The sequence below is a fragment of the Mastigoproctus giganteus genome, chromosome 8, assembly GCF_048544385.1.
Source record: "Mastigoproctus giganteus isolate SK-2022 chromosome 8, ASM4854438v1, whole genome shotgun sequence".
Classification (NCBI taxonomy): Eukaryota; Metazoa; Arthropoda; class Arachnida; order Uropygi; family Thelyphonidae; genus Mastigoproctus; species Mastigoproctus giganteus.
Genome location: NC_143582.1, coordinates 42,890,989 through 43,024,012, shown reverse-complemented (window position 1 = coordinate 43,024,012; position 133,024 = coordinate 42,890,989). Strand labels below are relative to the sequence as shown.

At 37.6% G+C, this 133,024-nt stretch overlaps 2 protein-coding genes across 2 annotated transcripts; both read right to left on the bottom strand.

Moving 5' to 3' along the window:
- Positions 1–15,100: 15,100 nt before the first annotated feature.
- LOC150081489 (uncharacterized) lies at positions 15,101–76,423 on the bottom strand. Its single transcript, XM_090379324.1, has 3 exons — positions 76,273–76,423; positions 42,822–42,983; positions 15,101–15,936 (listed from the first exon to the last, which is right to left on the bottom strand). The coding sequence occupies exons 1-3, from the start codon at positions 76,358–76,360 to the stop codon at positions 15,737–15,739; spliced, it is 450 nt and encodes a 149-aa protein (XP_090235450.1). The 5' UTR covers positions 76,361–76,423; the 3' UTR covers positions 15,101–15,736.
- Positions 76,424–84,641: 8,218 nt separating this feature from the next.
- On the bottom strand, positions 84,642–114,033 carry LOC150081488 (opsin, ultraviolet-sensitive-like). The gene is made up of 3 exons (XM_090380223.1): positions 113,774–114,033; positions 103,040–103,170; positions 84,642–85,639 (listed from the first exon to the last, which is right to left on the bottom strand). The coding sequence occupies exons 1-3, from the start codon at positions 114,031–114,033 to the stop codon at positions 84,642–84,644; spliced, it is 1,389 nt and encodes a 462-aa protein (XP_090236349.1).
- Between the last annotated feature and the right edge of the window lie 18,991 nt (positions 114,034–133,024).

The following is a 133,024-nucleotide window of genomic DNA, read 5'->3' as shown; positions in this document are numbered from 1 at the left end:
GAGGAGTTATTCAGCGAGGGGAATGCCAGAGGTGTATTCAACTCTAGCAGTAAGCTAGAGAATCTTGTAATAACTGAGAGCAAAGTGGAGGAGAAATTGTTGAAGATAAACACAAGAAAGGCACCTGGGGTGGATGGGATCTATCCAGTTATATTAAAGGAGGCAGCAAAGGAGGTAAGCAAACCCTTAGCCATAATTATGAGAGCTTCCTTGGACTCAGGGGAGGTACCCATTGACTGGAGATGTGCAAATGTGACCCCAATTCACAAAGGGGGATCAAAGGCTGACACAAGTAATTATAGACCTGTGAGTTTAACTTCTGTTCCCGGAAAATTAATGGAGGCACTGGTGAAAGAAGCACTGCAGGATCATCTAGACAAGACTTCAGTTATAGCTAGGACACAGCATGGTTTTGTTAAGGGGAAGTCTTGCCTGACCAATTTGATTGGATACTATGATGCAGTCACAAAAGAACTGGATGCAGGGAATAACTTTGATATTATATACTTGGATCTTAGAAAGGCTTTTGATACTGTTGCACATGGAAGACTGCTGCACAAATTGGAGCAGTGTGGCATTGGAGGCAAGTTGCTGCTATGGATAAAGGGGTGGTTGAGGGGGAGAAGACAGAGAGTGGTAATCAATGGACACTGCTCATCGTGGACTAATGTTATTAGTGGAGTCCCTCAGGGTTCAGTATTGGGGCCTTTATTGTTTTCTGTATTTATAAATGATATTGATGATGGTATATCAGGCTTAATGTCCAAGTTTGCAGACGATACGAAGGTTGGCAGGGTTGTCAAGGACACTACTGACACTATGCTGCTGCAACAGGATTTGGAAAGGTTGAGCAGATGGGCTTCGAGGTGGCAAATGAAGTTTAACATTGACAAATGTAAAGTACTACATATGGGAAACAGCAACCCCAGAGCAACGTATCAACTCTGTGGTACTACACTGACAGTGGTAGAGAATGAAAGGGACCTGGGGGTGGTGGTGCAGGCAGATATGAAGTTCTCTGAGCAGTGCAGACGAGCTGCAAGAGTAGCTCATGGTGTATTGTCAATGATATATAGGAATTTTTCTAGCAGGGATAAGGAGGTGATTATTCCCTTGTATAAGGCAATGGTCAGGCCACACCTAGAGTACTGTATACAGGCCTGGAGGCCTCATTTCAGGAAGGATGTAGAGCTGCTGGAACGAGTACAGAGAAGGGCAACTAGATTGGTGAATGGGACAAAGGGGTTCTCTTACGAAGAAAGGCTTAAGTTTTGCAAATTACAGTGTCTGGAAACTAGGCACCAGCGGGGTGATCTGATAGAGGTGTACAAAGCCTTGAATGGTTTGAGCATGCTCAATGCTGATGGGATTCTTCCTCTAGCTCAGAAAAATCACCTGAGAGGGCATAAATTCAAATTGAGGAAAGACAGATGTAGGATAGATGTGCGGAAATTTGCCTTTAGCCAGCGGGTGGTTGGTGGGTGGAACAGACTTCCATCCCTTGTCGTGGAAGTTGATAGCCTAAATAAGTTTAAGGCTCAGCTGGACAGGTATTTCGAACGAACAGAGGGGTGAAGTGGAAGTGGTTATTTCTATTTATTTATGTTACTTTTTTTTTTTTTTTTTTTTTTTGGCTGATGCTGCATAAGCTTGCTTTCTTGCATCAAATGCCTCTACTAATGCTAATGCTAATGCTAATATATAAAAAATGTCCTCTAAGTTATTTTTCAAGTAACCAAAGCGTATTTATTAAAATTGAATTTGTACTTTGATTTTACTTAAGCAATTTCAAAAGTCTAGTTTTGATAGAAAAAAAGATGGCTTGGAAATCTTAAATGAGCTTCACTTAATTAGGTTCAATTTTTGAAACAAGGTTCATTAAATCCGACACTGATACTTCAGTTTCATGCTGGCTGGTTACGTAGTTGTATTAGTAATAGCAAATTATGCAAGAAAGCAAGCTTATATAGCATCAGCCAAAAAAAAAAAAGTTCACCCATCCGTACCCTTCAAGAATTTGTCTAGTTCTCCCTTGAATTTATTCAACCTATCCACTGTTCCAACAATCAACCATCCGCTGGCTGAAGTCAAGCTTCTGCACACATATCCTGCAACCATCCTTCCTCAACTTGAATTTATGCCCCTTCGTATGTAGTCTCAGCAAGTGGAAGAATGCCATTAACGTTCAGCATATTCAAGGCTTTAAACACCTTAATTAAAAATTTGTTTTACCCTGTCTATGCGAAACATTTTTAAACTGAGGATTTATAATTGCTTAACATTCTGTTCATTAAACTCATCACCAAGTTGGAAGAATGAGCTCCTTTGGAGTTTCAACACACCTTAAAAGGTTACAATTACAATAAGATACGGCAACAATCCATTAAGTAATTCTGAACTGTTCACAACCATCAGAACTTAACGCTTAATGTGATCTACGTATCTAATTATGGATATCGACGAATACAATTGCAATATACCACTTCCATTATATCAAAATGATTCTACTAAAAAGGTTTTAGCGCTGAAAGCCTCTGACTATGGAAAATTCACTAATCGAATAAGTTAGGGCAAAGAATTTTAGGGCAAAAAGGTTTTAGCGCTGAAAGCCTCTGACTATGGAAAATTCACTAATCGAATAAGTTAGGGCAAAGAATCATCACAGTTCGCAGCAAACCACCGAAGTAGGTGAAATGGCATCATTTTTGTTATGTCTCATATTGTGGGTGCCTTCACGAGTTGCCCCAACATTGAACCACCTCGAACAAGCAAAGCTCCGACAATGGATTCTCGAATAGGCAACGCTTCGCCAATAGATTCTCGGAGAATACCATCACCCCACAACCCCTGGGTGGTGGTATCCACCGAGAATAAGCAACATTTGTCTTCTCCATTGGCGAACCGTTGCTCATTGGAGGCAGGGCAACTCGTGAAGACATTCACAATGTGAGATACATGTATATCAAAAATGATGCCATTTCACCCCCCTACGAACCAAAATGATGATAGGCACTAACTTGTTCGATTACCAAATGTTTATATTATTAAATATATGAATTAACTTTCTGGGTGACCCTAATGTAGTAGTTTGGATTATATGAAGTTTGTAACTAAGCTTTAATGTTGTTCTTCTTTTCTTCTATGTATGAGGTTTATTAACTTTAGCTATAGTGGGTTTTTTTTTTAATTTAAAATAAATGTAAATCAGTGGTATAATCCATATCAGTACAGAATTCACTTTGAAAATGGCCAACGTAAACAAATACAGTAATCACATGACTTGCCGTTTTCTTTTTATGGCACTGCAAGACATCTGCGCTGTATGTGTACATTAGATTTCAATGTACCGCTATTTCGACAGTCTACAATAGTAACAATAGACTCCTGATTCACTGAACAACAAATTTTGGGCCGTATCTTGTTACGGGCATGAAAGTAAGTTTGCTTACTTTGGTTTTTGGTGCACTAAACACTGAAATAATGCTTAAAATGGCAGATTGGCTCTTGTTTTCAAAAAAAGCAGTTTTTTATATTTATATAAGGTATTTTTTTATTTATATGGCAGTAAGGTGTAGCTATGAATATACCTGTATCAAACGCGAGACCTTTTCGCATTCACTTGTATTCAGCTACAGGAACACCCCTTTTCACCATCCAATAATCGGTTAACGTGGCGGCACTCAATTTGCTTTTGTACCTTTGTTCCATCGCTGCGATGTCTTGATGGAAGCGCTCACTATGTTTGTCACTGATGGCACCACAGTTTGGCGGGAAGAAATCCGGGTGTGAGTGCAAGAAATGCATCTTCAATGACATGTTGCATCCCACTTTCTCGTAAGAAGTAATGAGAACTCCCACAAGCTGTAGCTGTTGGCTTTAACATTTACTAGAAAAACAGTTCGAAAGGCTTCCCACGCAGATTTCTCGCTATCACTAAGGGTACATTCGAACTGTTCGTCTTTGAAAAGTTGACTTATTTGTGGACCAATGAAAATGCCTGCCTTAATCTTCTCTGTACTGTCTTGGGAATTTCTCTTGCAAGTATATGAATGCAGGACAGGTGACTTCCAATGCCTTCACGAAATTTTTCACAAGTTCCAGTTTGATATGGAGTGGTGGAAGCAAAACTTTATTTGGATCTACCAGATGTTCAAATGCTACATGCTTCATTCCAGGTGTTAATGATTTTCATTGAGGCCAACTCTACTTCTCGTAGTGCCTATCCTTGGTACAACTGTCCCACTTGCAGAGAAAGCAACAAAATTTAGTGTAATCCTAATAAAATAAAATATCAATTACCTTTAAATCACTACATATCTGCCACTCATAATTCTGATAGTGTACACCTAAGAGGATGTTCTCCATGTTTGTGTATACTGCATTTCTCTTTCGTGGACAGCATACGCAAGAAGTATTGAAGGTAGCATATTTTCATTGTGTAAATGAAAATATGCCTTAAGGCTAACCTTAGAAGTGTCTATAAATAGTCGCCATTCTTCAGGAACATGCCTCATTGCTGCCATCAGAGCTTCAACATCCTTACAAACAGTGAGTTCATCTTCTATTTCTTAGAATTTATTAGTCTTTATATCATGTATGAAATGTCACTTTCACAGAATGATCTAGAAGATTCGTTGTTGTCGCCTCAAGGCCAAAAGCTGTCTTATTCTTCGGCAGTTCAAGATCCCTGACAAGGTCATTAAGATCACTTTTTGTGATCTTATGTGGTTCAGAAGGATAAAGGTTTGGATAAAATGGTGGATCCCTCGACGTAGACAGCTGCTGTACTTCTTTGTGTATATCAAGTTGATGTTTGTCAGTGTCTTTAATCAGAGTGTACAGAAAAATGGTCAGGCGGTTCGGGAATAGATAGTACTTCACTGTGGGGCATGGGATGAATTGAAAATGGTATATTTGGGTATATCACTATCCTATCCACTTTTTCTTCGTTGCAAGGCACCAAACAGAAGTAACAGTCTGTGACATTATTAATTCACTTCCTTCATATCATGGGCACTGCGAAAGGCATGACGTCCCTTTTGATTCACCCACACATTGACTTTTGATGAATAGGTAGTGCAGGATGTGTGTGGAGCCCAGTTCTTGTCCTGGTTGCCTACTTTACACCTAAAGTGTAAAGTAGACTTTTTTATGGCTCGAGTTAAGGGAGGCTTTCTTGATGCTAACCTGACTTCTCCACGTGCGTAACAGAAGTCATCCAGACTATTCACATAATTATATATTAATCTTACACAACACAAATACTGAGCAAAAAATAGGAATCTCACAGAGAACAACTGTTAACTGAGAACAAATCACTCAGTAAATAGCCATATTCAAGGATTACTGCAAGAGTTGAAGACACATTTGAGGCAACAACTTATCACGTGATGCTGTGAATCAACAGCTGCTGATCACGTGATTAGAACATGGTGGTACTTAACACTCTGGTGTTGTCATGCATTTTTCCGAAAGCCATAGTTAATAGAGTAATTCACTAATATGAGACCCCCACCCAACTGTAATTCAAAAACAAGAGCCAATCGGCAAATTTTAATGCACTTTTTGTGTTTGGCAACATAAAATTAGTCAAGATTTGGTTATTTTCATTTTTGTAACATTTTATGTGTCAAACAGTGTTATCAAGGACAAAAATGCATGTGGACACACGTCAGTTGCACCACGATGTCCCTGCCACTCACTTCAATAACATGGTTCCTTTACGGTTGTTATGACAGTCCACCTTCCTGAATAGACTTTCCATCGATGAACAATAAACTACAGAGGGTCAAATGGTTGCAGAACAGCAACCATTTAAGCTAGTTGAATTGTTAGTTTGGCCCTCACCAGACATCCCAGTTCATCCCATGGGGATCAAAATTGTGTCTCTGCAGGTCCACAAATATAAAAGTTGAAGAGCAGTGGCAGTATGGGCATGGAGTTCATTATTGAAACAACAAACATGATTCTGTACCAAACAACTGCCCCATTGTAGGGTGCATGGAATTGGCCAAAATGCTAAGTAGACCTCAGGGTTTGTGATTCCCTGCACAACCACCTAAGCCATACTACAGGAAAAGGACTCAACACCATAATCCCACCTCCTCCAAACTTCTTGTTGGCCAAGAATTCTTTATTCTCCAAGCATTCTTTATGCCCACACCCATCCACTTGATTGAAATAAGGTGTAGCAAGATTTGTCACCCCCACAGAACTAATTTATACCGATCTGTGGATCAATTGCAGCATTCATTTCACCATGAAAGGCAAGATCACTGATAGTGATTGGTAAATTGGCTAACTTGCTGCCTTCCTCTCCCATGAAGAATGCGGCTGTAGATCCCACTATCTAGTGCATTTGTACAGACCTCAAATATTTGATTGTTATTGCAAAAAATGATTCTAGAACCATCAGCGACTAAGGCCATATTGCTCCGTATATACTGTCTGTAAATTGCGTGTTCTTTGGTCAATTTTCTGTTTGCTGGAAGAAAAACCTGAGTTTCCGAGAGAAAAAACCATGCTACCCATGCCTTAGACCGACTTACTCAACCACATTGGAAAAAGTACCCATAAAAATTCTTCATATCATCAATGGGACTCAAACTCCAGTTTTTTTCACCTGGTGTGGGGAGGACAGTAATTCTACCACCTGTGCTACCCATGAAGGCATCCTGTTGATGCCTTATACTCCTGGTTGACGTTTGCAGGGATGCCAGATTTTTTCAGATATGGAGTGAGTTTCCATGGTTTTTCTGTATTGCTATATGACAGTGGTATGTCAAGTTTCCTGTTCATGTTAACATCATGGACATTAAATTTTGGATTATCAGCAATCATGTTTCTGGCTTGTCAATTCAAGCAGTTTCTGGTTGAATTGACAAGCCAGAAACGTGACATTTGACAATAGCACCCTTCTCAAAATCAGTCAACTGGGCTCCATGTACCATGATGAAAACAACTAATTTGTGTGGCTCAGATGCCTTAGTTACACACTGGTCTTAGTCGCTTGTTTATCTAGGAAAGTCCAAGGGACAATGTAAACAGGAGTGTTCAAATACTTTTCTGGAAAGTAGTGTATATGCAACAATCTTTGCAAATATAAGTAAATGTAAATTGAAGAAGTCACAACATCCTGTTGTATCAAATGATTTATATGTGCAGGAAGGCACTAAATCTATATGACCCAACAAATGATCAAATCAGTTGATCGGCAACGGGCAGTATCTCATGGACTCCAAATGTGTGAGCATCAGTGTGCATATTGCAGACAATACAGAAGAAAGAGGTGGCTGTCACTTGTCAAGGTTCAGAGATTAGTGACATTCATGTCTTCAGCAAATATAAAAATGTCTCTCAAATATCCACAGGCATATACAGCTAGGGCCAAAAATTAAAGGCAACAGAGCATCTGGAGGCAGATTATGAAATGCAATCATCACCACTTCTCAAAATCAGTCAGCTCAGCTTCTTTTTGAAAAAACCCAAACACAAAAGGTATTACAACCTATAGTACTTAGTACCATGCATGAGTTAAAGGTTTAGAAGAAGAAAGAAGATATTGTTGACATTAGACTTGACATTAGCATTAGCATTAGTAGAGGCATTTGATGCAAGAAAGCAAGCTTATGCAGCATCAGCCAAAAAAAAAAAAAAAAAAAAAAAAACCACTTCCACTTCACCCCACTTTCGTTTAAAATACCTGGCCAGCTGAGCCTTAAATTTATTTAGGCTATCAACCTCCACTACAAGGGATGGAAGTCTGTTCCACCAACCAACCACCCGCTGGCTAAAGGCAAATTTCCGCACGTCTATCCTTGTAGAACTTGAACTTGACATTTAGTTTGTGACTACTAAATACGATAAATATTTGTATTGATGATTAATTGCAAACTCCTGACTTGGTTGTCATGTCAGAGTATAAACAGAAAATTTAATTGTAAGTTTCAGAAAATATGTGTGAAGGGTGGTCATTCCAAAAACAAAGGTTGAAGGAATAAATGAGGAAGAAGAAAAGTTTGTTCTGTGAATTTGAAGTAGAGCAGTAAATGGATGTTGATTGGTTGTGGCACGTGTTTGGACTACTTTGGAAAAAAGAGAGAGGGGGAATTATAGAAATTAATTCAGAAAAACAGTTCCCATGGAAGTATCTATAGAAAAGGCATACAGCAGAAACAGAACGTCTGTGAGACAAAGGGGGGGAAAGAGTCTTTTGTAAGAGATGGATCAGTAATTAACCAAATTGCTTTCTTTTGAATGTAGTTTAGAAGTTTGAGAGAGGTTTTGGGTGTGCCACCCCAAATGTAGAAGGTAATATTGCACAGTTTGGCATATTTGAGATTTGTACAAAGTGAGCATTTGCTCAGAAGAAAAATAATGCTGAGAGCAAAGGAGAAAACCCAATTTTCTGAATGCAGAGGAAGCAATATTTGTAACGTGTTTATGTCAAGAGAGATTATAAGTCAGGGTAATGGCTAACAGAGATAAGTGATCTTCTCTAGAAATCAGAGTGTCACTGAAGATCAGTGGAGGAGCAGAAGAATCCTTTTTGTAAGATATTAGCATTAGAAAAGGCATATGATGCAAGAAAGCAAGTTTATGCAGCATCAGCAAAAAGGAAAAAAAAAAACCTTCCAATTTCACCCATCCATTCACTTCAAATGTTTGTCTAATTCTGCCTTGAATTTATTTAAGCTATCAACTTCCACAACAAGAAATGGAAGTCTGTGCCAGCAATCAACTACCCACTGGCTAAAGGAAAATTTCTGCACATGTATTCCACAACTATCTTTCCTCAATTTGAATTTATGCCCCCTCAGGTGATTAATCTGGGCAAGAGGAAGAATCCCATCAGCATTGAGAGCTAGCTCAAACTATTTAAGGCCTTATATACCTCAATCAGATTAAATCGCAGGTGCCTAGTCTCTAGATGCTGGGCAAGAGGAAGAACTTAAGCCTTTCTTCCTAAAAGCAACCCTTTTTCCCCCCCTCATCAATCTTGTTATCCTTTTCTGTACTAGTTCCAGCAGCTCTACATCCTTCCTAAAATGAGGCCTACAGACAGACCTGTATACAGTACTCAAGGTGTGGCCTGACCATTGCCTTACATACTGGTGTGCAAAATTTAAGGACCAGTCAGGTTTTCACCTGTAGCTTCTCATAGGAGTGTCTTGGATATGAGAAAAGCATACCAAAGGAATCTCATAAGGTATAGAAATGATGAATGAAACAACACCGACACAACAACAGAAACAAAATGGTACAGAGGGACTTGATTCAAAAATGGCAACGTAGCACTGGTTGCCATGATACAGATGCATCACTGCCAAAGATGGGACAAAGGGAAGAGGTGGTCCTCAGTAGGAGATATGGCCACTCCGAATGTCGATGCAGACTTTGCACCACCTGTCATACTTAGAACAATGTTGTTGATAAGTTCTTGCAGTAACATCGTCCTTTCCTCTGTCAGTGCCATCTTCAGCCGGTGAACATTTTCTGGTGGGTGTGCCGCTAGGTGTCTTCCCAGAGCATCTCATATGTGTTTGATAGGATTTAGATCGCTGGACCTGGCAGGCCAATCCATACGAACAAAGTCCTCACTTTCCAAATTTACATCAACAGCTGCAGTGTGATGGGGTGTGGAGTTATCATCCATAAACACGAACTCGGGGCCAATGGCACCTCGGAACAGATGCACATGGGGAAGGATTACCTCAGTACAGTAGCATGCACCGGTTACAGTACCGCCTTCCAGTATCTGGAGTTGTGTACCTCTATCCAAGATAACGCCACCCCGGACGAGAACACCTCGACCGCCATATCGATCCCTTTCAGTAAAGTTTGCAGGGTGATACCATGTACCAACCTCTTGCCAGATTCGCTGACGTCCAGAATCACTGCTGAGACTGAATCTACTCTCATCAGTAAAGAGTACCTTAAGTAAAGATTTTGTGGTTGTAACCTTTAGAAATAATGTTGGGCCTTAAGTTTTGCACACCAGTGTACAAGGAGATAATCATCTCCTTATCCCTGCTAGAAAAATTCCTGTACCTCATTGACAAGACCTCATGATTTACTCTTGCAGATTGTCTGCACTGCTCAGAAAACTTCATATCTGACTACACAATTAGTCCAAGGTGTTTTTCGTTTTACACCACACTGAGTGGAGTACCCAACAGTTGATACATTACTCTGGGGTTAGATATTAAGCCTGATGTACCTTCATCAATTTTGTAGTTTCATCATCAGTCATCAGTAGTTTATCAGACATTCAATCATTTTTAACCTACTGGAAAGCACCATAAAGATTGATCATCAAGGTTTTCCAAGCAAATAAACAAACAAAGAGAGAACCCAAAACTATGATAAAGTTTTGAAAATAATCAATACACTATGTTGGTTAGTCCTAGTGAGTATGGGCTTGGCACACCCAGAGCCCTAAACTGGATCTCATCATTCTTCTCTTTCTTGGTGATTCCCTTCTCTCTCTCCCTCTCTCTCTCTCTCTCTGTCTGTAACTCAGGAATTTTTTTTTTTTTTTTTTGGCTGGTGCAGCAAAAGCTTCAGGCTTCCTTGCACCATATAGTAAAAATAATAATAAAAATAACTAGGGGGCTTTACCCCCTGCTTGCTTTGCTCGTTCACCCCCACGCACACTTTTCTACGTAAAATGTAGAGGGGAGTAAGTCAAATCTTTTATACATAAAAGACACACCTGTCGAAATGCACTGGTTGATATCTAATCAGGAAATGACTTGTGTAATTATTTACCTGTGCATTTGTAGTGCACAGTATTTTCAAGGTCGAATAAATATCACGGTAAAATCCAGAAGGGTGTACACCGTCCAATATGGCGGCAAGCAAAACAGTAGGAAAGCAGTGATTGACAAGTTGACTCCCATATTTCGACAAATGGATAGGAACAAAGCAGTGATTGGCAAATTCCACTGCTTTCCCCACCCACTGTCCTCCTAGGGTATTTTCCCCACATTTTCCGCTGTTTTTAAATCGGGAACTTGTTTTCTCATTTTAAAACAGCGGGATGGAGGTGTTTATTCCTCCATCACGCTGTTTTTAAAATGAGAAAAACGAGTAACCTAAGCTAAGCCACCCCCTCCTTGATGACACAAAATAATCAGAAAAGGGAGTTGCCTTCACCTGTCAATTATCGCCATCTTCCTCGCTTTCAACGAAGTACCTGCTGGTGTATATTATACTGTACTTCAGCCAATATCACTATGTAATTATTTACCTACGTTTACATAGGTCACATAGGAAAAGTCCTTTTGTTTCGGGTTTAATAATACATGAGGAATATTGTTGTATCTAAAAGAGCAGGACTAAAATAAAATATTTAACTGAAATATTTACAAAATACTAAACTACAGTATTTATAAATATGGAATATTCATTAATATACAAAAAAACCCATTACAATGGAACATCAAATGTTATACAGCGAATCACGTGCTCAAGGTTGGTGAACGTTACAGATGTAGTTGTTAATAATTAATTGCATTTGCAGTGACGTAACTGCCTCGCCCTCTTCTCCCACTGGCTCAAATAAATATCACTAGGGGGAAAACTTTAATGTATAGATAGAAGATAATAATAATAATAAATTTGAAAGAAGCCATTATTTTGTAACTCAATAATTGTGACATGCTATGTGAAATCGGGTTATTCAATTGATATTCTTCAGTGGAGGTGGCTGCCTACATTGTTCACCACTTCACATGACATTATCTGACTACTGCTTACCTTTCTTGAATCTTTTCAGTCCCAGCAAGAGCAAGGAGAGCAAGAAAACTTATGTAAAGAACTCAGAAAAATGGTTTTTATTCATTTGTTTATGTAACATCTTGTACTTCACAAGGCTTTCTGTTGAAAGAGTGCCAGATTAATTTTATTAAAATATAAAATGGGATGATTTTTATGAAAAATTATTAAAAAATAACTATTGCAGCTGTACATTTGATATTTTAGATTTTCAATCATAACAATATCCTTTTTACTTTTTTTTTTTTTTTATAAAAGAGAATGATAAACCATGATATGCTACTATGTAATAATTGTTTGAGAGTTATATATTTAAAAATTATCAAAAATAACTATTATAGATATGAAAGTGATATTAAATATTCTGAAAGACTATACTATTCTTTATTAACATAAAAAAAATTCAATTAGAAATATTTGTTCATTTTTGCACTATTTAAAGCATAAAAAACGGGGTAGAAAAATTCACCTTGCTTGGAAATTGTATTAAAAAACCTGCTAGTAATGAGAAAATTATATTTTATATTTAGAATACATATAGTTTTGGTAATCAGTGAGAAAAAAAAAAAAAAAAAGAATCAGAAGTATTGAAAAATTGCAATGTATATGAGTTTAAAATTTGGCTCAATCCCCACGCATGTAAATGGAAGTGCAAAAAAAAAAAAAAAAACAGGTTTAACAACTCTCATACCTTATAAATGAGAGAATAACACAAATGTAATGAATTAATCTCTGACTGTCTATACATCAAGTGGATGTGGTGTGTAATAACTAGTGTGAATGTTAGTTTATTAAAGAATATATTTGGCTATTTTGATAAGCTTTAATTTTTTTCTTTCATTGCATATCATTATTTCACAATATAATGCATCTTTTCTTAAAATAAAATATATATTAAAATTTTACAGTAGCTGTCCAGAATTAAGAAAATATATAAGAATTAATTTGGTCTTTCTTAATAATGACATTTTAATTTTTTTAACATGTTTGAAAAAAACATTTTCTTTCTTATACTGAATTTTGGCACTATTAACAGAATTAACACACATGCAATACTTAAAGTGAACTCCCATTTTAAATATTCAACACATAAAACAATTACATATTTGGTTCTACATTTAAAACAAACGAAAAAATCTTGAACTGTATTTTGAACTTACTATTTTAAAATAATTACAATTTTCAGTTTTGAAACTAATTGAAGCTGATTTACAAATTTATCAAACTTCAAGTTTGATTTTATTGAGAAATGTCTTTAACAAGCAGTTGAAGTTAAAGTTAAAATTCTAAAATAATTTTAAATGTTAAACTTAAAATTTTTTTTAAAATTTTTGCTCAGTGCAATGTATAAATTATCCATCCTACTGGCTACTATTTACTTCCGAAAGTAGCTTATATTTAAATTCACTAAGAAAATAATAAAAATTTTAATGATTAAATAACATTTTTATTTTTAAGCTTTGAAAGCTGGAAAATATTTTTTGTTTTCTTAATGCATTAACAATGCTTCCAATCAAAGATGTAATTTAAAAAATTTTTTTTTGTTCTCTGAGTGGCAAAATGTGCAGGTAAATTGGAATTATAATTGATGAAACTCCTCCTGCAAATGTTTAAATCTTCATTTATTTCTCAAAACAAGCACCTGAACAGATTGGTACATTCAGATGTTTTGTGATATGTTCCTGTATTCACTTTGTCAGTGATTGATTTTTGTTAAGAAGTAAAAAGCAGAGACAACAAACTGAAAACAGACAACAACAACAACAGACAACAAATTGAAAACAGACAATAACAACAACAGAGAAAACACATTGAAAAGGTAATTTATCATAAATAGATATGAACATATATCTATTTATGATATATAGAACATATCATAAATCATCTGAATGTATCAATCTGTTCAACTATTCTTTTTTTTTTGGGGGGGGGGTGAGTCAGATTTTAAGCTGTACAGAAAGAAGCACCTCCAATTTCTTAAATTATGAAATTTATTAAAAAAAAAAAAAAATACTGTCTTTTAGGAGAATTTCTGAGCTGCAATTCTCTCACACATTTTTGTCTGTGCTTTATAAAACTGTCTAAACCTAAAAAAGTTTATTTTTATTACATACACAAAAGGAACTTTCCTTATGAATAAGCAAAATTGCTTTTAAACATCAACAAGGCGTATTTCAAAACATCTCAATGAAACAAGTCATATCAAAATATGAAATGAATTTGCATATAATTTTTTTTTATAGAGAACCAAACTATTTTCCAAAGTTAAGTCTTTTTTTTTTTTAATCTTTTTAAAAAGAATGCATCCACATACATGGTTTGTCATTGACATTGCTCATGAAAATAAAACAGCTCTTTAATTGATGTCCATGAATGAGGTAAAAGTTTATCATGATATTATAAACAAATTTTTAAATTCTTTACATTAATGAAAACCTTTAAAAATACCTATTAGTTTGATGGCTGATTTTTAAAAGTTAGGATAAGTAATCAGGATAAGTAATTATTTCTTTTGAAATATAATCTTTTTTATGTTTTCCACACTAAAATTGTCTGTCCATAAATTAAAAACAATTTATTTTTATTTTTTATTTTTTTCAAAATGAGACACTATTTCTTGAAACATCCAAAGAAAACAGTTTTCGTGTGGTTTTGATTGAAATGTCACCTCAATCTCTTATTTTATCTCTTTATATTACAGTATTATAATAATATCGCAATATAAAAAGATAAATGTGGTATAAACAAGAAAGTTTAATAAGCTAAATTAAGCAAAAATAACTTTATAAATAATGTTATTTAAAGTAAAATAGAAATAAAAAAATTGATGAACTATTTATTATTATTTTATTTATTTATTTTTTTGCAAGAGACTAGGATAACTAAAGAGCATCTTGCATAAATAGAAAATATCTGGGCTCATATCATTATAAATACCATTATACTGGCATACTTATATTATACCACAGTGCATGAACAATAAAAACTAAACTGAAAGAATATCCATATAAATGAGAAATGTTACACATCATAACTTACATATATTCCAAATCAAATTTGCTATTATGATGTGACTTACACAGCAACAAAATTTTAAATGAGAGTACACATACTTTCTATATTTGCCTCTCTAATACTAAAAATCTTATATCAAAATATGAATATTACAAAAAGTCAGAGTAGATATATCTGAATACTATTTACATATGAGAATTCTAGTTTTCTAACTTAAAAATGTATTTCAACAACAAGCAGATCATTCTGATAAATGCATTGGACACAAGAATTAAGAAATTGCTTTAATATAAAAGATTTTGTGGCAGTTTATTTTTCAGGGTAATTAATATACTATGTAAATTGGCAGTCACAATTCTTATTAGCTTTCTAAAGAACTTTCCCTATCAAATGGCAAAACAGTGTATATAACTCATAACAAAATCATTTAATCTGATTATTTTCATATAGCAAAAGGAAGCAGAACACTGACAGCCATCATACAAATGCACTATAGTGGAATTCTCTGCTGACATTCATAAATTAACAATGTGTTTCAACCAGCTGAAATATGTGGAAAGTTCCCACTTCTTCCCTACAAAAATCCTTAGTTTTGAATTAATGGAAATGTCCAAAATGTTATCCATTGTGTTGTTCTACAGCGTGGCCCATGGATAAAATATTTTGAGCATTTCTGCTAGTTCAAAGAACTAAAGATTTTTCACAAAGTTGTACATCTTCTCATTTGTTAACTGGCATCTATCATGTATTTCATTTCACAGTGAACACAAAGTAAATATAGCAAATTTTGACCACATTTTAAATGCTTCTCTAAGAAAGGCAGGGAAAAAAGAGTGAAACCACTAAATATCTGGTGTAAAACCTATTCTATACCACTGAATATGTTCTTGATTTTCATGTAAAATCACTGATATAAAAAATACCTAAAAGTAATTTGTTTTTGTCACCAAAACAACCTCAAGATACAAAGGCTACTAACGAAAACAGTAAAAATTGAGATAAATGGCCGTGCAACTGAATTGCATTTGTTTTCAAAACAGTCACACGAACTCACTCGTCCTCCAAAACCAGCTTTGTAGAAGCAGAGTCTGTCTTTATCTGTAGTTACGGCACACTGCCTAATAACTCTCTTGTGAGATGGTTCTGCAAAAAATTAATGATATATTAATTATTCTGGTGAGAGAGAGAGTTCTAATCATATACATAAGAGAGCCATGCTATCTTAAAGCAAACATCAAATATGAAATTCCAATATACCCATACAAGCTACGGCATTTAAGGTATTATAACTCTCAGATACAGTTGTTAATAGTATTTCTTTTGTATATCAAAAAATCCATGCAGACTTCAAAATATGCTGTTAGATTGTTCCGTGTTGTTAGAGATATAATGCTCTTATTTTTCTAACAATATAGATATTATTTACTATGAAGTTGGCCCATTATCTTCCTAGAATACAAAATACTGTAGAATACAAAACTAGTGAAACTAGTTTAGTATTCTAAACTGTTCACAGTAATAACAATATACCTTGTAAAGATCAGCCAATGATTCTTCTTTGCCTTTCAGCAGCTATACTATCATGAAAATCTTGGAGTCACTGTCCAAAGTTTAAACTGATGGCACCGGCCAACAAAATGAAACTGTTTTGTTTTTTGTTTTTATTTCCATCAAAGAGGTAAACACACTTTTTTAAACCAGTTTTGAGTTTTAATTTCAAACACATTTCTTGGTTTTTTTCTAGCACATTTTAATAATACAACACTTTTCTGAACCAGATTTGCATTTTAATTTCAAATACATTCTAGCATGTGTAATTTTCATAACACAACTGTGACAATATCTGTACAAGTGAATAAAATGATTTCATTACAAAATACACAAAACCAATTACAATTATGTTGAGTACAATGTGAACAGAAAGGACAGGAGGGAAAACAAGTTAAGGATCACATCGAATCTAAGATAGTGCACCCAGTCAACATGGATGGGTGAAATGTTGCATCAGTTTGATGCAATAAACAATGGGAAAACAAAAATGAGAATAGCAGTGTGTTATAAGGCAAATGATTGTGATCAGTATAATTAACAACTATATAGCCAAACAGAATAGACCAATACGTGAAAATGTCTTATAATGCAGTTTTTAACTTTCCAGATATTGATGAACTTGTGGATTGCATGCACACATTGTAGCAAGGCTTTTCTGGATTTATTTGATGACTGTTTTTTACACAAGCATCTTAGACAGAGAGGCAGAGAGAGAAAGCAATACTCTTTATCTTAAGGGATTTTGCTTTTATAAACATGGCTACAATGGTTTTGGAAAGTTTTAAAATTCTTTTCAGTGGAACCAGTGATGATGTTGTCAACAGAAAATGCTAAACATTCAGGGAACTAATTGCAGAAGTAACATGGCTTTCTATACTAACTAAAAGATATTGTTCAACCTTTACACCTAAATAAATGTCATATGACCTGATGAGAATAGTGGCAGAGAATAAAAATATTAATTAGATGCAGAGGTGGAAGTTATTCATTAACTGCTTCTACTGGGACATACAGCAGCCTGAAAAGGTGCTGCCAAAGATTACAAGGCCTGCTGGGATCATCATGCAACAATTATCAATAAATTATTAGAGGATACAGAAACCTACAGTAGGTATAAACTAGTCTACAACCAAGTCACAAAGGGAGTTAGGCAAGCTAAGGAGATTATGAAAAATCTTAGGTAAACAATACAAAAAAAAAAAGCAACAAAGACTTTTTTTTACTTATTTAAATATCAGAAGAAAGGAAATGAATCATTGGTCCACTAGATGTGAATGCTTAACTGATTCTGGTCTTGCTCAGACTGCTGACAAACTAAATAGTAATTTTGTGTCTACATTCAGACACAAGGAATGTTTTTTGGAATGGGGAAGCAAGAAGTGCATCAAATTCTAACAGCGAACTGAATGATTCTGTGATAACTGAGAAAAAAGTGGAAAAGAAATTGTTGAAGCAAACAGTAAATAAGGCACTGGGGGTAGAAGAGAGGAAGCAAAAGAGGTAAGCAAACCTTTAGCCGTAATTATGCTGGGATCCCATTCACAAAGGGGAAATCAAAGGGTGAAGTGGGTAATTACAGACCTGCAAGCGTGACTTCTGTTCCAGGGAAAATAATGAAGTCACTGGTTAAAAGAAGTAATGCGGGATCAACTAGACAGTTATATGGCAATGCCAGCATGGATTTTTTAAAGGACAATTTTGTGTGGCCAACCTGATTGGATACTATGATGCAGCAGCAAAGGAACTGGACACAAAAAATAATTCTGTTGTTATTAGTATTAGTAATGGCCGCATGGTGCAAGAAAGCCTATGGCTTATGCTGCATCAGCCAAAAAAAAAATCCAAACAAAACAATGATAAAAACAAAATAAATAATAATAATTAATAAAAAAAAGGAAATTAAACCTATTATCCTATGTGCTTCCCTTACCCGAAAGTACTATCCAGATGACCTTTGAATTTCCCCAAACTGTCGGCCTCTACCACCCATGAAGGCAACTTATTCCAGTAATTTATAACTCGCTGGCTAAAATAAAACTTCCTGCAGTCCAATCCAAACATCCCCCCCCCCCGTAACTTATGTAATTAGATTTCAGAAAAGCTTTTGATACTATTCCACATAAAAGACTGCTATATAAATTGAGCACTGGGTCATTAGGAGCAAGTTACTGCTATGGATAAAGGAAAGGTTAATTGGCAGAAGACAGAGTGGTTATCAATGGACACTGCTTTTATTGGGTTAATGTTAGTGGAGCCCCCCCCCCTTAGGGTTCAGTGCTAGGCCATTATGGTTTTCAATATGCAGTTCACTGCTGAATTAATATACCACTCTGCATAGTTTTCAATGTTTATAAACTAATAGCTGTTTTTAACTCAGTTTTTTACGCTAATTTAGAAATGTTACTAATACCGTTTTTGCACAAATCACTTAAATTTCACACAAATCACATGAGTTGTATTATTAAATGTATTAAGTTGGGAGTAAATGCTGGGAATATAACCCCCCCCCCCCCGGGGGGGGTTATATTCCCAGCATTTACATTATATTCCCTCCTTGCATGACCAATAACATACCATTGCAGTCATATGAGGTCACTGCAGATATACCATTGATGAGTTCTGTGTTGAATTGGTTTGAGTAGCATCTTCATGTTATGATGTCTCCTTTAGATGAACACAGTGGGAAATAGGAATGGATAGATGGATGGCTTTAAGGTCCTCTTATGTGTACTTGATGTAATGTGTACTTGTAACATTTCCCCCAAAATTACATTGATATCATGGCAATAGCCATGATATCAATCATGACTATTGTCATGATACTGTACATGGCATCTGTTCAATATCATGATATATCAATATCAATAACAGATGCTCAGAAAGTAAAATTTAAAAGGGATAGGGGATCTCAATAATAGCTGAAAAAACACATAATCCAAACAAGCCATAATTTTCTAAGTGGTAATTTTACAAAAATCTGTCATGGTTGTACAGAATTGTAAATTAGTTAAGGCAAAGGGCAATTACTTGCTTTGTTATTAACCTTGATATTCAATACGATAATCAGTCTTGCTAAAACTAACAGTACGAACAAACTCCCAAAAAAACAAGGAGATTCCAGCCTTGTCATAATCTTCCATATTAAGAGTAATTTCATGTCATTTCAGCAAGCTCAACATAACATCTGTCCCCCTTTGATTTCTGTGAAACTTGATAGGATTGTTAGGTATTTAAAAACTATATATGTGCAAAATAACTCCATGCCCAAAGTTGGTCCAAAAGTTACAGGATTATAAAATGTGAAAAAAAAGTGTGAATTTTTATGTTTCATTAAGTTTAAAATTTGCATATCTCTTTCAATTATTAAGAACTTAAGGTTTGTGTCAATTTTAAGCAGTTGATATGGTCCATGTGATACTCAGTGCCGGACCCAGGTATTTCCATGCCCCGGCAGAAAGATGATGGTATGTTACATTAATGACTAGCATCACAAACAGAAATATAAACAAAAGATATTTATTAATAGTTAAGGCAAAGCTAAGTAATATTTGACAGGTGCTCTAAAAATATTCCAAAATGAGCATTTTCAACCTTTATACAACAGTTTTGGTAACCACTACAATTATGGCTGAAATGTTATCAGAAGCCCTCAATTTGCTTCAGTTTATCATTTTAAATGGAAAACAAAATGAAAAGTTTACCAAGTGAAAACTAATATTTAGTTGTACCGCCTCTGGCCCTGATGACAGCAGCACACCGTCGAGGCATTGACAAGATCAATTTCTGAAGATAATCAACTGATAGTTCATGGTTCCAAACATGAATTATGGCTTCCTGAAGTTCATGAAGGGTCTTTGGTTTCTTTTTTGGCAACTGCAGATTCCACACGATGCCAACAGTTCTCTATAAGATTCATATCCAGGCTGTTTCCTGGCCAGCTAAGAGTTGTAATGGACCGTTCTTCCAACCATTTTTTCACCTGTAACAAATGTAAACACATTACTGTCAAACCTCTAATGCAGAAATGAAGCTAAAGTAACTACAGAAGTGCCTACTTACACTTTTTGCCCGATGACAAGGAGCAGAGTCATCCTGAAAGATGCAGTTACTTGGCAGATTGAAATGGTCTCTAATGGTTGGCAGCAATTTGCCTTCCAATATAGCCAGGTATCCATTGGCATTTACGGAACCTTTTATAAACTGCAGGTGACCTACTCCGCAATATGAAATGCACCCCCACATCATTTGGTTGGTAGGGAATTTCACTGTAGACACCATACAGTCTGGATGGTATTCTTCACCACATCTATTGCGAATCGTTTGTCTTCCATTAGAGCCATGCAGGTTGAATTTCTTCTCATTCGAGAAAATAACTGACTTCCACTGCTCAAGGGTCCATTTGACGTGCTCCTTACACCAAATTAATCGGGCCTTTTTCATTTTTTGTGTGAGGAGGGGCTTCTTCTTAAGATGACAGGCTACAAGTCAATTTTTGAATAGCATCTTCTGATTGTTACTGCACTTGCTACCACTCCTGCATGTTCTTCCCATTCTCTTTTCATATCAGACGAAGAAGCTTTATGGTTTTTAAGGCATAAGCACTTTAAAACGCGGTCCTGTTTTGGCATAGAGACTCATTTGTGGCATCAGATTCCTTTTTTTCCTATCAGCAGAACCAATATTCTTGAGTTTGAAAAGAAATCTACTCACTGTTGACTGATTACAAGAGACTCTATAAGCAATACGATGGGAAGAATGTCCTTCCTCATGTAAAGCAACAATAGCACTCTTTCTTCGTGGCGTCAACTGCATGTAACTCGCCATCCTGACACAAGCAAGGAATGACTGCAACTCTTGCAGAGCATGCTAATATAGATAAAAGTAACAGCTGATGCAATATTATGTCAACACCTACGAGTATCAATCTTATCTGATGCAAGCTGTAAGAAATATTGCCATATACTTTATTCGGACGACAATTACAATTTTAAGGGGTGATGCACTTTCTTTGAACACCAGTGTATATATATATATATATATATAATTTTTTTTTTTCATGAATTGTAAAATTTGGCTACCCTTAAAGAATGATTCCCAGGGCAAGGGGCCCTGCTAGCCTGTGCCTTAATCCGGCACTAGTGATACTATAAACAAGATACAAAAAACACAAAGCTTTACTTTTCAAGGTTGCTAAAGTAACATTTAACTCCAAAAGTTTTGAAGAACTTCACTTTAAAATTTTTTTTTAAAAAATGTGCACCACTCTTGAAGACTTGAGCAAGTATGCCTAGTTTCAATGTTACCAACCCTTAATTTTCATAAAGCAGGAGGCTGCATAATTTTTATCAAAAAAAAAGTAGAATAAAAGTTGGAGATTTTTTTAATTCTAGACTTCGGCCTCAATATCAAATTTCACTGATAACAAATGCATTTTACATTAAGATATAGGCACATGACTGTTTACCAGCATAATATACTTTCAATCAATAGCACACCTAAAATTTTTCTGTCTGTGGATTTATTTTGGATAGTCTGTTAGACACTGCCAACTGTTATAATTCCTTCGAGGAAGACACTGTCACAGACTTTGCACCGTTCAGAAATGCTGAATCACAGCTTTGCTTATAACAGTGGCCCCGCTCCTAGACTTTACTGTCAAGAGCATTTCCAAAATTTCATCAGAAAGAACTGAAATTTTCTTTTTTTACCTGGTGGAATGTTTTGTCACACTCAGCATTGCCATGAGAAATTGTTATAGATTATTCATAACAGATTATTCTAAGCATGACTTGGAATAATCTGTTATATTTCAAGCTTCCTTATGCACTTTTCAGTTACTCAACCAAGTACTATTGTATATCAATTCTTTGTTTCTTTCATATAAGCTTTTGGTAATTTCTCAAACATCTATTGCTTCATCTATTTCTTTATTTTCAATGATACTGAGAAGTACTGGAAACCAGAAAAAAAAAATTTTAAATTTGAATATGAGGTAGTGCCAGTTGAGGAAATTTGTGCTACCTCAGAATTCATAAGAACATTTTTCAGTGGGAACTTATATACTTATCACTGAAGAAAATAACCTTTTCCTCTTTTTTTCAACTCACTATTATCTTGGCAGAAGAAATGCCTATGAATAAGTTAGGAATCATCCTTCCAGTTTAATCCATTATGATTAAATGCTTGCATGACGTTTGAGGAGTGATCGGGTACAGAACATGATATTGCCATGGGGGATGTCTTTGTGTGTGCACGATGTAAGGAAATCAGGCGACAACTCGGCATTGTTATGGGTCTATATGAGAGCTTGAAGGACAGGGTGGATGCCCTCGAAGGATCTAAATTGAGGGGCCTATCAAGCTCTCTGCTGCCCACATCAATGCAAGAGCTTGCACTTGGTCATCATGCAACACCGGCAAACCCCAAGGCAGAATGCGCTGGTCCCACAGGAATTAGTAGTTGTTGGTGACTCTATTGTCAGGGAAACGGGAAACATGCTTTGTAAAAAGGATAGGTGGAACAGGACCAGGGTATGTCTGCCAGGGGCAAAGGTTGATGACGTTGTACATAGGATATCATCTTTTAAGGGCACAAAAGGTGATATAGTTGTACACGTTGGCACTAATGATATTAAGAGTAGGAGACCGGCAGAATTACTTAACAAGTACAGGTCACTGTTGAAAAAAAGCCATGAATTAGGGTTGAATTTGAAAGTGTCTGCAATTCTGCCCAGACACGATAGGAGAGAGTATATTATTAGAGCCTTGTTGATTAATTCGGCCCTGGAAAGATTGCGCAAGGCTCAAGGGGTAGAATTTTTTTCATCCTGGTCTACTTGTTAACAGGAGAGACTGTTTCTACAGGGATGGATACACTTAAACAGAAAGGGTGCAAGAATATTTGCTGATGATATCAAGGCAGTGTTAGGTGGGTCTGAAAACTTCTAGCTTGGGGGATACAAGGACTAATAGATTAACAGTAGCCACTGGCAGAGGTGTAAGTGATTCTTGCACTGCTTCTATTGGAATGAGCAGCAGCCTAATGCAGAAAAACAAGATGTAGGATATTCAGAGCAGCTTCTTTAAAACTGGATGAGGATTCTTTCTTTTAACTTAATAATTACTAGCGGCTCTGCTCACTTTGCTCACCAATCCCAGCACACGCTTTTCTACATAAAATGTAGAGGTATGATGGAGTAAATCAAATCTTTTCTATGTATAAGACACCTGTCGAAATGCACTGATCGATATCTAATCAGGAAATGACCTATGTAATTATTTACCTGTGCATTTGTAGTGACATAATTGCCCCGCCCATTTATACCACGTGACCCACATCCCTCTTCTCCCATTGGCTATCCTACCCCCACCATACAACATTCTTAAGGTCAAATAAATATTACTATGTAATTATTTACACAGGTCAATTAGGAAAAGGCCTTTTGCTTTGTGTTCCATAATGCATGAGGAATATTGTTGCATCCAAAAAAAGCAGGACTAAATTATTTAACTAAAATATTTAAAAAACTATACAAATATTTAAAATATTTACAAAATTCTAAACTATTTACAAATATACAAACTATATCGGGACGATGGGTGCCTTCTTATTAATATACAAAAAAGTTACAATGGAACATCAAATGATGTTGGGGTGGTCATGAATTAGACAGTGACGCATGTGCACAAGGTTGGTGAACATTATGGAGGCAGTTGTCTTGAAGCGAGGAATGATAGCATGCTTCCAACGTACGCACTCTACATTGTCAACAGCAAGTGTCTGATTCTTCCCAGTAACCCATTTGTGTTCCATTTAACATTCACCAACCTCGTGCACATGCTTCACTGACTAATAAATGACCACGCCCACCTTCAACTGATGTTCTGTTGTAACATTTTTTGTATATTAATGTCAGCTGATGAATGGACTTGTCATCCCGATATGGTAGAGGTATGATTGTAAATACAGTAGTTTAGTATTTTGTAAATATTTGTATAGTTCTGTATTGTATAATGTTATTATTATATAATGTTACATTATACTAATATACTAACATTATAATGCACTGATTGAATCTAATCAGGAAATAATGACCTATGCAATTATTTACCTATGCATTTGTAGAGTGATGTAATTGTCACGCCCTCTTTTCCCATTGGCTTGAATAAATATCACTAGGAGATAAATTTTTAATGTATAGAGAGATTTATGATTATTCGTCAGAGGCAGAAAGTCCATTTTCAGATGAAATCAACATCATTTTTGTTTTTAAAGATGAAGCTATTTTTCCAATTTTAGTATTAATTTTATTAAATTTTTCAAATAATATCTTCCTTTTGATGGGCTTTTGCCAACTATAAGGGCAAATTTAAATATTGTAGTAAAACCCTGTTCAACAACCCTGTTCACTGATGTCTACAACTTGAAGAAAGGTGGCCGCTGGGAAAATATCTGCTATGTTTTAATCACCAATTTTGAGAATAGTGAATCTTCTTTAGCTTTCTAAATATATTCAAACTTTTACATCCATAGTTTGGGATGTGAAGTATGTTGCTTATGCATAGTAATAAAATTAAACATCCCTACAGACAAGGCACTCTATTTATGTAAAATGGTTTCTTGTCTTGATGATTATTATTGTTTTTGTTTTTTTGCAAAAATCATATTGCCCTTTTTCTTTAACCTGGTGATGATGACATAAGGCTTAATAGGCCAACTAGAAAAATTTCTGTTGTGTGTTAATCATCAGTTTTGAGATTAGTGGATCTTCCTAAATATATTCGAACTTTTATATCTGCAGTTTTGAAAGTGAGGTGTGTTGCTTATGCACAGTAATTAAGTGAAACATGCTGACAGACAAGGCACTCTATGTAAAATGGTTTCTTGTCTTGATTATTATTGTTTATTTATTTATTTACAGCCATGGTTTAATTCTCATTTCCTGGAATCCAACAGAAATTAATTAATGGTTTTTGTTGCATAAATGATTTAAGCTGGACCTGATTTGGTTTATTACTGGATGCAAGGATGAGAGTTTATTTTCCATTGCTAAGACTGCAATCATGGAATCTATATACAGGGTGTTTCAAAAATGATGGTCAATAATTTAAAGGTGAAAAGTAAAAATAAAATAAGAAAAAAAGTCCCAGTGAACATCAGGCCCCAAATGAAACATTTTCGAGATATTATGTTTAATAAAACCAAGTGTTGTTTTATTAAACATAAGATAATACACTTTTAATTTTTGGTTTCAACATCACAGGATTTTAGAGATGTTACAGGATGTTCTTTCTAACACCCTTTCCTCAACATCAGGTGTTATGCTTCTGGGCCTACCTGCTTGTACTCCATGTGCGAAGTGCCCATGTTCTCTAAGGCACTGATGTACCCTGATGAATGTGTGCCTGTTGGGCTGCCTTCGAAGGGGAAATGCTTCTTGGTAGAAACGTGCAGCCTCAAGTGCACTGCCGTTGGCTTTACCATACATGAAGTGCATGTCCGCATACTCTTCGTTGCTGTAACCTCTTTCCATGTTGACTATCCTTTGACAAGGACTGGTATGCCTGCTGCATCTCAGAGCATTGAGAAAGGGGAAAGAGAGAGAATGAGCATAACCTAACCTAAACAAACAAGTCAATGGTGGATCCCAACTCTGTACAGTTCACCTTGTCAGTGGTGGATCCCAAATAGATATGTGATCCCAAATAGATATGCCCAAATAGATATGTGCAATATCTTGAAAATGATTCGCTTAAGGACCCATGTTTATTAGGCTTTTTTTTGCATATTGTAGTCTCTACAGTTCACCTTTAAATTATTGACCATCACTTTTGAAACATCCTGTATATTATAAAATATAATATTTTAATATTATATTAATATTTTATATAGATCATATAAAAATTTGGAAGGAGACAAATGATGTTTGTGATTGAATATCATACTTAAAAGCACAGGCCCACAGACAAAAATCAGGAACGATTGCTAATTTCTTCAATGCTCAGCTTCGTATGGGGAAAATTCCTTACCATCTTATCAATTAAATCCTTGTTGATTCTGACCAAGGGATGAATCACATCACAAGGTTTCAATCATCAAGTGTACTGCCCCCAAACCTACATGTGCCAGATCAGTCCCATCTGGATATCCTTCACAGTTATAATTTTACTGCACTTCAACTTATAAAAGTTATCAATTCATTGTCTCCCACTGTTGTTGTTGTTGTTGTTGTTGTTATGGGAGTTTAAAGGCGCATAAGCTACTATGGCTGTAATGCACCTATTCATTTTTTATATAGGAAAATGAAAAATTTTCATAAAATCAGAAAAGATTAAAAAGTCCAATCTGCTTCAGAAAGTTGAAAAAATTGAAAATATTTGTCTTGTCACCAATGAGATTCTCTAAAGTTATTGGTTTATCAAGATTTACCAGTGATAGCAGGGTTGATGTTCTGTCTTGTCTATAATAGGGGCAGTCAATGAGTATGTGTTTAACAGTCAGATTTATAGAACAATGTGGACACTGTGGTGGATCGTCTCCTCTAAGTAAATAAAGATGGGTTAGATGGGTATGACCTATTCTTGCCCTTGATAGGACTACTTCTTCTCGTCTTGATGTACGGATACTAGAGCACCAAATTTTCAGATCATGTTTAAATTGAAAGAGTTTATTATTTGTTTGAGAGTGCCAGATTGTTGTCCATTCTGACAAGCATGCAGCTTGAATAGTTAATTCAAAGTCTGATGGCAGAACAAGGATATTAGTTAAGTCTAAGCTAGTTGGATTTTCTGCAGCTTTATCAGCCAATTCATTGCCCAAAATACCAGAATGTGCTGGAATCCAACAGAAGACGACCTGTTGGTGGCGTTCTTCAATTTTTAGTAATATGCTTCGTATTTCGTCTATAACAGAGTGAACTTTATTTGAGAAATTACATAAAGCCATGATTAAACTAAGCGAATCGGTGTAAATAACAGATTTTATAGATCGATCAGAACAGAGATTTTGTAAGGCCAGTTTAATTGCATATAATTCAGCTGAAAAGATACTGAATTCAGATGGAAGGGATACTGAAATAACGGTATTCGGAAACACTGCAGCTGCTCCAACGTTTGAATTAGATTTAGAGCCATCTGTATAAATTGGGGAAAAATCACTATATCTTTGAGTGTGAACTGCATGGAGTTGTATGATATTAGATGCTTGTAAAACTCCCTTTCCCCACTGGCAGAGATAAGTGTCACAAGTCACCAGAAGAAGAGAAGCCCATGGTGGTTGACAGCAGGTTGCTACCTGCTGTACAGAATGAACGGAAAGATTCCAAACTTCCATCAGTTCAAGGAGGCGAAGACCAGCTGTCTTTACTATGCTAGGTTTATTTCTGAAGAGGTTTTCTAATGGTGAATTGAACAAGTATGACTGAATGGGATGTGAGGCACAACTTTGTATCTTAACAGCATACTTTAGTAACAGTGTTTTTCTACGTAACGATAGTGGGGGCTCGTGAGCATCAATATAGAGACTATGTGTGGGCGGCATTCTAAAAGCACCAAGTGCAATCCTCAAAGCACTGTGTTGAATGGGATCAAGCCAGCGTAATGCACTCATTCTGGCAGAATCATAGATGGGAGCTCCATAATCAAGGCGGGATCTGATTAATGACCTGTATAGCAGAAGCAGAGAAGTACGATCTGCACCCCATGTTTGAGCGGATAAAACTTTGAGTATGTTTAACTTTTTTAGAGAGGAAGTACGTACATTTTTCATATGGTCTATAAAATTTTACTTGTTGTCAAGGATTAATCCTAGAAACCTGATGTTATTAGTGACAGGGATGGAGATATTAGAAATTTGAAGTTTGGGATCCGGATGAAGTTTGCGCTGCCTACAAAAATGGATAGCAACTGTTTTCTGCTGCAAGAGCCGATAGCCATCGAGGCTAGCCCACTGTTGTATTTTATTAAGTGATATCTGAAGCTGCTGTTCAATAGACCTCATATTTTGGGAGTGGCAGGAGATGGAAAGGTCATCTGCATAAAGATAAGTCTCGACTGTATTTGGAAGCTTCTTGTAATAGAATCTATTCTAAGAGCAAACAGAGTGGCACTCAGTACTGATCCTTGTGAAACACCTTCTTCTTGCATGAACGTTGCAGAGAGGGCATGTTGGTACTGAACTTGAAACGATCTAGTATGTAGGAAGTTTTGAACAAATATAGGAAGGCTGCCTCGCAGACCAAGGGAGTAAGGATCACTAAGTATGCCATACCGCCAGGTGGTGTCAAAAGCCCTCTCTATGTCTATTGAAACCATTACAAGATGTTCCCGTTTAACAAAGGCATTTTGAATGGCGAATTCAGCCTTGACCATAAGATCTAAGCACAACCTATTTTTACGAAAGCCATATTGACTATGGCTCATTAGATGTTCTCACTCAATAATCCAGACGAGTCTTCTGTGGACAATCTTTTCTAGGATTTTGCTGAGGCAGCTTGAGAGAGATATCGGTCTATAGCTGTGGGGGTTGGTTGGATCTTTCCCAGACTTTAGAAATGCCAAAACAGTAGAGTGATGCCAGGAAGCTGGAAAAACATTTTCTGAAAATATATGATTGTAAAAAACCAGCAGCAAGCGCAAAGCTTTGTCATCAATATATTGTAGCATGACATAATAAATCCCATCTGGCCCTGCAGCACCATTGTGGGCTGTTCTAATAGCATGCAAAAGTTCAGAGTATTGCAGAGGTCTGTTATATGAAAGAAGGCGGGCAGTTTGAAAGTTAATAGCATGCTTTTCTTTGGTGTTTTTAATTTGTTTGAAAGATGTAGAATAGGCTGATGCTGCTGAGATTTCAGCAAAAGCATTAGCAATATCTAAGGGACTGGATAGGTCTTGCCCTTTCCAGGAGACGATTGGAGAAGGTATAGTAGGAAACTTACCAGATAACTGTCTAATTTTTTTCCATATAGTTTTCGGATCAGTGTTTCTGTTAAAGGTCGATGCAAAACAGGTCCAGGATTCTTTCTTGGCTTGCCTTTGTACAAATCATGCTTTTGCTCTTAGCTTCTTATAATTAATGAGATTGGTTGTGGTTGGACATCGCCGAAATAAATTCCAGGCTTTAATTTTTGCTTTCTTTGCTTTTGTGCATTCCTCATTCCACCAGTAATTATAATGCTTGTGACCAGGGGGATTTGATAATGGTATTGTTTCCTCGGCCACTTTTAGAAGATGTGACGTGATGTAATCTGTTACATTATCAATATTCTGGAGCTGGATTTTTTTCCTCATCAAGAGAGATTAATGATCGAAATTTTGCCCAGTCTGCCCGAACAAATTTCCATCTCCTGCGGGGTTTGTTTGAAGGAGCCTTTGATATTAAAAAATTGCATATGATTGGAAAGTGATCACTGCCCATAGGATCATTTGAAACATACCACTCTATGCTTGGGACCAGCACTGGAGAACAAATTGAGAGATCTATTGCTGAGGTGTGTTCAGTTGGGAGTTGCATGTGAGTGTGTGTGTGTGCACCAGTATTGAGTATGGTAAGGTTTTGCGACTCTAGAAAGCTTTCAATTAGTCGACCCTGTCTGTCTAGTTTAGGATCGCCCCATAAGGGGTGGTACCCATTAAAATACCCTAATATACAGAGAGGTGGAGGTATCTGTATGAAGAGATCTTCAAGATCTTTTAAAGAGTAAGTATGGTTTGGTGGTAGGTAAATTGAGACAATTGTCATTGAAATACAGAGAGTTATATGAACAGTGACAGCTTCTATTTCAGTTTTAAGTGGAATATGTTAGTTGGGATATTTGAATTTATTAGGATTGCTACACCACCATGGGCAGTATTTGTTCTATTACGATCTGTTTGATAAAGGCAATAATTCTTTATTGAAGGAGAAATTTGCAAGGTTAGGTAAGTTTCCTGAAGACAAAGAGCAACTGGAGAATACTGGTTAATTAAATCATGGATATCATCTCTGTTGCAACGAAAGCCTCTGCAGTTCCATTGTAAAACACAGGCCATTATTTGTGTTTAATTGATGGAGCTGTATCTGACTGCTTTTTGAAGGTAACTGGCTTATTACGTTCCAATTTTCATTTATCTTTTTTGAAAACTGGTCAACCAGTATCCATTTCTTCTTCAGCATAGATTTCTAAAATTGGTTCATCATGTATAGATGTGCCATCTGTACATCTATACATGATGTACAGATGGCACATCTATACATCATGTTTGCTTGGGTTTGTAATATCGGATGTATTAGCACACATATGAGGAGGAGATGCAGCTGATATTGTCAGAGGAGTGTTATTTGCCTGGTCTGAGAGTTTGGGTTGTTGTTTATCCACACTTGGTTGTTGCTCAGAGAGGACAGTTCTAGCCCAATCAGAAATTGACTCGGTAATGGGAACTGTGACATCTGTTTGAGTGGAGACTGTTTAGTATTTTTTTATTACATTAGCATAAGTACTATTTTTGTTTATAGCAGATGAAACTAGTTTTCTTGCTTCTCGGTAGCTGACTTTATTCTCGACCTTGTATTTCACTATTTTTTTTTTTCAGTTTTCCATTTTGCACAAATTTTGGAATATGCCATGTGGTCACCTTTGCAGTTCGCGCACGTCATTTTTGCAGCAGAACAGTCACTCTGATTGTGATCTGAGGACCAGCAATTTGGGCAGACAGGAACTCCTTTGCATACAGTTTGCGAATGGCCAAATTTTTGGCACTTAAAGCACCGGACTGGGTTTGGGATATAAGGCCTTACCTGACACCTAAGGTAACCAGTTTTTATGGTGGTAGGTAGGTACAGTATTTTAAATGTGAGTATCACTGTCTGAGTAGGGACGGGCTCTCCATTTTTTTTGATGACAATTCTTTTTGCGTGTACCACATTTTGATCTTGTAGTTCCTGGACAAGTTCATCCTCCGATACGTTTAAAAGATCCCACTCTGATATTACCCCTTTAGAGAAGTTTAAGGTGGCATGTGGGGTAACCTTCATGGGAATTCCACCAAAGGTAGATACTTTTAACAGTCTCTCAGCGTGTCTATGTTCGGTCATTTCAATTAATAAGTCTCCGGATCTCAATCGCCTAACCATTTTTGGAGGGCCAGCCACATTTTCAAGCCATTTTTGTATCAAAAACGGGGAAAGCTTACTCAATGGTTGGTCTGTGGAGGAGTGTAGAATTAAGAAGAGAGGTACGGTATTATCCGTTCCTTCTTTTTTTTTGTCGTTTAGCATGGAATGTTGTGTCATCGTGATCTCGATCATGTTTATCTAGGTCTGGATCAAAAGATCAATAAGTGGACTGTTTAGTTTTGTCCATTTTTGCTCCTTTTTGTGCTGGAAGGGTGGCTTTCTTCTCCCAGATTTCCAGCCCTGCCACATGGAGGCAGGAGTGGTGCCACCAGTGACCAAGCGATAAAGGAGGGTTAGTAGTTAGTGCGTTAATAAATAGTCCTATGTACAAGAAGAAAAGTGTATTTCCCTTCTGTTTTGTTTCCCTTCTGGTACGCTAAATTCTTTACTTTAGAACAGCAAAATTAAATAACTCAGAAAAAATGAATACTACTATAATTATCAGCTGCTCTTTGAGAAAATCGCTTTGATATCACTTAGAAATCGCTATAGTCACTCACTTGACACTCAGGGCCTCCCACTGTTGTTGCAGGTGCTGATAATGTTCCCCAATTCATCGTTAAGTGCTTGAGCCCTTTTATTATTATTTAACCACTGCTGTTTATCTACAATGTCATTCTGAAGACTTGTTCATTCCCAATTGAGTGGATCAGCTATAGCATTAGGCTATACCCAAGATCTATAATCCATCGCTAATTAAACATTACCACCCAATCTCTAAAGCCTCAACATTTCTGAAGTTAGATGCAAAAAATGCTGCTACCAGTCCTCACCAAACAGATTTTTGCAGGTAAGCTTCCCAAGATTCATTATGCTCTCTCTCACAGCAATCAATGACAACAAACCTCAACACAACCACAAATACCATATTATCTAGGGTTACCATCTTCTGCACTCATAAAAAGAGGACATTTACATGTTTTGGAGCGAATAAAAGAGGACAAATATATTATGAAAATAATAAAATAAAGACAATGTAAACCACATTCACTGATGTTTAGGATTAGTACATTCACATTTGTCTTGAGAAATTATTTATTTCAATAGCTCTGGATTGCCTCTCAAATATGTGTAAAAATCAATGCATGACATATGTTTGAAATTGTACTGCAAAAACAAAATACCTTTTACAGAATTGACATTTAACCTATTCAGCATGTTTTTAAAGTCTTTATTATTCATTTGACCCTCAAAAAATTTCTTCAAATTGTTAAATTGGTCAAAACACTTAACATCATCAATTGTTACCCCTTTGTCAATCAAGTAGGAAATAAAACATTCTACATTGTTCCAGCTTGGTACTGCATCTATTTTCATCCATATAAAACAGGAAATGGATTCCATATGGTGAAGCCGCTTATCTAAATATTCCATGCAATTTCTATACAGATTTTTTGTATCACTAGAAAATTTTTCACATTCAAGTACAAGTCCTTCATCATGTTTTCATATTTTCAGCACACCTTCACATTTTCATATGATGCACATTTTCATATGCTGCAATCAATTTCTAGAGAAAACAGTCCCTCTAACTGTCAATATTTATTTGACATGCCGGAATTCATGTAATTTATATATCTTTTTCTAGCACACCATCTTCAAGCGTTATCTACTCTCTAAACCAAAATATTGCATTGCTAGACTATATAAAATTTATATGTGCGTAAATTCTGAAGCAGGGTGGGTTGGTAACAATCTCAATGCACTAAACTGAGCGTCGTCGGGGTCTTCCGCCTAATTGTCAACACGGAAATTCGAATTGAAGAATCGTGTCCTATTCCGAAAAAGATTCGGTATAACGTAACTCGGTAGTTTTCGTCGAGCTTGCATAAAAAAAATGGCGTATAATATAAAAATCCGGACATTTAGACAAATTTATAAAAATCCACCCGGACATTTTAGACAAAAAATCCGGTTAAAAGAGGACAGATGGTAACCCTAATATTATCAGCATTTGAGAACAATCAGGAATTAGCCATAATTTACTTAGACATAGAGGCTGCATTTGATGCTGTGAGTGTCCCTTCTCTATTATCGTTTTTAGAATTATACTATCGCAGAAAGGGAGACATTTCTGTGCTTTCTCACTGCTCTTCTTGGCAAGAGGTTGTTGCGTCTTGACACAGGAGGAGGAGGCTATTGGAGGACTGTTACCACTGGAGTTCCCCAGGGTGGCATCTTCTCTGGATTGTTATTTACGGCAATTATAGTGTGACTATAATTGCCGTAAATAACAATCCAATTATAGTCACACTAAAATAACCAATAAATGGTTATTCCATATTACAATTTACGGCAATTATAGTAAGGAATAACCAAAAAATCATCTCCTACACCGACAATCTTAAAATTTTTATCCCAATTGAGCTCAGTTCAAACCTCATCCCAATCACTAATCACATTAATAATAGTCTAATGAAAACTGCAACCTTTCTTCAACACTATGGCCTGACGATCAACCCTGAGAAGACCAAGATGATAGTATTCTCTCTCTCTCTCTCTCTCTCTCTCTCTCTCTCAATCCCACAGTAATCGCTCTGAGTTTGGTAACACCCAAATCCCTGTTGTAACTATGCATTCTGATTAGGTGTAATGTTTGGTCCTAAACTCCATTTGAATACTTAGCTGGATAAATCTGCCTCATGAGCCTCGAGTCTGCATTTGACAACAAAACAAAATCTGCTGCATATTAAAGCTCCTGGAATCATTAGAAATGCATCAGAATATACATCAGAGCAGCAATCCCCAAGGCAGAATGCACTGGTCCCACAGGAGCTAGTTGTAGTTGGTGGCTCTATTGCCATGGAAATGGGAAATATATTGTGCAAAAAGGATAGGTGGAACAGGACCAGAGTATATCTGCCAGTGGGAAAAGTTTATGACGTTGCAGAGCAGATATCTTTTAAGGGCACAAAGGTAATATTGTTGTATACGTTGGCACTAATGACATTAAGAGTATGAGATCTGTGAACGTACTTAACAAGAACTTACTTACCCATGGACTGGAGATGTGCAAATATGACCCCAATCCACAAAGGAGGATCAAAGGGAGACACAGGTAATTACAGACCTGTTAGTTTAACTTCTGTTCCAAGGAAATTAATGGAGGCACTGGCTAAAGAAGCATTGCAGGATCATGTAGACAAGACTTCAGTTATAGCTCTGACACAGCATGGGTTTGATAAGGGGAAGTCTTGTCTGACTAATTTGATTGGATATTATGATGTAGTCACAAAGGAACTGGATGCAAAGAATAACTTTGATATCATATATTTGGATCTTAGAAAAGCCTTTGATACTGTTGCACATGGAAGACTGCTGCACAAATTGGAGCAGTGTGGCATTGGAGGCAAATTGCTGCTATGGATAAAGGGATGGTTCAGTGGGAGAAGACGAAGAGTGGTAATCAATGGACACTGCTCTTTGTGGACTAATGTTATTAGTGGAGTCCCTCAGGGTTCAGTGTTGGGTCCATTATTATTTTCTGTATTTATAAATGATGGTATATCAAGCTTAATGTCCAAGTTTGCAGACAGTACCAAAGGTTGGCAGGGTTGTTAAGGACACTACTGACAGTACACTGCTGCAACAGGATATAGAAAAGTTAAGCAGGCAGGCTGTGAGGTGGCAAATGAGTTTAACATTGATAAATGTAAAGCACTACATATGGGAAGCAGTAATCCCAGAGTAACATATCAACTCTGTGGTAAGTGGTAGAGAATGAAAAGGACCTGGGGGTAATTGTGCAGCCAGATATGAAATTTTCTGAGCAGTGCAGACGGTCCACAAGAGTAGCTCATGGTGTCTTGTCAATGATATATAGGAATTTTTCTAGCAGGGATAAGGAGGTGATTATTCCCTTGTATAAGGCAATGGTCAGGCCACACCTTGAGTACTGTATACAGGTCTGGAGGCCTCATTTTAAGAAGGATGTAGAGCTGTTGGAATGAGTACAGAGAAGAGCAACAAGATTATTGAATGGAACAAAGGGTTGCTCTTACGAAGAAAGGGTTAAGTTTTGCAAATTACAGTGTCTGGAGACTAGGCACCTGCGAGGTGATCTGATTGAGGTGTATAAAGCCTTGAATGGTTTGGGCATGCTCAATGCTGATGGGATTCTTCCTCTTGCTCAGGAATAATCACCTGAGAGGGCATAAATTCAAATTGAGGAAAGACGGTTGTAGGATAGATGTGTGGAAGTTTGCCTTTAGCCAGTGGGTGGTTGATTGCTGGAACAAACTTCCATCTGTCATTGTAGAAGTTGATAGCTTAAATAGATTGAAGGCAGAACTTGACAAACATTTGGAGCGAGTGGATGGGTGAAATAAGGGTGTTTTTTTTTTTTTTTTTTGGCTGATGCTATATAAGCTTGCTTTCTTGCATCATATGCCTTTGCTAAAGCTAAAAAAATGCTAATGCTAAGTACAGGGCAATGTTGAAAAAAAAGTTGCAAGTTTGGGTTAAATTTGAAAGTGTGTGTAATTCTGTCCAAATATGATAGGAAGAGTATATGATGAGAGCCTTGTCAATCAATTTGGCACTGAAAAGATTGTACAAGGCTCGTGGGATAGAATTTTTCGCAGCATGGTCAGTGCTTAACAGGAGAGACTGCATCTACAGGGATGGGATACACTTAAATAGAAAGGGTGAGAGAATATTTGCTAATGCTATCGAGGCAGTGTTAGGCGAGTTTGAAAACTGATAGCTTGGGGGGGGGATATTGTTAATCAATTAGTCTGCGAAACACAGACTAATCAATTAACAGTAGTCACAGGCAGAGGTGAAAGTGATTCTTGCACTGCTTCTATTGGAATGAGCAGCAGCAGCCTGGAAAGCAAGGTGATCGGGATTTCAAGAACTTGTGGGAATCACCATAGAACAAGTAAATGGATGAACTGTGTTAGGGTAACTAAGAGTAAGACTAGCTGCATGTATAATTGCAAATACACCAATGCTAGGAGTACAGTAAATAAATTTGATGAATTTGAAGCATTGGTCAAGATATGAAAGGCGGATATTGTTGGGAAATGAGAGACATAGTGTCACACAGATATAAGGAATGCAGAATTTGAATATGGGGAATACAATGTGCATAAAAAGGACAGACAGGATAGGACGGGCGGAGGGATTATGCTGTAAGGAAATATAAAATCTAAGGCAGTGCATCCAGTTGACATGGGTGGCCAGTGCAATGTTCAGTGAGTTTGGTATGACATAAGCACTTGGAAAGCAAAAATGAGAGTAGGTGTGTCTTATAGATCTAACGACCCTGAGGAGTACAACAAACAACTGTATAGAGAAATAGAGTGGGCTAATATATCAGAATGTCAGTTAAAATCACCCATCTTATAACGAACGGGTGATTTTAACTTTCCAGATATTGACTGGACTGGAACTGGCTTTTGTAGATTTAATGGATGACTGTTTTCTACAGCTGCTTGTTAGAGAGCAGCCAGAGGAAGAAATACTCTTGATCTGATTATCAACAGTGATTATTCATGCATTAAGAATCTGCAAATAAAGGAACCACTAGGTGGTAGTAGTCACAGCATACTGATGTGGGATTTACTTAATTAAAGATGTAACTTCTATCAGGATTTAGAGAAGGGTTTTTGTAAAGGTGGCTATGGTGGCCGCAGATAGTTTTTAAATTCCATACAGTGGGACCAACTGATGATGTTACCAACAGCAAATTCTAACTGGGAAGCATTCAAGAAGTAACCGTGGACGCTACTAGGCTTTTCATTCCAACTACGAAACACTTCAAAGTTTAGGCCTAAATGGATATCAGATGAATGAATGACACTTGTGGCAGAGAAAACAAATGTATAGCGTGCACATAAATTATCAGGTGACACAGAAGCCTATGGTAGATATAAGCTAGTCTGTAATCAAGTCACAAAAAGGTTAGGCAAGCAAAGGTGATTACAAGAAATATTTGGCAAAGGATGCAAAGAACAGCAAAGACTTCTTTACTTATGAAACTCTAGAAGGAAGGAGAAGAATCGATTGGCCCCCTTGGTATCGCTAATTTGACAGGTAGCTGACAAACTAAATGAGTATTTTGCATCTGCAATCACACATGAGGAATTCTATAGGGAAGTGGAGGCCAGAAGTGTATTAAATTCTAACAGAGAGCTAAATGATTTTGCAATAACTGAGAACAAAGTGGAGGAAAAATTGTTGAAGTTAAACATAAGAAAAGCAACTGGGGTGGATGGGATCTATTCAGTTATTTTAAGGGAGGCAGAAATGGAAGTAAGTAAACCCTTAGCCCAAATTATGGGAGCATACTTGGATTCAGGGGAGGTCCCCATGGACTGGAGATGTGCAAATGTATCCCCCATTTAACAAAGGGAGATCAAAGGGTGACACGAGTAATTACAGACTTGTTCTGGGGAAAATAATGTCACTAGTTAAAGGAGCAATGCAGCATCATCTAGACAAGCTGCAGTTATAGTTCAGAAATAGCATGGGTCTGTTAAGAGAGAATCATGCTCTTTATGGACTAATGTTATTAGTGGAGTCCCACAGGATTCAGTTTTGGGACTATTGTTGTTTTCTATATTTATCAATGATATTGATGAATTATATCAAGCTTTAATTTCAAAGTTTGCAGATAATATAAAGGTTGGTTGGGTTGTTAATAACAGTAATTGGGTATGCTTCTTCAACAGTATCTATAAAGGCTGGGGAGATGGGCTGAGAGGTCGCAACTGAAGTTTAATATTGACAAATGCAAAGCACTGCATATGGGTAGCAGTAACTCCAGAGTAATGTACCAACTGTGCGGTACTAAACTCCAGGTAGTGGAGAATGAAAACGACGTAGGGTAATTGTGCAGTGAGATATGAAGTTTTTAGAGATATGAAGTTTCTAGTTTAATGAACATAATTTGTATAAGGGTGAGAAATAGTTTAACAATAGATCACATATCAGATTTAATGATTATAAATTTATTGGGAAAAGATTTCGCAGATTGGGATGCAACTCCATTTGTCAAATCTATGGTTGAATCGCAACCATAGATTGGCTACAGATAGGGTTCGGCAAAATTCAAATAATACATTTTTTGAGAATCAATTGGCTAAATGGAAATTACAATAAAAAAAGAATATTTTATTATTGTATGAAATTTTTGTGTTATAAATCTGTAAAACTTACAATAAATATATACACACATTCTTGGTATTGTTCTTTTTTCAGTGAACTGGTTGTTAAAAATTTACCAGTACACCACTGTGTATAAGGTTTTGAATTGTTTGAGCAAGCTCGATGCTGATGGGATTCTTCCTCTTGCTCAGATTATGTACTTGAGAGGCATAAATTCAAATTGAGGAAAGATAATTGTAGAACAGATCAGACATTTGCCTTTAGCCAGATAGTGGTTAATTGCCAGAACAAACTTCCATCTGTCATTGTGGAAACTGATAGCTTCAATAGGTTCAAAGAAGCACTGGACAAACTTTTGGAGCAAATGGATAGGCAAAATGAGAAGTTTTTCTTGGCTGATGCTGTATAAGCTGGCTTCCTTGAATCATATGCCACTAATAATACTAATGTTAAAAGGTGAAATGAGTAATTATAGACCTGTAAGTTTGCCTTCTGTGCTAAGGAAAATAATGAAGTGATTGGTTAAAGAAATAATGCAGGACCATCTAGACAGGAATGCAGTTATATGGCAATCACACCATGGATTTGTTAAGGAACAATCTTGTTTGACCAATCTCATTGGCTACTATGATGCACTAGCAAGGCAACTGAACACAAAAAAATAATTTTGACATCTTATGCTTAGATTTCAGTAAAGCCTTTTATATTGTACTACCTGTATGATTGTTGTATAAATTGGAATAATATGGTATTATGGGCAGGTTATTACTACTATAGACAAAGAAATGGTTGTTAAGTGGAAGGAGACAGAGAGAAGTTATTAAAGGCATTGTGGTTTGTGTACTAATGTGATGAGTGGGATTCCACAAGATTCTCCCTTACTGTTTTCAGTATTTATTGATGATACTGAAGAAGGTATTCCAAGTCTGATGTCTAAGTCTGTTTGCTGATGATACAAAGGCAGGCACAGCAGTTAATTACAGTAATCAAGCTATGCTTCTTCAAGGGAATCTAGATGAACTAAGCAATTAAGGTTTAACAATAATAAATGCAAGGTAACATGGGTAGCAATAATTCTACAGTAACATACCATTTGGGTGGTACTGGTGCTGATACCACATTCAGCTGGTATCAAATATGTATGTTTAGCATTACCTAGCTCAGGGGTTGGCAACCTTTTTTTGAGTGAAGAGCCATTTTTGATCTTATTAAAAAAGAATCCAAAGAGCTGCATCTCAGCTCAAACCGGGGGGGGGGGGTAAATAAATGGAATAGAGTAGAAAGGTGTTTTATTAAAAAAATATTTTTTTTGAAATATTATTTATTAATACTGAAAAAACGTAATAAACATCCAATTAGGTATGAATTAATGTGACTTTTGTTGGTGAACTTCTTGAGCAAGTCTCTCAACATCAGGATAGTATGCTGTAATTTTCATCTTTAAACATGCTGAGGGACTCACATTGTTCGGACGGTTTCTTGAGTTATTTTTTGTTTCGGTTTCTCGTTCAAGAAGGATGTAGAGCTGCTGGAACGAATACAGAGAAGGGCAACAAGGTTAGTGAACGGAACGAAGGGTTGCTCTTACGAAGAAAGGCTTAAGTTTTGCAAATTACAGTGTCTGGACACTAGGCACCGGCGAGGTGATCTGATAGAGGTGTACAAAGCCTTGAATGGTTTTAGCATGCTCAATGCTGATGGGATACTGCCTCTTGCTCAGAATAATCACATGAGAGGGCATAAATTCAAATTGAGGAAAGACAGATGTAGCATAGATGTGCGGAAATTTGCCTTTAGCCAGCGGGTAGTTGGTTGGTGAAACAGACTTCCATCCCTTGTTGTGGAAGTTGATAACCTAAATAAATTTAAGGCTCAGCTGGACAGGTATTTCGAACAAACGGAGGGGTGAAGTGGAAGGGTTTTCTTTTTTCTTTTTTTTTTTTTGGCTGATGCTGCATAAGCTTGCTTTCTTGCATCATATTGCTCTACTAATGCTAATGCTATTTTTAATATAGTTCATGTTCAAAGAGCTACGTGCGGCTCGCGAGCCGCAGGTTGCCAACTCCTGGCCTAGCTTATTGTAATTGAACAAAACCAGGGTGAAAACACATGGGTGATGATTTTGAGCCAAGACTTGGCAATTTATAAGGATATCTGATAGAATATTTAAGCCTTTAAAAGGACTTAGCACAGTAAATAATGGTGATATCTTTTTCATTCAGTAGTAGTCTGAACAACGGGGACTTAGCCCAGTAGTGGTGGCGGTGCACCTCACAGCTGCTCCTTGAAAATAATATTCTAATCATTGATTAGGAACAATGAAATGATTAGAACAATGAAAATTTTTCTACCTTTCTAAATACAGTCAAACTTTTACTGCAACAGTTTCTGAAGTGATTTTCTTACAGTTTTCATATAGAAATTGGGCGTGAATACCTGTCAGGTGCCCAGCAACCATTTTTCCAAATGTTTGGATTTTTCTTGAAGAATAGCATTGTATTTGACAAGCACTGATGCTGTGTTTGTTCAAAGTTTCAAGTTACTTGTTTTTCCTTTCCCACTAGCTCAATTTACATCTACCATCTTACCCTAGTTGTTTCTGAAAGATTTATTATTGTTTTCACAACATGAAGTTGATAACATTAAACCTGGTATTATCTCATAATGGCTATTACTCTGCAGGATGTTTGTTATTTGCTTTTTAGGAGCATTAGCAACTAAGGCTATATTGCTCCGGGGATTTGTGGTGGTCATTCCCTGACCTTTCTGCATTCTCCGTATTTGGTGGTCACGGGCTCGAACCCCGGTCTAATCAAGAAGCATGTGCTACGCATTGCTGCTCCTGCCCACCTGGCTACAGAGGCACCTTACTCTGCAGGAAGCAACATACATAATTTCAAATTTTGCATGTTGTTAAGGGAACAAAATTTGAAGTAAGCCTGAAAATGGAAGTAACCAATAGCATCAAATATATGTCTTTTTTTTTTTTTATTTTTAATAATATACAAAATAAGCAGAAATATATGCACATGTACAGTTTGAAATTTAACACATTTAATGGTCCTTTAAATTGGAAAGTGTAAGGGAGACTAAGAGACCGATGCTTCTGTTTTATGTCTAATACATTTTTTTATATTATACATAAAACAATTTTTAGCAAAAGTAATATTTTTTTTGTTTTTTTTTAAAGTAAAAGGTGTACACATGGCTTGTTTTAAAAATTTTAATATTTTTTAAGACTTAAGAAGTTATATATAGTAAATATTGCAATCCATTAAAAAAGGATGAAATATTGGCATTATTCAAGAAAAATTTAAATTAAAGCCAAAAAATTTTTAAAAAATGGGCCCCTATCAGGTGCAATGTTTGGTTAACCAGAAGTAACTAACACACACACACACACACCGAAATGCCATGTGATTTCAGCGATATCATGCTCTTCTACTTGGTGCACACAGCTGAAACACCTGATAACTTTCAATAAAAGCTTATTGAAATATATACAAATATTTTGTCTTTTTTTTTTCATTAGAAATTACAGAAATCTCTTTCAGAATTAAGCATATTCTCAATAATTATATGCATGTGCTGACAAACAAATTAAACTTAGCAGCATCTCTTGCATGCAATTACTGAAGCAGGAAGGCTTTAAGGGTGTGATGTATTGTAATCAACAATATAATTTTCTGAAACTGACAAAAATATATATATATTTTTTAAACTTTTCTAAAATAGTTAAAAATTAAAAATTATTTTATAAAATTGACAAAAGTATATTTTTCTTTTTTTTTTTTTTTTTTTTAACTTTTTAACAACCTAAATCTTGAAGAACTGAGGAATTATGTAAACCTGATTAAGACTGGGACAGAAACCTAGACAAAATCAGGGATACAACTTTTTTAAAAATTTTACCTTTATTAATACCAAAACTATTAAAATATCAGGTTAAAGGCATAATACTGCTTATTGCATTGGTTTCGCAAATTGGTTTTTCTTCTGTTGCTGATCGCTTTCTTACCTTTAATATTTTCCAATAATCAAGGCATGTTTATGCACACACTTTTTACAGTCTTTTTTTTTTTTTTTTTATGTGATCCACAGTCTGAGAATCCATAGAGCATTTTTTTTAAAAGTAATTTAATGCTCTAGAAGAAGTGTACACATTAAAAATCAAAAATTTATACTGATTTATTTTACAAACAAATACTTACGGCCCAAAACGCTGAAATCCACCCACTGTTCAATTTTACGGCAAGCAAGGTATTTTGGACCTTCCTTTAATGTATTGCAATCAATTAGATATTTAGAATCAAGATTACTATCACAATTTGGATGATCTTTTGAATTGCATTTGTAGCACTCTATGCATGTTCCTGTTTCAAGTACATAAAATATTTTCAAAATTAAAAATAATTTTCTGAAACTGACAAAAATAAATAAATCATCAGAATAAATTTCTAAAATATAAGCTACTTTGTTAGCTACCTTGCTCAGGACTTCATGAGAAACACTGTTATAAATGAATGCAGAACTAGGAGCCCTAAATTCAAATATGAGAGGAGGCAGAAAAAAAAAGTTTAGGCTGGATTGCTGGAAGTTTTCTTTTAGCTAGCGAGTTGTTAATTATTGGAATAAGTTGCCTACATGAGTGGTTGGGGATGATAGCTTTGGTTAGGACTGATAGCTGAAAGCTCACCTATAAAAATCGTAAGTGAGGAGAGAATCAAATAGGTGATTTATTTATTATTTATTTTTTTTTTTTTCAATCTGATATCAGCAAAAGCCCAATGCTTCTTTGCACCATATAGCTAATACTAGTACTGTAGTAACATGTATTATCTTATCTAATTATAAATTTGCTAATATTATGGATTGTGATATCTGATGCAAAATATATTATGGTCACACAAAACTCAATTCATATCACCAAAGTTTAGTATTAATTTTTAAGTGAAGTCAAATAATTCCACCCTTTATAATGATTCTTTAACCTTATGACAACAGTATAAATCAAATTTATCATGTTTTTTTTTTTCTTTCTTTTTAATACATCACTGCAACATCTATTAAGAAAATGGAGCTGAGAAGTAAAAATGTGATTTTGACTTAATGGCTATATTTAGGCCTTTCACTATTTGTAACAACGGTTGATATGTTATGCATATTTGATGATATCAGCAAAATAAGGATATTCTAACCTGTTAGAACTTGCAGATATCAGAAATTAAGAGAACATTCTCAAGCTGCCATTTTGTGTATCATGACACAAGGTAAGTGAGGATTGAAATACATTCAGAAGGATCCATTTTGAAATTAACCCTTCAGTAAGTGGGGTATTGAAATGGAGGACAGTAATTTTAACCACTACCTTAATTCTTTTGTGGGCATCAAGCCTATTCTTCAAACTGTGATATAAGTCCATCAGAATGCTGAATTCACAATTAATCTCCTCATTCTCTTTACAATGACCACATACAAAGGCTTCCCCTTTGGCTGGCTAGAGGGGAAGCCACATGTCCGGTTAAAGGTAATTTTGCAAAGAGATGGCAAACAGAACACATTACAATAACCTGATGGTAAGTGAACTGCAGTCAGCAGCTCCCCTAGTCAAAGCATTTGAGATGTAAAATTCTGAGAGTACATGCATTCGGGGGGGGGGGGGGGGAATGCAAACTTTGAGGGGTACATGTAGTGTATGAATACATTTTTTATTATTATTTAATATTTACAACATTCATAAATATACAGGTTTTTTTGTATATGTTACAAACAAATCTGTATATTTATGAATGTTATAATAAGAGAATCTGAGAAAACAAAAGGAATTATTTATTTTTTAACATCTAAATACTAATAGTCAGTTCACAAAAACCACATTACTGACAATAATCACAGTTAATAATATTAAAATCACCGATTAAAATTCGCAAAAAAAAAAAAAAAAAAAAAAAATTATACAAATAATCAAACATGCAAGACTGTACTGTAATAATGTTATTCTTCTTTGTTTTTTCTTTGCGGGTGTATCAATCACTTCATTTATTAATTTTCCAATAACTCATTCGCACCCTCTAAGCTTATCTTCATACAATCCTGCAATATTACTACAGATACACATATAATAAAACGATTATAAAATGTATCGTTTGCAGTATACAAAGGAAGAATTAGCCACAAGTAGACCCTTACTGCGAAATAAACAAATAAAGGGAATGCGAAAACTATAAAGTGAAACTGCCAACAACTGAATTAGTGACTGCAGTAGGTTCTCCCCCCCCCCTCTCTGCCCAGACATGCAGCTCTTTCCCTGAAAGCCACAGGACACTTTATAAGTACAACAGCATCTGTCAGGAACCAAATCAGGCAAACCTATTCACGGCTTGCAATATACAAACAAAGAATTAGTCACAAGTAGATCATCTGTGTGAAACACTATCAAGAGATGGTTTGTGTGAAAATTAAAAAACCAGAAAACCATAAAAAAAAAATACGGACACCTGAAATAGTGGCTTTCAGTTACAATTTGTGCAGCCAGAAATATTGCCAATTTAATTATTTTGAAAATTTCATGTCTTTTGAATTTTAGTGATTTCTTTTTGCTGTGTACCACCTAACAACAAGTACCACACTTAGCTAATGTGATTTTTATGTTGTCTTTACATGATATAAATTTATTGAATTCGTGATTTATTTTACAACATTGTGGAAACTGATAATATGGCCCCTAAAGAGCACAGTAAAAAGAAAATTTAAAAATAAACAAAAAATGTGGCGAAAATTTCAACTGAGGCCTTTGAAAGAATATTACAATAAAAATTGCTATTTTTCATTCCCGGCTATGGTTTTACAGAAACTGGCTATGGAAAGCACATTGACTAGTGCAACTTATCAGTAGGTGGCTGCACTGGTTTTACGGGCACCACTAACGTTACGGAACGGTAATCCTTTTAACCCTTAATTCGCGTTTTCTAACTGCATAAATTGCCTAAAGGCCAGAGGTGGGAACAATGCGTACAAAGTCTCTCGTAATCCGTCATTATACGGAAATTTTCTTCGTTCTACAGAAATTATTTTAAATGTTTTAAGTTCCTTAGCAATCATGCAAAACAATGGGAATTAAAGAAAAATCGCTATAAAGAAGTTCGTTAAACAGAAGTCATTAAATCAAATTACTTCTGTTTAACGAACAGTGTAATTAAATCAAAAATGAAATAATTTTAAAACACATAACTGGTCAATTGCGCCATTAAAATGCTGGGGATGGGGCCCACTCGCCCCACCGTAGTTCCGGCTCTGGATACTCAATATTTGAATTCAGGATTTCATTTGTAAAATAAATGATCGTTTCAACAATGGGCTCACAAATTTTCAAAAAAATAAATAAATGAATAAATAGCAATGGGCTCTAGCGACCCCACTATAGCTCACCACTGCTTACTTTATATTTTAAGTTACATTATGTACTATTACAGATGATATAGTTACATTGTATTGCTATATACAGGGTGTCTATAAATTATTCATCTGGTTTTGAAGCTTGATTAAATTTTATTGTAATAGGTATCTTAAAATGTTTGCGGCAGTTATCAAAGCAACCAAGGAGTTTTTTCTCATGCAGTTGGCAGCTTTGATCCCAGTAAAGCGTTGGGACATTACAGCATTAAAATGGCGACAGTGCAGGAGAAAGCAAGGTGCATGTTGTGGCTGTGGGATACCAAATCTCCAGTGACTGTAAAGAGATGTTTTCAATGGGAATTCCAGAAAGATCCACATGCGGTACAATCAATTAGGCAATGCTTTAAAGAGTTTCAGGAAACCGGCAGTGTACTGCAACAAAAAGGAGAAGGTTTTTTTGTTTTGTTATTTGGTTTTTAGGAGGCAACTAAGGCCATATTGCTCCGGGAATATGCAGTGGTCATTCCCTTGACCTTTCCGCATCCTCCGTATTTGGTGATGACGAGCTCGAACCCCGGTCTAATCACGAAGCGTGTGCTACGCACTGCTGCTCCTTCCCACCTGGCTATGAAGGCGCCAGAAGAAGGTAGGCCTAGTGTATCTGCAGATAAAGTTTTGGAAATCCAGGAAGTGTTTACTCAAAGTCCTACAAAATCTATTCACCAAGCAAGCTTGAAGCTACAAATACTGCAAGCAACATTGCACAGAGTGGTTCAAAAGAGATTGAAACTTTATGCTTACAAATTGCAAATTGCCCAGGAAATTAAGCCTCACAACAAACCTCAGTAAGATGAACTCACTGTTCACATTCTCAACCATATAGACAAAGATGAGCACTTTCTGGAAAATGTCATTTTCAGTGATGAAGCAATATTCCACCAGTATGATAAAGTTAATAGACACAATTCTCGCATATGGGGATCTGAAAATCCCTGCTCAGTTCGTGAACGCGAGCATGATAGTCCCAAGGTAAACGTGTGGTGCACACTGTCCTTCAGCCAGGTGATTGGGCCATTTTATTTCCATGAAAACACTCTGAACTCTGCAAATAACCTACATATGCTAAAATTGCATGCATACATATCAACTGAAAGATATGCAGCCAAATGTGTTCTAACAGCAAGATGGGGCACCACTAAACTGGAGCTTGCATGTGTGCATCTTCCTCAATAAAAAAATTTCATAACAAATAGATTGGCCACGATGATCCTATTTCATGCCACCTCATTACTCAGATATCACATCTATGGATTTCTTTGTATGGGGCTATGTAAAGGACAAGGTGTATGCAAAAAAACGTTAACGATGTCACAGAGTTAAAAGACCAGACTGAACAGGTAGTGACTTCCATTTCTCAAGAGATGCTTCAAAACACTTGGAATGAAATTGGCTATGGTCTTGACATTCCATGTGCCTTCAAAGGTGGAGGGTTACTCATGTGGAGGGTTACTAAAGTGTGTTGTGTGATAAGAAATTCTTTGAGTTGCTTTAAGTGCAGCAAACCATTTTACAATACCTATTATAATAACATTTTAATGAGCTTCATAATCAAGTGAATAATTTATAAACACCTTGTATGCGATGCTGCATTATGGTAATATTGCAAGTTGTTGTTGAGTTTGTTGGTGCATCAGCAACTGTGGCTATAATGCACAAATAACAAGTTGTGGGTGCATCTGAAAACCAAAACATCAGCAGCTTCTCAACCAATTCCCTGGTATTGCACTACTTTCAAACAAATGCCTAATCTACAATTTATTTAAAAGATGGTATACAACCTCTTTTAATACGTTCTGATCCCTCCTCAAGAAGTAGATAGTCTCTTTTGAATAAAGGAAAATAAAAAACAAACAAAACAGACTAACAACTTTGGTGATGCAATTTGTTCGAAAGCAGCGCAATAACAGAACAACTCGTTGCAATGGCAAAGTTTCTTCTTCTGATGCGAACGATGTTCTGTATTAACTGGGTTTTTCCGTCCAGCAAACAGGCAAATCGACCAGAGAACACACGCAATTTACAGACAAATAAATATATTGGTAGATGTAAGAAATTACGGGTGGCCCTAATAAAATAATTTGAATTTTTGTATTAACTAGGTGTCTGCGCGGTAGCACAGTAGATCGTCACCGTCTTTCCCCACACCGGGTGGAAAAGGCCCGAGTTCGAATCCCGTCGATGACGCGAGGAACTTTAGTGGGCTTTTAGTCGGTCTCAGGCGTAGATAGCGAGGTTTTACCCGCCCCACAAACTGCAGTTTTTTCGTCCAGAAAACAGGCAAATCGACCAGAGAACACACGCAATTTGCAGACAAAATAAATATGGATAGATGTAATCATTTACGAGTACCCTAATATCATAATTTTTTTTTTTTTTTTTTTTTTTTGTATTAACTAAGTGGTTTAAATCCTGCTAGCATAACGAAAATGAATTAAGCTTACAGGAAGTTGCAAACAAAATAATGACACCTGTTTTCGCAATTTTCTCAATCGGAAATACTAAGAGCACATCGAAGCGCTACCTATTGACATACCCTAAAATATGATGATAAAGAAAAAAAAAAAATATATATATATATGGGGGGGGTAAGTACACAGAATGCTCCTAAGCATTGAATGGACCTACCATCGACAATCTCTCTTTTCAGGTTTTATTTTTAAATAGACGCGGAGTGCTGACACACAACCGACCTGGATGATATTCATTTTGAGACTGACAAAAACCCGTAGTTCACCGCCTGTTAGACGCCGCGTTTCTGACGCGATCGCCTAACTTCACACTGTAAGTATAGAACACCGTGCTTATAAGCGGCGTTTTACACGCTCGTGCAGCATCATCCCTATAGTTTATGGACTCGATAAACATTTTTAATGTGATTATTACCTCCTACGAAATTATACAGAAGACCACTAAATCCGTTTATATCATTCTATAACGATACTAGGTTTTTATTGTTCTTCTATCTATAAAATAACAATAGCAGCTATATCCTTGTTATATCGATACATTAACAATGGCAATAAACTAGCTCTGTTAGCTAGCACTGTGAAGTGCATTCTAATTTTTTTATTTATTATTTTTTCCCCACTCATGGTAGAAGTTCCTGTTATGAGTTCTCTGACGGCTGCTGTAATAAATCGTGCTGTTATCTCCAAGTCTTCCTGCATGTTAAAAAACAAAGGGGAGGTGGGGGGGGATCCGTATTAGGGCACTATTTCGCAACTACTATGCAAAACTACTACCAGTCGTTATAGATGAACCTTCCTAAATTCAAGAATAGTTACTGGCAATTTCTGAAACGCACAACCCGATAATTTATTTTTAAAGAAAATCGATGGTGATTAAGTTAACAGAAAACTTTTCTCAGTTAAACAAATATTAAAAATTCACATCTTTAGGTAGTCTATGGCCCAGGTGCGCGCGCACACGCCTTTAGAGACTAGAAACAAGGTCGCGGGGATTTGGGCGTAATTGCACAATAGTAAATCGGCCTTGCTGTTCGCAGTTGTCAGAGCTATATTAATAGCTCTAACAACTCTCAAGCTTACTTCATACAATTCGGGCTACAAACTTATCCGTATAATTAAGCTCTTATAACATACTAATATAATTCATAACACACCTGCATCACATCATTTTAGTTCATAGTAAATCACCGACCGAAGTAGGTAAAATGGAATCGTTTCTGTTATATCACAACGAGGTAGTCCAATATCTTGTATCGACTTCTGTAATGTGACCTTTTTAGTAATTCTTATACAACCCCTGTACCTGTCCGAAATTTCTATCCTGATTCATTGTTATTCTATGGTACACCACCATACCAAATTTTGTCCCGCTTCATCGCATGCCGCACGAGTTACACCACGTTTTCTAAATGTTCTGTTCATTTTATTAAGCAGTGTATTAGTAGCGACAAATGATGCAAGAAAGCAAGCTTATATAGCATCAGCCAAAAAAAAAAAAAAAAAAAACCTACACACTTCACCCATGCATACCCTCTAAGAATTTGTCTAGGTCTTCCTTGAATTTATTCAAACCATCCACTTCCACAATAATAGATGGAAGCCTGTTACAACAATCAGCCACCTGCTGGCTGAAGGCAAACTTCCACACATCTATCCTGCAACCATCCTTCCTCAACTAGAATTTCTGCCCCCCCCCCCATGTGTGTAGTCTCAGCAAGAGGAAGAATGCCATTAACATTAGCACCTCAATCAGATCACCACTGCAGGTGCCTAGTCTCTAGACGCTGTAATTTGCAGACTGAAACCTTTCGTTTCCTTCACCAATCTGATTGCTATTTTCAGCACCCATTCCAAAATATTTACATCCTTCCTAAACTGAGGCCTCCAGAGCTATTGTAAGCTCTGGCTTACTTAATAATGAAGGAAATAAAATATATATTAAAATTTTGGATACCATACCAAAATATAACTCAGCAACCACTTATTTAAATACGCCAACAAATCGAATAGTATAGAAACAGGTAATTAATTGTTTAGGAAAGGCGAGGCAAAATTCCCAGAAAACAAGTGAACCCCAGACCCACAGAAAGTCAGGTCAGGTCAGTTTTCCCCACAAACGCCGAGCAAGGGGAATTATACGGCGGAACGGGCTGAAGGCGGTTAGATCGTCAAGAGCGAAAGGATTAATCGGGGATTAGACAAAAATAAGGGGAGGAGAATTTAGAACATAATCTAGTACATAAGGAATTGCTTGGTGGGAAAAGAGAGAGCTGGTGGTTTTTCGATAAGGGCTTTGGTCGTGATAAGAGAGGGGTAGTAGTTGGGTACCGAGGAGTATGCCGTAAGGAGTTATAGATCAGTAAAAATTAGCCAGAGTATATGCAGGACAGGCAATTAGGAAGTTTTGAGTGGAGTTCGACTAGATGAGTTAAGGATATGCGAAAAGCTATGAAAAATAGACGGTCCGCCAACACGATTCCGATCTGATAGTCCAAGAGGGAAGAGGAAGCATAAGAAAGGAATCCCTTCGGAATTCAAAACCCGAAATGGAAACTCTTCCTAAGATTACGGAACTGATCCGAAGGGGAAAACTAACTGTAAGTACGCTTTATTCATATGTCGAGATCAAGGATATTCCCCAAAGACGAGGAGTAACCTTAATTTGAAACTAAGAAAAAGGCACTCTGTGTTCCTGTTATCTAATGATTAAAATGTAAAGAAAAAGGAAATTTCTATCTAATGTCTAGATTAACACTGAGGACTGGTAATAATCCATGCTGTGAACTGTAATTTGTAAAAACTTTGGTAATTGTGCATTTCGACATTTTTTAGACATTTTTGTTTGTGTAATTTATCTTTATTATCTATAGAAATAATGTATAATCCCATGCCTGAAACCTTTATATTAAATAGGTTGAATTTACATTGGTGTATGCTTCAGTTTGTCTCACTCTACTCTAGTTAGTCCAAGACACCTGGATACCTACACGCAGTCAGTGGCCCAAAAAGATAACTTAACGTTACCTAAATAAATAATAGTAGGTGAACATATATATGTATATATATAGAGAGAGAGAGAGAAAAGGAGACGCCTCCACTGTATACAGTACTCAAGATGTAGCCTAACCATGGCCTTATACAACGGGATAATCACCTCCTTAACCCTGATAGCAAAGTTTTGTATATCATTGACAAAACCACATGAGCTGTCCTGGCAACATATCTGCACTGCTCAGAGAATTTCATATCTGACTGCACAATTATCCTCAGGTCTTGTCAGGTCTGCTGAGCCTTGTGGCATGGCGCGTTGTCTTGTACCAGAGTTTTCTGAACTGCGACAATAGAAAGGTAGGCGTTCTCATTGAGCCGTTGATATGCTTAACGGTGGTCAGAGGATCCAGGGAATGCTAAATTAGGGAGACACGGTCCTGAGTCCATATATATATATATATATATATATATATATATATATATATATATATGAATTTATGGCTGCGATTGGAAAAGACAGCAAAAAATTTCATGAAATTTTTTTTCAGGCTCACACTCTCCCCTCCCCCCAACAAACAAAAAAAAGTTTGCCGCGTAGACTGTCTGATGCATTCAAGAGCAAGGTGGTTTGTACACTGTATTAAAAATCATGCGTTTAGTCACTTAAAGAAATAAATTAATTAATCAATCAAATAATCTTTATAGTTGCTAAGTAAGAAATATAATAGTGTAATATAATACTAATACTAACACTTGGTAGTTGATAACTCTCATCAACAAGTGCAATACCACCACTTTGCTTATTGGAGGCATCAAGTGGAGAAATCCAAGTTTATTATCTAAAGCGAAGTTTCCAGCATCCCCTCTCCTTCAACTCGGTACTAAGTACTATACGTTTTGATACCTTTCGTGTTTGGGGTTTTCATATATATATATATATATAAGGGGGGGGTAATGGTGTGTGTGTGCCGAACACACGCAATAGACGGTTTTATGTGAAACGTCCTTCGCGTTTCTTTTATTCATAAATGTTTTTCCAACTCTCGATGCGCGTTCTTATGTAAATAGTAGTCGGCGTAAAGAAAAGGAGCTTGATCATTTAAACTCATCTGCTCCGCAATTGGAGAAATCTTCCGTTGTACATAATTAATAGTCATTTTTGTTAGATAGAGTGGCATTGCTGGTTGAAGGCACTGGGAAATCCAACGCTAGATTTTCTGTTTGTCTTTTGCGCAATCTCGATAGTCTTTTTCGTTCTCGCGCACGCATTGCTACCTTCGTCTTTATTTTCTTAGGTCTTGTCGCTTTCATTCTTACTCGGTACTCTCGAGAATGCTCTGCACTTGACTTCGGCATCATTGAACACTCATATTTTATTCTCGAAAATTATTTGTTTTATTGTGTTTTCTAATGCAGTTCGACCACACTACGGTCGCGTCGAGTGCTCGCCACAGACTAATGGTGGGAGCGTGGGAAGCGTCTCTGGTCCTGATGACGTATCACTTCCGTGACGCATGTATTCGTGACCAATCAGATTCTCTTGGTTGAAATTTTGTAGATGCCCGAAAAGATGTTTCACATAAAAAAAAACACAAAAACTCTTCCATTGCCTGCTTCCTTTTAAACCTGCTCATGCTTCGCACACATCTCGTTTGCACCGATGACAGGGGTTTCGATTACAGACGTGATCCACTCGAATTGGTGTTTCTTGCCAGTGAATATTTCTCAGATAACATAACGTACTACTTTTGATCTTATTCGACCTGGATTTAAAAGAACAAGTGCTGACACTGAATGGTCGACCAGATCCGATGTTAACCCTTTATAAATAATAGTTATTTATCATAAATTTATAATATATATTATTTTAAAACCATGCGTATTGACAATATACTATATGTATCTTTGTACTATAATGGATTATTTTTCACTTCAATTGAAAAAAAAAAAAAAAAATCACACAATAGTGTAAAATTTTTCATAAAGATGAATTAAATTCACCCAAAAAAAAGTTTCCTATTGCCCAACGTATTGATTTAGTCACATGGAAATATTAATTTAAGCGTATTTGCGACTTTTTGCAAATTCGGCTTAAATTGATATCCAACTTCCAATCTGGCAATGCTGCTTGCAGGCCAACTTCAACTTCATCCATCGGCATGTGCGCTGGGATCTTCTCCTACTTTCTGAGAAGAGCCCGGCACATACAGAATAGACTGTTAAGACAAGCCACAGCCAATTAATCAAACTCAGTTTACTCTCAAGGCCTCTTTGATAGTACCCCACCTCCAAGGCTGACCAGATCCCTATAACCATGGAAAAGGGAATTATCGATTGCAGAGAAGTCTGTACCTCTTGCCCATATCTGAGGCTGAGAAGAGCCTGATGATAATCCATCTCCTCCTCCTAATTATACTAACTGACATGACAGGTCAGTTCACCCACGTAAAGTAAGCCGTAATTTCCACTGATTTCCGTCCTTGTTCAAAACTGCAATTCGCTGTTGAAGATCATAACACATCGACCGAAAAGCACAGTAATATCTGAAACATTATCAACTTTTTTTATTTTATTTATTTTTGTTTTATATTATCATTATATTATTTCTCCCTGATTGGGGGTTCCACCTCATGATGGGTATTGCTACCAAGTACACAGGGTGGTTGTTGTTATGTCTGGTGTTACTGCTGGTCGAGGAGCTCTCTGACTATCCTACAGGTGTTCAGGAGTGCGACTTTCTGGAGTTCGCTGGGAGACCTATTGCTGCTAGGTCGTTATGTAGGGGTATTTGGCACCATACCTGTGGTTGACACGATGACAGGGATGGTCATTACTTGTTGCATATGCCACATCTCTTTGATCTTCTGGCTTAGGTTCGTGTACTTCCTGATTTTTTCTGCAGGTTGCCAGTGTTGGGTACCGCTATGTCAATCAGATAGGTAGCCTTTTCCTTCTTGTCCAGAAAAGTTATGTCCGGTCTGTTGTGCGGGATTGTCTTATCCATTATTATGGCGCGGTCCCAGTACAGCTTGTGGATTGGGGTTTTCTAGTACTGCCTGGGGATTGTACTTGTACACGGTACACTTTCTTCGATCAATTGGTATTTCCTTGCTAGCTTCTGATGTATTATCTTGGCTATCTGGTCATGTCTATGAGTGTACTCAGTCTGGGTGATCACCATGCATCCCGCCGTGATGTGTTTGATCGTTTCTGAGGCCAGGTGGTGTTTGCGGCTCTTGGTCATCATTGTCCTTGTCTTTCTCATGATATCCTCCAGCTCGATGTTAGTCCAATCTATGACCCCGAAGAAGTATGTTAGCACTGGGACTGCATAAGTGTTAATGGCTTTAACTGTGTTCCCTCCGTTTCGCTTTGATTTCAGCAGGCTTCTGAGTCTCTGATGGTATTTTTCAGTCAGGCAGGCCTTAATTTCCTTGTGCTGTAACTGCTGAGCCTGCATGATCCCCAGTATTTGTAGGCCTCTCCCTCTGCCATGTCTTCGATCTCTTTACCACTCTGCAGCTGGTAGTTTCGGTTGACTAATTTTCCTGGCGCAATCTGTGGGTCTTGCATTTGTCTAGACAAAATTCCATCCTAATCATTGCTGAATTCTTTGGTGATCTGGAGTAGTTGCTGGAGGTGCTTCTCAGTTCCCGCGTAGAGTTTGATGTCATCCATGTACATCAGGTGGGTGAGGGTGTACAGGTTCTTCCGTCCTTCTTTGAGGTTATATCCGTACTTGCTACTGTTGAGCATCGTAAATAGCGGGTTAAGTGCTAGACAGAACCACAATGGGCTCAGGGCATCTCCCTGAAAGATTCCTCTCCTGATGGGGATTGGCCTCGTTGTGATGTTTTCGACCTTATGGTGGTACTCCATTTCGCCATCGTTTCTCCTAGGATGTTTGTCACTATCAGATTGAATTTGTAGATGTCCAGCGTCTCTATTAGGTAGCTATGAGGCACGGAGTCGAAGGCCTTGCGGTAATCAATGTAGGCTGTGTACATGTTACGGCGCTTCTTGTAGGCTTGCTCCATAACCGCAGCATCCATGGTTAATTTCTCCTTGCATCCTTTTCTCAGCCGCTTGCATCCTTTCTGCTGTTCGGCCATTATGTTCTGGCTCTCCAAGTGGTTTGATATCTTCCTGGTTATGCAGCTGGTCAGGATCTTGTACATTGTTGGGAGGCAGGTGATTGGCCTATATTTCGCCGGGTTTCTTGTACCTTCGTCTTTAGGCTTCCGATACGTGATTCCTTTAGTGAGAAACTTCGGGATTGTCTCTGGGTGCCTTATCATTCGGGTGAACTGCTCTACTGTGTGCTTGTGTGTGCCAGTGAGCTTCTTGTACCAGTAGTTGTGGACGTTATCTGTTCCTGGAGTTCGCCAGTTGTGAGAGTTTTTGATCGTCTGTTTTACTTCTTCCCGAATCTCCCACCCTCTCATTTCTTGTACGTCCTTGGTTTTCTTCCGTTCTAGTTCTATCCAGGTGGCTCGGCTGTTATGTCTTACTTCCCTGCTCCACATGTTTCCCCAGAACTCCTCAGTCGTCTTCTTCTCGGGTGGTTGGTTCCCTTCTTTCCCATCTTCTCCGAGATTCCTGTAGAAGTCTCTTTGGTCCTCATCGAAGATTCGGTTGTTTATTTTCCTTTGGGAGCTCTCTTTGTATCGGCGTAGTCTCTTGCTGAGTGCAAGGAGGTTGTGTTTCGATGTGTCCATGTACTCTCCTATTCTCTGATTTTTTGTCTCATGTTTGTTATTATTATTATTTAACTATCAGCCTTTACTATTCAGTCATCTTTATGTTCCAGCTTAACTGAAAACAATAACTGAAGAAACAAGAATGCAGTTGTTTATTGATGCAGAGCGAAATGTGAATATAAAAAAAGGTGGAAGTGGACTAGACCGGTGCTAGGGGTGCGTGAGGCACTTGCCACAGGCGCCGCCTAAAATAGGTGATGCTAGATGCGCTACTGCATATGCATGTATATGCGTGTCAAAATACAGTACGATATGAATTAGGCGCCGTAACAAGGTTTTGCCTCAGGCGCCACAAACGCCATTTCTGAAGTGGACCAAAGAAAAACATTAACATCAAGCAATATAAAATACTTTTGCTGTCCACTATTTCTTCGAGAAAGTTATCAATAAAAATGAATTTCTTATTATGTTTCTGGAAATCCATACAAGCCATTAAAACAAATAAAGAAAATATTAAATTCAAGAATTAGAAAAGGGTGTGCTCTACTGTAGGACAGTTGGATTGATGATGACACAGAAACAGTACCTTCTTTCACGGAGTTACGACAACAATAACAGCTGTACGAAGCAACAGCAGTAACTGGACATTCAACGTGTCAGAATTCAAGAACAAATTGGAATGTTACTTAATCACTTCCCGTGAACACGAGTAAACCGCGATAGGTGATAACAAGAAGAGTTGATTACAATAAACGATGTTTTCCGATTTCTAAGTGTACGTCTGATCAGGATTTCATAAAAGTGATAACATTACGCGAATGATAACATATCTGTGATCACAATAAGCGGCGTACGGTGTAGGTATTCCTATTTCGAGCTGTCGGGAGTGGGATCTAGTGGAGGAAATGCAATCAAAGTTGGCAAGTATGTTTTTTGGAGGATGCGAAGAGATTACATTAAAGTATGTTCTTTGGAGGATGAGGAAGAGATTACATGAAAAACAAAGTTAATTCCAAAATCACCATCCAGAGAAAAGCTGTGCTATAATGGTACCATAAAAATTATTGCACAGTTTGAGGAAACAGGAAGTCCGGAAATGAAGCCAAGAAGAGGAACCAATCTGTCAACCAAGAGCGTTGAGGACATTGATAATGCAGTCGTGAAAAGATCCATGGGCTGTTATGTACTGACATCAACACTAGAAAGCAAAACCAGTGCACGTGCGGCAGCAAAATGGCCGAATATCCCATAAGCGACAGTACGACTCATACACCTCCTTATATACACTGAGTGATCACTGAATTATGACCACCCCTATGAAAACTGAATGCGACCCGTTGACCACGTGAGGTATGGGAGTGAGGAGTTAGTCGACCTACGTAGCATAGGTAAGGTGTCAATGGTTCAGTTCATCAGACGAGCTGGTGCCTCGATTCCCAAACGGCTAAACTGGTGGGGTGTTCGAGAGTCGCCGTTGTTAAAGTATATCAGGAATGGCGTAAAAATGGTCAAAAACGACCTGATGGCAAAACTGCAAAGGTCGGCGAAAGGTTGATGTTAGAGGTGATCGTCGGGTCCGACGACTCGTACGGGCGAACAGGCGCAGCACTGTTGAAAAGTTGACTACCTAATACAACATGGGCCTACCTGGAACAATATCTGGCATGACCATGCGTCGCACGTATGGGCTATACCAGCAGACGACCCCTACAGCATCCTCTCCTAACCAAGGTTCATCGGCGTAAAAGACTCACCTGGTGCAAAGAGCATGCAAGTTTGACATTAGAAGACTGAAAGGTGTGCTGGTCGGATGAATCACGTTATTTAGTCCACACAGTGGACGGTTGTGTACGGATTTGGCGTCATCAACATGAGGCGTTTGATCCATCATGCATGGTATCAAAAGTGCAGGCCGGTGGACTTGATCAAAATTATGTGAACATGTGCTCATTTGCACTGGATTCTTACAGATACAATATACTGACGCCCGACAGCTTTAGTTGTTTTGGCGCTTTGGAACGCTATGCATACAATTTCAGTTCGTCTCATAAATGCTAAGAATGCAAACTCGATTATACCTTAACTTTTATCTAGTGAGGTAAACAAGAGTTTTCAACCAAATCTTTGTGTTGATATCTACCTCGTGTTGTGAGATATTGGTCAGGACCCCCCCCCCTCCCCACTCCACTGCCATACTACAAATAAACAGCACTTCTAAGGAAGATGTATGCTGTTTTCTGTTTGTACCCTTGCACCTGAGCCCTAGGCTAAGGCGGCCCATATATCAATTAAAAATATATATCTAATAATAAAATAGAAATATACTTCTCACTGTGAATTTTTTTTTTCTTTTTCTTTTTTGTGGTGTAATACTTGACAACTTGTGGTGAATGTCTGCAATAGGAGGGAACGCCTTACACAGTGGTAGATTTGACATTCTGGAGCCCCAAGCGCAACTAAAGTTTTGACATTTACGAGTATGTCATTATGTTATCACAATCACTTTATAGTTCATAATGATATGAATCAAATACAAATCGGCGAAGCCAACAGAGGTAGTGCTCTCTCTCTCTCTCTCTCTCTCTCTCTCTCTCTCTCTCTCTCGCTCTTTAGGACACGGATGCTTTCTTTGAAAGTATGACAAATTGAAACAATTTTTTTCATTGAAATAACTAATATGAATGGAGAATGCATAATTGTGAGATGCTTATTCATCCCTAATTTGATATATTTTCGATTTATTTCGACAACGATTATAGTGGTAATGGAAAGGCATGAGTGATAAACTGCCCAGGTCAAAAGATTCTGGTCTCCATTTTTCACTTTATGTTCTGGATTGGTCATGTCACTGAGATATTTTCTACAGGCAAGGGTCGAATTGGAAAATTTTACCAAACGGAACGATTGTTAATAAAATATGTACATGACATTATTGACGAGTGTAAGGAACTTGAATTAAGTTCTAGTGGACTCCGGTCCATTCAGAGCTCTGGTCACGGGTCATTCTACGATATTATCTGTGCTAGTGTTCATCAGACTTACGTTGCGGTAGTAAGTTTTGAATATGGCAAGCGTATCCTGATTGTAATTGTGAAAACGTTTGGCATCAAAAACGAAACCCGAAGATTATAAACTCCTCCATCATGGAAGCCAAGATGTGTAGCCTTATTTAGGATGAGCGCGACTTTATACACTATTTCTGCGAACAATCTCTAAAGAACAAGAAGAAATTTAAGTTATCGTCTTGCAAGTAATTCAATAACTTGTAAGACGTCATCTAGGGTTTTTATCTCTAATCCACGCTCCTGATTTCCTCATAACGTTAAAAACGTGATTTCTTTCTTTCGTAATTCTGGCAGCAATTGAGAAGAGTCACGCAACAGCACATTCTTTAATTTTGTCAACATCCAAACATGCCGTCATCATAGTAGTTCGTAATTAGTTAAGTGTTTGATCTACATCCTCACACGTTCTCCGGTATCTAACTGTTTATACTTCTAATTTTACTGCTAAACATATTGCCTGAGTTCTTTCGTTCTACTTTTTTTTTTTTTTTTTTTTTTTATACCAATAGGTATGTGTAACCGTGGCACTTTACCCACCCGGCTAACCAGGTCGGCTGTAAAGCTACACAGCAGCACAACAAACTGATGTCGTTGTATAGTTGTTGTTATTATTTCTGTAGCTCATTAGCACTAAGGCCATATTGCACTACGTGTGTGTTGTGTCTATAACCGTGTGTTCACTGTATGGACTGAAAATCTCAAGGGGAGGGGGCCCTACGCGCTATCTCTCTCTCTCTCTCTCTCTCTCTCTCTCTCTCTCTCTAACACACACACACACACCCCACCTGAGATCAGTTAACTGCAGCCCAGATTGAAAAGGCCTTTAAGAATTCCTCCAGTCTCCAACGAGGTTTGAATACACATCTCTCCAAATGAGTGACAAGCAGTGGAAATTACTACACAGTAAAGGAGGACATTGTTGTACGAAGCAATGTATATAGAAGGCGTCCTGCATTTATTTATATCTAGGTACATGCCGATGGTTACTTTATTATTTATGTATTAAACAAACAGACATCTTAACGTTCTTAAAAATGTTTACAGACATGCAAAAGAGATATTTTGAACTTTACTGTAAATACGCCTCTCACCTAATGTAAAGACCATTTAAAGTGCAAACCGTGTTTGTCTTGGCAAAGTACACAGTGCTCTAAAAAAGAGCACTATGTACTTTGCCCTTTGTAGTCTCCAAATGTTCCCCCAATAGAGAAATGGAAGAGTCTGTCATGACAAGTTCATTTTAATGCACGCAACTAGTGGTAACTGTATCCTAGCCATGCTTAAATGTTTAATGAGGTCGAATATCCTATGAGGAAGTTTTTTTATTTTTTTGCCTATTATTTTTTGTTTCATAAATCCTTTATACCTTATGCCAGTGTTTATGAAACTAGGGTCCACAAATTATGTCCAAATTAAGAAAATTCATAATATGGTTACGCAAAATTAAATGTATATAAAATAAATTATTAAAACCTTTAATTCAAAACAGTGTTTTTATTTATTTATTTCAAATATAAAATATTTGTCTTTCAGGACATTAAAGTTTCAGCACCGTTGCATTGACCAGCCTACACCACTGATACCAAAGTGGACCAGAGACTTTCCCGAATGGCACCAGGTAATATGGAAGACTGCAAGCAGGGGTCAGCAACAAAATATACACAGGTCTTTTCATATTTATGGGAGAGAAACGATAACGTGGACACTAAGACCTTTCATGTTTGAGAAAAGGGACGACATTTTCTTGTTAACATCCAAACGCTTAAAAGAGATGACACGGCACCACAGGACGATTTCACGGTGGCTTAAGAAGGCATTACCGCTATGCAGTAGTCCTCACAAAATCAGACAGGCGTATTTGTGTTTACAATTTAATTTTAAAATGAAGCCTCTTAGCATTTCGAAATTTCGCCCATCCTTTGTTCGCAATGACAGTTGTTGTTTGTTTGTTTGGGAATTTTTTAGGCGCATCGGCATCTATGACCATAGTGCGCCAACGCAATGATAGCAGAAAGTTTTAATGTACCAGGGGGCATCAAAAAGTTTGTACCCTTACTTAGAAATAATAGCCCTAGAAAGGCGAAACTGCACAGAAACTTTAATCCTTTTCTATGTACTCTCCATGTATAGTAACACATTTCTCCCATCTATGGATCAGTTGTTTAATGCCTTGATCGTAGAAGTCCACACTTTTTTTGTCTGAAACCACGATTCCACTTCATTGATGACTTCCTGAGACGAATCAAAGCGGCGTCCAAGCAATGGTTTCTTCATTCTCGAAACAAGAAGTCTGACGGTGCTAGGTCAAGAGAATAGGGTGGGTGCTGCAGTAGCACAAATCCAACAGTTGGCGAGAACATTGCTTCTGCAAAGGCGTCAGCAATCTTGGAATCCATCGTGCTGAGACCTTAGACATGTGCAGATGGTCATGTAAAATGCGTCTGCGTGGTAGCACAGTGGTATCGTCACCGTCCTCCCCACACTGGGTGGAAAAGGCACGGGTTCGAATCCCGTCGATGACGCGAGGAACTTTAATGGGCTTTTTTCACTCCGTGGCTGAGTTAGTCGGTCTCAGGAGTAGATAGCAAGGTTTTTCCCCCAGAAACCGAGGTTTTTCGTCTAGCAAAACAGACAAATCGACCATAGAACACACGCAATTTACAGATATAAGACACACAGCACGGCAGATGAATTTAATTACTGTATTCGGGTGGCCTAAAATAATAGGTTTTTTTTTTTTTTTTTTTGGTCATGTAAAATGCTGTGGGCAGACACATAACTAACTCCCATTGCATTTGAGATGAAATGAATTGTCACACGTCTGTCACTCAGCACCAGCTGCTCAACCTTTGCAACCGTTTCACTGTCTGTAGATGTTGATGGTCTTCTTTCTCTTGGCTCGTCAAAGACACTTGTACGAAGGAAGGTTCAAGTCTCTTGACACACCTCTAGCACTACTGACTGTTAGTGTCGCATTCTGACCATTGCAACCGTCACTTCATCCATTACCTCCGTTCCGATACGTGGTCATCCCCTGCCTGGAATTACACCTAACTCTCTGGTCGCTTCAAATTTCTTTATTAGTTTTCAAAGCCACACTGACGTCAAAGGTCCTTCACGCAAACCTTTAAGTTTCCGATATTCACGTAGTGCTGCATTAGCGTTACTATTATTCTGGTAGAACAGTTTTACTAAAACAGCATGTTCCTTTTTTGTAAGAGCCTTAATGGTTATTGACGGTGGCGATGGCCTTTATGCTTTTATCTAACAGGACGTCATTTGTGTAAGCAGCGTGTCTTGAAGTAAATGACAACTTTTATATATGTGCAGCGCAGTTTTTCCCCTGGTGGCGGAAATTTGAACTATATATTTTTTTTCTTCTACAAACTGCTTCTCCATACCTTAAATGACATACCCACCGATTTTCACAGCGCTAACTCTAACCGTTTTGACACTAGGGTCTCCTGAATAGGGAAACTTATTTTATAACCACCCAGTGTGTGTATATATACGGCATATTTACTTACTTATATATACGGCATATAAATTAAAAATAATAAAACTATTTCCTAAGAATCAAATTCTAATAAATTTATTTTTTAATTTTCGGTAAATATTTTAATAATATTTGTTTTTTCAAGTCTTTTAAAAAACCAGAAGGTATACGCTATTCACCTAAAAAAAATCCAGAGGGTATACGGCGTATACCCTCCCCTACAGCCCTGTGCATAATGCGCCTTTTGTCTTCACCATGTCCGTCTGTCTGTTTGTTCGTCCGCAAGTAACATCTCGACTCTTAGTGCACGGATTTTCATTAAATTTTATATTCGGCCTTTTAAAAAGATTTGTCGAGCCGTACCGAATTTCACTAAAATCATGCCAATAGAAATCTGGCAGTTATTATTCCCCCCCCCCCCCACTCCTTCTAATGTAATAACTCAATTCTCGGTGGTTAGATTTTCATTAAATTTTATATTTATGCCTTTTTCCAAAGATTTTCCGCGTTATCCTAAATTTCAAATAGAAATCCGAAAATTATTATTTCTTTTATTTGTCCGCCAGTTCGAATGTAATAACTTGACTTTCATTGGATGAGCTTTCATGGTATTTTATATTTTGGCCTTATACATAGATTTGTCTAACCTTCCCAAATTTCATTAATATCGGACCGATAGAAGTCCGGCAATTATTATTTATTTTTGTCACGCATATCTCATAAGCTATCCATATATTGTAGCTGAAGCAATGGATATACTGTATGTTTGTTTCCATGCGCTAGTTGGAGGAATGAATGAGATATGCGCCGGGTGCACAGACACGACACTTACCTCCATTGGCACATAAAACTCGTTGCGTTTTCTCTTTTTTTGTTGTTAAAATCACGAATTATTACTGTTTGCTAATGCTTCTGAAATGTAATGCTCTGCGTACATTAACTAACTTGTTTAAACAATTAAACTCATCTTGGCTAATCGGCAAAAAAAAATTATACAAACTGGTTATTTTTTAACTCATATGTCTACATGCCATACCACATTATCTGATGCCACAAAGACCATAACAAAACCAACTCCAAAAACTGCTGATAAAGGAAGATCTGCAACTGGGTGGAAGGATGGGATCAGTGAACATCGATCATATGCTATACGAGCGATGCCGCTCGTATAGCATATGATCGATGCAGTTGGAGGATTTTGTTGGTGGCCACAGTAGCTCCTAAGGGAACTATGTGACTGGAAGAAGAAGAAGAAGAAGATGTCTACATGTGGACACACACGCAAGCGCATACGCAAATACAAGGGAGGCGTTATACACTTTACACCAGTTAGTTCTCGATGCCCCTGCTTAGAGGCGCAAAATGAATAAAATCAGTAGGACCATTTTCATGTACTAGGGCGAACGAAAAATGAATACAGTATTCCTGGGAATTTTTCATGTAGTAGAGACGAAGGCTTCACATGGGTTGTTTCCACGGAGCAACCTGCCTCTAGAAGTTGTCTGCGTGGGTAGCACAGTGGTATCGTCACCTTCCTCCCCACACAGGGCGGAAAATGCTCGGGTTCGAATCCCGTCAAAGACGCGAGGAACTTTAGTGGGCTTTTTTCACTCTGTGGCTCAGCTGTAGATTGCAAGCTTTTTTCGTCCAGCAAAACAGGCAAATCGACCATGGAGCACACACACCAGTTTACAGACATAATACATAATGCACGGCAGATGAATTTAAATATTCGGGTGGCCTAATAAAATAGTTTTTTTTTTTTGCCTCTAAACGTTTCCCAAAAAATTACAACCGACAGAAATTTTACTTTCAGTGGCATCGATTTCTTCTGGAATTTCAACCATCAACCTATTACTAGACGTTTAAATAACACGAAATGTAGGGCTGCTGGCTGACACAGAATATAAAATATAATCTACCAGAGAACCTCCCGAATACATATATTTTATTTATATTAAAACCCCAAGCACGAAAGGTAGTAGAACCTACACTGGTGTGCAAAACTTAAGGACCAAAACTATTTCTAAAGGTTACAACCACAAAACCTTTACTTCAAATACTCTTTACTGATGAGAGTAGATTCGGTCTCAGCAGCAATTCTGGACATCAGCTAATCTGGCGAGAGGTTGAAACACGGTACACCCCGCAAACATCACTGAAAGGGGTCGATATGGCGATCGAGGTGTTCTCATCTGGGGAAGCGTTATCTTGGATGAATGTACGCAACTCCAGATACTGGAAGGCGGTACTGTAACCGGTGCACGCTGCTGTACTGAGGTAATCCTTCCCCATGTGCGTCTGTTCCGAGGTGCCATTGGCCCCGAGTTCGTGTTTATGGATGATAATGCCACACCCCATCGCACTGCAGCTGTTGATATGCTTTAGGAAAGTGAGTTCGTATGGATTGGCCTGCCCGTTCAACCGATCATGGCAGCCAGTGCTATGTTGCCATTTTTGAATAAAGTTCCTCTGTACCGTTTTGTTTCGGTTGTTGTGTCGGTGTTGTTTCCTTCATCATTTCTCTACCTCACGCGGTTCCTTTGGTATGCTTTTCCCATATTCAGGCCACTCCTATGAAAAGCTACAGGCGAAAACCTGACTGGTCCTTAAATTTCGCACACCAGAGTACAATACTTAGTACCGTGCGTGCGTTGAAGGTTAACCCACCAGGCTATCGCCTTTAGATTATATTACAAAGCCCTATTTCCCAAGTGATTTTTCAAATATGGAACACTATATTTAAAGTGGAAACCACAGACCACTTTATATTTCAGATGGAAACCACAGACCACTTTATATTTCAGATGGAAACCATGGACTTTATATTTGAGGTGGAAACCATGGCCACTTTGATATTTGAGGAGAGGCCGCGGACCACAAAAAATAGTAAACTATACATGCAAATATATTAACAATATTTTGAATACTGTAGAATGAAATATGTTCGAACTTAACATATGTAGCATAAATCATGTTGTTATAGGCATACCATTATCTATTTCCCATCATCATTGATGGGACTATTGCCTACCGCAAAAAAAAAAAAAAACGGTATTTCATTGTAAAGTCAAGCGAGCCACAGGAGGGAAACACTGTTCTAATGGATTAGAGGTTTGGATAAAGAATTCTATAGATTAATCTTTGCTTTTGCTTATTTCTTGTAAAATTTAATTTTGTTAATTTTTGAAGTTACGTTCTGTGATATTTTGTAAATTTAATTTTTACCTTCTGTAAAGCAAGTCTGGTAATTTACACTCTTTTCAGTTATCTTGATTAAATGCTTAAGTTCAGTAGTTGATAAATTTTTGCTATCTGCTTAATTACTATAATATTTTGTTAATTTAACTGATGTAATATTTTGTAGAGATATTTCGTAATGTTTCTTAAATTTAATTCTTATCACAATAAAATGGTTACAAAAAATCCACTTCGAAATTCGTCCAAGGATATCATAGTTCTGACAGAAATTGCTTTAAGTATTTCAAGTGTAAGTTATGAGTTAATCGCTTGTTTAGTTTTGTATAGCCTGTAAAATGTATTCCAAGGACGATCTAATAGTTAATCCTAGCTCAACTGATCATTCCTTTCTTAGTTCCCGATGTAGGAGTGTACCGATTTTAAATTACTACGAGGGGCATTCAAAAAATAAGTTACACCTGCCGCCTTCTCTTGGTATAACTGCACAACAAATGTGGCGCCTGTGCGAAATAGAGTTCATATCGTGCACCCCTGGTGGTTAAGTTTCTTTGACGTAGCAGTAACAGTCAGCATTAGCAAAGGAACATGATGCAAGAAAGCAAGCTTATATAGCAGGCAGCCAAAAAAAAAAAAAAAAAAAAACCCTTATTTCACCCACCACTCGCTCCAAATGTTTGTCAAGTTCTGCCTTGAATTTATTTAAGCTATCAACTTCTACAACGACAGATGGAAGTTTGTTCCAGCAATCACATCTATCCTACATCCGTCTTTCCTCAATTTGAATTTATGCCCTCTCAGGCGATTATTCTGAGCCAGAGGAAGAATCCCATCAGCATAGAGCATGCTCAAACCATTCAAGGTTTTATACACCTCAATCAGATCACCTCGCAGATGTCTAGTCTCCAGACACTGTAATTTGCAAAACTTAAGCCTTTCTTCGTAAGAGCAACCCTTTTTTCCATTCACTAATCTTGTTGCCCTTCTTTGTACTCCATTTGAATTTATGCCCTCTCAGGCGATTATTCTGAGCCAGAGGAAGAATCCCATCAGCATCGAGCATGCTCAAACCATTCAAGGCTTTATACACCTCAATCAGATCACCTCTGGCCTGTTTTGTTCCAACAGCTCTACATCCTTCTTAAAATGAGGCCTCCAGACCTGTATACAGTACTCAAGGTGTGGTCTGACCATTGCCTTATACAAGGAGATAATCACCTCCTTATCCCTGCTAGAAAATTCCTGTATATCGTTGACAAGGCACCATGAGCTACTCTTGCAGACCGTCTGCACTGCTCAGAAAACTTCATATCTGCCTGCACAATTACCCCCAGGTCCTTTTCATTCTCTACCACTGTCAGTGTGGTACCACAGAGTTGATACGTTACTCTGGGATTACTGCTTCCCATAAGTAGTACTTTATATTTGTCAATGTTAAGCTTCATTTGCCACCTCTCAGCCCATCTGCTCAACTTTTCTAGATCCAACGAAGGTTGGCAGGGTTGTCATTAACAACCCTGCCAACCTTCGTATCGTCTGCAAACTTGGACATTAAGCTTGATATACCATCATCAATATCATTTATAAATACAGAAAACAACAATGGACCCAACATTGAACCCTGAGGGATTCCACTAATAACATTAGTCCACGAAGAGCAGTGTCCATTGATTACCACTCTCTGTCTTCTCCCACTCAACCATCCCTTTATCCATAGCAGCAATTTGCCTCCAATGTCACACTGCTCCAATTTGTGCAGCAGTCTTCCATGTGCAACAGTATCAAAGGCTTTTCTAAGATCCAAATATATGATATCAAAGTTGTGTAGGACCAAGCCTTCATAATGGCACGTCAGTAGAATGTTACTCCAAGTCCGAGGTACGCGGAACAGTACAATTTTTGTGGGCGATACGTCTGAATTGTTCCGAGATTCATCGTGAAATAACAGCGGTATTACGGGGGAAATGCAATGTCGCGTCCAGCCATAGTGAAGTGGTGCCAGCAGTTCGAAAGTGTTCGCACAGAATTGATAGATGCTGATCGAAAAGGAAGGCCATCAACGTTGATCACTGCAGACAACGTAATGTAGGTTCATGAAAAGATTCGCAATAATAGAAGACTGACAATCGCAGAAATGGCAAAGGAGTTGGATATTTCGATAGGCAGTGTTCATTCCATCGTCCGTGAGTATCACAAATTGTGTGCACGATGGGTTCCTCGTTCACTGACAGACGAACACAAAGGTCAACGTTTTTGTCTTCTCTAGCCTTCTTCAACGCTATTCTGTGGAAGGCCATGACTTCTTATGCCACATCACTACTGGCGATGAAATATGGGTGCACCATTTCACCCCAGAAACGAAGAGAGCGTCTATGAAATGGAGACACACAACATCGCCTGTGCAAAAGAAATTCAAAGTTACATCATCAGCGGGAAAGGTCATGGCCACTGTGTTTTTCGACTGGGAAGAAGTTGTTTACACAGAATTTATGGCAAAAATCATAACAATTAATGCTGCCTCATACTGCCAAACATTCCGGTCTTTGCGAACAGCCATGAAAAACAAGAGGCCTGGAAAGTTAAGCAAAGTTGTTGTTCTCATTCAGGACATCGCCAAGCCACACAATGCATGCACAACACGACACTTGTTCCAAAGTTTTGGATGGGAGGTATGGCAACATCCGCCGTACAGACCCGATCTTTCGCCTTGTGACACATCTTCGGCAAGCTGAAAGAACATCTAGGCTACACGATTTGCAAACGAAGGTGCAAACAGCAGTTCGACGGTGGCTGAATGACCAAGGAGTGGATTTCTATCATCAGGGAATCGAACATTTAATCACACGTTGCAAGAAGTGTTTACAGCAACTCAGTGACTATGTGGAAAAGTGATGCAAGGTATGTGCTTTCTATTGCATAATGTTACATACCTCAATAAATGTCTCTTGGGCTACAATGGTCAAGTGTAACTTATTTTTTGAATTACCCTCGTATGTGATGCCTTACAAAATCAAACGAGTGAATGCTCTAGAGACAAATAAAACTAGGGCCTCGTCAGACACTGAAGTATCTAATGACCTACGAGACGACGAACTCTTGATTCGGGCCACAGAACTGAATGGAGAAGTTGGTACGTTGCCTATATATACGGTTTTATACACGGAACAATGTTGCATCGTATATAAAATGTCTGCAAACTGCGTGTATTCTGTGGTCGATTTGCTGGACGACAAACGCGAGTTTCCAAGAGAAAAAACCATGCACCTCTCGTCTGAGACCGACTAACTCAGCCAGGTTGTGAAAAAGGCCCATAAAAATTCCTAGTGTCATTGATAGAACTCAGATCTTTCCCCCAGGGTGTGGGAAGGACGGCGATTCTACTAACTCTGCTACCTACGAGGGCGAATGGACAAGTACATACTGCGCTGACTCAAGAGGATTTAACTCTTGCAGGTAGGCACAGTGGTTATAATAACCTAGTGGTGGTCCAACGATTCTCTAAAGGGGACTCTAAAGTAATGTTTAGAGAATCATTAAGCTTTAATCATCATGTAGCAGTAAAAAAAAAATCAATATCATTTTGATTATAAGGGGGCTATAGCCCTTTGGCCACTACCTGGGACTGCCACTGCAATCACCATTCTCCGACACCGGAGTTCGAATTCCATCAATGACTAGGAACTTTTATGGTCTCTTTTCACAACGTGGCCGCGTTAGTCGGTCTCAAGTGAGAGAACATGGTCTTTCCCCCTTACATTAAATTCTTTTTTCAGCAAACGATAAACGGACAGAAGAATATACGCAATATACTGAAGCCTCATAGCTTTAGTTGTTTTGGCGCTTAATACACACATAACCTGCCCTCTGGGTAGCACAGTTGGTATAATCACCGTCCTCCCCACACCTAGTGGAAAATACTTTAGTTCGAATCCCGTCAATGACGCGAGAAATTCTTATGAGTCTTTTTCGCAGCGTGGCTGGGTTAGTCAGTCTCAAGCGGGGACAACATAGTTTTTTCTCCCGGAAACTTGGGTTTTTCGTCCAGTAAACAACAAATCTCCAACGAAATACACGCAATTTACAGACATATTACACTGGTGTGCAAAACTTAAGGACCAACACTATTTCTAAAGGTTACAACCACAAAATCTTTACTTAAGGTACTCTTTATTGATGAGAGCAGATTCAGTCTCAGCAGCGATTTTGGACGTCAGCTAATCTGGCGAGAGGTTGGCACAAGGTACCACCCCGCAAACATCACTGAAAGGGATCCATATGGCGGTCGAGGTGTTCTCGTCTGGGGAGGCGTTATCTTGGATGGACATACACAACTCCTGATACTGGAAGGCGGTACTGTAACCAGTGCACGCTATTGTACTAAGATAATCCTTCCCCATGTGCGTCTGTTCCGAGGTGCCATTGGCCCCGAGTTCGTGTTTATGGATGATAACGCCACACGCCATCGCACTGCAGCTGTTGATATGCTTTTGGAAAGTGAGGACATTGTTCATATGGATTGGCCTGCCTAGTCCATCGATCTAAATCCCATCGAACACATATGGGACGCTCTGTGGAGACGGCTAGCGGCACGTCCAACCAGAAAATGTTCACCAGCTGAAGATGGCGCTGACAGAGGAATGGACGATGTTACCGCAAGAATTTATCAACAACATTGTTCTAAGTATGGACAGGCAGTGCAAAGCCTGCATCGACATTAGAGGTGGCCATATCTTCTACTGAGGACAACCTCTTCCCTTCGTTCCATCTTTGGCGGTGATGCATCTGTACCATGGCAACCAGTGCTATGTTGCCATTTTTGAATAAAGGCCTTCTTGTACTGTTTTGTTTTCGTTGTTGTGCCGGTGTTGTTTCCTTCATAATTTCTGTACCTCACGAGGTTCCTTTGATATGCTTTTCTCATATCCAAGCCACTCCTATGAGAAACTACAGGTGAAAACCTGACTGGTCGTTAAATTTTGCACACCAGTGTATATACGGCGCAATGTGACCTAAATTGCTGATGCACCTAAACCCTATAACAACAACAATAATAATAATAATAATAATAATAATAATAATAATAATAATAACACTTAACCCAACCTAATAGGACTTTATTGGAAGATTCTATTGTCAGGGAAAAAGATAATACTTTTTGTAATAACGAAAGATGGACCAAAAGCTGGGTATGTCTGATGGGGCAGCAATTGATGATGATGTAACCGACAGATTGTCAGCTTTTTCGTGTTCTTGCTTGGTGCTGTAATATCCGATATTGGCAAGATGCGCCGAGAGTAACGGTGTCACAAATTAAGGAAGTTAATGATAAGGAAAAAAGTTGAAATAACTTAAAGCGGTGTGCCAGTAAACCGTACAAGAATCCTTAGTCTTAACTATGTACAGTAATATCAAGGGTGTTGTGAATAAAATGAATGAATTCGAACTCCTAGTCAGGACAATTAATGCTGACATAACAGGGCTTATGGAAGCAAAGCATGATGTCACTCAGAAAAAGCGGATAACTTTCATTATGGTACATGATATGGGTCAATATAGATTGTTTAGGGCAGGAATATAGAAGGAATATATGGCAAGATTATGCTTCTTATCAAAGCGGCCCTGAGCACGAAAAAAGCTTTCAGAGATTCAAAGTTACATATTCTAGTACAGAATCTGTGTAGTATAAGTTAGTTGGACGCAAAGGTAAAATGAGAGTGTGAATAATCTACAGACCATGGGAAATCATGACCAGAGACGGTACATGCAGAAGAAATGGGCAAGGAAGAATGAATGTCTTATTAAGGGTGATTTCAATTTGTCCCAAACTGATAGGAGCAAGTGGGAAGGAAACTCTCTATAGGAAATAAAATTTTTAAATGAACTAGATGATTATTATTTGCATCAGCACGTTAGGGGAAAATACTATGGGCAAGAATATTCTAGACCTGATCATCTACCATGACTCCAGTGACATCAGAGGGCTGACAGTAAAAGAATTATCAGCAGGAATTGATTACAGATTTCTAAGTTGGATGATAAGAGGTGGGGAGAGATAAAAGGTAAAAAACAAAGGTAAATTGCAGCCATTATCAACCCATTGAAGAATGGAAGCCTCCTCAACGATTCATGTTGAAGGAAATGGACCATAATCTGCAGTGGGAGAGATATTAATTGTTAAAAGGCAAAGAAATGGGACTCAATTTCAGAAAGAGACTTTGACAGCTTAAAGAGATACATGAACTCTATCAACTGGGGAGATCGCATATGGAATACCTTTAAAGTAATAGTTCCGGAAACCTCGTATACACCATTAAGAAAGTATAACACGAAGAGATGTTGAGATAAATGAATAATGAGCCAGTTAGTTTAAGACAGCAGGGGAAAAAATGGTACAGGAAAGTTACAGAACGATGAAAGTACTTGAGCCTATAACAGCTACAAGTGGATCTGTAATAGTACCATGGAATTGGTTAAGCTGGCAAAGGCTGATTGTGTGTGTGTGTGAGAGAGAGAGAGAGAGAGAGAGAGAGAGAGAGAGAGAGAGAAAGAGAGAGAGAGAGAGAGAGAGATTTGCAACGGGCCTGGTATGATCGGAAAAGGCATCCATATGTGAAAGACTTCAAGTATGTAACAACACGCTACAGAACTTGTTAAATGCGCAACTTGGAGAAAAACTGAGGTATATAAGGTTCTAAGAGAATAAAGTAAAATGAACGACAGCAAAATTTTCAGTTACACAGAATACCAGAACTAGGGCCAAAATTTAAATTACGTGGGAAGAGGTTTAACCTACGTGAGGAGCGAATCACATAGATAGTTTATTATTATTTTTTTTCCCTCTCCATAGGATTTTTTTCCACCCCCGTACAGAAAAGCATAGGCCTTCCTTGCACAACATGGCTAACGCTAACCTTTTGTGCTTAGATTTGGCATTAAATAACTAATTTTAAACAAAAATTTATTTAAAACAAATACAGAACTTAATTAAAACTGTTAACTTAGCAGTCTTTTGTTTGTGTTTATTTTAAGGTCATTCCTACCATCTGTTGGTCGAAAATGCAGCAGTCATTCACACTGTTTGTCCAAACGCTGTCTTGATGGATAATGGCCTGTATAGATAGTTTTGATTCTTTGTGTCTTGGCACTGCAAAAATGGATGCCAGATAATTTTCCAAAATAAATAGGTTCTTCTCGGAAAAGTCATATTACACACCGCATTAATAAATACTGTTACAATAAAACTGCTTAAAAATATCCCACTGACCAATAGGTTGCACAATAAATACATATAAATTATCAGGTGATACAGAAGCCTATGATAGATATAAATTAGTCCGTAATCAAGTCACAAAGGAGGTTAGGCAAGCTAAAGCAGATTATGAGAAGTTTCAGTCAAAGAATGCAAAGAAAAACAGCAAATACCTCTATGCTTATATCAACAGTAGAAGGAAGAGGTCGAATAACAGTGGACCACTTGATGACTATGGGTTAAGTGCTGATGACCCTGCTCAGGTTGCGGACAAATTAAACAGATATCTTGCATCTACATTCACACATGAGGAATGCTTTAGGAAAGGGGTCCAGAGGTTTATCAAACTCTAACGAGGAACTAAATGACTTTGTGATAACTGAAAGCAAAGTGGAGGAGAAATTGTTGAGGATGGACATAAAAAGGTACCAGCGGTGGATGGAATCTATCCAATTATATTAAGGTGGTAAGCAAACTCTTAGCCATTAATTATGAGAGCATCCTTAGATTCATGGGAGGTCCCTATGGACTGGAGATGTGCGAATGTATCCCCAATTCACAAAGGGGGACTCAAAAGGCGACGTGGGTAATTACAGACCTGTAGCTTAACGCCTGTTCCGGGGAAAATAATGGAATCACTGGTTAAAGAAGTAATGCAGGATCATCTGGACTGGCATGCAATTACTGAAACGATAGCATGGTTGCGTTAAGGGGCGGTCTTGTCTAACCAATCTGATAGGTTACTATGCTGCAATGACCTGGATGCAAGGAACTGGATGCAAAAAATAATTTTGACACCATATACTTAGATTTCAGTAAGGCTTTTAATACTGTTGAACATAAAAGACTGCTGTACAAAGTGGAGTAATGTGACATTAAGGGCAAGTTACTGCTATGGATAAAGGGATGGAAGTGGAAGAAGACAGAGAGTAGTTATCGATGGGCATTGCTTTTCGTTGATTAATATTATTAGTGGAGTTCCCCAGGGTTCAGTGCTACGCCCATTGTTGTTTTCAATATTTATCTCAAAGTTAATGTCTAAGTTTGGATGATACAAAGGTTGGCAGAGTGGTTAACGACAGTGATCTGAGCGAGCTACTGCAACGAGATCTATGAAAATTGGGTCGATGGGCTGAGAAATTACTGCTGAAGTTTAACATTGGCAAATGCAAGGTACTGCATACGGGGGTAGCAGTAACCCCAGAGTAACTTATCAACTGTGTCGTACTACACTTAGAGTAGTGGAGAATGAAAAAGAATCAGGGAGTAATTATGCAGTCAGACATGAAATTCTCTGAGCAGTGCAGACATACTGCCAGGGCAGCTCACACGATTTTTACTAATGATATACAGAAACTATGCTTGCAGGTATAAGGAGGTGATTATTCCTTTGTATAGGGCCATGGTTAGGCCGGATCTTGAGTATTGTAGGCCGTAGATCTGCTGGAATGGGTGCAAAGAAGGGCAACCAGACTGGTGAAGGGAACAAAATGGTGCTCTTACCTAGAAAGGCTTTAGTTCTGTAAATTGCAGCGTCTAGAGACTAGGCACATGCGAGGCGGTCTGATTGAGGTGTTAAAAGCCTTGAACAGATTGAGTAAGCTGAATGTTAATGTCATTTTTCCACTTGCTGAGACTACACACACGATGAGATATAAATTCACGTTGAGGAAGGATTGTTGCAGGAGAGACGTGCAGAAGTTTGCCTTCAGCCAGCCGGTTGTTGGAACAGGCTTCAATCTGCGGTGGAAGTGGATGGGTTGCATAAATTCAAGAAAGAATGAGAGAAATTGTTATAGGGCACGGATTGGTGAACTGTGTAGGTGGTTTTTTTTTTTTTTTTGGCTGTTACAATATACGAGCTTGCTTTCTTGCATCATTTTTCATTACTACTAATACAACCCTATACGTACACAGGATTGAAAACTGTGTAATGCACTCGTTAAGTGCTGTGTAAATTTTGTTATTTATTTATATACGCTACATACTACACTTTCATGTTTTACCCCCCCTCATTAGTACAATTAGTTTATGGGCTTTTTCACAATGTAGCTGAGTTAGTCGGTCTCAGGCGAGGGTAGCATGTTTTTTTTTTTTTTTTTTTTTTTTCCGGAAACTCAGATTTTTCGTCCAGCAAACGGAAAATCGACCTCAGAACACACGTAATTTACAGACAGTATACACGGAACAATATGTATGGCCTTATTTGCTAATGCTCCTAAAACCCTACTACCACTCAGTTATTAGTACAATTAGTATAAGCAGCTCAATTTGATTTAAATGTACACATTTTATTCTCCGATAATACTGAATTAAAAAAAAAAAAAAAGTACTTACGGACCATTAGACAGTTTGTCATATTTGTCTACGTGAAAATTCGGTCCTGCTTAAAAAATGAGTTGGTATTATGAAAATACTTGTCGGTGTATAATTTTCATTATCCCCGTAAATAAATCATCATCATTAATTTAAAGAAAAGCTAATAATAATATTTAAAGCAATTGCTTAATATAGTTTTCTATATAATAAAGTAAAGCTTAAACTTCTTGAAAAATTTTTATTAAGAAGTTTAAACTTTTTGAAAGAATTCAGCTGGAATAAAATGTTCATCCTCGTAATCCTTTCGTACTATAAAAAAATATATTAATAATAATAAATATATTTTACATGTAATATTTCCCAGAAATTCCCTATAAGAAAGTGTAACAGTTGGAGATGCTTGTGCATGAGTTGGGCTGATTATAACGGCTATAAATATATTAATATTAGCAACGTGTCCTATGCTGATTATAATCTTCATAACCCTACCATTATGCACACCCTGGTTTGAAAATTAATCAACTAATTCATAAAAATTAAACACAAACTTCCGTTCTGATATTTTGTTAATATTAAATGCAAGTTACGACAAGTTCTAAATAAAATTTAAGAAATCAAAATCAAACGTACAGCTGCTGAAAGCAAGTAACCGATAAACATTAGATAATAATAAGCCTATTGTAGTAATGATAGATATGAAAGCCTCGTGTAAATCTCTCACCTGTTTTTATTTGCAGTAAACCTATCAGCAAAACAAATCCATATATAAGGTTCTGCATGTTGCTTAAGATCAAGGACTGCAAAAACATGAACAAAGATTACGACTACATAGACCGACCACACTCGCAAGCAAACAGGCGATCGGCGTCCCAATGCCAATATCAAATCGGACTTTGTTCGTTACGTCTATCTACGTCTCTACTGACTTAATCACGTGATGGTTTTGGGGTTGATTTAACTGTACATTTACTATTGCCGGATGACGAAGTTACTCAATTGGGCTTTTTTTTTTTTTTTTTCTTTTCTTTTCTTCTTTTTTTTTTTTAAGTTCTAATGAGTACATGCCGAGTTCATATTTTGAAGGATTGTTTTTTACCAAAAATTATGCAATTTATCTAATAAAATGTAAATATGTATATACTGAATTTCAGAATGTCACAAGTTGAAACAAAATTTGTATTACAGAAAGCTAGCCACATTGGAAGCGGTCACAAAGTATGTAATGCAAGGAACGAAGGGAAATGGCCACACGAATTACACAACAGATTTTTTTCATAAAAATAAATAATGTGACTTCAAATAGAATATTTAATTTCGTGATAATGGAAAGGGATTAAAGGTATTATTAAGAATTTTTAACAGGGGTATTCTAAATAATGAAAAAGTGCCATTATGCAATTTGTGAACATTTTCTTATATTTCTCTATTCTGCGTTTAAAATTAGGGATACCGTCACAAGACGAGAACAGTCGACAGTGCCATTTCAAACCAGACTTCATCCTCATCTTCCTTCTAAATTTCACAAAACTCAAAATATTCTTTTAAAATAGATATTCAATTCTGTGTGTGTCATCAAAATCCTGCCCTCTCCCAGTATTCCCAAACGCAAATCCTTTCCCTTTTCCTCCCGTATTTTCTCCTCTTTCTTTTATTGATATTCGCGACACACTCTCATATGTTCGTGTTTATGAACTGCTCAACTATTGGCTTATAAAAGACATAGCTGGTATCCAAAAGGCTTCCCTGGAAGTATGTATTCCGTATTATTCCCATGTCATTGAAAACTATGCAATTAAAATGTAACCCCATTTATAATAATCCAATTAAAATGCGACCGGTTTATGATAATCCAATGTAACAGTTTTAAATTTACTAATTTTTGTGCATTGCAACAAAATTTAAATTAAAAGAAAGTTCGAATAAAGAATATTTGGTTAAAATGGCATTGCGAATGGGCTGGAAATGTCCACCTTCTTCATATATATATGCGTTCGCCCGTTATATTAAGTTTGTTGCAGCCCTACGAAAAAAAATGTCATAAGTGGCAGGAATACAGTTTTCAATATTTTGCTCTATTCTTATTTGGTATAGGCCTATTACGTTATTGGTTACTGAATGTCTCCTGGCACTACAAGAATGATTTGAGTGCAAGGTAACATTTCGAAACAAACACTGTTTTTTTTTTTAATATGAAAGATTCATTCACACACCATATATCACTACTGACACAATGAAACGGCCTCTGCGATAATGAAATGGGTTATGTGATAACGAATAACTTTATACCCTGTTATAGGCGTATTTATTTTACGATTCTTTAATTTTATTTTTCTCGTTTTTATCTATATATAAAGTTTTCCTACCACATTCAGCGTTAGGTAAACCTTTATTTTAATAGGTGTTCACAGAATTTTATTGGAAAAAAAAAAAAAGAAACCACATTACATTCATTGGCGTATTATCAATGGCTTGAGTGATGATACACCAATGAATGCAAATTTTCTTTTGCGAAACGTTTCTTTAGCCCAGTTTTCAGGCACGTTAGCAAATACAGTATGCGTAAGCCTATTGTCTTCACCATCTCCTTCCCCACATGAAAATTCCTGGAAAAGCACTTGGGATGAGCAATCAAGTTTATTTCATTCTTGATCAATATTCTGCGGTTCCTGGTTAACTTGGACTATTTAAACAAATTCGGAAACTAGCATTATGTAGGCTGTATCCTCAGTATCTATATCAAGGATAACACATGTATTTAGACTAAGGCGCATTTAGGGCTAGAGCCTCAAGCTGCGAACAAATTTAGACTATGTATATAAAGTGCTTAGCATCATAATACACAGCCATTTCTGAATAAACAGAAAATTTTTATGGTGGCATCGTTTTAGGTTATATCTCATATTGTGAATGCCTTCACAACGAGTTGCCATGATATTGCACTACTTCGAATAAGTAACGCTTCACCTAAGGAGAAGACTAGTGTTACTTATTCTCAGATAGGTACCACCACCCAGACAGCACTGTTTCAGGGCTATTTGGCCCTTCGTCAGTGAGTGGGTAGGTACCCAAGTGATGCAATGATGGCAAAAACAGTTATGAAGTATAACTCCACAATATGAGAGATGCCTGATGGTGTATGATGTATTTAGACTAAGGCGCATTTAGGGCTAGAGCCTCAAGCTGCGAACAAATTTAGACTATGTATATAAAGTGCTTAGCATCATAATACACAGCCATTTCTGAATAAACAGAAAATTTTTATGGTGGCATCGTTTTAGGTTATATCTCATATTGTGAATGCCTTCACAACGAGTTGCCATGATATTGCACTACTTCGAATAAGTAACGCTTCACCTAAGGAGAAGACTAGTGTTACTTATTCTCAGATAGGTACACCAACAGCACTGTTTCAGGGCTATTTGGCCCTTCGTCAGTGAGTGGGTAGGTACCCAAGTGATGCAATGATGGCAAAAACAGTTATGAAGTATAACTCCACAATATGAGAGATGCCTGATGGTGTATGATGTATTTAGACTAAGGCGCATTTAGGGCTAGAGCCTCAAGCTGCGAACAAATTTAGACTATGTATATAAAGTGCTTAGCATCATAATACACAGCCATTTCTGAATAAACAGAAAATTTTTATGGTGGCATCGTTTTAGGTTATATCTCATATTGTGAATGCCTTCACAACGAGTTGCCATGATATTGCACTACTTCGAATAAGTAACGCTTCACCTAAGGAGAAGACTAGTGTTACTTATTCTCAGATAGGTACCACCACCCAGACAGCACTGTTTCAGGGCTATTTGGCCCTTCGTCAGTGAGTGGGTAGGTACCCAAGTGATGCAATGATGGCAAAAACAGTTATGAAGTATAACTCCACAATATGAGATAGTAACACTAGTCTTCTAAAAGTAACACTAGTAAGTAACACTTACTAGTGTTACTTACTAGTGTAACACACACTAGTAAGTAAGAAATAAGTAACACTAGTCTTCTCCTTAGGTGAAGCGTTACTTATTCGAAGTAGTGCAATATCATGGCAACTCGTTGTGAAGGCATTCACAATATGAGATATAACCTAAAACGATGCCACCATAAAAATTTTCTGTTTATTCAGAAATGGCTGTGTATTATGATGCTAAGCACTTTATATACATAGTCTAAATTTGTTCGCAGCTTGAGGCTCTAGCCCTAAATGCGCCTTAGTCTAAATACATCATACACCATCAGGCATCTCTCATATTGTGGAGTTATACTTCATAACTGTTTTTGCCATCATTGCATCACTTGGGTACCTACCCACTCACTGACGAAGGGCCAAATAGCCCTGAAACAGTGCTGTCTGGGTGGTGGTACCTATCTGAGAATAAGTAACACTAGTCTTCTCCTTAGGTGAAGCGTTACTTATTCGAAGTAGTGCAATATCATGGCAACTCGTTGTGAAGGCATTCACAATATGAGATATAACCTAAAACGATGCCACCATAAAAATTTTCTGTTTATTCAGAAATGGCTGTGTATTATGATGCTAAGCACTTTATATACATAGTCTAAATTTGTTCGCAGCTTGAGGCTCTAGCCCTAAATGCGCCTTAGTCTAAATACATCATACACCATCAGGCATCTCTCATATTGTGGAGTTATACTTCATAACTGTTTTTGCCATCATTGCATCACTTGGGTACCTACCCACTCACTGACGAAGGGCCAAATAGCCCTGAAACAGTGCTGTCTGGGTGGTGGTACCTATCTGAGAACAAGTAACACTAGTCTTCTCCTTAGGTGAAGCGTTACTTATTCGAAGTAGTGCAATATCATGGCAACTCGTTGTGAAGGCATTCACAATATGAGATATAACCTAAAACGATGCCACCATAAAAATTTTCTGTTTATTCAGAAATGGCTGTGTATTATGATGCTAAGCACTTTATATACATAGTCTAAATTTGTTCGCAGCTTGAGGCTCTAGCCCTAAATGCGCCTTAGTCTAAATACATCATACACCATCAGGCATCTCTCATATTGTGGAGTTATACTTCATAACTGTTTTTGCCATCATTGCATCACTTGGGTACCTACCCACTCACTGACGAAGGGCCAAATAGCCCTGAAACAGTGCTGTCTGGGTGGTGGTACCTATCTGAGAATAAGTAACACTAGTCTTCTCCTTAGGTGAAGCGTTACTTATTCGAAGTAGTGCAATATCATGGCAACTCGTTGTGAAGGCATTCACAATATGAGATATAACCTAAAACGATGCCACCATAAAAAAATTTTCTGTTTATTCAGAAATGGCTGTGTATTATGATGCTAAGCACTTTATATACATAGGATAACACATGTTTAATTCATTGTCTTTTGTAATCGTACTCTAGGGTGTTGTCTACAAACAGCATTCATCCGATCGCAATACCAGTTTCCAATCTTTTTCAGTAAATTATACTCTGAATATACGCTAGGTTGATCTTGCATTAACACGTTTTTACTATGATGCAACCTGTACACGTCTTAACATGGATTCTACGAGGTGTTGTAAGGTATCCTGTGGTCGTTTCTACCTATACGTTGCAGTCTGCGCGTATAGTAGCACAGTGGTATCATCATCGGCCTCCCCACACTGGGTGAAAAAAGGCCACGGTTCGAATCCCGTTGATAGGCCATTTTTTCACCCCGTGGCTGAGTTAGTCGGTCTTAGGCGTAGGTAGCAAGGTTTTATCCCGGAACCCGGGGTTTTTCGTTATTTCATCTACCCATACATATGGGTAGATGAAATAACTTTCCGGGTGACCCTAATAAATAAATAAATAATACCCTATACGTTGCACAATGTGTTCAGTAATGCCTGCTCATCGTCAAATGGATGGTCGTCGAATGTCCTTTTTCCGTATATCCCAAACGTGCTCAATTGGGTTGAGATCAGTGAGTTGGGAGGCCATGGCAAGATGTAGAATTCATTGTAATGTTTCTAGAATCAGGTAGCAACCCGCTGAGCCTTGTGGCATGGGGTGTTGTCTTTTGATAGACTCCGAAGCTGTCTGGGTACACTGTTATCATGAAGGGGTGTACTTAGCTGGCGACGAAGAATGGTAAGCGAATCTTTAAAAAGAATTTTATTTTTTTAGACTATGGCCAGATGGAAAATATAAACGCTCCAGTTAATAAAAACTGTTATTAAAAACTTTGAAGTTAAAAATAAAATGCAGCATTTTTATTTGAGTGTCTTACTTAAAATCGCAGAATTTATTTCAGATTAAATTCATGAATAAGTTACATATCCAAATTTTTGGTTTTCCCATTTTTTTAGAAAAAAGTGCACAGGGCAGTCAAGAAATTACGTATTAGTTAAATATAGAATTTTTAATAGTTAATAGTTAAGCGTTTCCATCAAGCCATTGCCCAACGGTGATTAGAGGACCAAAGCACACCATGAAAACAGCCCCCAAACCATAACACCCACGTCTCCAGCCTGCAGAACACCAATAGTGAATTCAATTTCCATGGCCTCATGTTGCTTTCTCTAAATGCAGATACATCCATCAGCATGATTGAGTTGGAAACGGGGTTCATTAGATCAGGCGACAGATTTCCACATGTCGGTGGTCTATTGTTAGTGCTGACGTACCCATTCAACTTTCAGTTTCTTGTGTCTCGCAATGAGCATGGGTACCTGCGACGGCCGTCGACTGTCATAGCCTATATACGCTAATGTCCAACACATAACGAATATTGATCTTGCTATTCCTATGTTGTAACGGGTAGCCCAATCTGCTGAGTTGCTGCTGTTACGATACGATAGAAGTGCATATGGGCCTAGGCCCTGGAGGCACGTATGGGATGAAGTTTTTAATATATGTTACGATACGAGACACACGACATTCATCACTGGCGTCGGCCACGCATGGCTCTCCTACGTGTGAATTTTGGCTGGATTTTCGACCGCTTTTGAGTCAGTCACGGTAGACTCGTTATACCAGAGAACGGGTGCACTAGCAGGTGCCAGTATCGAGATACTGGCACCTGCACGTATTCTCCCTCTCCCACAGTCGTTTCACGTTCGAAGTCAGAAGATTTCGACGCATCCCCATTCTTCCTCACAGGCACTCAAAAATTCATCGCCACGTCATGTGTGTGCCCTCGTGGGTAGCACAGTTGGTAGAATCGCTGACCTCCTCATATCGGGTGGAAAGACTTGAGTTCGAATCTCGTAAATAAAGTTAGGAATTTTTATGAGCGTTTTTCAAAACGCGGCTAACTTAGTCGGTCTCAAACGAAGGTAGCATGGTTTTTCTCCCCGAAACTCTGGTTTTTTTCTTTCAGCAAAACAGCAAATCGACCACAGACCACACGCAGTTTACAGACATATTATATACACCACAATATTGATTAAGTTGTGCTGCACCTAAAACTCTACAACAACCAATCAGCTTGTTACACTGTATACCGTCTACTCTTACTTAATCACTAATGAAAACATTTTAAAACTTCATTATTAACATATTTGGAGAGTATATAAATCTTATATAAAAAGGAGGATCCTGAATACCTCCAAAACATTTAGGAATTGACACTGTGTGATAATAGAAAGCCTGATGTAGCCCAGTGGTCAGGAGCGAGAGTGCATAGCACGCGTTCCTTAAGTGGACCGGCGTTTAAGCCCTTGATTACTAAATACGATAAATATGTGTATTGACGATTTATTGTAAACTCTACTGACTTGGTTGTCATGCCTGAGTATAAACAGAAAATTTATTTTAGATGAAATTCACGCAGTTTCAATGCCACTGAAATTGTTGAAGCCTGTTTTCAATTATAATCAATGAAAGGATTTGCAATTTTATACTTAAGAACGGAGTTATAAAACGGAGTTATAAAAAGCTGCCATCCCTGATTTGAGATAAAATCAGTATATAAAAATTTACTTTTATATCCTTACTTGTAGGGGTGTGTTGGCAGTTTCTTAAGAAGAGCTTGCTCCAGAAGAATTTCAACTAAGTTCATCCCCGGTTAAAACAATCTACTAAATTTTGTTCGAATGTAGTAAGGACTTTCATTACTCAATAACGGGATAGGAGGTTCGGAACTGTGTTATGATATGCTACACAGAGGTGAGTGAAGGGAGGAGCACGAAAAGGTAAACAAAAAAAAAAAAAAATTGATATTTATATTCAATTCTGTAATATGAACTAATTTTATGGAGGCACCTGTTTTGGTGATATTTATGCTGCATATCTGTTTGGTGGTTAATAATAAAATAAATTAAACAGCAAACAATTTAGGGGGCGAAGCTATTTATTTTATTTTTTTAGCCACTTTCTTATGCATTTGGTTAAATTCTATCATGATCAATAGGCAGTAAGATATGTGTCACTAAAATACGAGGTTGAAACAAGTCGTGCTGGATTAGGAAGCCTCTGCTACGGCCTCGCTATACCTTTTACCATAGTTACAGATAAGGATTTTTTTTTTTTTTAGGGGCTCTTTTATTGTCACTGTTTTGGTTGTAAATTTTTAATTTCAATTATTTTGGTATTTCGGGTTGGGTTCATGTATGTTCTGCATTTGAACTTAAATTCGTATGATAATGATACCATACTAACATTGAAACTTAAATGGCTGTATAAGGAACTAACACTAAGCTACATGAATTTATTTATTAAATAAACCTAATCAATATACACATGCTGTGGAAAGTTAGAGAATATTGTAATTAGATATGAACGAAATAAATCGTTGATACAATACCCACAGTTTTATTTTTATTATTAGAAATATTATCACAGCTGTTTTATATTCTTTATAATAGCAATGTATTTTAAACGCTTGCCATGTTTTAAATTGGCTTCTTAGTGCTGTTGTGTAGTATGTGATAATTAAAAAAAACATTCATAGACAACATGAGTGCTTTGATGTTCAGTTTCAATTTTCTTGCTAGTCTATTACAATAACTTAAAGAGAAAAACTCTAAAGCTCATACGAGTGTTATCTATTCATTTCTAATTTGTCCTTACAACACCTTATTGTGAGATAATACTAATTTTTTCCCCTTTAAATATTGCCCTTGTGAATCAGAAAGTCTGTTAAGTCCTAAAATGAGCGACGAAAATTAAATATCAGTTCATCTTCTCTTGACACAGTTGAATAGGGTCGTGGAATAACAAACTTTGCAATCACTCGGCCTGGAAGGCTTTCTTCTACACCCTTACTCACAGTGGGAAGAGTCTCTTCCATATGCATTTGCTCTACCACTAGGGAAGATTTTTGCAAAAGTTCCTTCGTATTAGGGACGATAGGGTTCCCCAGGTCACGTCCATTTCCCCTGTTTTGTGATGTACGCTCAGTATATGAATCTTGGGAAATGCTTCTCATTGTGAAACTCCTCGTCATATCTCTTGTTATTGGCCTGCCACAGCAGTGAAGACGTTGGAATAATTCTGTTTTGAATCGACGATTGCTTAAAGCATAGATATAAGCATCTAATACTGCTGCCAACTTACAAAACAGTGCAGGAGCCATGGATGAAGTGGGAGTTACTAGAGTTCTATCGGTAAATATGCCTAATAAAGCAATGGCTGCATAAGGTGTCCAGGCTACTACCCACAATGAGATTAAACAGAAAGCAATCTTTGCTAGTCGAACTTCTGTCTTTTGCTGGTTACAGAAATTGATATTTTCCACATTCATCCTTTTCGCATTCTCTTGAAACATCTTTTGGTTGCGACGGACGGCAGCTGCAATACCCCAATAACACCAGCAAATAATAACAAGGGGAATACACCAAGCAGCCACAAAATAGCTGAAAATAAAGACGCGATTCATCCAGTCTTGAACTAAATAATCAAAACTGCAGCTACTTAAGTATCCTTCAGGAACGTAACGATTGATTCCCAGCACGGGAAGTAAACTAAAAATTAGGGAATAAATCCAAACAGTTACTATAGCTATTGTTGCCTTTTTGCGAGTCATACGACCAACATCATCAAATGGTCGAGAAATAATGAGGAATCTCTCAATTGACATTGCAGTGATTGTCATAATAGACAAGGTTCCAGATAAAGCTCCGATTAGTCCATAAAGAGGGCATCCTGCAATGAAAAAAAAAAAAGAAAAGAAAAATCATTTGTAATTGTTATTCATTAAGTTATAAGATTCTACAACTAATTGTATAACAGAATATAGGAAAAATATAGGAACGATAGGAAAAGCTGTCACCTCATTAAATAAAATTCTGTCCAGTCACACAAATAATTTTGAATATAATAATATTTGCACACTAAAAAATGTTTCCTTATTGGTGGATTTTAGGGAAGTTAATAAATTTCTAGAGGACAGTAGGTTTTTTAATCCAGTACGCAAGTGTTTTATATAAACGCGTAGTAGGGAAAATATCTCCCTTTGCTAACGCACCATCCGATGGGGAATGATTAAGTATGATGTAAGTGTTTTAAAATTCACTTACAATGTTAAACAGCATTTAATATGATATACCCCTATACAAAAGGTCTTCATAGTCGAGTGGTCAAGATACGGAAGTGCAACAGCACACGTTGCACTTCCGTATCTTGACCACTCGAGTGCAACAGCACACGTTCTTTAAGTAGACCGGGATTCAAGCTCCTGACTGCTAAATATAGTCGATCTGTCAACCCGCACTGGACCAGCGTGGCAGATTATGGCCCATTTCCCTCAGCGTGACTTGTTGAAGAGGCCTTCATCCTACAGGGGTTGACAATGGCTGCAGGTTTATTTATTTATTACCTCTATATAAAAGTTGATCAATCGTTACGGACAATTTGCCATTTTTTTTTATCAGCTGGTGGAAAATTTATTTTATGAAATACAACAAAATACAGGATCAGGTTGTGGATACATTATCTAATAGTAGAAAAACAAAAGGAAAGCAAACAAAATTATGTGGCTGCAGCACAGTAAATACCAAACAAACACTTCATCAAAGTGAACTGCGTCTGATTTAGACTTGTAACAAGTATCAATATAACGGGAAAATACTGTATATTTCTATAAACATTCAACTAAACAGTGTAGTCCTTCATATTTCGATAAACATTAAATTAAAACAGAGTAGTCCTAACTGGTTCGGTCAGATGGGTATCAAAGCAAAACAATTCACGAAGTGTCATTGTCTGGTGCTTACAAATTACACTGGTGCGCAAAACTTAAGGATCAACACTATTTATAAAGGTTACAACCACAAAATCTTTACTTAAGGTACTCTTTTTCTGTACTGAGGTAATCCTTCCCCATATGCGTCTGTTCCGAGGTGCCATTGGCCCCGAGTTCGTGTTTATGGATGATAACGCCACACCCCATCGCAATGCAACTGTTGATATGCTTTTAGAAAGCGAGGATATTGTTCATATGGATTGGCCTGCCCGTTCCATCGATCTAAATCCCATCGAACACACATGGGACGCTCTGTGGAGACGGCTAGCGGCACGTCCACACTCACCAGAAAATGTTCACCAGCTGAAGATGGCGCTGACAGAGGAATGGGCGATGTTACCGCAAGATCTTATCAACAACATTGTTCTAAGTATGGACAGCCAGTGCGAAGCCTGCATCGACATTAGAGGTGGCCATATCTTCTACTGAGGACCACCTCTTCCCTTTGTTCCATCTTTGGCGGTGATGCATCTGCCACCCAGTGTTGGGCGCCTCCGTAGCCAGGTGGGAAGGAGCAGCAGTGCGTAGCACATGCTTCTTGATTAGACCGGGGTTCGAGCCCGTCACCACCAAATACGGAGTATGCGGAAAGGTCAAGGAATGACCACCGCATATCCCGGAGCAATATGGCCTTAGTTGCTAATGCTCCTAAAAACCAAATAACGAACGAACGAGCCACCCAGTGCTATGTTGCCATTTTTGAATAAAGGCCTTCTTGTACTGTTTTGTTTTCGTCGTTGTGCCGGTGTTGTTTCCTTCATAATTTCTGTACCTCACGAGGTTCCTTTGGTATGCTTTTCCCATATCCAAGCCACTCCAATGAGAGGCTACAGGTGAAAACCTGACTGGTCCTTAAGTTTTGCGCACCAGTATATGTTGTTATAAGGCTGTTTGTTAGTAGGGCGTAAAAGGAAATAGTTGGCTTGAACAGAAGTATCAAATTCAGAATTTCTCGCCTAATGAATAGCTCTCTGAGGAGGGGAATTACGTCATTCCTGGGCAAAATTGGTGTGCACATAGCCCTTGATATGTACTGTAATCATGCGCTGGTGCAAAGGAATTTATTTTTTTAAATGTAATTTTACCATTTTTATTTTCCTTCTGGGCTATTATGAGCACAGAACCCTGGTGCAGCAACACCACGTTATGTTCACAATAGGTGATACGCCACTGCATATAACACATACTGGTTTGTTTTGTTTTTTTTTTTTTTTGTTGTTTTTTTTTTTTTTTTTAGGAGCATTAGCAACTAAGGTTATATTGCTCCGGGAATATGCGGTGGTCATTCACTGACCTTTCCGAAACCTCCGTATTTGCTGGTGATGGGCTCGAACCCCGGTCTAATCAAGAAGCGTGTGCTACCCACTGCTGCTCCTTCCCACCTGGCTACGGAGGCGCCTACCACATACTGGTGTGACATTATTGAAAGAAATGCAGTAAATTCACTAAATACTTTCAGTATAGGCCCTTGCACATAAACACATGATTTCCTGAAAAGCAATAAGATTGGTATAATATGCAAATATTATCACTGGTTTTGGCTTTCTGACCCCATGATTACTATAATTGTGCTCGATATCTTTTATTCAATAATTATCTTAACATTTTTTCTTCAGAAGTTTAACGACCAGTGTTCTTTGAGCTAGAAGTTTGAGCGATCAATAAGTTTACTTTTTTTACTTGAAAAAAGTAAACTTATTGATCGGAATGGCGTTCCGGTGTCTTCCAGCTCAAGCTTCCATCCACCAATCAAACTTTATAAAAGAAATTTTGATCTGTTGCTTAATGAATCTGCCAATCTTCACAAACAGTGACACAGAATCAAAATTAAAGTTTCTGCTGCTAAATATTTCTGTTTATATTTCAAGATGCCCACCTTGGATTAAAAGGGTTTGCAACATAGAGAGTATAAGAAGGTCACCGTGTGTTTTTTGATATCACGTGAATTCCAACAACAATGTGGCTTGAGTAGCTTTGTACTTAGGAACTGACCGCTCGGCTACGGTCGAGCTTACTCTGAGACACCCATTATAGCGAGAGGCAATTCGCGGCAACTACATTGTGCAAACAAATTTCATGTGTTTGGTCGAAATATTATGAACTGGACCATGGTTTATACTTAAATTAACGTAATAATATAAAGTACTCAAGTCATTTAACTGAAGAGCACTAATTCTTTTGCTTTTATAGAGTCTCAATATAGTCACGGCGGAGATGGGAGAAATCTCAGGTGCCGTCTGACACGAACATACCTTGTATAGTCACGGTGTAAATCCACTTGTGATATATCTGCTTTTGTTACTCATCTTTGGAAAAATTCAATGGAAAATTTCGGTAAAACTCAAGCAGTTATCTAGATATACCCCAAGGCTTTTGACATAATGGCATTCTAAGCAAGCTACTACTCTATCTATATATTGATTTCGTTCATTTTGAACGTTTGGCATAAAATAAAAAGACAGAGAGCCACCTGTTTTTTGCAGTTTTTTCTCTGAATGCTCGCTACAGATGATGGTTGGTGACTCTCTGTCTTTTAACTTTCCTTAATGCTTGTATTCCCTAAGGTCTTCAGTTCTATTTCCCACTCTTCTCCTCTTGCATCTAATGACCTGCTTCCACTGAGTGAAAATCCTATTCATAGTTTTGCTGATGATAGTAAGCTATCTTTCAGTTTAAGAAACCTTGCCCCGAACAAACAGGTCCAATTTCTTGAATATCCACCACGAATTCTTTAAATATCGATTTTCAATGTGGCGAAGAAAACTTAGTTAACTTCAAGAAATATTCTATTTTAACATTTTATACACCACTGTAATTAATTTTCATAAATGAGCATCACGTTACAAACCTTTTACCAGGTTCTTGTTCACATACACAATGAGTACAAATAAAGATTGCAAATTTGCTTTCAATTAACTTCAATCTTTCTTAAACTCAGTCCTCTCTGATTTTTAGCAAAAAAACAGTCCACTGCTTCTATACTCATCTGTGATGACATCAAATTTTTAGACAACATCACACATTTGCCTGACGTAGCCGAGTGGCCAGGAGCACGAGTGCAGTAGTACATGCTCATTGAATGGACCGGGGTTCAAGCCCGTGACTGCCAAATATGATTAACATTTGTATTGATTGATTTATTGTAAACTCCACTGACCTGGTGGTCGTGCCGGAGTATAAACAAAAACATATCTATAAGGTATGCCCTAATTGCTAATCTCTCTCTCTCTCTCTTGGTAGAAGAGCAATCTAAATATCAAATACTTCCTATCTTTGAAAATTATTCCCACGTCAGGGGTGGTGCCTACAAACCCCTCTGAAGCTTCTAGACTATTCAAAACAAAGCAGTCAGGATAATTAATGAAGCGTCTTACAAAGTCTCTCCATACTCTGTCTCATAGACTTTGATCTCGAGGGCGCACAGTGGATATAATCACCATCCACCCCACACCGGCTGGAAAACGCCCGGTTCGAGTCCCGTCAATGGCATGGGGAATTTTTATGGGCTTTTTTTTTTTTTTTCACATCAAGGCTCTGAATAAAAAACAAAACAAAACATTAAAACGCATGGCTGAACTAGTCGGTCTCAGGCGAGCATTGTATGGCTTTTTCTCCCGGAAACTTGCTTTTCGTCCAGCAAAGAGGCAAATCGACTGAAATGCGCGCAGTTTATAGTATGTGTGATGCTTAGCGGTCACGGTCACTCAGAGATTGTCAGTTTCTGCTGCGTGCCATTTCTAGATATTTCCACGTGTATCAGTCTCTTCTGAATTGGCATCTGTCATTCTCCCGCTCTCTTCCAAACCAGTACGAACATGCATCGCAAGCAGTGTCCTCGTGGGTAGCACAGTTAGTAGAATCGCCGTCCTCCATACGCCTGGTGAAAAAGATCTGGATTCTAGCCCCGAATTTCTATGGGTATTTTTCACAACTTGTCTGAGTTAATCGGTCCCAGGCGAGGATAGCAAGGTTTTTTCTCCCGTAAACTCGGGTTTTTCATACAGCAAACAGAAAATCGACCACAGAACACATGCAATTTACTGACAGTATACTGGAACAATATGGCCTTAGTTGCTGATGCTCCTAAAATCCTACAACCACAACTGCAAGTAGTCAATATCCATTCATTGTCCAACTCCAAATTCACAGAACCAATTTTTCTGTGCCTCATTTGTGCTTTCACTTTTGTTTTCTTGAACAACTTTCCTTCATGTGTATTTCCCAAAAACAATCTACAGGAGTAGAATGGAATACAGAAGTTCAGGTCTAATACCAACAATTATCTTCTGTTCTCTCAGCCTTCGATTCATGCACAGTGCTAAGTACTATTGGTTCTACTACTTTTCATGTTTTCATAAAAAAAAGGAAAAGAAGCCAGTAAGAAAAGTTTTGCGAGCAGGTGTCGCTGCTCGCAAAACTACTAATACTAATAATATGCTAATTTTTGTAATGTACTGTATTTTGTTCATTTACATTATTTCTAATAGTAATTTGTATAATTATTGCTAGAGTGTATGAGTGCTTATTCGCAAAATACCACCTGACCTAATTAGCACGATCAAATTTCCAAAATTTATCAAAGACAGCCAGAAAATTTCGCATGTTCAGGTATGTCATTCAATATCTATTAAAACGTATGACATGTATGGAATAAAAGCGCAATACAAACTCATTGCTTTTATTCGTTCTACAGGGATTTGACTACGAAAAGATAATATTTTTATTGTGATAATGCAGCTGTTACTGTTTAATGTATCCGCTTTCCTCTGTGTTAATAATTATTTGATTTTTGTACGAAGTCTGCAGATGTAGGGCAATTATGCAGAATTTCGTAGCATAAATAATGTATTTATTGAGCAGAACATGTCTTAATATACATAAAAACTAGACTGGGACATGATTTTCTTATCTTGCAGGGGAGATAAAATACTACATAATACTACATCTGCAGAATTGCCCTGCAGATGTAGGGCAATTCTGCATATCTGCAAAATTTTTCGTAGCATAAATAATGTATTTATTGAGCAGAACATGTCTTAATATACATAAAAACTAGACTGGGACATGATTTTCTTATCTTGCAGGGGAGATAAAATAATATTAATGCATATAATAGGCTTATATATGATTCTGGGAAATCTGTATGTGCAATTTGTTTACAGTTGATTTTCGATGGGGGAGGAGCATTTCGTTTTAAAAAACAATGTGGGGTAATTCTGCTCATTCGTTATTTCCCCAAATATATGCTATATGGTAATAGAAGTCTAAATTATTTTAAATGGTATGGTAAACATAATATGATAACAGATGATCGTGTTTATTTTTTAACAAAATCAAGGACTTATTATTATTATTATTATTAGCCACATGGTGCAAGGAAGCCTGAGGCTTTTACTGCACCAGCCAAAACAAATTTCTGACACCCTGTGTGTGTGTGTGTGTGTGTGTGCGTGTGTGTGTGTGAGAGAGAGAGAGAGAGAGAGGGAGAGAGAGAGAGAGAGAAGGGAATCACCAAGAAAGAGAAGAATGATGACTTAATTAACTTTCGGTTACAACATACGCCTGTAGTATAGATATATAAAAACAATTAAAATAAATAATATTGTAGACATATTTTTGCTTGTTTATTGAGTAAATTTTAATGAGGAAACTGCCAGAAAATTACTTTTTTCACCAATATTTGCGAAGAAGAATCAGTATGGCGAATATTTATAATTATCATCATAGTTAAATAAGTATCAGAATAATGTACCTGGCTTTAAAATAAGCAACAATGCAGAATTACCCTTCACCCTTTCTCTCCTATACCACTGCAGTTGCAGTGCCAAAGCCGAGAGTGATATCGCATATGTAAGGAGTAACATTGTGGCTTCTAATGAAATAACAGCCCTGACGTATCCCAGTGGTCAGGAGCGAGCGTGCAAAGCACGCGTTCCTTGAGTAGCCCGGGGTTCAAGCCCGTGACTACTAAATACGATAAATATTTGTATTGACGATTTATTGTAAACTCTACTGACTTGGTTGTCATGCCGGAGTATAAACAGAATTTTTTATATTATTTTTAATAAGATAAAAGAAATATATATTAATTACGAGGATGGCACAGAATATACACTGAGTGATCACTGAATTATGACCACTCCTATGAAAATTGAATGCGACCCGTTGACCACGTGAGTACGAGAGTGCGGAGTTAGTGGACCTACGTAGCATAGATAAGGTGCCAGTGGTTTAGTAGGTAGTAAAATTCCGAGCGTGATGGGTAAAAGGAAGGATTTATCGGACTTTGATAAAGGACAGTTTGTGGGTGCTCGACTAGCTGGTGCCTCGATTTCCCAAACGGCTGAACTGGTGGGGTGTTCGAGAGCCGCCGTAGTTAAAGTGTACCAGGACTGGCGTCAAAATGGTCAAACAACGACTCGATGGCAAAACTGCAAAGGTCAGCGAAAGGTTGATGTTAAGAGGTGAGCGCCGGGTCTGACGACTCGTACAGGCGAACAGACGCAGCACTGTTGAAGAGCTGACTACCCAATACATGGGCCAACCCAGAACAATATCTGGCATGACCATGCGTCGCACGTATGGGCTATACCAGCAGACGGTATCCTATCCTAACCAAGATTCATCGGCGTAAAAGACTTGCCTGGTGCAAAGAGCATGCAAGTTAGACTTTAGAAGACTGGAAGAAGGTGTGCTGGTCGGACGAATCACGTTATTTACTCCACACCGTGGATGGTCATGTACGTCAACAACATGAGACTCTTGATCCATCATGCATGGTATAAAAAGTGCAGGCCAGTGAAGGCGGTTGTATGGTGTAGGGTATGTTTCACTGGCAGGAACTTGGACCCCTGGTGCATGTGGAACAACGTATCAGTGGTCTCCGCTATCAACTGCTTGCTGACTGTGTAAACTCCGCGATATTACACTTTTTCCCGGATGGCGAAGGTGTCTTCCAAGATGACAATGCGCCGAGCCATCGGGCACTTGTTGTGCAGGAACGGTTTGATGAACACAGTTCTGACTTCCAGCATATCGAATGGCCTCCGAACTCCACCGATATCAATCCCATAGAGCACTTGTGGAACACTATGGAAAGGCATATCAGGCATCTGGATACACCAATCACCTCCATACCTGCATTGCTGACCGTATTACACACTGCTGGTTGGCCATACCTGCCGAACGCTTCCGACATTTTGTTGAATCAATGCCACATCGGATAGCTGCTGTACTGAGAGTAAAAGGAGGACCTAGAAGTATTAGGTAGGCGGTCATAATTCAGTGATCACTCAGTGTATATATTTATATTTATAAAATATGTTGTGTATAGTAATATTGAAGTAATTAATGTCGTTATGCATCATTGCTGTTGCAAATGCGTTGACTCATAAGTTTTAGTTACGGTTTGTTGGGTGATTCAGGAGGAACAGTAAATAGTTTGGAAAGTTATAGTATCGATTATTCTGAGTAAAAAAGTTCATATAAACATGTCTCCAATTCTCAATGGATACGGAGATACAGTTGTTTCAAACTGGTGCGCACACAGCTATTATTATGATAGGTATTAAAGAACGAAAAATGACTTTTTGTTTGTATTTATTGACTTTTTGAATGATACAAAACACAAATAACTGGCAAATTTTTTACAGTTCACAATAAATGTTTGAAAATCCCACAACCAGTTTCAATGCACTTTGCAACTCTTATGGTAATAAGACGTGTTGTTCTTCTGAAGTCGTCTTGGCGTTCCTTTATGCGGGCAGCAGTATCCAAAAGCGAGCAATTCGTCTCTTGTATTCTTTTTTTTTCTTTGTATACTGCGCTTTTCATCCACCCCACAAACAAAAATCTAACGGAGTGAGGTCTGGAGACCTTGGTGGCCAATGAACAGGACCACTGCGACCAGGGCCGGTTTTGGGCTGTTAGTCCCCTGCGTGCTAGAAATATTTGGCCGCCCTATCAATGCGGATCGCGAGTAGATTCATAACCTAACCCAACCCATAGGAGCTTACTAGTATGTTTTTATGACAGTTCCATATACACTATACTGCCACTTTATAGGTACACCCCCTGCTGTGCACACAAATGGTTTGTCCCACAACATTGCAAGTCACATGGCCACAGTTCTGGATATAAATGCAGCAGAATAACCTTTTTAGTATCAGTTAAGCGTACAAACTGTAGCAAGAATAGGGAAAAGGAGTGATCTAACGGACTTCGAACGTGCCATGGTAGTAGGTGCAAGAAGTGCCGGACAAAGCATCTCTGAAACGGCAGTTCTCCTGAACTTTTCAGGTGTATCGAGAATGGTGCAAGGAACAGAAAACATCCGCTCAATGGCACTCCTGTGGAAGAAAATCGCTTGTTGATGAGAGAGGTCAGAGGAGGATAGCTAGAATTGTGCAAGCAAACAGACTGGCCACAATATCGCACATCACGTCAGAATACAACCTTGGTGCGCAGAACAAAATATCGCAACGGACCACTAGTCGCACTTTGTCGCGAATGGGCTACAACAGCCGACGGTCACATCGCGTACCTTTGTTATCAATGAAGAACAAGAGAGCACGCCAACTATGGGCACAGCAACACCAGTACTGGACTATCGAGGATTGGAAAACAGTTGCTTGGTCTGATGAGTCGAAGGTCTTGGTGCATCATGTTGATGGAAGGCTCAGAATTTGGCGAAAACAACATCAATCCATGGACCCGTCATGTCTGACATTCCCCACACCATAACACTGCTTCCACCACCTTGCACATGCTGTGCAAGTTGGTGGGGGCAGTGTTATGGTGTGGGGAATGTTTTCTTGGCACACGTTGTGTCCATCGATACCCATAGATTCACGTCTGAATGCTACATCGTTGCTGACCAAGTGCATCCGTTCATGTTGACAGTTTATTCTCAGTCAGATGGTTACTTCCAGCAGGATAATGCACCGGTGCACAAAGCCCGAATTGCTATGGAATGGTTCCAGGAACATGACAATGACTTTTCTTTGCTGCAGTGGCCCGCTCAGTCACGGATCTCAATCCGTGACTGAGTGTAACCTTAGTCTTATGATTAAGTTTAAGGTTACTCTTAAGCTTTATCATAAGGCGTTAACATGAAAGTTTGCAAACTCCAAGCTTTTGTTTAAGTGGTTTGAAACAAGACACAATCGTAAAGGTTATGAAAGTCCCATTGTTGAATCCTCTGGTTCATCGGATGAACCCACCATTGCCTGTGCTTGCGCTTCTAAGTTTTCTGATGCAAAACACCTAACACGTATGCTTCGGCATTATTTATAACCATGAACTGCACAGCTATACCATCCGTTATCATGCAATCAATTTTTTGAAGTATGAAAGAAGAGCATGTTGTGTTTCCATGGTTGCCAAATATGTTTACAGTCATGTTTATGTTCCCATTATGAATGTTGGTATGACTTCTTAATTTTACGGTAACTTTTGTTACTTTATTTTTACGTTTAATTTTCATTGTGAATGGGTCTTTAGAGAATACAATATTATTTATTAACAATGCCACGTTCGCTATTTCATCGCCGACCACTATATTAAAATAATATTAAATTACATTTTAATTTTTTCTTTAAAGTGCACTATCGGCCGCCCTAGGGATTTGGTCGCCTGCGTGCATGCACGCAGTCCACACCTACCAGAACCGGCCCTGACTGCGGCCGATCGATCGTTCAGGGAAAGTTCGATTTAGATATTGTATCACCAGACGGGTATAATGTGCAGGAGCTCCGTCGTGCTGAAAGTACATACCAATCGTTGTAGCCAAGGGAACATCCTCCAATAGTAGTGGAAGTTCGTTTTGCAGAAATTCTAGGTAAATGGGCCCATGTGCGGAAATTTGCCTTTAGCCAGCGGGTGGTTAATTGCTGGAACAAACTTCCATCTGTCGTTGTGGAAGTTGATAGCTTAAATAAATTCATGGAGGAACTGGACAAACTTTTAGAGGGAATGGATGTATGAATTTTTTTTTTTTTTTTTAGCTGATGCTACATAAGCTCGTGCGCTTGCTTTCTTGCGTCACATGCCTCTATTACTATTACAAAAACTGTAGACAAACGCCTATCCACATGTTCAGCATGTGTAAAGATATGTGGCATTCTTAACAACATTTCTAACACAAAACGGTGTCAGGTTATAACCGCTTCTTGATCACATCTGGTTCAGGGAGCTGTGCGATTCAGTTTCAAACAGCTGTATCTCTGTATCCATTTAGCATTGGACACATGTTTATATGAACACTTTTTTACTCGGAATAATCGATACTATAACCTCCCAAAATATTTGCTATTCCTCCTGAATCACCCTGTATATAAAATGGTATTGACGGCCTAAAAGTTTGCGCTCATAACCGTAAGTGTATTATGTTTGTAGAAATATCTGTTCGTGGGATGATTTGAATGTTGTGCGGGCTAAAAAAAAAAAAAAAACAGCCGGAACTTATGAAAATGCTACATCTCCCGAAAGTCACGTGGACATGGGTGGCATCTTATAGGATGACTCCGGAATTTTATTTCAACTACACTCTGACAATACAGAATTTTGTAAAATGACCAGAAATTAGTGTAATTTTTGTATTGTTTGTTTCTGGCCACTTTGCTACCGGGAAGCAGCGATCATCAGGAAGGCTGCGCCCCCAGTACCTGTCCACGCCATGAGGAGGCGGGCGACAACTATTCATGAATCGTTTAGATAGGACTAATGAGATAATGTAGTCTGCGCGGTAGCATCGTCACCGTTATCCCCAAACCCGGTTAAAAAGGCCCGGGTTCGAATCCTATCGATGACGCGAAGAACTGTAATGGGCTTTTTTTACTCCGTGGTTGAGTTAGTCGGTCTCAGGCGTAGATAGCAAAGTTTTTCCCCCGGCAACTCTGGTTTTTCGTTCAGAAAAACAGGCAAATCGACCAGAGAACACACGCAATTTACGGACATGATACACAATGCACGGCAGGCAGATGAATTTAATTAGTCGGGTGGCCTAAAAATAATAGTTTGGTTTTAGGGTAACTAGGTTATTTCTCTTGGCTAGAATGATAAACAAACTATACCTGAAATTTACTTTGGTTTCAAGAGAGTTTATGACACAGCTTAGATCCCAGTATTAGAAGTAACAACAGTTAGAAATGCAAATAAATCTCATTAACGATAATCGGTAATACTAACACAATGGCGGCCATTCTGATGCCATTACCAGCCACCAAGAGAAATAACCTAGTTATCCTAATGTGTGTGCAATGCACGCACATTAGGGTAACTAGGTTATTGGATAATTTATTGCAAATTTATTGGATAGTGTTGTGAAGTCTTTTTCGGCTTAGTTTCCTCTTAAGGATCACAAGTCTCCAATTACTGATTCGAATGATAAAAATATGCGGGATAAAGTTAATGACTGAGTTGCTAAATTGCTTCTGCACGTACTTTTGCTGAAGTTGCTCGAGATGGGGCACAAACTTAGGAGAAGTCGGCAGACATAAATGACAATGTACTTATTTTTCGAGCTAATGATAACAGTAATTCGAATACAAGTGTGGCTGTTAAGAACCTAGTAACCAAGACTTTGAAAACTGAATTTTAAAATCTGAAGGTGAAATCTTTAAGATTTGCTAGGAATCGTGGTATTGTTTTTGAGACTGCTTGCAAAACTGATATGGAGCATATTTCCCCTTCTAGGTCTCTCGTTTCTGCTGGTGTTATTTCTGGAGCTCCCAGGAAGGAAAATCCTTCACTTCTTATTTATGACGTTCCAAAAGAACTGTCTGAGGAAGAAATTATTGAAGACATATATTGCAAGAACTTTTATCTATTGCTACAATGGATAAAAGGGTGGTTGAGTGGGAGAAGACAAAGAGTGGTAATCAATGGACGCTGCTCTTCGTGGACTAATGTTATTAGTGGAGTTTCCCACGGTTCGGTGTTGTGCCCACTGTTGTTTTATATATTTATCAATGATATTGATGAAGGTATATCAGGCTTAATGTCCAAGATTGCGGATGATACAAAGGTTGGCAAGGTTGTTAATGATAGTAATGGCAGTGTGCTGCTGCAGCAGGATCTAGAAAATTTGGGCAGATGGGCTGAGAAGTGGCAACTGAAGTTTAACATTTAAAAATGCAAAGTACTGCATTTGGGTAGAAGTAACCCCAGAGAAACATACCAACTGTGTGGTATTACACTTAGAGTGGTAGAAAATGAAAAAGATCTGGGAGTAATTGTGCAGTCAGATATGAAGTTTTCTGAGCAATGCAGACAGGCTGCCAGAGCAGGTCATGGGGTATTTCAATGATATACAGGAATTTTGCTAGTAAGGAAAAGGAGGTGATTATCCCTTTGTATAAGGCAATGGTCAGGTTACGCCTTGAGTACTGCGTACAGGTCTGGAGGCCTCATTTTAGGAAAGATGTAGAGTTGCATGAGCGTGTAAAGAGAATGGCAATACAATTGGCGAGGGGAATGAAGGGGTCCCCTCACCAAGAAAGGCTTAAGTTCTGCAAATTGCAGCGGCTGAAGACTAAGCACCTGCGAGGTGATCTGATTGAGGTGTATAAAGCCTTGAATGGGTTGAGTACGCTGAATTCTGATGGGATTTTTCCGCTTGCTCAGATTACGAACCTGAGGGGATATAAATTCAAATTGAGGAAAGACTGTTATTCTGTGTGGAATTTTTACCTCTTCCCTCTATTCACTTTTAATTCAATTCATATCTTTTCCTTTTGTCTATCAAGCGTTTACTTTTTTACGTTTTATTCTTCCTCCTTCTTTTACTGTTATTCTTTCCTCTATTGTGTTTCTCATTGCTGGAACCAACCTTGCAGTGGTGCAGGATTTTTATTTATTTTATTTATTTATTATTATTATTTTTTTATCTTTATTTTTTTCTGCTTCTTTGTAGTTTGCTATGATTTCCTTATTTTTATTTTTAATTTCTTTTATTTTTTATTACTTTATTATTTTATTTTCTCATATTTTGAATGGTTTGTACATTCAGTATGTGACACTCGAGGTTTGCTGCGGTTCGCGCTCAGTTGTGGCCCGCCTCCCCATGGCGTAGACGGGTATCAGTACGCACATCCCTGGTTCTTGTTGCTTCCTGGTAGCAGAGTGGCAAGAAACAACTAAACAACATATACGCAACACAAACTTAGCATTACACACATTTCTGCCCTTTTTGCAGAGTTTCTATATCATTATAGTGTATGACGGCGGAGTTGAATTAGTGTTTGGGAGCCGTTTTACATAAGCTACTATATATGCCTGCATGTACACATGGGGTACCCAGGATTGATCCCTGTGGGCAACCTCGAGAGATAGTTTTATGTATAGACTGACTTTTAATAGTAACGTTGATGGAATGATTTGTTGTTATTGTTGTTGTAGAGTTTTAGGAGCATCAGCGGCAAAGGCCATATCGCTCCGTGTATACTGTCTGTAAATTGCGTGTTCTGTGATCGATTTTTCTGTTTGCTTGACGAAAAATCCGAGTTTCCGGGAGAAAAGACTATGCTATCATTTCCTGAGACCGACTAACTCAGCCACGTTGTGGGAAGGCCCATAAAAATTCCTTAGGTTATCGACGGGACTCGAGGAACGATTTGTGAAATAATCTCTGAGAAGTTGGTAGAGCTGGAAAGTGCATCCTGATTCACGTAGTCGACATTGTACGCTCTCTTATCATAATATGTCAACGCGTCCTTAAAGTCAACAAACTTAGAACTGTATGAGATGATACGAAAGGAAAATATAAAGGCATCTTCACGGCAGAGCCCAAGCCGAAACTGATACTGAAGAGATGATGTTGAGTGTGCAGCTAGTTGAAGATCAGCTGAAGGTCTGTTAGCAATTAATCTTTATAACACTTTATCTAAATGAGAAATTAATGCAATAATGCCTCTTAGTTCATAATCTCAGCTAGGTTCTATAAGTTTGCTGGCACAAAACAAAACATGCGCAGAAGTTCATCCTACCAGACGCGAGTCTCCAATCCAGTCCATTAATCCTGAAAAGAGTGACGCGTAATATAAAATGTCTGTAGATAGCTGAAAGTGCAACTTGTTTTTGAAGTTGTCAAAAAATTATTATGCGAAATGTTAAAATTTTTCATAATCAAGGAAAAGAAATTGTTTCTCCTGTTATTAATAGGCCCTTGCGGGTAGCAAAGTGGTTCTAATCACCGTCCTATCACATCGGGTGAGCCCTCGTGGTTAGCACAGTTGGTATAATCGCCGTCCTCCATACACCGGATGGAAAAGACCTCAGTTCGAATTCCGGTGACACGAGCAATTTTTATGGGCCTTTTCTACCACGTAGCTGAGTTAGTCAGTCTCAGGCAAGAGTAGTATGATTTTCCTTCAGGAAACTCGGGTTTTTCGTGCAGCAAACCGATCACAGAACACACGCAATTTACAGGCATACTATATATGGTGCAATATGGCCGAATATCCTACAACAAGCAACCAACCATACCCGGTTAAACGGCCTGATTCCTCATCCCGTAAATGACTCGAATAATCGTTGTGCACTTTTTTTTCACAACTTGGCTGAATGAGTTGGTCTCAGGTGAGGGTAGCATGGTTTATCTCTGGGAAACTCTGGTGTTTTTCGTGTAGCAAATCTGACCGAAGAACACTCGCAGTTACAGACAGAATATACTGACGCCTCATAGTATTTAATTTTTAATAAATTATATAGTTGACATTATTAAAATCATATTGAACAAATACCTTATGGAAAATTAACAGTATTTTTTTACTTTACTAGACAGAAAGAGGCATTTTTCCAAAATAAGTACAAGCATTATATTAAACTCTTGTGGCATGAATTTTTACTTTGGTTTTTAATAGAATAAACCAGAGCTATGATGCTTTGGTTTTAATATATTTATTTAAGTTCATTGAATTATTTTAATAACGTCAGTTTTAATAAAGTTATTAAATTTAGAGAAATTTGATTTCCTTATAGTAAGTTAATTATTGTTAGAAAATCTAAATACTGCTATATCCATAAATTAAGTAAATTTCAGAAACAAAAAATACGTCCTCACTAAAATAATAATTGGAAGAATCAAGTCACGTGCGTTCCTCTTCCAGATCTGTAACCCTAGAAAACTTGGTAAAGATCCCTAAAAATAATTTGGTGAGATCTTATACTTGTATGTTCGTTTTCGAGTTAGTTTTTCAATGGAAGCATCCTTGAATACATTTAAGAGTAATCGGCAAATTCATGAATAATAATATAACAATGTTTTTATTTTATTGATAATAATTACATATCGGTTACTGAAAGTATTAGTCTGTGATGACTAAAGTAGGATATATAATTTTTGCATTAAAGAGATTTTAGTTCACGACTAAATACACCGTCTATAGTTGTTCCATTACGTGTAGTATTTATGGAAAGATCTGATGACATGTCCAAGTTGAAATGTTTTCATAAATGTGCAGAACTCTTTTCCAGCCTCAGAGTTTAACTGCAAAGAAAAAAATTACATTTAATCTGGAAACACCAAGTGACTTGAAACCAGATTACTTTTCGAATTAACGAATTTCCCAGTTTCCTCAAGTTTTTTGTATCTTAAAACCTTAATATTTCTGTTTCTAAATTCCTTAGCTTTCAAACAATATGCTATACGTCCACATTATCCTGTTTATTACGCCAGAAAATTTCCTTGATCACATGTTCACGTTTTCCACTATCCTGGAAAAACTACTGCAATTTTCAGAGGTTTTAAAGTTTTTCCTCTAGTATAGAGTTAAGATGAAGCTCTGCATAAAATTTCATTAAATTTGGTCCAGTAGAAGATAAATTAAACTGGAATAAATGTTAGTAACACTTTTTGCATGACGGTTTTTCGTTACAAAATTTTTGGAATAATGCCAGTAAAAACGTTTTTAACGTCAAAAAAAAATAATAATAAAAATAAAATAAAAAATCAAATTCCAAGCGCATCGGCTGACCAAGTTCTGTTTTGACTGTTGAACAGCCCCAAGATCACTTGGGGCTGTTCGGCAAACTGTGAAAATCTAGAATATTTAGTTTCACCCTGGATTTATATGTTTATTCTTTAATTACCGTCTTATTTTGTATATGCCTCTCTCTCTTCATTTAAAAATAACTTATTTAATATTTTTATTTTTAAACTGTCGGCAGCCAGCGTGTGGCACGACAGTCTCAGTTGTCCCATCGTGATTTTGATTGTCAAGTAGTCATTTCAGTTTATATAGAGAATGAATGGCGTTAACTCAGAAAATTCATAAACATGTCATCAAATTTTACTGACTTACCTAGTGTTCCCACAGCAGGTCGTAGACGAAGGCTGTTATAAACAAACATCGGTATCATGCACATCATCATAAAGTCGCTGGCAGCCAGATTCACAACCAGATAGTGAGAAGGCGTTCGTAGAGATTTTGTTCTACATAAGAAAATGCAAATATTTTAAGGATAATTTATTTCCAAATTACTCAAACAAGCTGAATAATTCTCCATCTTGTTGCATTTCTAAAGGAAGCCTTAAATCCAAGTTAGTTTATTTATTCTTATTATTTTATTTAATTTTTTTTACTTTTCCCATCCTTTTATGTCATGTTTGAAAAGAAATAGAAATTTGTTGAAAAAGAACTAATGATTTTCTCGTTCTATATCTTTAGGAAAATTTCCATTGAACTGAAAAACATAATGAAGCCTTTTACTTCGAATAGGTTTACTCAGTTTATTGCTCTGCCGAATTTAGGATTTTACGGGTTCCATTACAAGCCCACGTTCCAGGTTTCCTCATAAGTTGTTCGTTGTTAGGTTTTGCCGACTGGTTTTCTGCTAAACTGGAGTTCCCATAGTATATGACGTCTATTCGGTTTGCTGCGTGAAAAACACGAGTTTTTCGCTCAGCAAACCGGGTATTGCCTGTATATTTTCCCTCTCCCCGGAGTTAAAAACATGCAACCGTTGCCTGAGAACTAACTCTGCCACATTACGAAAAAGAAAAAAAGTGAATGAAGATTACTGGAGTCATTTACGGAATTCGAACCCTGCCCTTTTGCTCTCGATGTGGCACATAGATACAGGTATAAAGATGAGATCCGCGAGCTCTAATGGCAATTTTCAGAGATGCCGTAAGTCTTAAAATCATTTTCATGGAAAAGAATGGTCTTCCACACAGGATCCAGCTAGTTGATGAATTGCTTCAAAGTGAGATTATTCTTCACGTGGAGTTGCCAAACATATTTCCGGTTGTTATGATCTCATGATTATCATTCATGAAAATATAGACGTATTGATTTTCAAATTCAGTTATAATTGAGTCATATAATAACATTTCCCACACAAGATTTGATAAAATTTCATGTTACACATCTTTCATGATATTTGGATTTGATAATTGTAGCTTAACGTTTGGACATTAGGGTAGATGAAACAAAAGATATTTGCTGTCTGAGTTCTGTGCATTTCAACGTGTAAACTTTTAGGTGATACTAAGAAAAATATTGATATACAAGTTGTCCGAAAAATAACTTTTGTTATTAGAAAAAAGCCATAACTTTTGATCTGACATTAAATAACAGATGTGGTTTTCACCTATTACAAACAATAACTCAAAGTTTGTTTTCCATATACTGTACTTCATAGATCACTGATTTGGAGGTGGCGCCACAGCAGAATATAAAGCAAAATGTCAACTGTTTAAGAGAAAGACAATATATACTAAAAAGGTTTTAGGGCTAAAAACCTCAGACTACGGAAAATTCACTAAACGAACAAGTTAGTGCATAGCATCATGGTGTAAATCACAGAGGTAGGTGAAATGGCATCGTTTTTGTCATATCTCATATTGTGAATGCCTTCACTATGAGTTGTCCTGATATTGTGCTACCTCGAATAAGCAACGCTTCACCAGTAGAGAAGCGGAGAAGACTAATAATGTTACTTATTCTCGGCGGATAAAAGAAAGCGCAATTTGTTTTGTGTTTCGCTGCTACACATTCACCGAATCAGGTTCAACGTAATTGTCGTCAAATTTGTAGGGAGGATCCAACAAGTATTCCAACTTTTTATGCATGGATGAAAAAGCTCAAGAAAACTGGAGGATATATTGCATGAAAAGGGCAGTGCACGACATCGCACGCCAAAAGAACATTCGTAATGAATTTCATCGAAGCCCAACAAAGCCATTTCGATGCACTTCACGGAAGCTTCACTTATGATATCAACAGTATACACGATGTCGTTCATAACCTCAGGGGCTCACATCTGATGAGTTTTTACTTGGCACACCCAAGGTCCTGAGCCAGCTAGCTAGCTAGCTAGCTCTCTCTCTCTCTCTCTCTCTCTCTCTCTCGCGGCGCCTCCGTAGCCAGGTAGGAAAGAGCAGCAGTGGTAGCACACGCTTCTTGATTAGACCTGGGTTCGAGCCCGTCACCACCAAATACGGAGGATGCGGAAAGGTTAGGGAATGACCACCACATATTCCCGGAGCAATATGGCCTTAGTTGCTAATGCTCCTAAAAACCAAACAACAACATCTCTCTCTCTCTCTCTCTCTCTCTCAGGGTAACTCAGAAAATTTTTTTGGCTGGTGCAGCATAAGCCTCAGGCTTTCCTGCACCATATGGCTAATAATAATAATAATAATAATAGCAGCATAAAGAGCAGCAATAATAATAATAAAAGGCTTCGATTATTAGGCGCGTTAGTATATACGAATAATGTACCTTTTTATCTTCTACATGTCCGCTCGTCCGTCCGCATGAACTCGATCCCAGCGGATAAATTTCCATGAAATTTTATATTTGGGCCTCTTTTTGTCGAACCATTACAAATTGCATTAAACTAAGATAGAAATCCGACATTTATTATTTTTTTGTTCGCATGTAATAACTCGACTTCCAGTAGATGGATTTTCATGAAATTTTATGTATGGACCTTTTAAAAAGATTTGTAAAGCAATACAAAATTTACTTAAAATCAGGCTAGTAGAAATGAGGCTATTATTATTATTATTTTTATTTTTTTCGTAATATCCAGTCCTTCAGCTACCGTTTATTGTAGCTGAAGCACTGGATATTATGTTTGCTGCCATGTGCTAATTAGAGGAATGATGGGCAATGTGACGGATGAGTTGAAACGAAATCGGTTTCTCGCACAAAAGTCCTATTTTTTTTGTTATAAATCAAGAATTATTACTATTTGTTAATGTGTCTGAAATATAAAATTCAAGTGGTGGGGAGGTTTTTCGCACAAAAGTCCTTTTTTTTTTTTTTTTTTTTGTTATAAATCAAGAATTATTACTATTTGTTAACGTGTCTGAAATATAAAATTCAAGTGGTGGGGAGGTTTATATTTCAGACACGTTAACAAATAGTAATAATTCTTGATTTATAACAAAAAAAAAAAAAAAAAAAGGACTTTTGTGCGAAAAACCAACAGGCAGGCCAGCACGTGAATTACATGACTTATTGAACCATAATAATTCCTCTAATATCGAAGGGAAAAAAAGCATGGTTTTCATTTTTGATTTTGATACTCTTGCTTTTTTTGGTCGGGGGGATTATTTTGTCTTCCATTGCATTGACTGTCTTTTGGATTGTGGGTCATACTGGAACAGCTAACTTTCATCGTAAGTAATCATAATACTCAGAAAGTCTGGATCTTCTTCAGTTTTTTCCCAAACATTTTCACAAACTTGTGTTTTCTAATTCATTCATCTTCATTCAAAAATTTTGGTACCACCTTGGCTCACACGCCTTTTCTCATGCCTAAATTTTCAGTTAAAATTTTTCTAACTGTTTATTTCTCCATATTGAGTTCTGTTGCAACCATTCTAACGCGTAAAGAATGATCACTTCTGATCACTGGCGCTTACATGGTCCACATTTTCATCACTTTTCACGGATACCGGACATAGTATCTTCTGCATACACTTGACGCAACAACTGATAACTTTCATTTGGTGTTTTCTTTAGATTTGTTAAAAATTTGAGGTTGATTCGTTGTTCAATTCTTTTGTCTGTCATTTTTCCGGAAAACTGCAAAAATACAAGGTAGTGAATAACAGTCTCAGTGAAAAAGTAAATGATATGGTGTAATTAACCCCGGGGGCTCACATTTAACCCCGGGGGCTCACATCTGGTGAGTATGGGCTTGGCAAACCCAGGGTCCTGAGCTGGATATCATCATTCTTCTCTTCTTGGTGATGTCTTTCTACTTCTCTCTCTCTCTCTCTCTCACACACAGGGGGGTAACTTGGGAATTTTTTTTTTTTTTTTGGCTGGTGCAGCATAAGCCTCAGGCTTCCTTGTACCATATGGCTAATAATAATAATAATAATAACGTGAATTGGCAGATTAGGTCAACTACTGTGCCTTCGTTTCACAGGTGGCGCTTGGTGTGTAAGTGGCTGCGTGTGCAGTCTTGTTATTTCATAGCCGCACCTTGCATACTTTTACAAATATTAATTATTCACATAATATTACTGTTTTTTTATAATTGTGTAGCATGCATTTTTAAATGATTTCGCAACACTTTGTAACCGGACTGCTGCTTGTAATGTGTAATGAACGAATAAATAATTGAATAACACTCTTGATTCTTTTCCCAAATCGCCTGGATTGGCCGTGGGGGCGGGCTGAATGGTCACCTCAATCACCTGTCATAACTCCGATTGATTTTTTTTTTTTTTTGTTTTGTTAAGAATAAGAATTTTGTGTTGAGAATAATTGAAGCAATCGCTTGGTTTTCATCTAATGCTAAGTAAGCAATGCATGGCGGGAGATGGAATAAAGATTAGGCATCTTCGAAGATACGAAGGGCGCTTGTTAAAGTTTATTGATGCACATTTCGAGCTATTATTTGTAACTGGAAAAACAGTTAAGGTATGCATCTATGCAAAAGGACTTTCTAATAATAAAGATTTAGTTTGTTCACGAATTGATAGACACTACACTATTATATCACGTGGTAGATTTAAAAATTTATTATCGAAATGATACAAGTTAAAGGAATTGAACCGGGAGTGGAGTCACTTGATCCGGTTTGGGGAGTCTTTCCCAAAACATAGCCATAAATAGTTTAAGTATTTTGCATTTACATGGTTCAGTTCCTTTAAATTGTATTATTTCGATAACAAATTACTTAATCTACCGCGTGATATAATAAAGTAGTGTATATCAATTCATTCACATAATAATGAATAGTCACGTGATGCCCCTCTTCCAAGTAATAAAGGTTTATTTATTTATTTATTTTTTTTTAACAACGTATTATCATGCTCTTCGTGGAAATCTTTTTATTGAGAAGTTGCTGTTTTATTAATCGCAATCTCTTACATTAATTATATAATATCTTAATATTTTTTTCTGAATAGTGAAAATACAATAATGAAGGGGAAAAAACTAATTACTTAGTTATGAAATGAAGATGAATTATAACAAGAATATGTTTGTGAAATGTATACAAAGCATTCCTAAGGTACCCGTGGAGTTCATCTGTCGTAAACTAGTTCTTTGCTGTATTTCGGTGACATAATAATACTGTACTTGTAAAATGCGTTATCTTGGGAATGTGACTGAATTAAAGCAATTCAGCTGGTCCATCCCAACAGCTACATGGATTGTATATAGCTCTCTCTCTCTCAACGTTAGTTATGGTTTATACTTTATTGCACCCATATAATTGACAATGCTATCCAGAATTTTTAACAAATGACGTGATGAAGGGAAAACGTTTCTTACCTCTCCTGTTCACACACAATTCTCCCTTTTTTCTTGGCGCCTCCGTAGCCAGGTGGGCAGAAGCAGCAGTGCGTAGCACACGCTTCTTGATTAGACCGGGGTCCGAGCCCGTGACCATCAAATACGGAGGATGCGGAAAGGTCAGGGAATGACCACCACATATACCCGGAGCAATATGGCCTTAGTTGCTAATGCTCCTAAAAAAAAAAAAAAAAAAACCAACCCTGTTTTCTTGTCACTACTGAATTGTATTACAAGTCTTCAGTAGGGAGTACAATTTGCTAGTATTCATTAACAGATGGTGGTACAGAGATTGTCCAGTATGCCGACAGTTTTCAAGTAACAACCAGTTCCGTTAGTAGCGTTAACGTACCGTGTCACGATTTGGCGTTGGAGCAACGAACGAATTCAGATATTGCTTTAATTAAACTGGGAAAATCTGCAACAGAAACGTATGAAATGTAAAAACTTGTTTATTTTATTTATTAGGGGAATTAGTATATATGAATAATATGCCTATTGTCTTCACTATGTTTGTCCGTCCGTATGGTAACAACTCGACTTTGACTGGAAAGATTTTCATGAAATTTTATATATGGGCTTATTAAAAAAAATTTGTTAAGTCATGCTAAATTTAATTAAAATCAGGCCAATAGAAATCTAGCAATTATTTATTTTTTTCATATTTTTGGTATTTGGTATGTTGAGGTCTTGCGGCTCCTGGGATTTCTCCCATCTCCGCGGTGTTCTCTGCATCGAGTGACAGTACCCTGTCAAGCCAGAGATTTAAAGTGTATGGATCGTGTATAGTGTAGTCTGTTGTGCCCATTGTTCATCTGGCTTATTGGCCATCGGGCCCCTGATGGGACCCGACGTTGCCCATACCGCGCCACGTGGAGGCTAGCCAGGTGTTACCAGTAAGGAGTCAGTATTCTAGCAGGTTCTGCCACCTACTTTCCTCAGATTTCAATGACTAGGACCTTAAAAAAAAAAAAAAAAAAAAAAGACATTGCTTTAATCGCTATTGGTGCTTTGTTTGGTCATAGCGATTTGCCTTAAGAGCGAGAATGGATTGTACGCTGGATGAGTTTTATTTTTGGCCGAAAAGGGTCGGGCAAGCAATTTTAGTGTAGTTACAATTTTGACATGTGGGGCTGTGCGCTGTGAAGGTAGACAGATTTGGGTGGGGAGAAGGAAGGCTGGAGGGTAGAAAAAGAAGAAAGGGACCGATAGAGAAGGTGCCCCCCCAAATGTTCAGTAGGCATGCCCATGCCACACCAGAGGGAAAGTGGGTTTTGCAGGGAGAGGAGGAGACAGGGGTGTCCCCCCTCCGCCGGGAAAAGGAGATAAAGCAGGCCCGGAAAAGTGTCGGATCTGGGTCGCCATTTGGCTAGTTGGCAGCAAGGCTGCAACTAAGTCGTTCACTTTGACTCTCCAGGTGGTGGACTTAGTCTCGGCAGAGGCCAGGATGCGTCACCTGCACGTGACAGGCCAACTACATCTAGGTCCCAGTGTTTGGTCGCATCCAGTTAGGACTCAGTTGTCTTTCAGTTGCTGTAGGTTGTCCCCACCACTTGTGTTCAAGTCCTGTAGTCACTCAGCTGGTCGTCAATGGCCAGTTGTGTTCTTTCTGTCCATCGGTGGTCCAAAGCCTGAAGTTTGTTTCAGGGTGGTGGAAGTGCTCTTTGCCTCGCGAAGAGATTTTGAGCGAAAAGCGTGAAAGCCTTATAGTTTTCTTCTTCCTGCAGCACTATGTCCTCCTGATTTCTAAGGATGGAGCGTAGTTTGGTAAACAGCAGGCCACGGAGATCTTCATATATATTACATTCATAGAGCAGGTGCTCCCAAGTTTCTTCTTGTCCGCATCTACACTGCGCTATGTCCGAGATTCCAAAATCGTGTAGCTTCTTCCTGAAGGAGCCATGCCCTGCCAGCAGGTAAGTGGTATGAAGTCCAGGAGAGTACCAGGTCGGGGAAATAGGGTAAACACGTCCAATGTCTGGTATGAAGCTTCTAGTTATGCGGCCTTTAGTGGAGTCATTCCACCGATTCTGCCACCCTGTTCTCATGTGGTCTGTAAGACGTCTTTTTTCCTGTGGTCTAGTCAGAGTTGGGTCCGTAGTGTATCCCAAATGTGTGATTACCCTTCCTTTGGCGTGTTGGTGCAGCAGCCCACGGCCGACAATCTCCAAGTCCAGAGGGAGACATCTCGCAAGGACCTGGAGAGCGTGGGTGCTCACTGTGCAGCATGCTCTGGTTGTTGTGAGGAGAATTATTCGATGGATGGTTTCCAATTTCCTTCTGTTAACAGCAGTGCTTGCCTTAGAGTACCAAGCTCCCGCTGCATAAGCCAGTGCCGGGATGAAGAATGCCTTGTAGGGGATGGCGAGCGCCCTCTCACATAGGTTATCCATATACCGCATATTATGTTTGTTGCCATGGGCTGGTTGGAGGAATGAATGGGCAATGTAGCGGATGCGCAGAAACAAAATTTTGTCGGTTCGTGCATAAAATTCTTACTTTTTTCCTTTTTTTTTTGTTATAAATCATGAATTATTACTATTTGCTAGCGCTCCTGAAATGTAACCTGCTGTGTGCATTAACTAACTTGTTTTCCTTTTTTTTCTTCCGTCTTTCACATCGTAATCGAATTTGCTACAGAGAGTCCCGTGTTTTTTTCTCCCGCAAATTTCGGGTCTTCCATTTGGCAAAGCAGGAACCATGCTAGGATTTATATAACACTAATAATATCATATAATAGTAAATATAAAATACTAATACTAACAACCATGTGGTGGATGACCTTCATCAATTGGTGCAATACCACCATTTTACTTATTGGAGGCTTTAAGTGGTGAAACCCATATTTAGTCTCCAGAGCAAAGTTTCTAGCATCCCTCCTCCATTTCCTTCAACCCATGCACGGTACTAAGTACTATAGGGTTTGATACCTTTCATGTTTAGAGTTTTCATAACAAATTAAAAAAAAAAAAAAAAAAAATACAGTTTAGTATTGTAATAGTACATTTTTGAAAACCTTTACCCACCACCAGATTTAAACAGTCTGAGACCCCGACAAATACATTAAATATATTGTTCTAAAATAAATTGGCTTAGTTCATTTTTTTTTTTTATCGGTATCCTCCCCACAATTTCGAGAAACTGCGTTCCGATTAATTGACCTTGCCTTTTATCCCTTTGATTTAGTAAACATTGCCCAGAAATGCTGGTACTGCATTAATATAAATTATATCATCAAGTGAATTAAAAATGCGAAAGTAGCGAGTGATATATATTAAAACTAGGGAAATGCTTTAAGCAAGATTGAATATTACTAATAGATAGACTAGGAATTATCCTTCAAGTCTCGCATTTTTAGGGTCCTAGAATTCTCTGAATGAATAGAAATATAATAAAAATAAAGTTTCCTGAGACAAACTTATCCCAGGCAATAAATGAATATCAGCACAGTACGCGAGCGAATCTAGATATGTAATGGTAAGTGAAAAAAAAAAAGAAAAAAAAAAAAGAAAGAAATGAGCATATCCCCCATATAATTTCAGCTAAAAATTTAAAGAGAAAATCACAAGATGGGAGCTATCACCTTCAGAAAAATGAATAATCTGTTAATATCAAACAATTTTGTAGATGTGATTACATCTTTTTTTTTTTTTTTTCCAATTTTTAGCCAGCGACATATGGAGAGGTGATGGTTGCCCCCCCCCCCCATATGTCCTTGTCTTAAATATAGGAAGAGCAAATGAAAAGTTAATATGGGACTATTTTAAAAATAAGAGTTCTCGAATTAACTTTTCCTTTATACTTTAAATTTTACAGCTTCGTTTTTTTTTTCTCTCTCTCCACAATTTCATCCAGTGGCTGTGCATTAAATCCTTAGACTATTTTAAAAGACTTATCTACTGTAAGTCAATTGTTTTTAATTAAAATAATTTTTTTATCTATTATAGCCCGAAAAGATTTCTATTTTGTTTTCCATAGAAGTCGGGAAGTTTTTTCTCTAAATTTTTTTTATTTTATTTCATGGATTCATTGGTAACGGTTTAGCTTCAAGAGAAAGGATTCACATTTAAGTCTTACTACTAAACAGTTTAGAACATGATTATAAATAATTAAGAGTAATAATAGGCACTTGATTATACTCCTTTTAGATAATTTATGTTAGTAACCTTTCGGATTTTTTTGAGAGTTTAATTACAGTAGCATTGTTGGCAAGAGACCATGGTTATTGTGACTCACCAACTTCGAAAAATTCGTTTTAGTTCACATAAGTTCCTTTTACCTTTCTAGACGAACTTGATACTCTCCATTCTCTTTCAACTTAAGTTTTATCTGCACTTTAAAATCGTTTATAAACATTAAATAGCTTATCCAGTACTCCACCATGATGATTCTTTTAAGAACCATGTTAAACATACAATACATAGGTGTGTATTCAGCGCCAAAGCAACTAAGGCTATGAGGCATAAGTATGTTGCGTGTATTTTTTGGTCGGTTTGCTGTTTTTTCAGCGAAAAACCCAAGTTTCCGGGCGATAACCACTCAGTCCTCGCCTGAAACCGATTCAGCCACTTTGTAGGGAGGCGGGGTAAATGAAAAAAAAAAAAAAAACAGATAAAAATTCTTCCTGTCATTGATGGCATTTGAACTCAAGCCTTTTCCACCCAGTGTGGGAGGACGAGGATTATCATCACCGTGCTACACGCGAGGGCATATTATTCGTTAAAGAAAGGAAGAAATCGAACTGTATTTATATCTTAATGCCATTCAGGTTCTTTCTGGTTATTAATTAAAACGTTAGCTCTTTGAGCTAACGTTTTATTGACACTTCAGGAATACCCATGAAGAACGCCTTTTCTGTTTCAATGGAATCAAATTAACGGTTGACGAAATTTCCGTTTTTCAGTCTACAGATTAGATCTTACAAGACTGAAAACCCAATAGCTGTAGTGGCCATATAAGTCTTCAACATGATGATAACTTTGTCGTAAACAATTTCTTGACGGTTCACCCTATTTTTTTTTTTTTTTTTGACATTCTGCTTATTTATTTCAGCTTCTATTCAATTAACTTCGCTAATGGAACGAACTCATTTAGTCAATTTTTTATTACATTTTCTTATCTGACTTTAGTCATTTAACGGGTACAATTCACAATAGAAGGAAAGCTGATGGTAACTTAATCATAAAAAAAAAAAAAAACAACAACAAACAAACAAACACAATATATTAAAATAAAGAAATGCCATTTCATTTGAAATGAACGATAACTTACGTGAAGAATAACCAAAGTACTGTTCCATTGCCTAGGATTCCAAGGATCATAATGATGATGTACATTGCTCCAAGTGCATATTGCACCGTAGGATCCGGCGGCGAGAATTGTAGCCAGTGTTCTGGCACAAAAGCTTGTAACTCTGGCGTGAGGATATCCCTCCAGGTTAATGGACCACGCTTGCACGTGCCATTCGAAAAGTCCTGTATTATCTCTAGACTATCATTTGTAGATACTGGAAGATTATTGCATTCGGTCATGTTGTTCTGGAAGTAAATCTCCAGTAGACTCTTGAAGTCAAGTAGCACATTGTCATTGGGTGCAGAAGAGGGATACTCCGTGAATTTTTTTTTTTTTAATGAGACGGGCTTTTTCAGTTATACTTTTTCGTGCTGAATGGCCACTTACCTCACGTGATGCGCAGTTTGCAATACGTCTGGTCATGCCGTTTACACGAAGGCAACTAACGTAGTTATTGGCATCGTTGTTAGAGTAATTTCGTTCAGGATGAATTGAGCACGCAGATATAGGATGAGAATCGACTTTTCAGGGAAGGCCTTATTCGTGTTCGTAAGAATGAAGTATCCGTGCTCGTAATTCTAAGAAGCAGAAAGAATGGTAGAAAGTCAAATATTGGAATTATGAGAAATAATGAATATATCTACACTTTACGAGATATGAAAAATTAAATTCAACATTTCGCTTATCATTATCCTCGATAATGTAGTGACACGATCATTTGGCCTTTGAAAACTGATCATATTATCTCTGCATAATATGATGGATACACACTCCAACTAGACAATGTTTTAGTAATGAACGTTGAGTCAAAGCAGTGATGCAACTTAACCATCATCAACCCCAGAAACTTCGCATTACCGATATGAACATGCTGTTCAAAGGAGCCCTTAAAGCCTTACTCTAAGGGACTACAGTTATTCTTAGATCTTTTCGTTATTCATTACTTTGAGTTTGCTGCTATTTAAATATATATGTTATTCTAATATCACTGCCACTCAAATGACATATCTTGCATTTAACAATGTTACACTTGAGTCTCCATTTTTCAGCACATCTACTAAGTTTATTCAGATATTTTTAAAATAGCTTACTCTGATTAATGTCATCAACAAACTCAGGTATTAGATTTGAAATTCCTGCATCATTACCATTAGTAAATATTAAAAACAGTAAGGGGTATAATACCGAACCTTCTGGTATCCCTATCGCACTCATCGCATTTGTTCATGAGGTTATAAATGAATATTTATTAAAATGAATATTTATAACCTCAGAATAGGTAGGAGGTAAGAGGTAGGAGGACGTAGGTAAGAGGTAGGAGGACGAGAATGGTTATAAATGGCCACTGCTGTGGCCATTTATAACCATTCTCGTCCTCCTACCTCTTAACGATACCATTATCCATAGTAGTAACTTGTGCTAATACTATACTACTCTAATTTGTAAAACAGTCTTTATTTTGCTACCAGTATCAAAGGCTTTATTAAAATTGAAGTACAATATATAATGCGAAAATTGTTCCTCGCATCCGGTTCTTTTGTGACGACTTCGTAGTAACTAATCAGATTGATTAGGCACGATCTCCCTTTAACTAACCCATGCTGCAATTACCTTAGAAACTTCATTCCTATCAAGATGATCTTGCATTGCATCTTTTACTGCCGACATCATTATTTTCGCTGGCACTGAAGTCATAATTATTCACTTCATCTATTACCTTTGAGAATAGGAGAAATATTTGCATCTCTAATCTGCAGAGACTTGCATGAATCCAAGACGCTCTCATTGTGAATTAAGATTTCATTACCTCATTTGCTGCTTTTAATATAACTGAACCGATTACATCAGTCCTCAGGTGCTTTATTCACTTTTAGCACCAATTTCTCTTCTCATTACCTTTCAGTTATTACAGAATCATTTAACTCCAAATGATAATTAGGTAGATTTCTGGTATCCGTCCTCCCACCCACAAAACCAAAGCAATTCAGATTTTTATTTATAAATCTGAATATGATTTAAAGTTCGAGGAACATGCAAATCAAGTGAGCTGTATGAACTAAATGATGAAGGGAGTTAAATGATTTTGTAATAACTGAGAGCAAAGTGGATGAGAAATTGTTGAAGTTAAACATAAGAAAGGCACCTGGGGCAGATGGGATCTATCCAGTTATATTAAAGGAGGCGGCAAAGAACGTAAGCAAACCCTTAGCCACAATTACGAGAGCATCCTTGGACTCAGGGGAAGTCCCCACGGACTGGAGATGTGTAAATCTATCACCAATTCACAAATAGAGGTTAGGAAAAATAATGGAGTCGCTGGTTAAGGAAGCGATGCAGGATCATCTAGACAAGATTGCAGTCCAGAAACAGCATGGGTTTTTTAAGGGGAAGTCTTGTCTGACCAATTTGATTAGATACTATAATGTGGTCACAAAGGAACTGGATGCAAAGAATAATTTTGATATCATATACTTAGAATTTAGGAAAGCTTTTGATAGTGTTGCACATGGAAGACTACTGCACAAATTGGAGCAGTATTGGAGCATTAAGGGCAAGTTGCTACAATGGATAAAAGGATGGTTGAGTGGGAGTAAACAGAGAGTGGTAATCAATGGACACCGCTCTTCGTGGACTAATGTTATTAGGGGTGTCCCCCCCCAGGATTCGGTGTTGGGCCCATTGTTGTTATGTATATTTATCAATGATATTCATGAAGGTATTCAAGCTTAATGTCAAAGTTTGCAGATGATACAAAGGTTGGCAGGGTTGTTAATAACAGTATGCTGCTGCAACAGCATCTGGAAAAGTTGGGCAGATGGGATGAGAAGAATTGCAACTGAAGTTTAACTTTGACAAATGCAAAGTACTGCATATGGGTAGCAGTAATCCCAGAGAAATGTATCAACTGGGTGGTGTTACACTCAGGGTTGTGGAGAATGAAAGAGACCTGGGGGTAATTATGCAGTCAGATATAGTTTTCTGTACAGTGCAGACAGGTGCCAGAGTAGGTGGTGAGATATTGTCAATGATATACAGGAATTTTGCTAGCAGGAATAAGGAGGTGATTATCCGATTGTATAAGGCAATGGTCAGGCCACATCTTGAGTACTGCGTTCAGGTCTGGAAGCCACATTTTAGGAAGGATGTAGAGTTTTTAGAACGAGTACAGAGAAGGGAAACAAGAATGGTGAGGGGAACAAAGAGGTACTCTTACCAAGAAAGGCTTAAGTTCTGCAAATTGCAGTGTCTGGAGATTAGGCTCCTATGAGGTGATCTGATTGAGGTGTATAAGGCCTTCAATAGATTGAGCAGGCCCAATGCTGATGGGTCTGCTCAGATTACAAACCTGATGGGGCATAAACTTAAATTGAGGAAAGACAGTTGTAGAATAGATGTGCGGAAATTTGCCATAGTCAGCGGGTAGTTGATTGTTGGAACAAACTTCCATCTGTCGTTGTGGAAGTCGATAGCTTAAATAAATTCAAGGAAGAAGCGGACAAACTTTTGGATATCATATTTCTCACTCATTTCTAGTCTAAAAAAGCACAAAACGTGTCTGATTAGGTTTTCCTCTTGCTGTAGAATGCAACGAGCCCCTGTAGGTAGCATTGTGGGTACAGTTACCGTCCTTCCACTGTGTGGAACAATCCTGGATTCGAATCCTGTCAAAAACGAGAGGAATTTTTTTAAATCGTGGCCAGTTATTCGATTCTCGGCGAGAGTAGTATGTTTAACTCCAGAAACTAGGGTTTTTCGCCCAGCAAACCGACTAAACAACACATATATTACAGACACATATTGCGGGTGTATGAGCTTCGGTTTGGGGAACCTTTAACATGAACAAGTTTGTATGGAATGCAAGGTGAACTGGAAGGTTCAGAGTGGTGGACAGCTTATGGCAGTGTGATGGGATTCATAAGGTGAGATAGCCAGTATATTAACAGGTCAAAAATAGTAAATTTCAAGGTTATGATAATACGATCAGGAGACGAAAAAAATTCAGGTTATTCTTTTAATATATGACATAGAGTAAAAAAATATGTGGAGGTCCTAAAGTTCGAAACTTTATTAGACAGTTGGACAGACAACTTGAGTAGTCGAGGCCCGCTAATTTTCGTAAAATCGGACAAATGCTAATAATTATTGTAATATTTCCTTGTAGAGGATCTGCGATCTCATTATGGATTTAAAATAAGCTTTGTGGATTTTTTTGAAAAGGGTAGTATAGGCTATTTTTGGAAATTTTAAAGAATTGTTAAATTTTGGGAATACATTATTATATATTTTATTTTAAGGCAGAAGAATACTCTTACCTGGGGTTTTCTTCAGGAACGGCTGCATCCGGGTGAGGTGTGATTCAGGTGTTGAAATTGCACTTATATGGGGGGGGGGAGACGAAGGAAAAAGCCAGCTTTTGTCCTAAATCCTTGCATGGGGAGTAATTGTAGGTATAAAGGGCCCTGAAGCCTGATGGGGGCTTTTCGTTAATACCATCTTCAAAGGAGGGTGAATACGTGTCGAGCCGTCTTTTATAGCCTAGGCACGTTCCATTGCCGTATTTCAAAAGCATGGTGGGGAGAGGTGTTGAGTAGTCGAAAAAAGGTGAAGTAGGGTGGGGGAGGGGGGAAATTTATCGTCTCACCGTATTACACATAGTTTGGGAATTTGGAAATGGTATATGTTTTTTTTTGGCGAAAAAAAAAAAGGTAGGGAAAGGGGGGGGGGGGTCCTTCCATATAACTGCAATTTCAGCATCTTCTGAATTACACCTCACCCGGATGCAGCAGTTCCTGAAGAAAACCCCGAGTAAGAGTATATTCTTCTGCCTTAAAATAAAATATGTAATATTCCTTTAAAATTTCCAAAAATTGCCTATACAGTACAACCCTTTTCAAAAAAATCCACAAAGTTTATTTTAAATCCATAATGAGATTGCAGATCCTCTACCAGGAAAAATTACAATAAATTATTAGCATTTAGTATTAGTAATGGCCGCATGGTGCAAAAAAGCCTATGGCTTATGCTGCACCAGCCAAAAAAAACCAAAAAAAAAACTAATAATTAATAAAAGAAAAGGAAATTAAACCTATCATCCTATGCGTTTCCATCACCCGAAGATACTATCCAGATGACCTTTGAATTTCCCCAAACTGTCAGCCTCTACCACCCATGTAGGCAACTTATTCCAGTAATTTATTACTCACTGGCTAAAATAAAACTTCCTGCAGTCCAATCTAAACATCTCCCCCCCCACCGTAACTTAATTTGTCCCCTAGTTCTAGCATTATTTATAATCTTGAATATTTTGTCCTCATTCATTTTACTGATGCCTCTCAGAGCCTTAAACACCTCAATCAAATCTCCTCTAAGGTGTCTAGTTTCCAAACTCTGCAACCCACGTATTCGAAGTCTTTCTTCATAAGGATGCCCTTTTTCCGATCTCACCAGGAGAGTTACCCGTCTTTGCACCCTTTCAAGAAGCTCGATGTGTTTCTTTAGGTGCGGTCTCCATACTTGAACACAGTATTCCAAGTGTGGTCTAACAAAAGCCTTATATAATGGGATTATCACGTCCCTATTTCTACTTGGAAAAGCTCCATAGATCATCGATAGGACACCATGGGCCTTCCTTGCAACCTGTTTACAATGCTCAGAGAATTTCATGTCTGACTGTATCGTAACACCCAAGTCCCTTTCCTCCAGTACTGGGTTTAGTTGAACTCCACCAAGTGAATAAGTTATTTTGGGATTACTGTTTCCCAGGCGTTACCTTACACTTTGTTGGATTAAAGCATAGCTGCCATTTTTCTGACCATTCCTGAAGTCTATCTAGGTCTCTCTGAAGAAGCTCAGCTTGACAGTGATCATTAACTACTCTACCAATTTTAACATCATCTGCAAATTTAGACATCACGCCCTCTATCGATTCATCGATGTCGTTTATGAAAATTAAAAACAACAGTGGTCCTAATACTGATCCTTGGGGAACCCCACTTCTTACATCAACCCAATCTGAGGAATAGCCGTTTATCACAACCTTCTGCCTCCTGCCCTGATATCCATCTAAGGATTTTCCCAGTGATTTCAACCTGTTCCAGCTTATGAAGCAACCGCTCATGTGGGACTGAGTCAAAAGCTTTGCTAAAATCTAAATAAACAATGTCGAAATTATTCCCTAAATCCAGCTCATGAGTGGCCCTTTCAAAATAGCGAACCAGATTTGTTAAACATGATTTTCCCTTTACAAAACCATGCTGAGTATCCGTGAGAATTTCAATTCTATCCAAATGAACTTGAATTCCACCCTTGATCATTGCCTCCATGATTTTCCCTACCACTGAAGTCAGACTGACAGGTCGATAATTTCCCACTTCACTCTTAGAACCACCCTTATGTATGGAGATACATTGGCACTTTTCCAATCCAATGGAATCTCTCCAGAATCTAGTGATGCTCGCATAATTAGCCTCAATGGTTCAATGCACTCACTTGACGCCTTAATATTATAGGGTATATTCCATCAATTCCAGGAGCCTTACTGGCTTGTATGCTCGAAAGTTTTTTCATTAAATAATCTTGCGAAATTTCAATATCATTAATTACATATTTTTCAACTTCGCTCCCACAATTTCCCATTGCCACAAAAGGTTTTTCTTCTGTAAATATCAATGCAAAATAACTGAGTTCATCCGCAACGGCAGCTGGTGTATTTAATACTATTCCCTTTCCCTTACGTACAGGTCCGATCTGGTTTGTCCTCTTCTTAGCATTTATATATGTGAAGAATTCCTTATCCTCCCTCTTTGCTCTGTTTGCTAGTGATTTCTCATAACTGCCTTTGCCTGTCAAATCTTTTCTGTGGCTCTATTACAGATCATCTTGTAGCTGTTATAGGCTTCAGTACTTTTTATTGCTCTGTAACTTTTCCATGCCACCTTTTTCTGCTCAAGTAATGTGGCAACTTCACTATTCATCCAACTTGGAACACTCCTCGTGGAGTATTTTTTAATGGTAAATACGCATTCAAGGCACTGTGATTAATGTTTTAAAAGCATACCACAGTTAAATTGTATTCGTTCTCTGTGCGATATCTACCCAGTTAATAGAGGCCGTGTAGCACCTTAAGGCATCGTAATATCCTTTTCTGAAATTATAACCCATTCCTTTGCCTTTTACTACTGCTACCTCTCTCTCTCTTCATCATCCACCGTAGAACTCCGTGATCACTTCCTGCTACTGGTTCCTCTACTGTCAGCCCTGTTATATTCACGGGTGATGATGAGGTCTAGGATATTCTTTTCTCTAGTACTTTCTCTGACATGTTGATACAAATAACAGTTATCTAGTTGATTTAAAAATTTTGTTCCCCTTGTCGAGTTTCCTTCCTATTTTCTCCAATCAATTAGAGGCAAATTGAAATCACCCATAATAAGACATTGACGCTTACCTGCCCATTCCATTTGCATGTAGAGGCTTTCGTCGTCATCTTCACAATCACCTGGTCTGTAGATTACTCCTACTCGCATTATACCTTTGTTTCCAACTATCTCACACCATACAGATTCTATACTAGCACGCGAAACTTCTGAATCCGGGAAAGCTATCGTCGCACAAAGGCTGCTTCTAATAAGAAGCATTACCCCACCTCCCCTTTTATCTACTCTATCCTTCCTAAATACATTATACAAGCCGTACTGAAACTCATCATTCCCTATTTCCGGGTGGCACCACGTTTCCGTAAGCCCTATTATGTCCGCGTTACTTGTTTTAACGGTGCCTCCGTGGGCAGGTGCAGCAGTGCGTAGCACACGCTTCTTGATTAGACCGGGGTTCGAGCCCGTGACCACCGCATATCCCCGGAGCAATATGACCTTAGTTGCTAATGCTGCTAAAAACCAAATAACAACAACTTGTTTTAATCAGCAGTTCGAATTTGCTCATTTTATTGACGACACTTCTAACATTACTATATAAACAATTAAAACTTACTGTTTTTGTATATTTAACAACCCTTGAAGTTTTTTAGGCTCTCTTCCCTGGCGTTAGCTACCCGCTCACTTGAAACGTTTCAGTTTCAAGGCGTGTCAGTATTACCCACATTCCCCCTAACTAGCAGTTTCCCCGAACCTTTGCACTACCTTTGTTTAAGTTATCCCGTCTCTACAAAACAAATTCCTACTACCTACAAGTGTGGGCCAAGCTGATAGAAATTTCCCCCCGAAAGCCTTGTGGATTAACTCAAGCCTTGAGTTAATCCACAAGGCTTTTAACGTATAATCCCTCCTATAGCTCTTGAAACCTGACTCACTGCAAGTTGTATTGGTTTTTCTTTATTTGTGTTCAGCTTTTATGATGTATTTGTATTTCTTTTTGCATTTGTAATCTGTATTTTTTAGCCTTTTGTATGTGTTCGCTATATTTTGTAGCCATTTGAATTTGTACTTATGTTATCTATATGTGAACCCCTGGCGCTCGTCGCCGTGATGGGATATTGTGCTGTAATTCTACTTCACAATAAAGATTTATTTATTTATTTATTTATCGTGTCTGGGCAGAATTGCAGACACATAGACATTGTGGCCTAGCTCGTGGCATTTCCTCATCATGGTCCTATATTTTTCGAACAAATCGTCAGATCGTGTACGTTTAATGTCATTAGTCCCCATACGAATAATAATATTCTCCTTACCCCCCCTTAAAATCTGACAGTCTGTTGGTGACATCATTAATAGTTGCTCCCGGCAGACATACCCTGGTTCTACAATAGAGTCTCCTAATAAAACAAAGTCCTTTTGAACCAGAGTAGTTTTCACTTGGTTTTTCTGTTTTGAGGCCCGAATCGGGAGTGCATCACTTGGTAGATTGCTGGAGTCTTGAGTCCCTGACGAGCTACCAGATATATTATTCTCGAGGGCAAGCACCCGTTTTTTCAGTGACTCAAATTGTTCCATCAGTGCACCAAATTGTAATTTAAGATCCGTGCACTCCTTACATCGATCACAAAGAAAAGAATCCCCAGGTGAGCTATGATTAGTCCCAGGTCGACCGTGGAAAACATTCCACAGGTTCCGCAGCGGTTTAAATCATGACTCACATGTAAATCTATGACTCACACGGCTATATCCATGTGAGTCACGATACCCTGTGACGTGTTTAAGGTAGATCTCGTAATTACCATTATAAAATTAGCTAAATATCAATGAAAATTAACTTTAAAAAATGATATCTATAATATTATAAAAATCAAACTGTTACAGGAAAACCTATAACAAAATAATCTAACAATATACTAAATAAATCAAATATTTAAAAGCAATAATCAACAGTAATCCAATTCACTAAACTGCAGAGCCCTGACGAGGCGTAGTCCGCTCACCTCGAATGCCAACACTCGAATCAATTTGTCCGATTTTACGAAAATTAGCGGGTCTCGACTACTCAAGTTATCTGTCCAACTGTTATTCTTTTAACTGAATCGAAGTTTATTATTCATATCCGCATATGTGTACTTGTCTGTGGAAATCTCTTTTTTTTTTTTTAATTACACCACGGTTTTTTTATTATTATTATTATTATTATTATTTTATTTTTATTATTATTATTATTTATTTATTTTATTTTTTTTTATCACTTCCTCTGGAATGGGCCCCCAGAGGAACCTGGTCCACCTTTTGACAACATCAGGTGGGTCAGAGTTTCTTTTGAGACGGTACGTGTTTTATTGGGACTGGCCCACCTTCCCGTGGTGTGAACGAGTACCCAGAATCATCTGTCCAGGTGACTGATGCTTCTGGGTAGCCAAGAGGCCAGAACAGAACACGCACATAATACACACAAACCTACGTCATTCACATTCTAGCCCATTTGTAGTGATACTGCTCTTCACAGAGATACGAGGTGGAGTTGAACAGACGTTCTAGGAGCCGCCCTTTACAAAACATATGTCCACATGTCTGTGGAAATGTGTGTTCACGGGTAGATTAGCATCTTGTCAGGGCATCAAAAAACGAATTCCTGTTTTTCCAGCAACGAAATAATTCACGGGAAAGTCCCCCCCCTTCCACCTACTGCTCGCCTCGATTGATAACAACTTCAGAAATTGTTCTAGTTGTCTTTAGGAATTGAACCCAGACCTCTCCATACGAGTGGCAAACAAGATGTATCGTGCCGATTAAGCTTCCACGGCTTGTACACAGTTTGTACAGAACGCTGCAGGAAAAGAAATTTTATGCGAGACTATACATGGTTTGTTCCCCTCCGCAGGATACTCCGTCTGATTTGATGTGGACAATACCATTTCTGGATGCAAGATCAATTTGCCAATGATGATTCGAAATTCAGTTTTTAAACTAAACTCGATGCGTTCTCATCAGGAAAAGATGTGGAATACACTTCCGTCCTCTAAGATCATGGAAAGGGACCACTATTGTAGTGGTAGTAGATGACTGATGAGGCTCCCTAATGAACAGGAAGCACAGTGGAATCTGGGTTTTTCATAGGTGCCTTACGGTCTGAATTCATTTTCATGCAGAATATTGCGCTTCCACATAGATAGAGCATCAAAATTCCAATGTTGCATTAAAAAAAATTAAAAACCTGTAACTGGCACTGCATAGGTACTTAAGGGAAACGAACTGGGGTTATCGAGTTTCGCCCAACACGTCCATGCACTGATGTCTGCCCCTGTAAATATGAGGATTGCGAATTTTTTGGCTGTCAGGGATGCTCCGTGTTAAACGTTTGAATTATAGAGGACTAGCCCCCTTAATTTTTGAGTAGTCATGATTATGATTCATGAAAAGGTCGGCAACCTTTTTTCCCATATAAGTTACTTTAAAAATGAACAGCGTCTTGAGATCGATCTGTCACAATTTGTCATAAACGTATCTCTATATTTTAAAAAATACGCTAGTTGTAGAATAGTTTTTTTTTTTAATTAAAAAACATTTGGTAGGTACATAAAGTTTAGGTAAACTTAATAAATTAGACATGTAATTAATAAGATATCTGGCACGGATGTTCTCCAGAAAATTATATTTTTATTCTGTGCGTTTTGCGACCGACACCATTTTGGTGTTGGTCGCAAAATGTGGCACCAAATGTGACACCATCGTCCAAAATGGACGATGGCACCAAAATGTGCCATCGTCCATTTGCCTCACCTGATAATACTGTTTCCCAAAAGGCTGAAATTTTGTATTCAGCAATCAGAGCTGTTACTAGGAAGTACTTGATACAGAGAATTCTGAACTTAAGACTGCAACAGCAGAGTCTTAAGACTACAGCAACGTGTGTAAATAAACTGTTATAGGAATGAAAAGAAATAAATCAGTAGTAAATATTTAATTTATATAATTGAAATATCTTGTCTTTATTTTACCATATCATATGCTCCTGTTGCTGGGATCCAAATAAACAAAAGAATATTTTTAAGGATCTCATAAAATTATTTTAGCTGAGGGATGCCTTTTCGGTTCTACTTGATACAGATACAGAGAATTCTGTATCTGTATCAAGTAGAACCGAACTGTACAAAAAATGTGATATAATTCCATCAGTCATATTTTCTTTTATATCTCAGATTTTATGATTGCACACAACTTTTGGGCGGCAGTGTAATATCAGCATGTCTCATAAACTCAATTGTTGTGGCATATGCTAACTCATGCTTTTTTGGCCAAATTTTTTGAAGGAAATTTGTATAAATTTACGTGTACTTATTTCATATTATATCATCTCACTTCAAAGAAAAAAATACGAATGTATTTTGAGATATTCGTTGTGTGTGTTGCTTAATTTTGGAACACAAACCGATTTGTATTTTACTAATTAATAGAAAATTAATCTCAACTTCTGTATATTTCCACACTGTATTTGTTTACTATTTTCGTTAAAGAAGTGGTATATTTTATTTATGAACTTCTAACTTTAGATATTCTTTATTAAGAATGTTTTAGTACAGTACAATCCTGCTGAAGATTAGTTTTATCAAATAGATAAAAAGCGTTAAAAGCTATAAATGTATCCTTGATCTTAATATAACCGTACTGATTCAAGGAATTTTGTAAATTTAACATTTCTATAATTTTTATGATTTACGTATAAATTGTGTTGTAGATGAAGTAATTTATTATCGTATCTGAAGTAGTAATTTATGTTTTGCGGGTGCACTGAGGACGTTTATTTAAAACATCTGATACAGGTAGTTGTATTTTCAAAGAGTCACCCATCTTCGGGATATATAATTTTATTCCTCTTCCTGCTTGTACTGTATTAACACTTCTTGAAGCACGATTACACGACAAGTTCATTATTCCTGCAAGGGAAGGCTGTGTTAATAATGTTTCTGTGCTTATTGCCTGCATCATTTACTTAGTTATCAACTGAGGATGTCTTTCTTTTGTGTTGTTAACCAAGAAAGCACCCCGCCCTATTAAAGGTCAAATTTACTAACATGCAGTGTGGTGGTTCCGTGCAGCGTGGAAGTTAAGGGCATGAATTACGTAAGAAGCGTTGTCAGCGATCAAAGTTCGTATGAGGGCACTGGTTGCTATGCAGACGATACTAAATCGGAAAAGATCTTTAGGTAGTTCCTTAAACTGCACTTAAATCCTAAGCTCCTTGTTGGCGAAGAAACTTAATGTTAGTCTGCCATTTCTGTACTTTAATTGCCCAAATTCGCAAAGATTTTTTTTTATTTATTATATTTTTTTCCGATCTGCTCATACACTTTCATTTTTGTATGTTCTCATAGGACAACTCCATTAGCCACGATAGAGACAACAGTAATAAATGAACTCGTGTCTGCTAGCATTTTCTGGACACGGAAACATATTTGTTCGTTATGAAGTGCTGTATCACATCAGAGTGCAGTTGCGGAAGTTGTTCAAAAGTCTGTATTTTCGTGAGTTTGTTTCTATACGTCCATAAAAGCTCTGTATACCGGAAGTTTCAAACCACAACTGCTAAATCTACTTTTTTAACGTGTTATAGGAATAAGTTTTAACAGTTAATTTCAAATTTTATGAAAGTTTCACATTCACAGAATGCTATAATTAAGATGCAGTTACTTTGTTTTATATATTTTTGAGAAAGATTATCGAAAGTAAGTGTAACATATTGCTTACTGCGATGTACTATACATCAATGGCTGGGAAAACTCTGTCCCTGTCAAAATGGGAGAGGGTTCTCATCTCAAGGCTTAATTAATAGTGAGTGGGATACGGGTACCGGGGGGGGGGGGCAGAGGCATAACCAGGGTTTTTGGCACCTTTGATTTTCATTAATTTTTACTAAATTATTATATAATTAAATAAATTTTATTTTACTTAATCTGTATAATAATTTGCTTAGGTTCTTCGGTCCGGAACGCTCTTTGCACTTGGATAACTCAAAAACTAAACAAGCTTTTGACCTGATTACTTTTGAAATATGTTTTATTTAGCACCAAAATTGAGAGAGAGAAAGAGAAAATCAAAAAAATTTCAAATCCTGAGAATTTATTTAGCTCTTAGTGAAATTAACTTGCCGTTTACTTTGAAGAGAAGACAATTTCTTTCGGGGTCAGACTTCCTTGAAAGTTAGCATTTTTGTTCATGGACAATTTTGGTAGCAGTTTCCAGGTCCAGATAATTTTTGTGGAATAATTGTAATTTTTTTAAAGGATGATATAGCCATACATGTAAAAAATTATCATATTGCATTTTTATCCAAGGCCACCTTAGCTAGTAGGAAGGGAGCCGAGGGAAAGATTTGTGTAATTAATCCGATATTAATTTTTACTTCTTCTCTGAAACAGTTTTGGCGAAATATTCGCCACAGGTATTCTGTTATTAAATAATGGTTTAAAGAAAATAATATTGATTATTTTAATCGATTAATTAATTATAATATTAATTAAATGAATACTGTTAGTATTAATATTGGTCTATGGTGCCAGGCTTTTTGATGCATCAGCCTGACAAAAGAAAAAAAAAAAACAAAACAAAAAAAAAAACCCAAAAAAACTTAATCCCCGAGTTTCCCTCATCCCGTAGATGCCTATCCAAGCTGTCCTTTGAATTTTCTCCAAGCCGTCGGCGTACTTATCACCACTTCCTGTTTTATACCTCTTGCCTCTTTGAATATATGCTTCCTGATTTAAGCATCATTAATACGTGTAAATTTCGCCTTCACTTATTTTACAGTCTGTTCACTACTATATAAATTAACGGGATATCAGAACTCTACAGCAAGTATGAACCAGTCTGCAATTAAGTCACTAAGGGAGTTGGACAAGCTAAGACAGATTATGAGAAAGTAATTAGCTAAAAAAAAAGGAAAGTAATTAGCTAAAAAAAAGAGAAGTAATTAGCTAAAAAAAAAGAGAAGTAATTAGCTAAATGCAAAGAAAAGCATCAAAGAATTCTTTGCATATTGTGAACACTAGAAGGAAATGTAATTAGCCAAATAGATATGAACGGCGTAACTGTTGATGATCCTGTTTAGATTACTGACAAACTTAATAAATATTTTTCATCCCTATTCACACCTGACGTTTTTAGGGATGGGGAAACCAGAGGTATAACATGTTTCTTGTTACACGAGGAATTTATGTTTTTTTTTTTTTTTTTTTTTCATAACTTGGCTGGTTAGTTCTGTATCAGGCGAGGATAGTGTTTTTTTATTTTATTTTTTCTGAAATATATGTTTTTCATCCGTCAACAGAAAATCGACCAGAGGACAGACGCAATTTACAAACTTATTTAATACGAAGCAATAAGGCCAAGTTGCTCATCCGCCTAAACCCTATTTGACAACAACAAAACGACTGCTTCAAATTTGATTTATAGTTTGGCTGGATTAACTGATTGACAATAGTTCTTAAAACTGAACAATTTAATAGCAGTTTTCTGCCTCTGGAAGCAAGTTGTAGTCAGCTGGACCAGCATTTATTATGATCACTTAAATTTTGTATTAAATGTCGATTTTTAAAGATTTTTCTGTTTACAGTTAATAAAGAAATATTAAATTTAAACTGACACACACGGGATTATTAATTCGTGAATCTTGTTTGTCCTTTTAAACAAACCATCAGTATCCTCTGTTTATTATAAACTAATTTTTTTTTTTTTTTTTTGTTACTCTTTATTATGGCTTCTAAACGTTCAATAAGTTCTGAAAGTAAATGTGTGAAAATTAGCATGGAAAATAATGACAGAAGATAAAATTACTTAACAGATTCATCGTATTTATGCTGCTTAAATCGAAAACGAAGTTTACTGTAGCCATATTTATTGTTTTTAATCTGACCAACTTTTATTTCCTGCGGAACCTAATTCTTGCCAGCCGCGATTTTTCCAAACATGTTACTTTTCAAGAATATATCTTCCACAGTTGGCGAGGATTCCTGAATAACGTTGTTGAACAAGTCTAGAGTTTGTAAACAAATTCTAGAGTTGAAATTACTGCTTGTTTTTTCAAAAAAATTATAAAAATTTTCGGAAGTTTGAAATTTATTTTATTCTTAGAATAGTGCCGTGAAGACAAATTGCTCCGTATGTCCAATTGACGGATTTCGAGAGAGGACGAACGACGACAGTAGACTATGAGAGGGCGGAATGTCGTAGTAGTAGTAGTAGTTCCGCGATATTGTTGAACAAGAGGACGAGGTGAGGTGTCTACAGTTCTTGTTGGGTAGACTAGAAAGATGTTTGAAGACCACGCACAGGACTTTTCAGAAACATCTGTTAAAGTCAGGACCTACGTATTTGACCGATGTCTTTGGAGAACAGGTTAGCCACTATAGCTCAGATGCTCAGATTAGGAGTGTTGTTGTGTCCCACGCTGGAAAAATGGAGAACAGCTTTTTAAAAAGTGCAGGACTTTTATCTTTTTTTTTTTTTAAGCTGTTGCCACTACTTTTTTGAACAACCCTCATATTTATTGAACAGTAACAATCATGATATATGTTTGGTGTCACATCCATTGCAGTATTTTTAAATTGATAAATAACTGATATATATGAGCCACTCAGAGGCCAAACTGATCAACTCCATTTTCTCAATTTTAGTACAAGAGCACATGATTAGTGCTTAACTTTTCAGAAACCAAACGATTAACCTCGATAATTCTATTTATCACCATGAGATGGCAGAACCATGTATGACTTCTGAATAACAGATGGCAGAACCATGTATGACTTCTGAATAACAGATGGCAGAACCATGTATGACTTCTGAAAGTTAATATACAGTATAGTTGGTCGTCAACTTACGACCGACTTCTGTTCTGACTGACAGGTCGTAAGTCGATCTGGTCGTATGTCGGCCATATATTTATTAACAATATTTTTTAACCTTTCTAATCTTTTTATCATCTTTATAATTTATTTTTATAATCTTTTAAATTTTTATCATCTTTTATTTTTCATTTTAAATACAGTAATGTTTTCCTCTTTTATTTAGCGATACTGTACATACCTTCGTTTCTACGCCTAGTCGCGGCAGGTCGTAAGTCGACGACCAAGTGTACAGTATTTCAAAAGCCATTTCGATTAATTCCGGTTTGGTGTCAACAATTGTCCATAATCGAGGTTATTGTGAAGTTTGTACGTACGTATTACGTATTGGGGTACGTACGTATTAAGGTCTAGATTCAAATATTGCCGTCTAGGATTATGAGCTCTTATATACTGACTGGTATAAGTCGGAAACGAATTTATATGTTTTATGACATGTGAGTCATCAATTTTATTGCCTGGAACATGGTGACCTCGGCGATCTTTCAGAGACGAAATTTCATCTTTTGAACAACAATTGTATATTCGTCCGTTGCTTATCTTATAGGTGTCCCTAAAATACTTCTTGCACATCTTTCCCGTTTTGTTGAATATAAAATGTAAAAGAATGAGATCTTGGCTGCCCGGTGTTATCTTTGGGACGATGTCTTTTTATTATTGCAATCCTAATAGAATCCCATATAAAAAATATTTTGTTTAACTTGACTCCAAGTTGTAAAATGCTCTCATGGCTTGTTCTCTTTGATCAGAAGTGATATTTTGGAGCACATTGACATGGTTTACCTTAAAATTCTTTTGCAGGCATTAAACGTTCATTCCTGTTTTTGTACTGCATACCTTGTAGTCTTTTACGGTTCTGAATATTTCGAGCCCATTTGTCAGGATTCCAGCTCCATTTCCGTCCAGTATTTGAATGATTTGTTTCGGCAGCTGGGTTATGGGCAATATTTTCTTTGATTGAATCTGACGATGAATCCCAGTAAATACGAATTGGGGTTTCTGAGTATTGGAGGATCCCTATCTGATTCATTACTCTGCATGTCACGATAATAATTACCGTATTTCCCCATGTATAAGACGCTCCCATGTATAAGACGCACCTTAATTTTTGGGCCCGAAATTTGAAAAAAAAAAAAAAATGTATTACATAAAGTTATTGAACTTACGTTTTATTCATACAACTCATCACTGTCAAAACTCCCATCCATTAGCTTCTCCTCATCTGTGTTTGATGACGAATCACTGTCTTCATATATTGCCTCGTCCTCAGTTCCATCTATGGCATTTGAAATACCACACTTCTTAAATGACTTGACAACGATCTCAATCTTGATATTATCCCAGGATCTTTTCACCCAGGTACAAACTTCTCCTATAGTTGGTTTCTTCACTCTTCCTGCTGGTGTCAGATTGTCCCCAGAAGACTTCATCCATTGATTCCATTCATCTGTCATGTCAGCTTTGAAGGGTTTGTTAATGCTGACATCAAGTGGTTGGAGCTGGGATGTCAAGTTTGATATTAAGTTTTGTTTTTTGCTCTGCAGCAATCTTCTTTGTATTTTTTTGTTATGTGTGCCCTGAACTGATCAAGCACCAATAGGGCAGGTTTGCGTAAGAGCCCACCTGGTCTCCTGCTCCAAACTTTCTCAAACCAGATCTTCATCCCATCCTGATCAATCCAACGCTTGTCATGAACGTGGACAATCACTCCTCGAGGAATGTCTTCTTTTGGCATTGTTTTGTGTTTGAAAATCAGCATAGGAGGCAGCTTGGTTCCGTCGGCACAACAAGCTAGAACAACTGTATAATGGCTCTTTTCATGTCCACTTGTCTTCACAGTTACAGTTTTCATCCCCTTCTTATCAACAGTTCTGTTACTTGGGACATCAAATTGAAGGGGGACTTTGTCCATATTTGCACTCTGTCCCAACTCAAACTGATGTCTCTTCCGACATTGAATGACAAAACGATGAAATTCAAGGACCTTCTGCTCATAGCTTTCAGGCATCTTTTGGGCAAGTCTGGTGCGTGTATGCATGCTTAGTCCATTCCTTTTCATGAACCTGAAGCACCAATTGTGTCCTCCTTTGAAATCAGTAACTTCTTTTTCATCAGCAATTTTTTTTGCCTCATGCTGAACCATCTTTGTGGACACAGGAGTTCCAATTGCCCTTTGCTCCTCAATCCATATCTTCAATTCCCTCTCTAAATCAGGCCATTTTGCTGACTTGCCTCTAATGGCCTTCTTCTGCCGTGGCGTTTTCAGTAGGGTTTCTTCTTCCCGTAGCCAGTCTCGGATTGTTTTCTCAGTTGGAGGAGGAGGAGGAGGACCAAACTTACGTTCAGCAGCACGATTTCCATTCACTTTTTCAAACTGGATCACTTTTAACTTGAATCCAGCACCCATAAATTTTGTTTCTTTTATAAAACGATCTACTTTTATAATTAATATGATGTTTCTTGTTTAAGAAAATGTATGAACTCCATGTCGTGCAATGTGAAATAGAAGAAATAACACCAATGAAAGAAAAATATTATTACAACATATTTTCTACTAAATTCAATTTGCGTTTTAAGCATCCTTCCAAGGACACATGCCAAACTTTTGATTTCCTGCAAATAAGAATTCAGTCTGCAAAAGATAATGAAAACCGGATGGCAGAAATTGAAAAGGAATTACATCAAAGCAAGGCAGAACTGGTTCGTAGTCATATGCCCGCAGATCGAAGAATATCATCGGAAGAAACTTACGTATTTAGTTTTGTCTTAGAAAAAGCTTTGGCCTTTCCCAAACTTACTACGTCAGTGGCTTATTTACAAGCGAAATTTATGTCTACAATTTTGGCTACAAAGAAGAAAAACCGTTTGATGTGGTTGAGATGACTCATCAGGACTTTCTTTCCACAAAACCATTAGAAGATTCCATCACAAACAGAAAGAAAATTACGGGA

Bases quoted from the DNA above. Each gene is read 5' to 3' on its own strand.
- LOC150081489 (XM_090379324.1), bottom strand. From the start codon at position 76,360: ATGTTTTTGCAGTCCTTGATCTTAAGCAACATGCAGAACCTTATATAT. The intron at 42,984-76,272 runs GTGAGAGATTTA...TACTTGAAACAG, and splicing joins TTTACTGCAAATAAAAACAG to GAACATGCATAGAGTGCTAC. The intron at 15,937-42,821 runs GTAAGTATTTGT...AATTTTTTGCAG, and splicing joins GGATTTCAGCGTTTTGGGCC to AACCATCTCACAAGAGAGTT.
- LOC150081488 (XM_090380223.1), bottom strand. From the start codon at position 114,033: ATGACCGAATGCAATAATCTTCCAGTATCTACAAATGATAGTCTAGAG. The intron at 103,171-113,773 runs GTAAGTTATCGT...TTTCTTATGTAG, and splicing joins GTACTTTGGTTATTCTTCAC to AACAAAATCTCTACGAACGC. The intron at 85,640-103,039 runs GTAAGTCAGTAA...TTTTCATTGCAG, and splicing joins ACCTGCTGTGGGAACACTAG to GATGCCCTCTTTATGGACTA.